This window comes from Leguminivora glycinivorella, chromosome 7 (genome assembly GCF_023078275.1).
Source record: "Leguminivora glycinivorella isolate SPB_JAAS2020 chromosome 7, LegGlyc_1.1, whole genome shotgun sequence".
Taxonomy (NCBI): domain Eukaryota; kingdom Metazoa; phylum Arthropoda; class Insecta; order Lepidoptera; family Tortricidae; genus Leguminivora; species Leguminivora glycinivorella.
The window spans coordinates 25,323,901-25,468,079 of record NC_062977.1 but is presented as its reverse complement, the minus strand read 5'-3'; the positions used below and the strand labels follow the sequence as shown (position 1 = coordinate 25,468,079).

Here is a 144,179-nt window from a genome sequence, read left to right as displayed (position 1 = left end):
GTAAAAGTAAATTTCGAGCTCTTTGGATTGTTTTTAATGTTCAAAGATAATAGTCAATCAATAAAATCATTTGGAACTAAAAATAAAATTTTATACTTAAGTTATGATTTTGAGTCACTGTTTTGCGAAGTTGTTAACTGTCTAAAGAAAAAATTTGAGGAATTTCAAGACCGTGATAGTGGATGGGCTTTTGTTAGTAACTCTCATTTAGAGATCAACATTAACAAGTATCAACCATTACGAGGTTCAAGCTATGTTGACCTGCCAAAGTTCATAAAAAACAAAAAAGCATGTATAAATATACAAAACAACGATCAATGCTGTTTTTTATGGTGTGTAACAGCGGCTTTGCATCCTTCTACAAAACACCCTGAAAGAGTATCATCTTATCCTAATTTTCGAGACGTTTTGAATATTTCTCAAATTTCTTTTCCAGTCACATTTGATGACATAAGAATATTCGAAAAAAATAACCCTATGATTTCATTGACGATTTTTGGTTTGAAAAATAATAAAATTGTTGTGGGCCCCCTTTACAAGTCTAAAGTATCTAGTAATCAGAAATGTAGAAAAAATATAAACCTACTTTTAATAGACGATGGTAGTCACCCACCACATTATGTTCTAATTAAAGACTTGAGTCGTCTTGTGCGCAGACAAGTAACAAAGCATAATAGTAAGATATACTTTTGCGAAACCTGTCTGTTATTTTTTCTCACGCAGGAAGAACTCGCAAATCACTTGTGTACTGGAATAGTTACCGTTTTACCAGAAAAGGGGACAGTAATTAAATTTAAACATTTCGATCGTAAACAGAATGTTCCATTCGTTATATATGCAGATTTTGAATCGTTACTACAACCAACTGAAACTAGTGACTCTGATACTGATACTAGTGATAGTCTTACCCCTAACACTACAACTTTGCATCATCATATACCAGCTGCCTTTGGGTATCATATTGTTTGTAACGCAGATCCGAGTCATAATCGTTATTTCTCTTATCGCGGTACTGATTGCGTCGATAAATTCATTGAGGCAATCTACAAAGATGTTGCTAAAATTTATAAAATTGTGAACAAAAATACCCCAATAATATGTAATGAGAATGACGAGCAAAACTTTTTGAACGCTAAACGTTGTCATATTTGTAACCATTTTCTATTTTCTGATCGGGTTCGAGATCACTGTCACATTACAGGAAGATATCGGGGAGCGGCACATAATATATGTAACTTACAATATAAACGTCCTTGTTTCTTACCTATTTTTTTTCACAATCTGTCTGGTTATGATTGTCATCTATTTATCAAAAAATTGGGGAGGCACCTGGAAACGTCAAAGTTATACCTAAAACCAAAGAAAACTATATTTCTTTTACTAAATTTATCCCTATCGAGAATGAGTATTTTCAGCTTCGTTTTGTAGATTCTTTCAAATTTTTAGATACAAGTTTAGAAAAACTAACTACAACTATGCAGAAATCTGACTTTGTTCATTTACATAAATATTTTTGTAATGATGAGGAGTTTGAATTACTTACACGAAAAGGTGTGTTTCCCTATGAGTATATGAATAAATGGCAATGTTTTGAAGAAAAATACCTGCCAAGTATTGACTGTTTTCATAATTCGCTCACTGATGAGAACATTTCTGTAAAAGATTATAATCATGCGCAAAAAGTATGGCAACAGTTTAAAATTCAAAATTTAGGTGAATATACAGACCTATATTTGCAAACGGATGTTCTTCTGCTAACCGATATTTTTGAAAAGTTTCGCGCTACTTGCAAACAACACTATGACTTGGATCCTGCTTTTTATTTAACTACACCTAGCTTATCATTTGATGCCATGCTTCTGAAAACTGGTATTGAATTAGAGCTTATAGATGACTTTAACATGCTTAAGATGATCCAATCTGGAATAAGAGGGGAGTCTGTATGACCTCTCTACGATATGCAAAGGCTAATAACATATACTTACCTCACTATGACTCATCCCAGATAGACTCATACCTAATTTATATCGACTGTAATAATTTATATGGTTACAGCATGTGTCAGTATATGCCCCTATCAGACTTTAGGTTTCTAGAAACCAATGAAATAAGTGCTTTAAATATCACTCAAATCCCTGATGACTCGGATTATGGTTTCATTCTAGAAGTTGATATTATTTACCTCAATGATTTACATGATAAACATAATGATTTACCATTTTGTCCCGAAAAATGTGTTCCACCAGGTGGGACGCATTATAAACTGGTACCTAATCTATATGACAAATATTTGTATGTGATTCATTATGTACATTTGAAAACGTGTCTTAAACATGGTTTAAAATTAAAAAAAGTACATAGAGTAATTACGTTCAAACAGTCCCCTTACTTAAAACAATATATTGATATGAATACAAGGCTACGTCAAGAGGCAACGTCTGTCTTTGAACAAGATTTTTGTAAATTGATGAATAACAGTATATTTGGTAAAACTTTAGAAAATACTGAGAAAAGGGTTGATGTGCGCTTAGTTAATCAGTGGACAGACAATGATAACACAACAAAAAAGAAAATCACCGCTGACAGATTAATTGCAAGGCCAAATTTTCACAGTGTATCAGTTTTTACTGAAAATTTGGTGGCAGTTCAATTGAAACCAGATCTAATAATTTTAGATAAACCGATCTACATTGGTTTCGCTGTACTAGAGTTATCTAAAAGTCATATGTATGATTTTCATTATTCAGTATTTAAACGTTTTTATGATACTCGTCTACAAATGTGTTACACGGATACAGATAGTTTTGTTTATTATATACAAACAAAAGACTTTTTTAAAGATTTAAGAATGCATTTTTTAACATATTTCGATACTAGTTGTTACGATATTGATAATAAATTTTTATTACCTGTTCAAAATAAAAAAGTGCCAGGACTTTTTAAGGATGAAATGAAAGGAAAAATGATTAAAGAGTATGTTGGACTTCGTTCTAAAGTGTATTCTATCAAAACAGTTGATAAAATTATTAAAAAAGCTAAGGGTGTGAGAGAACCTGTAGTATGCAAATTTGAGTTTTCTCATTACGTGAAATCATTATTTCAAGGAGATGAAATAAAAAGAAGAAACATATTATTTAAGTCGATTAAGCACAATATATTTACCCAAAGTGTAAATAAAGTCGCCCTTTCAGCTAATGATGATAAGCGTATGATATCTGACAACCAAATAGTGACGAAAGCTTGGGGGCATACCTCAATACTTAATGTTTAATTTGTAATCAATTGTCATGTTTTGTATAAAATAAATTGTACTATATGCAGTCAGAGGTCATTAGTAAATTGAATAGCACATATAATTGAAACAACATTTTGATATTAATTTTATAAATCTATTAAAAACTATAAATATAAGTTGAAGATAATAACTAATTCAATTATATGTCCTAAAAATAAATCTTTCTTCTACTTATTATACTTATTGTGTTTTTATTTTAACAATATTATTCAGTGATGTCTTATGATAAATAAATATATTATCTTATTATTTTCTTGTTTTCATTTTAATTTACCTTAAACATTTCTATAGATAGTTTATTCATAAACGTGTTCATAAAACAAGTTGTGACTTGTTTAGGTAAAGACATACACACGTGTAAAGTTAAAGCTATCATATAACAGGATTGCGCATTTATATTTTGCTGAACAAACAATAGCTAACCTTTATAAGCGCAAAGTAATTTTTAATTGGTTACATTCGAATAGCATCAACGCGTCTTTATTATCCACTCGCAGACATAGACCTGGTAAGTTGTTTTTTAACTAACTACTTATTAAAATTATATATATATATATATATTATATATATATTTATATTATATATATATATTAAAATTATATATTATATTTTACAAATCAAATAAACATTAAAATTAATTTATTTGTGGTTATATACATTTTTGTTAGTTGTGTCATCTGATTTATCAATATTATATAATTTTTCGTTTTGTCTTAGGTTTTCAAAAAATGGCAGACAGCGAAGACATCCCAATTCCATTTTCGCAATATGCACAAGAGTTTGAGCTACCACAAGAATTTGACGATAGCGACTTATATAAAAAAATTAAAAAGAACATCGAAAACCCTAAAGCCAAGAAACGTAATAAAGTTAACATTCATAATAAAGTAGTGAAAAGGACTCAAGGACACCCACCATCTTTTGTGATAAATAATCATGAGATCAAAGGCAATAAACTGATCAAAATTCAAATAATCAACATAACAGAGGATGTAAGGGATCAAAACGATGAACAGAACGAAAATGTATTACTGAGCGCGCAGTATGTTGCAGGCGATAATTTTGATGAAATTATTGACAGCACAGAGGCTTTAATAAATAAAATTTCAAAAAAAATTTGTGGATACAGTACTAGTTATTAAAGTTGTATTTTAAATATTATATAAGTAATAAATATTATATGAGTAAGTTGTCGTTTTATTTATATCCATACTAACTAATAAGTTTTTCTTATGCAAATTATGTAAAATCTAAGCTAAAAATTAAAAATATAACATTTACTATAAAAAACTTATTAGGTAGTTATCAGTAGTTATATAGAATGGTATAAAAAAAAACTAATATAATTAATAACAAACATTTATTTTAAGAAACACATTTTGAATACAAATTAAAATTAGATTTGTCGATTGTCTAAATACCATTTTTTTATACATAAAACATTTTTTAATGCACAAGATTTTTTATGATACACACAGTTAAAAATACATTCATTAGTACAATATTTTTTATACAGTTCTTTTAAATTAGGCACATCTTTTTCACCCAAATCTAAAATAGTGCATTTTGGATATAAATCTTTAATCCATTGAACTTTTTCCAAACCTTTAACGTAGATTGTCTTATCTTTTATATGGTTATCAATAAGTCTTCTAAATTCTCTATAATCAACATAACCTTCGTGCCATAAAATACCTAAATGTTTTTCAATCCATCTTGTCTGCCTCTTTTCACTTTCCGCCAATTTAGAAAAACGAAAAGGGGGTTTTATTAAGAAAACTTGAGTGTATTCTAGCGTGCTGTATGCAAATTCTTTGACAATAAATTCATTTTCTTTTGTTTTAAATCCTTGAAGGTCTACAAATATATGCTGCATTACGATACTTTTTTCGTAATATTACTTAAGGGCTTATATTCAAATATACTATCATTTAAAATCAGACAGTAAGCTGCAGTGTTCTTTGGTATATCAGATTCACAATCCAATTCAACTCTCACATCTACCGATCCGGTTTTTAAGGTTTCGTTTTGACGAGAACAGTTGATAACAAATAAAGGAGCTATATCTTTAAAGTCTTGAGGACTTAACAACGGCGCTTGTAGACGGTTATAATAAGACTGCTGAAATTTCGCATACTGCTCGTATAATATAGCAAACTTTCCACCCGAAAAACTAACATCAAAACTTTCGTACGGAAAGTAGACTGAATTCAAAAAAACTTTAACATCTCTCAAATTACAGTGATCAAAATGTGTTATGTCTTTATTAGCGTCATTTTTTCGTCCCGTTTTCAAACCAATTATAATATAACGCGGCTTTTCAATTTGAGATGAAGTTTTGATAGACCAAGAATGTTTTGACGTCTCAGGCAAGAGCGGATATTCATATAAATCCCAAGTCCTAAATGCTATCTGAATGGCACGATCACTTTCCAAACATTTGAGTAAGTTTAATCTTTCTCGATCAGACACTTTAACATGAGGCATGCGCCATACTATTTTAGATATAGTAATATTGTCTATATATTCATTCGCATTTAGTTTAACGCTATTCAAATTAGTATTGGATCTTAAAATAATGAGTTCATGCTTGCAATTAATTATGATTTTGTTGTAATCCTCAGCAAACCCGAGAATCTTGTTTAAGGGTACAGACACGGAAAATGAACCTTGCGTGTTTTTTATGCCTTTGACATCAAATCCCCATAACTTAGACATAGATGCTTCCAGTTCATTCATAGATACAAGAGATTTCATAGTTGTTGTAACTCCTGCGTTTTTAATTTTGTCAATTTCGATTCCATTTAATTCATATCGAATATCTTGAAATAGATGAAGTATGGGGTTGTTTGTAAAAAGAACACTTTTTACCTCGGCTTTTGTTTCTCTATTGAATGCGGTTATAGTACCTTCTATGTATAAAGAACTTGCTGATGGTAGTACATAAAGATCTTGTTGGTTTATAGGTATACGTATTTCATCGTTGAAATTAAAACTTGTTACGTACGGCTTATATGAATGATATTCAAAGCTCTCGATAGAATTATCAAAGACAAAAGGTTCTGTTAAGTTTAATATACTCATTTTAATAGCCGTAAGCTTTGGAGGAATTGCTTATTTTGTTTCGTAAGTTTCACTTTAGGTCTTCTTTTTATGATTGCAGGATGAGTACTGATAGTTTTTTTAAGAGAGATTGAAGTTTTATTGAAGTCTATCATTTTTTCCTAAGATGTAAGTATATCTGAATTTCTTCACCTCGTAAATTAACTAGATTATTTTTAACGTCTAAAATTCTTATCGTAATTGTATTTAAGCTGTTTTGGGTTACAGGGAAATAAATAACGTTTTTTGGTGTTTCTATAATCCGATAACCAGGTGCCACATTTGGTACAAACTCGTGAATTATATGACTAGGTTTTCCGTTAACAAATGAACCGCTCACTATGTCACATTCAATGCGTACTATAGTTGTCGACAGAATGGAAACAGGATAAGGGGATTCGGTTAATATATTAGCTTGAATGGATTCTGAACCGAAGCCAAGTAAATTACCGATAGAGCCTTCTTTGTTGAAATGAATATTTTCAGAGCATAAAATAGATGTTTTTAAGGTATTATTATTGCATGTTAATGCAAAAGAGCATCCTTCAATATGTTCTTTAAGGTAATCGTCAATATCTTGAAGTTCATATGATCCTTCAGGAATTTTAATTACTTTGTTTTTACCATAATATAACTTATTATTTCTGTTGTCTATGTTGGGTATAGAATTAAAAGTTGACATATACAATAGCCCACACTCATATTCACCATCCAGTTGAAGAGCTGGTGAATAGTTTGTTAACAGAGTGGAAGATGTTCCAGTTATAGACAAAGTGAAAGACATTGTGAGAATGATAAACTGTTTATTGTGCGATGATATTTAAACGGTTATACCAATATTGTTTTAAGTATTTTAGACATAAATGACCACAATTGACAGTGTTAAACTTTTGGTACGTGTCATAATTATAGTAAATATCATATTTTTTTAAATACCTCTTTAATTCTAGCGGAGGTGGAAGGTCTCCATAACTATTAAAATATTCACAATAATTATTATCTTTTACATAGGCTACCCAGTGTGTACCATTGTTTTTAGAACTGTCCAAATTAACAATTCCACATTCTACTTTTTTAGGACTCTTTGGTAAACTGTCTCTCATATAAACTCCTCGAAAATATGGAATATCAGATGAGTGTTTTAAAATATCAATATTTGAAAGAGCGCGCCTGGGTAACCTCTCATTTAGTTTTTTGAAATTTTCAAACATAATCCTTTGCCATTTTTATATGGTTTAATGTGTAAGCCTTTTCCTAATGCAATAGATTCCATCATCTTATTATGTCGCTCTGATTCCGCTAAATTTTTTCTGGCGGCTTTGTAATCACCTACAGCTTTAGCAATTCCGGCAGCTCCTCCTGCTAATGATCCCAGCGCAGACAGACCGGCAAAAATAGGTATCAGCGGTAAGAAGCCTCCAGTTTTTGGAATTGGTATAATACGAGGTACCCGTACCTTGGAATTGGTATTGAAAATTTTTGTCGCAGCAATAAGAGCTCGATCAATTATATTACGTTTTGTTTTTGGTTTCTTTTTTAATTCAGTGCGTATCTTGGACACAAAACGTTTAAAAGGTTTTATACCCGCACCGGCCTTTATTTTCGATTTCATCACTTTGCTAACTAACCATGAAGCAATTTTTTCTCCTCTCCCTGCATCTTTCGACTTTCTTCTTTGTTTCGCCATTTCGTATAGTTCTAAATCAGCACGATGTCTACCAGCTAAATCAGAATAATTATCATATGCTATGTCGTGTTTCATACACGCATTATCTAGCGCATTAATTCCTTTATCACCTCTTTGTAACCTTTTGCGCAATTTCGTTCCCGGACCACAATAGTTATAACCAGGTAAGTGTAATTCGAAGGGCAAATTATTAATAGCGCTGTTTAAGAGTCCTCTCCCTTTCATATCCCGTAAGATAATAACACTATCATTAAAAGGATATTATATAAATAACATTAAACAATGGCACTTTTATCAATCCAACTGTTTTCGCTATCATCAAGGCCTAACCATTTAACATACAACTTTCTACCCTTTTTTTAATAACCTTTTCTACAAGGTAAACGTTTGGATGGTTGGTTTTCAGAAGTTCTTCTTCGTAAAATGTACCGAGTATAGTGTTTTTATGCTGGTCTTGAACGTGATACGTAACAGGTTGAGTGCGATTCACATGAGTAATAGTGAAAAGTTCTGTTGACCAATTAGGTGTGTAACCTTTGTGAAAGGCATTTTTATACTTACTAATGCGTACACAATCTCCTTTATTAAATTTGTTCAATTTATAAGACAAAGTGGCTTGTGATCTTTTAATATTTTTTAATACTTGCATTTCATTATCAACATTTACATCAATAGGTTTCATTTTTGTTGTGCGATGTACGGTCTGATTATACGATTTTACTACATCGTCTAATGGCTTACCAACCCATTTATAGTTACCAACTAAACTGAAATGTTTGTAGAGTTTAAACTTAATGGTCTTTATCAGCCTTTCAACGATAGATGCCTTTTTAATTGAATAAGTTGAGTAATGATTTACGTTTACTGATTTTAAATAGAAATCAAATTCATGATTGTAGAATTCTTTTCCTAGATCAGTTTGTAAGTTATTAGGTCTCCGTTTAGATGTTTTGATTATTAGTTCGAATGCATTTTTGACTACTGTTTTAGTTTTAGACTTAATAGGTGTACACCATGCATACTTTGAAAATGTGTCAATAACGACTAAAATATATTTATATCCTCTGTTAACAGTATGAAGCTTTTGTAAATCTATCAAATCAGCTTGCCATAAATCATCAATTTCTTTTAGTACAACCGATCGTCGCTTAAAATTTCTTCGCGCTGACCGGTGGATCTCGTTCACTATTTGTTGTTTTGCCATTATTTATTTTTTAAAATATCATCTACCTCCTTCTTCGTGTAAAAGTTCAGTTTTAACTGAGTTACGAGTTGGTGAATTTGATTATTTATTGTGTTAAACAAAGAGTCTATATACTTCTTTTCGTACATGTTTTGAATGTATTCATCAACGTACTGTTTGTTAACTGCATCATCGGAAGATAATGGTTTAACAACTCCTTTTAATCTAACAGTTTTTAGATCAAAATTTCCTGCTTCTGTTCGAAGCAAAGCTTTGTACTTGAGCTCAGAGATTTCATCAGTACGCAAACGTTTATGAACATGGTGTCCGAATTTGTCTATATTCATTTTTTACTTGAAAGTCAAACTTCGACTGATTAGAAAGGTAAGAGTATTCACTTATATATTATTTATCAAGCCTGCTTCACGTAATTCTTCAATTATGGATATGATTTCGTTATCTAACCCAGTATTACCAGCGTCTCGCGATGCCATAAGCAGTTTTAATCTGTCTACTAATTCGTTTGGATCATCCCAATATACATATGAAATATCTCTTTTTACTTTTTTCATTGATGGTAAACCTTCACCGGATACACATAATTCTTCACTTACTGTGCGTTGTTTGGATAATTTGAAAAGGGGTTTTATAACGTTTAAATATTTCATACCCTTGTTGCTTTTTATGGGTTTATTTGGATCAAAGTCACGTCTATGTGCATTCGTTTTCAATAACAATGTTTTATACAATCGTTTATCATCTTCAGTTACTAGTTTTAAGTCAGGTACTTTCTTAAACAACAAATCATTTAAGCCTCGTGTTAAAAAATAGCTTTCTCCACCTATTACGAGTTTGTCATCATTAACAGAAATTGGGTAAGATCCAAGCATTAGCTTTCCGCGCTCATTTCGTACACCGAATGGAATATTCATGATAAAATATTGTTTTTGCCAAGCAGGATCATCGCGAGGAGAATAAAACGAGTCTGACGTTCTAAATGATACATTATTTGTTGTATCAGAATCACTTTGGTTCCCACTTCTTTGAGATGAAGAATCACTATATTCACTATCATTTAATTCATTTTCACTATAATTTGGTTCAGATTCAAATGACTTTCTCAGCATTGTTTTATTATCCAAACTTTCTTTCATCCCATCTTCTGAAGGACTATATTTCAAAGTTTTTACCGACTTATTCCATTTAAACCTATCGTTATCGAAATCTGAGGCACTAATATTAAGATTGTTATCATTACTACTATGTTTTTTTACCATTTCACCAAGTGGGTCTGTGATTGGTTTTAACATTGCTTCCAACATCATATTATCGTTTGTTTTAACATCACGAATGCGTTTAACTTTTTTCTTACTGCTTCAGCAGATTTGAGTACTTTATGTTTAAATATTTTTTCTTCGTTAATTTTATGTTCCATGTCTGAACTGGATGGTTTCATTTTCAACAATAAGTTTTTAATGTAATACTATCCTTTATATATCAAGTTAATCTAGAATTATAAATGTATCAAATCCTTTTCTATAACATCCTGAATTTCTATTACAATCTTTATTTATGACTAAGTAATCAAACGGTATCTTCCATACTTGTGCACACATTTCACGAAATTGAGACCATGACATATCACTTCCTACATGTTCATCATAAACATGCTTTAAATTAATATCATCCTGTTTAAAAAGAATGATTAAGTTAGCATTATCTCTTATTAATTGTTTAGGTATTTTACTATACGTTTGATTCAGATAAAAGCTATCTATATTTTTATGTCTTCCCATTGCGAAGTAATCTCGTATATTATTTTGATTTTCACACGCAACATCATCAAATATTATAATGGAATTCATGTTTGCTATATGAGGACTTAAGATTTCATCATTTACACTATATTTTTTAAATGAAACTGATGGAACTAGTTTTAAAACTTGCTCAAGAAATTGGTACATTGGTTGAAATAAGGTTTTAGAGTATACATAAACATTTTCAAAGCGTAGACCTTGTTCATGTAGCAGCAAACCAACAATTAAATTTGTTTTTCCACAGTTGGATGGGCCGCATATTATACAGCGTATGGTGTCAGGTAAAAGTGAGCCATGTCGAAAATAGCGTTTCTTGGACAAAGAACAAACAGCATCCAACTGCAATTTCTGAGACTGTTTTACAAACTTCATATTATCAATAGACACGTGCAACTAACTTGAAAGACAATATGCCAGTAGTATATTTTAATAAGCTTTAGAGTATATATTTTATCCCAACGTTGCAAATGATGGTTATATACTGAGAGTTTCTGAACCACGCACGTAGCTATATATTGGGAGTGTCTGGACCACGACTGCGACAGCGAGCGAAGCGAAGCTGGAGCATTAGGAGTGGGCCAGAACTCCCAATATATAGCTACTGTTCCTATTGATATTATATGTATCAATCCGAATATATGTACAGTAGTGAAAGAATTATCCTTTAACTCCTAACCATTGAGGAGTTGACCTTCCATCATCAGCTCAGTCACATAAAATTATTACCATCAGGCGTAAATACTGGTGTACCTTTGAAAAATACACTAAAAACATTACATGTGCCTATAACATTTGAAGAGTTCCCTCGATTTCCCCAAGATCCCATCATCAGACCCCGACTTGGTGCCAATGGGACCATCTCGGGGTTATACCCGTTCGATCAAAAAAAAAAATTTTGAAAATCGGTCCACAATTCTCGGAGATATCGAGTAACATACATACAAAAAAAAAAAAAAAACATTCAGTCGAATTGAGAACCTCCTCCTTTTTTGAAGTCGGTTAAAAAATAAGTTTTGTCATTGAATTTAAACTGTGTTTTATATTTGCCTCCTTGCCTCCATCCTGACGGAACGTCTTGTTTAAATCAAGCGCCGAATGATGGTAATAACAGTTAGCGGGAGTTATAGCTAAGATAATGATGGCGGGGGATTTCGGGTAAGTAATTGCTAATTTTGGGGGTTGATAATTGTTTCTCTTTTTATGGGGTTGGGGGTAGACAAGTTTTTAATATTATTTAAACATATATACCCTCTCTAAAGAATCCAAAGCAAAGTCAAAAAACTGAACTTTTAATGTGTTAAAGACTTCAAGAATTGAAAAATTCGCAACTTCATCTTGGCTAGTCTGTGGCAAAGAGTAAGCAAGAATAATAAAAAAAAATATTACATCAGAAGTCACTTCCACAAGACTTACACTGAAATAAAACATAATATTTAAAGTCACACACAGGTCGAACGCGATTAATTAACATTATTTTTACCTTTGCTGGGACGTCAGTCTTCCGCGACCACGGCCAGTGCAACCTGGCCGAAACGTTGGGAAAAAAGGTAAAAATAATGTTAATTAATCGCGTTCGACCTGTGTGTGACTTTAAATATGTGTACAAAGCGCGAGAACTTAAAGTATAAAGCATAATGTTGGTATTTTAATAGCCCTATTTTTAACCCCCGACGCAAAAACGAAGGGGTGTTATAAGTTTGACGTGTCTGTCTGTGTGTATGTCTGTCTGTCTGTCTGTCTGTGTGTCTGTCTGTCTGTTTGTCTGTCTGTCTGTGTGTGTGTTTGTCTGTGGCATCGTAGCTCTCGAACGGATGAACCGATTTTGATTTAGTTTTTTTTGTCTGAAAGCTGAGTTAGTCGGGAGTGTTCTTAGCCATGTTTCATGAAAATCGGTCCACTAGGTCGCGGTCGGAGGTTTTTCAAAATTTTAATTTTGTGGTTAGGTTATTTGTATCGTCATTATAGGTAAGTAAATACATAAATATTATAGGATATTATTACATAGACGAATCCTCCTATTCATAAACGTACTCTAAAGTAATCAAGCCGAAGTTCGTTTGTCCCTTTCCAAAGTACAAACGAACTTTATCGGCTTGATACTTTTAGAGTACATTTATGAATAAGGGGGTAATTATTTTAGAATGATATAAGAATAACCACAAAATTAAAATTTCAAAAAAACCCCCGACTGCGACATAGTAGACCGATTTTCATGAAACATGGCTAAGATAAGAACACTCCCGACTAACTAAGCTTTCAGACAAAAAAAACCTAAATATAAATCGGTTCATCCGTTCGGGAGCTACGATGCCACAGACATACACACACACAGACAGACAGACAAACAGACAGACAGACAGAGACGTCAAACTTATAACACCCGTCGTTTCTGCGTCGGGGGTTCGCGCGCGCGAAACGGCTGCATATTTACTGTGTTTCTTATTTCTATCCATTTAATTGTTGATCTTATAATCGTCCGTATTTGATTCATAGACATTAAGATGAGGCCACACCGTCACCCTCTACCCAAATCACGGTGTCATGAGGTCTGAGTTTAAGCTACGGCCAGAATCAAAGGCTTGTCGACGGCCGCCACGGATCTATGTATGTCGCTGGAATGTACATTGAACATGATAATTTAAAAGTATATACTTTAGAAGAATACTTTCAAGACAAATTTTGTAGAGAATTTAATAGAGAATATTTTCTTTTTAGAAAGTTTTGTTGTAACTCGAACCAATTTTGCAAGAAACACGAAATACTGTAATACGGGACATCATTTTATAAGCTTTTTTTTAATACAAAATGTCTTAGACGGTTATGTGCTGTAGCTGACTTCAACTGTTAACACGAAGAAACCGAATAATTTTAACAACATATTCCTGATCACAAAGGAAGACTAAAATGGCACATAAACTCTTCTAGATTACACCTACTTTCACAGTTATTAGCATTTAAAAATAAAACCGGCCAAGTGCGAGTCGGGCTCGCGCACAAAGGGTTCCGTAGCAGCAAATATAATAAACCAATAACTTAACCAAAATTACAGTTAAATCAACCTATCTCAAAAACTATAAGAGATACTTTGATCAAACCAAAAATCGTTGAAAGAGTTAATTAGCATGCATCACCTCTATTTTTTTTAGAATTTTATACCCCGTAGTTATAAAAATAGAGGGGGGGGGACATACTTTTTACGACTTTGAGAGCTGATATCTCAAAAACCGTTCACTTTAAGAAAAATGTTTTTTAGAAAACTTTATATCATTTTAAAAGACCTTTCCATTGATACCCCACACGGGTATGTACATCGAAAAAAAAAATTTTCATCCCTCAGTTACATGTATGGGGGCCCCACCCCAATTCTTTTTTTTACTATTTAGTGTCATAATTTTGTAGCGGTTCATACAACACATATTCCCATCAAATTTCATCACTGTAGTACTTATAGTTTCCGAGTAAATCGGCTGTGACAGACGGACAGACGGACAGACGGACAGACGGACAGACGGACATGACGAAACTATAAGGGTTCCGTTTTTGCCATTTGTTTTTAATTTAAAATACTTGATGTTACATGTATCGTTTCAGGCTAGCTATAAGTAGGTAGGTTGCCTCAAAATCTTACTAAGACAAAAAATAATATAAAACTTGGACGACATCCAGCGATTTGAGTATCTGCGGCGTTACGCACCGCACTGTGTCGGGCTCCAGTTTTGCGCAGATTCCCGCTAATGCCTTAATCTTGAGGCAGTGGACGCGGGCTTTAGTGTGGATACGCCCCGCAAGTGGAAGAGGAGAAATAACGTTAAGAAGATTCTTACTTACGCATTTACAGAGGTAGGAGTAAAATACATAATCACGCCTGTATCCCATAAAGGGGTAGGCAGAGCACATGAACTACTAAGTTTCAGTGCCACTTTTTGCAAAAAGGGGTTGAAAGAAATCCAAATTGTGACATTGCATTGACAGGTTGCCAGCCTCTCGCCTACGCCACAATTTAACCCATATCCCACAGTCGACTTCTATGACACCCACGGAAAGAAAGGGGGTGGTGAAATTCTTAACCCGTCACCACACCGAAAAATCAACTTATACTTAATATGTTAATTGTGATTTTATACCACATTTGAACAAAAAATATCCTCTTAATACTACATAATATTTCCCAGTACCCAAAGGTTGTCTCCTGGAAGAGATCGCTCTTAAGCGATAAGACCGCCTATTTTTACCTCTGTTTAATTTGTTTTTGTTTCTTGTGCATTACTTGTAAACTATGTGAGGTGTGCAATAAAGAGTATTGTATTGTAGTATTTAAGTATAAAATCCCGTCGTATCCCCCCTAATCTATCTCCTCACCTTCAAGGTGTCCCCCCATAATTCCCTCCCCAAGGAATTATTATTATGCGAATAAATACTCGAAGTGTCACGCGTAAATGTCCCGCCTTAAGGTGACAAATGCCCTTCGATAGTTGAGGGGTTGGGGGGGCGGCAAGTGTTTATGCCTGTAATCGGTTGGAAATTTGATTATTGGGTTTCTCGTTGTGTTTTTGTCATTTTTTGGGAATTAAGATCTATTCTGGGTGGCAATTGAGTTGCACCAACATTAACTACCTTATTTGAGGCAATGTTGGTATTTTACAGTGAGCTTGTACCAATGAGCGCCTACGAAATATAAGTTTGCCTGTCGCGTTATGTACGAGTATAATTTTACGATTATGGTGACATTTTTTGACAAAAAAAATGCCAATAATGGGTTCCCTGAGTGTCCATCATTGTAAATTTATTCAACATATAGTAGGCAGGAGGGAATATTACAAAGTTCTGCCGCCAGAGTGCAGCAGGTTAACCTTTTTGTTTTTATGGGAGGCAAACGAGCAGACATGTCGCCTGATGGTAAGCGATCACTGCCGCCCATGGACACCCGACATACAGTAAACGTGCAGTAAACCATAGACTAACTTACACACACCATGCTTTAAATGGTTTTTTGAAAAGTTTTCCCGTGACATTTATTTATTTTAGTTATATTTATTGAAAAACATAAAATATACAGCATTACATTGATGGATTTACAGATGGCCTACCTCGAACCACGTTTGACGTGTTACTTCCCTGTCACACTTATGTGCGAATTTATAAGTGTAACAAAGGGGTAACATCTCAAACAAGATTGGAAGTAGTGCCATCTGAAGGTCAAAGTTTTTGCGTAATATTTATTTAAACAATTTGATCCCATTTTTAACTATAAAACTCCCGTGAGACTCATACATACTATGCGTCGCGCTCTCGACATGTAAAGGCGGGGTCGCTACTCTTGAGAAAGGTTCTCGAAATTGAACCGAGACATGTCGAACGCTATATCGACTTAATACGTGAGTAACCCGCTTAAAATATTTTTAAATAAATTTGATCCCAATTTAAATAAAACAGTTATTTCTATTTAAATGGAGCGCGTTGATACTTACTGGCAGTTACTTAGAGACCGCACAAATAAATCTAACTAGCTTAATACAATCCAAGACGAAATCCTGACGGAGTGCACCAAAAAACTCAACATATATCCTAAGATATTGGCTCTGTTGACATATTTACAGCCTCCTCGACTATTAAGTGGTGATTTAGTGCCCCGTATCGGATGGATTCGTTTTTATCGCCCCCTCAATGCCAGCCTCCATTATGCTGTGGGCTGTGGGGGGGTTGAGTTACTTGTGTCATGTGAAAAAGATTTTAATTTTGTTTTTTACTCACCAACCTCCTGATACTTTTTCATGTTTATAGATAATTCTAATTAAATAATTTATAGAACATGAATTTTGAAAAAACCCCCGTCCGCGACATAGTAGACCGATTTTCATGAAACATGGCTAAGAACACTCCCGACTAATTCAGTTTTCAGACCAAAAAAAACTAAATCTAAATCAGTTCATCCGTTCGGGAGCTACGATGCCACAGACAGACACACACACAGACAGACAGACAAACAGACAGACAGACGAACAGACAGACAGACAGACACGTCAAACTTATAACACCTCGTCGTTTTTGCGTCGGGGGTTAAAAATAGCTACTTTGTTCATTATTCTATACTTTTGTCACTTAATTAAAGTCGAGACTGATATTTGTACAAATCGCGGAAACATAACGATAGCGTGTTCTAACTTAAGGGATGAAAAGTGCCTTAGGCTACTTTTTGTGTCTTTCTAACCCCCACTTCCCTTAAATTGGGGGTGGAAGTTTGTATGGAGCATTGGCAAAAGATAGTTATGAATATTAAGCAAAACCTAACCACAAAATTAAAATTTTGAAAAAACCCCCGACCCCGACATAGTGGACCGATTTTCATGAAACATGGCTAAGAACACTCCCGACTATAAAAACTAAAACTGTCAATTTCCGTGTATTCCAGATATCAAATAGGTGCGCGCAATACATTGCTGCTCAATTTACTTTTTAACCCCCGACGCAAAAACGAAGGGGTGTTATAAGTTTGACGTGTCTGTCTTTGTGTTTGCCTGTCTATCTGTCTGTTTGTCTGTCTGTCTGTGTGTGTGTCTCTCTGTGGCATCGTAGATCCCGAACGGATGAACCGATTTAGATTTAGTTTTTTTTTGTCTGAAAGCTAGTCGGGAGTGTTCTTAGCCATGTTTCATGAAAATCGGTCTACTATGTTGCGGTCGGGGTTTTTTTTTCAAAATTTTAATTTTGTGGTTATAATTAATTACGCTCTGGTAAGTATGTAGTTAGAATTAAACTTCTAATAACTTGTATGGGTTCTTAGCACTAAAACTTCAGTTTGATTAAAGTGTGCGATAATATCAAAATTACACACTGTATGTCCTGAGTAGGTAGATGAAGCTAGCATACTATTTTTAAAACTTTAAAAATTAATAAGCCCTCCATGATATCTAACAATGCACAAAACTAATTAAAAACCAAGGAAAAAAGCGAATCACGTCAAATTGACCGTAAAATTGGAAAGAAAAACAATGGGGTTGGGCCGATAGCAGACTTAAATTAAAATTAAGTCGAGTCGTTCTGAGAAACCCTTTAAAAGTGTACATACGGGACATTAATTCGTTTTTAAATAATCATACACAGTTTTGTTTTGACACATCGTTAATTTAATTCAGTCACATCTTTAGGCTCAGTAACTGGAAACACCCCGCTATATTTTAAGATTTTTGTTAAATTCGGAATACATTTTTTTAATTTTAATTCGTTTTAACTTAATAAATTATTCTTAAGGTTCTCTCACACTTATTCTCACAACAGTTAGTGTCAAGTATTTGACGGCACAAGTCAAAATAAATACTGTTAGCACCTGTTAGGAAACGCATTTAACACTCTTTTATTTTATAAAATTGGGACTGATCATAACGGAAATAATTAATAATTACTCGTATCATCAAAGTTACAATTAACTTATGAAGTGTTTATATTTCTTATTACAGTTAATTTATTCTTTACTGTTCATTCTAGTTCATTTTGTAAACAAATAATAAAAGCTTGTTTTAAGAAAAGGTTTTTTTGCTTCAATTTTATTAAATGCGACAACATGTTTTTAATATAAAACGAGCGCTTTAAAACAGCGCGCAAAAACGCCCCGTGTGCCCTCTGCCCGGGTAACTCCCAAAGTTTCTGGAAGGTATGAATATTTACGAAAGCATTAATGATTTTTTAACTTGCTAGCCAAGAGGCTCCCAATGACTCGCTTTTAAGTTTTTCGACGTTGAGTGGTCGCCGATAAGTCGAGTTTAATTATAGAAGACAGCCTTTTGTTTAATTTGCAAGAAGTTTTGGTTTCTGTTTGCTTGTTTACCTGGGCTTTATAAACCTGTACTTATACAGGTGATTTTAAATTTATATAAAAAATCAAAGACATATAAATTGACGAATAAACAGGGCAAGCCATAGAAAAAAGGTATTATAGATGGCGTTACACCTTTGAGAACGCTCGTAATTTGACATTTTAACACATACCAAGAAGAATATGAGTTGTCAAAACTGAGGTTCAAACGTTTTAAGCTTGTGTCGAGAGGTTTCAGTCTATGCACTGTGATTACATATTTTACTTTGACAGTAACTCTCTAAAAAACTCAATCCTCTTTGAAAAAATATACAGGACGAAAATATTATTGTTATTCAGTCAGCCTGTGGGCCTAACTGAGAATATGAGTTAGTAGCCGCAAATATAATCTTTAAATCGAAATTTCTGCTTTGCAAACAAACTGTGGAATGAATTGCCGTATTTTCAGACCATTTTGAATGACAGTAATGAGCTTGCAAAGTCACTAGTATTGCAGATATCCATGCATTTGCCTTCTATATCATAATAATAGGCTGGTTTCCTACTAGTCAAATCAGCTTCTTTTTATGGTCAAAACGATTTGTTAATATGGAATTACTATGAATTGCTGAGGAATGACGTCACGGTCAACTCATTTACTTAATATCTTTCTCTTTGACTTATTAAATAGAAATTAAGTTTAAAAATAACTACTGTCCATATTTTTCTTCTAATTAATGTGGTGCTTTATTTCATGCAATGCATAAATTATTTTATTTTAAGTAAGTTTTGGAAACTAGCCTAATAGATGATTATATTACAATTGCTCTATGAAATAAACGTGACAATTCATATTCATGTCGTGTGTTTAGTTTGTGTAGTGTATGTATTTATATTACAATGCAAATAAGGCTTTATTTTTACAGCACAATGCCTCAACAAAATTTCAGTAATACATCTCAAAATAACTTGTACAATCAGAAATAACGCATCCGAAGAAAAAAATAATCAAAACAAGCTACGCTATCACCTTCACAATTTTCAACTTTTAAAAAACAAAATAAAGTAAATAAACCGTCTCACCCCACCACTCATACATTCCCATTCCGTTCTAATTTCGTAGCAGTGCTACGCCGGAGCTACTACGGCGTAGCATTAAGTATAATTCGCGGCGTAGCAGAGACATATTGTGGTTTTCCATAACTGAAGGATCTAAACATTAAATAAATGTCATATACAAAGAAAAAGTGACCAAAGCCTCCAGTGCTCCGAGCTGGAATCGAACCAGCGTACTCCGCTTACCGGGCGAATGCCAGAACCACTCGGCTATCGGTCCACGAAAGCAAGGGTCGAAATTTCTAAGTATATGACATTTCCGAAGGCTCGTGGCGCCCTCTGGCCATCCCTGAGGTAGAACAGTATGGTTCGACAAAATAACAAGAAAAAAAACAAGTTAAAAACAAGTTGAAAATAACAAGTTAAAATATTTTCTATGAAAGTAATTTAATTTGTTCTTAGAACTGAAGGATCCTTGATCTTCAAACTGAGCCTTTAAAAGTGTACTTTACAGTCTTAAAAATACGAACTTATTCATTTTATTTTACTCATAATCGTTCTTATTATATATATTTGTGCATACGTAGGTACTTTATCACTTAATACATGGTAACAAATTTTGTATGAACGAAACAAGTGTGGATAAAAGTGGCGATTTAAAACACGAACTAAAGGAGTGTTTTAATTCGGGACAAGTTACGAATTTCATTTTCGATCGTGCTTTATGAAATACGTAGTACACGAGTCATTCACTTCGGTCGTGTTTTAATTTATCTCTTCTCGTTTCGAACTTTCTCTTTTTAGCACTTGTATTGTAATACAAGTGCTAAAAAGAGTACTCTTTCATGTTCATGCAAGTAAAAAAACTTGTATACAAACAAGTGACGATTTGAAACGAAAATTATGGGTAAAAATGAGCCTAAAAAGTAAATATTCTGAAGACATCGGTGTAATGTACACTTTTTAAAATATCCACCTGGAATTCTGATAAAACGACCTTATTATACATGAATAAGGACCCTTAAGGCGAGGAAAGCCACAAATTAGTAATAAGCTGGAGGAATGCGCAGAGTTTGATACTACGTTCAAATCAGGCGCATGCACATTAAATATAACGGCGTCTTCAGACGAACTCGCGGGACTAACGTGGATAAGACTCTCTTAAAAGTTTTCATTTCTTTTTACTTGACTATGACAGCAGGGAAATAATGTTTAATTTGAAGGGGGATGGTAGTAGTATACAGTCCTGTGATACAGTCATATTTACATACATTCAGATTTTTTTTCTTATATTATAAATGGGCTTACTCTTATTGGCCACAGACTAGCCAAAGGCTTACGTAGCCTACGACGGAGTGAGCTCGCTCAAAAGATGTCTGTTCACTTGATTTGAAGCTTGTCGGGCTATATAGCTCGAAAAAATCTTATTTTTCGAAAGCAAATCGAGTCGAAAAAAAAAACAATATAAAAAACAATTTTACGTCATAATTATTTTGACTACCTACAAAGTAAACTCTGAACTTAGCATACATTCTATAGTAAAAAAAGTTAGGAAAAGGCCTTGTAACACAATTAAGGTATAGGCAATTACAACAAGAGCCAGTTGCATTAACCAAAGACAGACACATCATTGTCACGCAGCAGACGTCTATAGAACTTGCTATACAATAAATTTTAACGAACGCTTTAACGGTGACAGACGGTTTGATGCAAATTATCGAAAGGAAAAGTTTTGAAACTGGGTATATAAAAAAAAAACTTTTTTCCATCAGCGTATCCACATTAACCTCACTCGAGCAGGCCCGCAACAAATTCCTTGCTCATTTGTTTTTTATTCATCTCGCCCCGTAATCGAAAGCATAAACTGCGCGCCGGCGAGATAACCGCCCGTAACCGGAGTATACCGGTTGCAAGTTTTATTTAATTACCTGCAATAGCCCTCATTGCGAAAGAAGTAATAAGCCGTATTCATAAAGCATATTATATTGTTTAGGTGTGGCCACGTGCTTTAATAAATAAACAATAAATAAATATTACAGGACGTTCTTACACAGATTGACTGAGGCCCACGGTAAGCTCAAGAAGGCTTGTGTTGTGGGTACAGACAACGATATAAATACTTATGTACATACATAAAAAATATCCGTGACTCAGGAACAAATGTCTATGCTCATCACACAAATAAATGAGGATTGAGGTGTGCAATAATGAGTATTTGAATTGTATTGTATTGTATTGAATCTACAATAGTATAAATACCCTTACCGGGATTCGAACCCGGGACCTCAGCGTAGCAGGCAGGGATATTACCGACTGCGCCAGACCGGTCGTTGAACTTTGACATTGCAAACGGGACTTAATCGCGTATTACTATGTTTTAAACACTAACCTCCGACGTTTCAAGGACGGCATTGTCCCCGTGGTCTCGGAGCAGACTGGCTGGTGCTGAAGTTGACATCAACATCTTCTTGCTGTACGAGATTTTCGAACTACCCGCACTTTTTAAAGTACAGCTAGAAGATATTGATTGATTCAATAAAGTTTGCTAAAATACTCACCTACCCCGTGTGGTGACGGGTTAAGAATTTCAACACCCCTTTCTTTCCATTGGTGACGTAGAAGTCGACTGCGGGATATGGGTATAATTGTGGCGTAGGTGAGAGTCTGGCAACATGTCACTGCAATGTCACAATTTAGTTTTCTTTCAACCCCTTAATTGCCAAGAGGCACTGCAGGGACCTGAATAATTTAAAGTGCTCTGCCTACCCCTTTATGGGACAAAGGCGTGATTGTATGTATATAGTATGTAATTTTTTATTACTATGTCACATTATTATATTAGTTTTTATTACACACATGACAGAGGACATGAAATTTGAAACTTCTGGCGATTTTCTAAATATGTAATGTCTTTTTTGACCCCCGACGCAAAAACGACGGGGTGTTATAAGTTTGACGTGTCTGTCTGTCTGTCTGTCTGTTTGTTTGTCTGACATCATCATCCTCCTATCGTTATCCCGACATTTGCCACGGCTAATGGGAGCCTGGGGTCCGCTTTGACAACCAACCCCAAGATTTGGCGAAGGCACTAGTTTCACGAAAGCGACTACCGTCTGACCTTCCAACCCTAAGGCCAACTAGGCCTTACTGGGATAAGTCCGGTTTCCTCACACTTTTCGGTGAAGGAAAACATCCTTCACCGAAAAGCGACTGGCAATATCAAATGATATTTCGCACATAAGTTTCGAAAAACTCATTGACGCGAGCCAGGATTCGAACCCGCGACCTCCGGATTGAAAGTCGCACGCTCTTATCGCTTTTTTTTGTAATGTCTTTTTAACATGGACAATTTATTTCCACTCATGCACTCAGTGTATAGGACAATAATCAGCGGCCACAGTAGCTAATGAGCGTTATTCTAATTGCCCTCATTATCGCCGGATGCAGTTTTATTCTCCATTTCCGGTTCACTGGCGACTAATGGCTGTAAGCGATGGCTTTTCATAATCACTGTGTTATTTCGACATATACACCCTGTTTTTATTGAATTCAATAACTTTAAGGGAAGGTTCTTTAGATTAAATATACAATTAATTTCTCTAAGAAACTAGCGTCTTAACTCTTACGGTTATCGAGTTATTAAAAAATAAAGATAATTACTGAACACGTGTGTGACAGCCTTTACCATTCCTAATGTTATTTGTTTTGACATTTGCCTTCGATCACTTGACACTAATTTGAATGTTATTCTTAACAGTCTCTCACACTAATAAATTCATTTATTATGTATGAAAATGATGAAAAATTTTTTTGCGAATTTAACTTTAAGTGACATACAGGGTGGTTTCTGATAATGAACCTAGCTACGTATCGAATTTTACGGAAAACAAAAAAATAAACGGTGTATAAGGTGTTAACAAATTTGTCACGGATATTTTAAGGGACGTTAATTAACATTAAAACAATTAAATTCCACTAGAAATAAAAAAAAATCATATGATTTTTTTGTTTTCATTTACCGAACAAAAAATTTATTGTAATTTTCATCTAAAAAATCACCATGCACATTTAACCTGACAAGACGTATATTACTCATGTCAAATTAAATGTCATTATGGTTCAGCAGAAAAACTGGCCAGTTACAGTTAAGAGATACCAAAACCTGTTCAATGAGTTTTTATTAAATAATTAAAATGAAAATGAAAATGAAAATGAAATATTTATTTTTCAAGTAGGCATATTACAATGCGCATATGAACGTCAAATAAAGCTACGCCGGCTCTAACCCTACGCCTCAGCCTCGAGAAGATTTCAGTCCCCCCTCAGTTGGGAGGGGGGTATCCACTATGGGACCGGCAAGAAACTAGGCGGGCAACTTCTTTTCAAAACATTACATCTTATAACTAACATGTATTAAATAACAAGATACAATTTAACATGCAAAAGTATTCATCAAAGAATATGAACAGACTAGGTACTCTATGGAAATTAATTTCAATAAATTATATTATTGCTTAATAATACGTCGTTCTTCTTCAGAGAAAACATATCAAATTGTCACAGAAGAAAAAGATAATATGAATCTCAATATCATTAAATATGTAATTTACCTACACAGCATAAAATATAAAATATTTGATGTGCTTTCTTATCTGAACTGTGTCCTCTATACATAATACAATTATTTTAATTGCTATTCGTTTTTTGTAGTTTCTGGTTCGGGCCATGCATGTTTGTCTGTCAAATAGTCCTCGACTCTGTAATAAGCCTTTAACATCAATGATTTTTTTAAGTAGTTCTTAAGAGCTGGGAGGGGTAATCTCAAAGCAGTGTCAGGTAACTTATTATAAAAATGAATGCATTGCCCAACAAATGACTTCTGTACTTTACGGACACGAAACTTCTTTATGGCAAGCTTATTTTTGTTTCTAGTGTTATAATTATGGATATCAGAATTCTTAGTGAAACAGTCTAAATTCGTAACAACATAAATTATACTATCATAAATGTATTGGGAAGCTACAGTTAAGATATTAATTTCTTTGAAGAGTTCTCTTACTGATTCACGTGTTCCTAAGTTGTAAATAGAACGAATGGCTCTCTTTTGTAATACAAAGATAGTCTGTATGTCAGCTGCTTTGCCCCAAACCAGAATACCGTATGACATTACACTGTGAAAATAACTATGATACACTAGGCGAGCTGTCTCAACATTAGTCAGTTGCCTGATTCTCCTAACGGCGTATGCGGCTGAACTTAATTTGCTTGCTAGTTTCCTTATATGAGGACTCCATTGTAGATTTTTGTCCAATGTTAAGCCAAGGAACAATGTTGTATCTACCATCTCTAAGCATTCATCATTCAAAAGTATTTTTGTATCGATTGGTTTAACATTCGGCAGAGAGAATCGAATACATTTGGTTTTCTTAGAATTAAGAAGTAAATTGTTGACAGTAAACCACTGCAGTACATCAGCTAATTATATTAACAGGGTGTTTTAACGTAGCAAATTAGTTTACTAGTTTTCTCCAAAAAAACATAACATAACCTATGATGTTTCATACATAAATAGAGGTATACTCCAGGAACGGAGTACTATCAGCCGTAAAAATGTCCGTGACTAATTTTGTTAACACCTTATATTAATTTATATTCTTTAAATCGCTAACTTTAAGATATTATTGTATAAAATGTTTACTTACATGAACATATTTACATAAAATTATATAAGAAACTAAGACTAAACTTAAAAGCTAGCTTGATACGTTGTGCGAGGAAGTCGTCAGTTCTTCGGTCACCAGTTACCTCAAACAGACGCTTCGCGATTTCTGTGAACAACTTATTCGCGCTGGGACCTAGAGTTTCTACGCCAAAAGGTACAAAAAGTTATTCTTTGCCAAGACTTTTGTATTTATTACGTTTCAAAATTTCGGCACTTTCTGCCGCTGCGCCCGCTTTTATCTTGGTCCGTTGGAGGTGAGACGGTGCCAATGTGTCTACGCAGGTAGCATCCCACACTAACATTCGTCCCATACTCCAAGGGACCAAGGACACTCCATCAGGCCTCTTGCCATCATCTCTGATTAAGCCAGTTGCTTCTTTAAATTAATAAATGAAATAGTCATTGGTATAGAAAATGTATCCTTCTTGTTGCTACCATAACTTTTTGACGTTTTATATAATATAGAGCGTTCGGCTTGAAGTGCAGCGGGGTGGATGAGCGGGCGGCCACCCTATGCAGCGTCGACTTAGGACAGTTAGGACACTTGTATGACCTTCAATTGCTTGATATTTTGTCGACCGGTCTGGCGCAGTCGGTAGTGACTCTGCTTGCTACGCCGCGGTCTCGGGTGCGAATCCCGGTAAGGGCATTTATTAGTGTGATGATCACAGATATTTGTTCCTGAGTCATGGATGTTTTCTATGTATATAAGTATTTATACCGGGTGCCCGGTAATTAATGGACAACCTTTTAACCACCAAGAGGGCACCTTATACTGGTCCAGAAAATCGACATTAAGGTTTAGTAAAAGTCGTTAAATTTTAGGTAGTATTACAATTTTTAAAAGTGTGAAAATCTCGAAAACCAGGCGACTTTTACTAAACCTTTAAGTCGATTTCCTGGACCAGTATAAGGTGCCCTCTTGGTGGTTAAAAGGTTGTCCATTAATTACCGGGCACCCTGTATATTATATATATCGTTGTCTGAGTACCCACAACAAGCCTTCTTGAGCTTACCGTGGGCCTCAGTCAATCTGTGTAAGAATGTCCTATAATATTTATTTATTTATTTATTATATTGCGCCCCGCTGCCCGCCCAATATGAGCGTGCACTCAGTGCTTATAAGTCTTCAACGTCGTTGTTACGATACCAAGTATTAGAATAGTCTGTCCGTAAACGATGCTACTGCGACAATCACAGCGGTCGGGCAGTAACGCTAAATCCGCGCGGCACATATTGCCAACATGCCGGCAGATTTAAGATGCGAGACTTGCCGTTTTAATTGGTCAGCCTATCGGGAATACTTGGAGCGGGTAATACCACCTGAATTCAGGATTGGTTTTTATATAAGGCCCATAAGACCCGGGCCTGGGGGTCCTAACAAACTGGTAATGGTGTTTGAAATGAAGAACCCTCTCCAGGCCCGATGAAATTAGAAGGTGCCTATCCAAGTGGGCACTTGAAATTCCAGAGGTTTAGGGGTCTATGCCTGGTTTAGCTTAGAAACACTACTGCCGTGAAAATGAAAATGAAAATGAAATATTTATTTTTCAAGTAGGCATATTACAATGCGCATTTGAACGTCAAATATCATTGAAATTGAAATTGAAATCAAGCTACGCCGGCTCTAACCCTACGCCTCAGCCTCGACTTTCAGAACCCTGTCTCATTGGGAGGGGGTATCATCATGGGACCGGCAAAAAACTTATAACTAAATGCATTAAATAACAAGTACAATTTAACTGCAAAAGTATTCATCAAAGAATATGAACCTAGGTACTCTATGGAAATTAATATAGTCAACTAATTGACGTTTACTGTGCAAATTTAAATCCTTCTACCCTGTCTCATTTAAACCGTGTTCTACAGTGGCCTGGCCTATGATTCAAATTGGTTGACGGTACCTAGGTACTTATGGTTGATCATTTTGAGAAACAAATACTACTTTTATCATCACCATATCATGTGGCCAGTGAACCATTGTTAAACTATTGTATACATTATATACTGATAACAGCTGTCGTCTCTTTCAAACGCGCGATGTCTCGAATTTTGGTAAATTAAGTCATAGTATTATGCTTTTTAACACTCGAAAGTTCTAATTATGATATATGAATGAAATACAAAAACATGACTCATGTTCGTCAGGTTGAACATAATCAAATTAAGGGTTAGAACTTAGATCTAGTTTAATATAACTGCAAACTGTGGTACTATCCACTCTATACAGTTAGTTTTCATCCCAAACCGCACTGGGCGAGTTAGGTGGCGAGTGGCCGCGCTGTTTACTGCTGTCAGCCACGCTCTGTTATGTGCACTCGCTGTGCCACAGCGTATCAAGGACTCTTGCTTACAACAGTTTGGATACACACATACAATCACGCCCGGATCTGCATCGGTAGGAAGAGCATGAAACTACTAGTTTCAGTGCCACTCTTGACAATTAAGTGACAGGTTTGGATAAGCACAATTTAGATAAAAGTATTTAATAGAATAACCTCATTTAGTAAATAAATACCTATTATAGAAGAGTTTTCATACAACGACCCCGTGGTCGATGTGTGAAAATTCTCCTAAAATTACTAAGGAGTAAGTCATTCTTGTGTTGTTAGTTCGTCGTACATACAGTCAGACACATATGATAGTTAAATGGTAATCATACATTTTAAGACTTTTAGAGTAATTTTGGGTTTTATCTGATTTTATGTATTTTTAACCCCCGACGCAAATACGACGGGGTGTTATAAGTTTGACGTGTCTGTCCGTCTGTCTGTCTGTCTGTCCGTCCGTCCGTCCGTCCGTCCGTCCGTCCGTCCGTCCGTCCGTCCGTCCGTCCGTCCGTCCGTCCGCCCGTCCGTCCCGTCCGTCCGTCCGTCCGTCCGTCTGTCTGTCTGTCTGTCTGGCATCGTAGCTCCCGAACGGATGAACCGATTTAGATTTAGCTTTTTTTGTCTGAAAGCTGAGTTAGTCAGGAGTGTTCTTAGCCATGTTTCAATAAAATCGGTCAACTATATCGCGGTCGGGGGTTTTATCAAAATTTTAATTTTGTGGTTAGGTTATTGACGTAAGCATTGCCACAAAACTAGTTTTAAATGAAGTCCCCACAGAAAACCAGCGCCAAGACTTTCCGCGGTATCAATTGACCCGGTATCGGTTTGAATTGAATTGTATTGATTGATCAACTTAAGTTTTTTTGTGTATCTGCAAGTCTATTTCTCCTCATATAATAAATCATTTATGTTATACATCATCATCATCTTCATCATACATACATACATCACGCCTGTATCCCATAAAGGGGTAGGCAGAGCACGTCATAACCTACTAAAGTTACAGCAATGGCACAATTTCAGTTTCTATCAACCCCTTTTTGCCAAGAGTGGCACTGAGACAGGTTGCCAGCCTCTCACCTACGCCACAATTTAACCCACATCCCACAGTCGACTTTTACGACACCCACGGGAAGAAAGGGGGTGGTGAAAGTCTTAACCCGTCACCACACGGGGGTAATTTATGTTATGGTATGCATTAAATGTAATATACATATCTATTTTAATTACACCCGTGTGGTGACGGGTTAAGAATTTCACCACCCCCTTTCTTCCCGTGGGTGTCGTAGAAGGCGACTGTGGGATATGGGGGAAATTGTGGCGTAGGCGAGAGGCTGGCAACCTGTCACTGCAATGTCACAGTTTCGTTTTCTTTCAGCCCTTATTTGCCATGAGTGGCACTGAAACTTGAGAAGTTTCATGTGCTCTGCTTACCCCTTCATGGGATACAGGCGTGATTGTATGTATGTATGTATGTATTTAATTACACATTAATCCATTCCAAATACAAAACTCAAACGCTATCAACAAAGCCCCAATAAAAATAAAAAGCAATCACCATACAAATCCACATCGATATAATGCTGCCCGTGAATAGTGCGCGTAATTACCGTAAAATGCACCATGTTTATGTATTTTTAATTCGGCAGTATATTGCGATAAAGCCGTATGGTGCCGATTCTGTCGGTCGACTATAAACTTGTGTTAATGTCTGTGGGACTGATATTGTTGCTCCTATACCACAGGTTTTACTCGCAGTTCGGAAAACTTTTGAGTGATTAATGAATCTACGGTTGTTCTCACGTTATTATATCACTAAAATAAATAAATATTATAAGGACGTTCTTACACAGATTGACCGAGTCCCACGGTAAGCTCAAGAAGGCTTGTGTTGTGGGTACTCAGACATCGATATATATAATATACAAATACTTATATACATATAAAACATCCATGACTCAGGCACAGTGTAAATATCTGTGCTCATCTTACAAATAAATGCCCTTACCCGGACTCGATATCCTATATAATATTTATTATTTATTAATTTAATGAAACAAGTTTGATTATAATATTTATCAAGCTAGTCTTCTAGTAAAAATGTCACAAATTCGAGAGTCCGTGGTACGGTATGGTGGTTTACGCGTCGCGACCGAACGTCCGAACGATCAAATTATTGACGTTAATTTGGATAGGTAATTTACGTTCACTGTCAACGTACATTTAGTAGGCACTTACATATAGGTACCTATTTGGTGATATTCATATTCATATTCATATTTATTGATATTGCATATTTATACATTACACGTCAGAAACATAATATGATTTTGGGATATGATTTTGGGATAGGCATAGTTATGATTTTGGGATAGATATATCTAGACTACACCCCAAAAGTTTTAAAGTAAGTAAATATCATACTACATTCTTACACAGATTGACTGAGTCCCATGGTAAGCTGAAGATGGCTTATTTTGTGGGTACGCAGACGACGATATACATATTAATAATTATACAAATACATGATTCAGGAACAAATATCTGTGTTCATCATGCCCTCACCGGCATTAGAACCCAGGATCGCTGCTTAGCAGGCACTAGGCAGGACTACTACCCGGCTAGGCCAGGCCAGACATAAAGATCAAATTTTTGTATCGTTTCATGATTCGCCTAGGAATTTCACGATCTGTCGAATCTCACAACCGGCCACCAACTGACGTATCATAAATCTAGGAAGTTCTTCACACTATAAACTCGGATCACTCGAGAAGAGTTACCACTGACGGCCGCCGATCGCTACTAATCACGCCTGTCTAAATATTGGGGTACCTGTGGCTTAGTAGAAGCTATAACAGTTAAAACAAGAACGCGACGATGCAGTATTCAAAAGTAAACTAAAAAAGCTACTTATCGAGAAGTCGTACTATACGATTGACGAGTTTTTAAGTGACGATTCATTGTTAGAAGGGAATCCATAAAACAGCGTTTATGAGATAAGTAGGTAATATCTTATATTATAATGGAAATGTAAATCTTAATAACATAAAATCATAATAATTATAATTCATTTAAATTGTGACTGAGATTAATAAATTAGCCAACATTAATTTTGTATAATATTTTCATATTGGCAATTATTGAATATGTATACTTATATAATTATTAATTTTGTACTCCCTCTGACATGTTATTAATATTACATCAAAACGCATGAATTAGAAATTGTATAAGTAGGTAATATGTAGACTAGTATATAAGTAAGTACCTCATAAGTACTAACATTATGCGCCCTACCCGGGTGTCATGTACTGACTACCTCAAACTAACACCTTCTGTAATGCACATGACTTTAATGTTAAATAAATGAAATGAAATATATTAGCTTCTACTGTGCCTCATACTAATGTATGGGGATTGTAGGAAACTAAATAAAGAATGAGCCGAATGAAGACCATGGCGAAACGTTTCGCCATTTATTTTAGAGTGAATGACATATTATAGAATAAAAACATAAAAAATCCATAAAAATAAAATTTAAAATATTTGACACTTGTGTTCACAGACACAAAAGAGTTCGTGACAGGGATGATTCCTCCTGGCTTTATCCCGACGTTTGCCACGGCTCATGGGAGTCCGAGGACTTTGACAATGAATCCCAAGATTTGGAGTAGGCACTAGTTTTACGAAAGTGACTGCCGTCTGACCTTCCAACCCAGGGTAACATTAAGGGTAATTTCTATGGAACAGCCCACGGAACAGCCAAATTTTTTTGCGATTTCAGCCTTGGTCCCATAATAAAAGTTGTTCATTATGACCTCAAAAGTCACTATGCAAAGTTTGAACGGTCCTTTTTATTTTACCGTGTATACCGGATGCCCGGTAATTAATGGACAACCTTTTAACCACCAAGAGGGCACCTTATACTGGTCATTAAGGTTTAGTAAAAGTCGCCTGGTTTTCGAGATTTTCACACTTTTTAAAATTTTAGGTAGTATTAAAATTTAAAAAAGTGTGAAAATCTCGAAAACCAGGCGACTTTTACTAAACCTTAAAGTCGATTTTCTGGACCAGTATAAGGTGCCCTCTTGGTGGTTAAAAGGTTGTCTATTCATTACCGGGCACCCTGTATATTGCACGTGGCTGTATGACCTACCTAAATACCAAGCCCGCTTGTGTCCCTGGAGTGATGTAGGCGCTGTCGACACTTTTAAGGGGGATTTACGGTGTTGACATTTTAAGGGACAGAAAGGTCCCCGTCATCAACACTGTCTTAGAAGACATTAGTTTTGTTGACTTTACACAACTTTACACATGGAATTAACTAAATATTGTGTAAATTTTGAATTAAATCGATGTTAAAGGGGATTGTGTAAGTAGGACTACAGGGTTAGCACGTGGTTGGCGCGAGATAATGTCACCGCGAGATAGACTACCCGTCCTTGTCATTAAAAGTATTAGAAAATCATCAATTATAGGCTGACTCTTCAGGGGCACCTACATTCGGGCATATTGTATATTTATAGACTTCATTTTGTCGCTATCCGCTTCTGAAATAATCAATCGAAAAAGTGGAAATCAATTAGAAACTCCTAACTGATCCAGGTTAAAAATAAATCCCTTAAAATATATAAGTAAGTATAAGTTCGCCATATTTTCTGTTCGGATATTTTCTATACTTTATGTAATTTGTTTTGTGCAATAACAATAAAGTTTACTACTATTTACATACTACTAAATGTAAAGTTTTTGGTTTCTGGAAAAATATGCCTTTTTCTACTGCCTGTCCAACTATGGCTCATTTCTAAAAGTTACAAGTGACAAGTCTCTACTTGGACTACTACTTGTAATTTGTAACTTGTGGCTTTGAGAAATGGGCCACTAGTCAAAGGTTCATTTTCTTAACTGATTTTTGTAAAGTTTTAATAAGCAGAAGCTTTAGTAGTTTCAAGTGCTCTGCCTACCCCTTTATGGGATACAGGCGTGATTGTATGTATGTATGTATGTATGTTTAATAAGCAGACCTCTATTAACTAGGGAAAATATACAGGGTGAAATAAAAAGGACCATTTAAAGTTTGGTTAGTGAGTTTTGGAGTCATAATGAACAACTTCTATTATGGGACCAATGCTGAAATCGCGAAAAAAAAAACGTCTGTTCCATAGAAATGAGCGGCGAAATGTATGAAGCACCATGAAAATACCTAGATATTTACAGTTTCGCTTCAAAATGAAACAATCCTAACAATAATAGCCATAAAACAATATCGCTATGTCGGTAAGGTAAATATTTATGTCGTAAAAAGCGATACGCGGTGAGTCAGGTGCTCTGTAAATCTGTCGGCGAGCGCGGCGAGAACCGTCGTAAGTGTACTTACAGAGAATATATAGGTAAGCATATTATTAGATACAGTTAGCCAGAGGGGTAGGCAGAGATCACGGATTTCCATTTGCTACGATCCAGACAAACTTTCGCTTCACGCACTTTCATGACGATCCTCAGACGTGCTCGTCGGTTTCGTTAGAGTATATCCGGCCGTCTCTGGAAAACATTCGTGACTGTATGTATGTATGATTGACTGTATTTTTATTTTATCTATACAGAGTGGGGCCTGTAACCAAGGCGAAGAATTGAACTGTAGGCTATTCTCCTTATACTGATCAACATTAAATGTTTTGTTCAGTGACTTTTAAAAATTATGAAGCCTTTAAATTTTTAATTTTTCATACAAAATATATATATTAGCTTCAATGTACGCCGTTATTGTTGTCATTGACGTTGTCTGTCACACTTTAGACTTAACAGAATTCGCAATATATTACCTCTTAGAAAAAACTTTCAAGGGTGATAAAAATCAAAATACAAGTTATGATTAATCAAAATCAAGATACATATAATGAAAATATACTAAACTTATTTCCGATTTTTTTGCGATTTTCTTTTACATATTTTCTTAAATTAACTTACCTTAAATTCAGAATAAAATTGTAACGTTTTAAAAAAAATACGCTTCTCATTTATAATTTAAAAAAAATCAATCAATATGCAACTATTATGTGTTGTTGATGAATGCATGAAAGACTTCAAAAGTTTATAAATTACATGTTACTGAACCAGTTACCATCAGGCGGGACATATGTTTGTTTTCGACCAACAAAGTATAAAAAAATCAATCATTATTTTTTCTTAATTTCTTAACTCCGTCTGTTTAATAAACACCGCAAACTAAAACTCCACAATACATTACCCCTCGACACTTTACCCAATACCCTGACAATATATACGGGGTGTCCCATAAATCGCACATGCTAACCCAAGACAGACGCCCGACGTACGTCGACTCAGCAGGCCCTTATCACTCGCGTTATTTACTGCGCTGAATTATGGCCAATTTACAGCCAGTCATTAAGGCCCGTAATGGCGGAGGTGTCCGTAAAAGTTGGCCGTCTGATGATCTATGCGGGTTTTTGGATGGCTTTAAGGTCGTTGAAGGATTTGGCTAATGTTTGTAGTTTAAAGTTTAATTAGCCATGTTTGATTTTAGGTTTACATTTCTTGCGCCAATTGTTTATACAGTTTTAAGAAAAAAATAATTTAATTTAGTTTTCTAGGAATAATAGTGTTGATTTAGATATCTTTGTTAATTTAAAAAATAAATTACTAGCGGAGACTAGACCCATAGTTAAATTATAACGGTCTTTGCCTTTGGCTAGTCTGTGGCCAAGAGTACGCCCATTTATAATTAAAAAAAAAGAAGGTCTTACAACTTTTGATAAAAAGAGTGTCTTAAGAAATTTTTTACCAGTAATCCATGAGAACTGTACCTTACAAGTAAGAAGCAAAAGAGACTTATTTTATGAGCGGATTTTATAGACTTTTTAGCCAAGACAATACTATACAAGTCGATAGGAACTCATCAATGACTAGGTACTCATGTAATGACAGCATATCTAACATATTTTAAAGTCACTCACGAGTTTAACGCGACCAAATAAGATTATTTGGGCTTTTTTCCGACATTTCGGCTAGGTTGCACCGGCATCGTTACGAAAAACTGAAGTCCTCTAGAAAACGCGAGACTTTACAATATTATACATCTAACATGAATTTTTCGTGTTCCAAAAACATAATGACAACGCAAACAAACTCTGCATTCATTATAATATCAACCCGTCAAAACAGTAACCGCAGCCCACATAAATAATTAACGCAAATCTATAAAACATAAATAAAATCCACAATGGCGGACAACAATAGCGATGCTCGGCCGCTGCACATGATAACCTCATTTGTGCCGCGAATGAATCAAACGCACATTAAAGCATTGTCATGTGTAGAATTATTGTGACGCCTCTCTTTACTAGCACTTCGGCGTTCGCTGCCGATAGCGGAGCTGCGCCTGCTGTGGAGACGCACACCGTCAATTTTTGCTAAGTTTTATGACACCCTGTACTTTCGTGTTATGCTATGAACTTTTTTTAAAGAATAACCTAAGGTTCATTTTTCAATTTGAATTTGTACTAAACATTTTTCAAGCGTTACTGAAAGTTTTGTAAGTCTTCCTGTAAGGCAATAAAGAAAACAAGAATTCACTTAGAATAAATAGGATTATATATAAAATGGAGAAAATGAGCAAATCTCCCAAACGGGTACAAGGATGATTCGTTTATTTGTTAAGGATATGATAAAGTCTTAATTTATTAAATTTTAATAAAACTATAAAATATCATCACAACTAATTAAACTTTGAATATATGAATATTTAAAGGTATAAATTAATAATTATTATAAATACAAAAATTCCTATACATAGAAAGAATAAAAAACTAAACCAAAACTAAATCTGAAAAAGGTCCCCGCGGCAAGGTGCCGCAGATGCTGGCTGCGTTACCTCGCTGGACTGCCAAACTGATTCGTTGAGCGAGGTAACTGCCAGCTCTACGGTCGCCAGTTGTATCCCTGAGTCTCTTTGAAAGTTCTCCAAAGAGACTCAGGGCGCCCGAACCCCAAGGACCCAGGGTCTCGACGCCGAATGGAACGAAACTGTATTCGGCGCCGAGGCCGCGGTATTTGCCGATTTTTACATTTTCGGCCGCGTCTGCAGCAGCTGCCGCCTTCGCGAAGGTCCCGAGCTTAGAGGAAGGATGTGCGTGAAGCCAGTGCCCAGCCTCTCTGGTTGCGACTGCCAGGAGTCTAGCTTTTTCTTTATTTACATGAACATCCATACTAATATTATAAATGAGAAAATGTGTGTGTCTGTTTGTTTGTCCGTCTTTCACGGCAAAACGGAGCGACGAAATTAACGAGATTTTTGAAGTGGGGATAATTGAAGGGATGGAAAGTGACATAGGCTACTTTTTGTCTCTTTCTAACGCGAGCGAAGCAACGGGAAAAAGCTAGTATTTACATAATTATATAACAAACTAAGACTAAACTTAAAAGCTAGCTAATATCTCAAATAGGCCCTTGAGGCTTTGTACCAAGAATACTGGCGACATTACCTCGCTGTGTCGCAATGCTGATACGTTGAGCGAGGAACTCGCCAGCTCTTCGGTCAGCAGTTACCTCTGATAAAAGGAAACAATGACTTGGTTATGAAGATGGTTTATTTCTAGAACGGAGAACGGAATGCATTGATACAAATTTAGGATGTTTATAGTAGTAAGATCGAAACAAGAATGAAATGAATCCCCACAACGCACCAGAACATTCATCTGACTTTTTATTCAAACATTTAAATTATGTTCTAAGTGCGTTTATGTGGCTACCTAACATTTTCTTTGGTTTATAAAGCATGCTGATTTTTCCAACAACCTCAACCAGACGCTAATTTAAACAACAATAAAATTCTCGCCCTAACCCACTCCACAGTTTCATTGTCCCGCAAATTTTGCATTATCGCTCGCGTATGACAGCCCCATGATATATACTCGGACGTATTATAAAAGCGATAAATAAATAAATTTGGGAAATTTAGAACACACCCGATTTTATTGCCGTAATGAACGGGACGCTATTGTGCTATGTGCTCTAATGTTTTGATTCAGTTTTCGATTTTAATTATTTTGGTTAGAGATGGAGAAGTGGGAAGTTATTGTGAAGACGTATTGTGGAGAGACAAGGAGTTTTGTAGTTTTTAATTCACAATTATAATAGTTATATCGTCATTGTCATTTAATCTAAATATATAAAAGAAGAAACTGACTAACTGACATATCAACGCACAGCCGAAACAGCTGGTCCTAGAGATTCCAAATTTAGCACGTAGGTGCCTTATAAGGTTTAAAGGAGCACTAAGAATGGATTTTTCAAAATTCACCTCCGAACGGGGTGAGGGGGTCCAAAGTTTGTATGGGAAAACAAGATTAGTACGCGGGCGAAGCCGCGGGAAAGAGCTAGTAGAGAATATTTCTTTTTTACCATTCCAAATGGTAAACTCTTGATATTTCAAAAACGTATGACAAAGTTGCACGTTATCAAGAGTGCACAGTAATTTCATACAAGTTTTGACGCCCAAAGCAGCCTGATAAAATTGACGTTTAAATGATGTTTTTTGACTCATCAATTTAACCTACGTGTCCTACGTGCCTTGAAATCCTCGTAACAGTCGCAACGCTCACGATTCCACATTCTAAATCACTCGCTACGCTTGCAGTCAATATTGGTACGAGCGTGATGGTCAGCAATTGCGTCACCGAACGGGTTGCAAATATAACCCCGTTACCATCCTCACCATGCTCACTTTTCCAGAAAATTTAAAGGCAAAAGTACTCTTTTAAGCCTATTGGTGTCTAGTATTTTTCACGAATCTCATTATTTTGGAAAATTCCTGGAATAAGAGGGCAAGGTCGCCCTCGTACCACCTGGAGAAGCACAGTGGAAAAAGAGGCGGCATCAGTTGGCTTCGGCTGGGCGGAGCTGGAGGAGGCCGCGCTGGACCGCGAAGAATGGAAATCCCTTCTGAGAGCCCTATGTCCCTGATGAGGGATAATAACAGGATATCATCATCATCATCATCATTTCATTATTTAGTATAAATGATATCAAAACAAGTTTGATGGTAATTAAAAACAACAATTACCGTGCCGCCGCGACCGCAGTCAAACGCACGCGCATTTAATGCGATTCATTATCAACAAAAATGAGTTTATATTTATTTGTGAGTTCGCTGCATAGAGAAGTTATACGCAGAGAAGTCGTTTTTACACTAAAGTAAGTCAACAACAACAGCACAGGTCTTCTTGAGTAACGTGGGACCCAAATTTGATAGGTACCCATATAACCATAATCGGTCGCCGTTCCTACGCAAATCCTCCTATTTTGTGTACATTCAGGTCTTCGGGTCTCAATGCTTAGTCGCAGTACGGTCGACGTTTAGTCGCGGCGACCCAAATGGGGACGATTGGTAACAGGCACAAATGGTCACAGAAGTGACAGAAGTGTGCACTACGCGTGCACACATTGTTACCGTTTGGCGACTACTTTCCCAAAATCATTCGTTCATTTCATTCTTTTCAAATGGCGACTGTCAGAGACGTCAAAGTAAAAAAGAAATAAAATCATTTGACATTAAAATGTAATGGCGTAAGAATTTGTTAAAGATAAATATTGTTTGCATTTGTAATATAATGTGGGCTAATTACCATGGCCAATTAAATTGCTCGAGTGATTTCATAAAATAAGTCTAAATTTATCAACGCGCCATCAATTTACCTCAGTTTAACCAGTAATAATATTATTGACTACTCGGTGTTTGCGTGTTATGTATATTGATTGGTGAAGTTTTAGTGCTCTGGTGCATATACTATACTGAAATAATAAAAATAATGCCTAGAAAACCAATAAAGTTGTTAAAATATGGATTAAGACGGTAATATTCCATGTAAAAAACAGTCGCCAAACGGTCACCAAACGGTCAACAAACGGTCGCAAAATGGTCGCAGCGTACACGCGTGACCGAAAGCAGAATGGCTTCTTGTATTCATTTTTTCAGGTATCCTCAAACTTTATAAACAATTAAATATGCCGTCGTACTCAGTTGCCCTCACTAAAGAAGATTAAAAAAAAATTGTAACGTGCGTACCGAGCTGCTGGGTTGTAAAGGATCGGGGATCATATTATTATGGTCTTCTATAGAGCAACTAGTATTGTGCGGCATTTCACAATTGACACTTGTTGAAGTAGTCTTCATTAATATTACTATCAACATTCATTTCAGCGATCTGTACTTCTTTTGTCAAGATTTTTGTATAGATAAGTGTCTACAAATTTGTAATGTTAAAGAGACATAAATAAAACGTAGTAGAGTAAATAATGTGTTTTTTTTTTGTAACCCAAACAAAATACTTGTAGATACGAGTGCGGAAAAGAGGAAAATCGATACGAGTAGCAATAAATTAATACACGAACGAAGGGAGTGTTTTAAATCGACACGAGTTGTGAATGTCCTTTTCGCACGTGTATCGTACGACGATTTTCAGTACCTAAATCTAAGCTAAGAGTTTCGACCAGACAAGAAATGAATCATTGCTTGATTTGCTCGCACTACTGCGTTAAAAAAAGCAGCATCTGTACTGAAAAAACTATCATTGCGCAACAGAAATTCTATTAATATCACAGTAAATACTCTATTTCATTTGATTCCTACTTTTATTGTGTAAAGCAACACTACACTTCATTTTTATCAATAAGAATTAAAAATTATTTATTTAATACATTAAGTAACTATAAAGTGCTTATCTATTTGTATTATCATTCTGCACTTTTCTTAACTTTCCCACATTTCTATAAAATGTCGAAGAGTGCTTAAATGGTCGTCGTCGTTTATTATTATTATTTAATTCGCTCATATTTAAATGATTCAAAGCAACCAGTCCACAACTTCACAAGACAGTTTGAGAAACCTTCGTATTTCAGATTGTCATTTGCGGATACAGTGGTTTAGGAGCAGTTCGATAATCAGACCTACACATGTGTGTACAAATTCTGTCAATGTCACTGTCAGAAACCGTTCTGACAGTGACAATGACAGCCACAAATTCGTCCACATGTTGTTACCGTTATGTGTGCAAACGTCGACTAATAAAGTGTCGTTAAAAGTCATTCTGACAGTGACATTGACAGCCACAAATTCGTACACATTTTGTTACCGTAACGAGTGCACACGACGACTACATTTTGTTATTGTATCAATACGGTCGCATTGTTTGCACGCCGTTACCACGCGTTATGTCACATTTGACAGTTAGTTACTGATTTGAAGATTTTGCGACTGAAATGGTTGTATGGGTATACGAAAGATATCATCACCTACATTCGTGGTAGCCTGCCTGCCTAATATTAAGAGATCTGCCACTCAAAAAATTTAGGGGACAACTATTTAGTTGGCTAGTCCAGAAATGTTTTTATAGTACCACCGAATATTTTAATAATGTAAGTACCTAAGTAGCTTTAGTTAAGTTGTTAGTATTAGCAAGTAAGCTAAAAAATGTAAAATTTGCATGACAATAAGTCTAGATATATGAAACTATATTTTTGACTAAGATCTGTAAACACTATATCTATCGCATATAAATAATTATGATTATGGAATGGTTATGGGTAATTTTACCCTCTCGTCTGAAGGATCTGCTGACAGTCGTTTATCGACAAACGCCAATTGAAAAGTTTATGAAGAATAGAAATAAAACACCACGTAGGCCACGTCTTTGCCTTTGGCTAGTCTGTGGTCAAGAGTAAGCCCATTTATAATAATAATAAAAAAAAAAAAACATTTAATGAGATTTTTTCGAGTGTAATGTGAACCGAGACTTAAGTAAATATCAACTTGTAAATATTCTGTTCTTTAATAATACAAAAGTGCACTTTCTGCGCATAATTTATTTGCTATAATGCACCACAACGCGTCAAAACAATTCGGGCGTCGCCGCAAAAACTAGATAAAATGGATTAAAATCGTTTTGGTGACGCGCGGGCACCTGTTAATGAGGCTTCAGTAAGTAGCTACTGGGGACAATTTTTTTTCATTTTGGTTAGGTCTTGGCTATTAGAACAGTTTTAATAGGTCTTCCGACGTAGGAGAAAAGAATTGTCCCAAAAGTTTCAGAAATTTCACTTAACTCTCCATTTTGTACCCGCTTTTATTCTGTGTAAGCGTATGGCGTGCATGCAGTGCATGTCAGACAATTGAAGATCTGTCATGTCTTAAAATGTAGAATCAGGCTTTGCCATACAGTTGGCCCGACGCTACGCTCGCGAGACGCTAGATGTCGAGGGACCCTTAGAAAGGTCGAAAGAGCTTGTGATTCTGAGTAGGTAAAATATGAAATGGACCTCCTAATCTTTTGTCGTTTACATACCCAATCTTATCTTAAATGAACAGTGTAGTTACAGGTATCCCTGGGTGACACTAATTACTTACCATCGAGCGATTCATCTGTTCCTTCGCTTCTTATGCATACTTGCATACTAATATTATAAATGGGAAAGTGTGTTTGTCTGTCTGTTTGTCCGTCTTTCACGGCAAAACGAAGCGACAATCGTCGTGATTTTTTAAGTGAAGATTAGTTAAAGGGATGGAGAGTGACATAGGCTACTTTTTGTCTCTTTCTAACGCAAGCGAAGCTACGGGCAAAAACTAGTTTTAATTATATGATAGATAGAAGTAACTTTGGCCTAACTAGACCAAAACCATACGTAGAAAAATGTCGTCATCACTAAAAACATATAATAAATGAGGCCTTGTTAACAAACATTTAAAAAGGCCATGTTTCATGAAGTCATAAAGCAGTAAATAATAATTGTTAGGGCATTAATGGCCTTGGCCGGCAATTAGCAGCTAACGATCATGGTTACTCCATTACAACGGTAATGTCGTTTTTACTGTGTTTATTTTATTTTACAATTTGTGGATTTTATCACTTGATGGTAAGTGCTCTTTGAAATTGGTTATCTTCTTATTCGCTTATAAATTATTATTTGTAAAAAGTTTATAAACTAAATATTTGAGGTAGTAATATTAGAGGTAGTATAGTAGTATTTAATATTATGAGTGAATATCATGCTAGTTTAAATCCATGTTAGTCTGTCGATTTTTTCATTGCAACTGACATTTTCATTTACAATATCTGGATAGCCATGTCCAGCCAACAAAATGTCTTATAATGTAGAACTAAGCTTGGTTGTATAACAGTGTGACCACACAATACGGTTCTAAAACAGGTCTCGCCCAAAGCTGACACTAAATACAAGACCTAAGCTCGTGTAATGCCGCCGTAAAGAGTCGCGCAGTTTTTGTGGTCACCGCAAGCTTAAGGAGACGTCCCTGTTTCAGAAATTGTTTTAGAATACCTAAATTAACTACTTGATAACGTAAATATTACTGATAACCTAACCACAAATTTAAATTAAAAAAAAATCCCTCGACATAGTGTACCGATTTCCATCAAACATGGCTAAAACACTCCCGACTAATTCAGCTTTCAAACAAGAAAAATAAATCTAAATTGCTTCATCCGTTCGAGAACTACGATACCACAGACAGACACTCACACAGACAAAGTGCATTTTTACATTATCCGATCCGATATCGGATGTAGGAAACATTTCAAAGAAAAAAATCAAAGATAGCGGCGTAAATATATGGGATATCGGTCCGATATCGGATATCGGATAATGTGAAAACGCACTAATTTCCTGCGAAATTTCATACAGTCTAATGTTGCGGTCTGAGCGGTTTCGCAATACGTCCTATCCGAATTAGTGGAAATAAGATCTGCCATAGCCGTAGAACTATTTGTATGGTACAGGGTGGGCCAATGATAAATGCATTTTTGAAAATTGAAATAATAGGATTTTTTGTGGTTTTGAAATAAAAAGTATATTTAGAAAGTATGTCAAATAAATAAATTTTACGTTTTAAAAATTAAATCATCAAGATGTCGTCCGTGGCGGTTGCGGCACTCTTCCAGCCTTGCTTGTAAATTTTGAAAGACTTTCGTCAGAAGTTGCGGAGATATTGCTTGGATTTCTTGGCGAATGTTCTCCTTTAATTCTGCTGTGGTTGCCGGATTATTTGAGTACACTTTACTTTTCAAGTAACCCCATAAAAAAAAGTCAGCTGGAGTTAAGTCAGAGCTCCTGGGAGGCCAAGCAATATCACCCCGAATCCGAACTCAAGTCGAAAACGCCGACGAACAGACACATAAGATCGATTGTTTTCATAAAAAGCTTGAATGCAAAACGCTCGCTGTTCTCCCGTGTAAGACACCATTTTGAATAAAAATTTACTTTTTTTCTTTTAAATGACACCATTATTATATGCCAATGTTTTGTAATTTTGACAAAGGAGGTCGAGACAAAAGTGAATTTATCACTGGCCCACCCTGTATTTTACGTAATACATCCGAAGAATGAAGGACGGAAATCAAATCGGATATCTAGTTGGTTCACATAGGGGACAAGAAGCATACCGTTCTATCCTAGAAGTGGTCAGAGGGCGCCAGTAGTCCTTGTATAATAGACTAGCTCTTGCCGCGCTTTAAATTCGAAAATTACGGAATGCTCCATACAAACTTCCACCCCCCGTTTCAGGGAAGTAGGGGTTTAGAAAGAGACAAAAAGTAGCCTATGTCACTCTTCATCCCTTCAACTATCTCCACTTCAAAAATTACGTCAATTCGTCGCTCCGTTTTACCGTGAAAGACGGACAAACAAACAGACACACACTTTCCCATTTATAATATTAGTATGGATTACTCATATGGGAGATAATTTCGACTGAAGCAACTGTGACCTGGGTGGCCGAGAGGATACAGGCATATGCCGCGATTGCAAAGTACGGTGGTTCAATTCCAGCCTCAGGCACTGGATATATATATATATAATAGCCAAGTGGGTCAATATAAGTTAAATGGTGCTACCACACTGGGCTGTTATAAATATTATATAACATAGTGTAACAGGGACAGCGCGCCATCTCGCTATCGCGCTGTCCCTGTCACACCATGTTACGAGTATATAACACTTGTAACAGTCAGTGTAGGAGCATCATAAAACTGGATAATTTTGAAATAGTACATTACGATACAAGTGCGTAAAAAATCGACACGTTACGAATTTCCTTTCCGCATGTGTATCGTACGACGTTTTTCAGTACAGATGGAGATCCGAAGTTTCGACCTGACGTATAATGAACCACTTCTCGCACTAAAGCGTAAAAAAACACCATTTGTTACTGAAAATTAAATTAAACTACAGTTTGCCCCTTAACACGTACTTAGCAAGTATTTAGAGTGTAGGTAAGAACAAACCAGTATCTCTCCCGCCTTTGTTCTAATATATATGCATAAATATATGCAAATATACATGTATACAGTGTGCTTAGTACATAGTCATGTTAGTGTAGACTGAATGTTTTCTGCTTAAGGCTGCTTTAAAAAAAAACGTCAAAAGAATGTAAAATTGATATTTTTAGTCGGTGAAATACTACACTTTCCGTTATCCAATAGATTTATTTAATTCAAGTTCCAGTTAGAGCATCTTATTATCTTGATTTTTATAAGACTGGATTTTTGAAAACTAACTCATTAAATTAATTATGATTTTTTCTCTAATGCACGTTTAGAAAAACGCACGCATAGAGCTGAATCAGTCGATCTTATTTGTAAAATTTGGACAATTTTGAATATTAAAACGGGTAAATTTATAATTCGTATATCCTGTACCACAATCATTTCAGACTAGATTTTTTTTTTAAGTTTTTGAAAAAGAGTAAACTAGCCTAAGGCGAATTCAATTTTTTTCAGAAATTACCTAAAATTAAGTGACAATTTCTTTGAAAATCTACATCACATCGAAGTAAGTTTTGTACTAAATTAATCTGCAACGTTTACTTAAATTGCTGTTATGCCTTAGTGATTATAAATTGCTATTATTGATTTTTGCCAATTTTTTGAAAACGAGCCTTCACCGGTACAATTATACCACTTTTGGACATTTTCTCATATTTTGTTATACCAAGTAGAAAAAGTCCTATAATGTGATATAATTATATTTATAAACTACTCGCAAAGCCCTTTAATTTGATACCACACACGGTATGATCGAGCGCTCGGTTGCGATTTCACTATTTTTAACACGAAAGCCCTCTTAAGACGCTACAGGAGCGAAAATGCTAAAATGGAAAGAAGCCCCCCTTTCAATTTGTGAATTTTAGTAAATATAATGTATTTCTAATGGGGTGGCAACGCGCATGTGACACTCTTTGAGTTGCAGGCGTCCATAGGTTACGGTGACCGCTTTCCATCAGGCGGGCCGTACGCTTGTTTGCCACCGACGTAGTATAAAAAAATATAAGTACTAAAAAATCTCCATTCAGAACAACTCAGTTAATTAAAAGATTTTTATAGTGGAATTAATGTTAGTTTTTATTTTTTATTAATATACAGAAGTAACTAACTAACTATTTTGGCTCAGCGATCCAAAGTGAATCTTGGCATCCGAAACGAAAGATCGCCACCTGTCCCGATCCTGCGCAGCCTCTTGCCAGTCACTGACTTGAAGCCGACGCAGATCCGCCACCACACTGTCCTCCCAGCGATACCTGGGTCGACCCGCCGGACGGCCACCAGCCAGAAGTAACTGGTAATTCGTTTATGTATTTTTTTATACTACGTCGGTGGCAAACAAGCATACGGCCCGCCTGATGTAAAGCGGTCACCGTAACCTATGGACGCCTGCAACTCAAACAGTGTCACATGCACGTTGCCACCCCATTGGAAACTTGTACACTCCCTTTCGCTGTGTTAAGTACACAGCAAAAAGGAGCGTACAAGTTCTAAGGAGGGTTCGGGTTGCCGACGACTCAAAGGACAATAGACGCAACAAGTTAGTTCCGTAAGTCCTCCCGTCATCAGCTCACCGCACCCTCGTTGAGCTCAGTAGGCCTAGCACATGATGGCCGCGGGAGTATGTCGCCGCGAGATAGATGCCACGTCTTCTTCTAACTGTATTAATGACATAAGGACGGGTAGTCTATCTCGCGGCGACATACTCCCGCGGCCATCATGTGCTAGGCCTACTGGCAGCCTTACTCACCGACAGGAACACAACACTATGAGTAGGGTCTAGTGCTATTTAGCTGCGGTCTTCTGTAAGGCGGAGGTACTACCCTAAGTTGGGCTCTGCTCTAGATTCGAGCGAGACGATATCCGCTGCGCTGTGCCCTACCACACAAAACGGAATATCATTCGCTATGCCCTACCTCCTACATTTTATTGATTTAAACTAACACGATCTTCACTCATATTATTAAATTAAAACGGGACTTAATCGCGTAAAACTTACGTTTTATATTTAACCCGACGTTTCGGACATGACATTACGTCCGTGGTCACGGGTAGACTGGCTGGGAGTTGTATCAACATCTTCTAGCTGTACGAGTTTTTCGAACTACCCGCACTTGATTGTCATCAGTCACTTTTACGCTAGGGTTGCCACTCTGCCTACATACAACACTCACGACATCCGATGGTATGAGACGGGAAGTTTTCTCACGTTTACACTTGCTAATCACTGGATTCCACGAAGATGAAATCCCTTGCCCTTCATTTTGATTGAAATTACGATGTTTCCTGATTTCAATCGCTTCACGTACTTTCCTGCTATAGTAAAGACGTTCAGTTGAAAGGACTTTGGGATTATGCAGTTCAATCCAGTGGTTCGGTCCTGACTCTAGCAAATGCTCGGCAACCGCAGACTTATTTATTTGTCGTTTTTTGACCGCCGCGATAATTATGTTCTTTGACCCTTTCCGCTATGGTGCGTTTGGTTTCTCCAATATAAGAACTACCACAGCTACAGTCAATCTTATAAACGCCTGGCGTCTGATATGGAATAACATCCTTTGCTGACCTTAGTTGCCCCGCCACCTTCGACAACGGCATGTACACAGTCTGTATCGAATACTTCTTTAGTATGGTACCAACCTTGTCTGTCACTCCTTGACATAGGGCATAAATGCCGGTCGTCTTGCAACATTCGGATGCTTCTTCGCAGGCTTTCGTCTTGGTTGCCGACAATCCACCCTGTACCCATTCTTTCTAAGAACCTCCTGAATGTGTGACATCTCACTCTCTAAAAATTCAGGGTCACAAAGGTCATGTGCTCTGTTCTTTAGGGAATTAACGACGGACAGTAGGTGACGAGGGTGGTGGTGAGACTGAGCATTGAGGTATCTATCTGTGTGAGTAGGCTTCCTGTAGACAGTGTGCGCCAAGGATCCATCCATCCGACCTATCACTTTTATGTCCAGAAAAGGCAAACTTCGATCTGATTCCAATTCATACGTAAATTTCACCTTCTGATGAATGGAATTGAGATACTGGAGTAATTGCTCAACTTCTTGCTTGCCACCCTTCATGATACAAAAGACATCATCGACATACCGCTTCCATAACTTCACTGCCCATGGTTGCAGGTCTATGTTTGCCTCAAAATGCTCCATCCAGATATTTGCTAAAACCGGCGCCACCGGGCTGCCCATAGCAACTCCGTCAATCTGGATCAATCAAGTGCGGGTAGTTCGAAAAACTCGTACAACTAGAAGATGTTGATACAACTCCCAGCCAGTCTACCCGTGACCACGGACGTAATGTCATGTCCGAAACGTCGGGTTAAATATAAAACGTAAGTTTTACTCCTACATTTTGCTCGTATCTTCTGGTATTGTCAACAATGAGTTCATAAATCCATAGGCATCAATTAAACGGGCCCATCAAGGTAAACAAACGGGTAGATTAGCGCAAAGCGGCGCGCGGTGAAATACGGGCCGTGTAAATTTTCTTACGCCCTCCGCCATCGACAGCCGTGACGGGAGCGACAGCAGAAAAGATAACCGAAAACAAATTTTGAAAAAATCCGGACCAATTTACATAAAACATGGCTAAGAACACTCCCGACTAATTCAGCTTTAAAAAAAAACTAAGTCGGTTCATCGCTACTCGGGAGCGACAACGCTACATACAGACAAACACACAGACAGGCAGGCAAGCAGACTGACGTTTTTGCGTCGGGGGTTAAAAATATTTAAATTTAATTTTGCACTGTATTGCGTAGGGTGGGTTACAATACAACTATTTTGTCGATGGTACTAGTAGTTGCGACTACGTACATACGTTTTTTTTAATTATTAGGTTAGGTGCATTATTTTCGTAACTTCTGGAAAATAAGCGTGTTTATGATTGTCTTAAAATAATATTACAAATACTGAAAATATGTAAGTGTTTGAATTTCTGTAAAAGTGTTATAAAAGAAGAAAAAAATGATTTCTGGTAGGCTTCAAACTATTTCAAAGGTAAGCAAAATATTGTTTGAAATTTAGGATTCGATGATACGATCATGACTAAATACGATAATACCAAGAAAAATAAGCATATAATTTCCAATATTAACAACATACTTTAAGGCCACGTTTACACGTTATTATGACCTACAACAATAGCTTTTTTATAGCACAAGACTAATTCAAATAACTCAGCAAAATTTAATTCCCATCCCTTCAAAAAATCTCCAATTAAGAACAGAAGCATAAAATAAACAAAACTCCCCAAGTTATAAAAAGCAATAGTCCATTAAACACATAATTCTGCACACCTTACCCGATCCGTCGGCGGCGCTAGTAAGCGCCTTTTTTAATCTCAATAAATCAAATTTATGACTTGTGTACGCTTTGTTTTATTTACCCTTTTATAATTTTGTACCTACCTCGTCCCGCGTGGCGGGATCGAGATTAGGCACCCTTGGCTATAATTATATCTATTTGATGCATTTTCATTGTTCTAGGGTTTTGGAGGGTATGACAAATTCAAGAAAATGCTTATATGTTAGTGTGCACGGGAAAACGTCCCACTTTGTCGATTGCTATAAAGCCGCTTTGTCAGTTTATTCATACAAATATACAAGTAAATCTCGCCTTAATGGTAACCGACAAAGTGGGATGTTTTACTAAACACACTCACATATTTTGACATATACCATCCATATTTAACTGTTTAAGAGTTATTTTTTTAAATTAAGTTCAAACATATTTATTTCTCTAAGATTACAAATCACTTATGCGACAACAAACAACATTTTAGTGATTTCATAAAATACAAAAAAATTAATATAGCGTCAGATATTCATGAGTACATCGTTACATGTCCTTACAACACGTAACATGTTTTTTTAATTCCATTTTGTCGACTTTCCAATATCAAGAATTTATAAAATCTTATTTGGGTATCTCAAGACATGTATTTTATATACAAAACTATTGTGTGTTATTTTTATGCAGTTTAATTAAATGCATCTTACTCAAAAACTTACATTCCTACCTATACCAATAGGAAAATGCTTCTTAAAACACCCATGAGACAATTTTTACATCCTTTTTTCAATAACAACATTCCAAAAATCAATATATTTCAGGTCCCCCATTCACCCCCCTTTTTCTCTGGGCGTGCAGCAATTAATTCCGGCATTGTACTCGCGTCTTCAATAATATATCGTAAACGCCTTCGAAACATTCCTACTGAAACTTCAAAAACAAACCTAAACTTGATATTTCATCACATATAGTTGTAACAAAACTAGGGGCCAAGATATCTTGGTTTGTTCTCTTAGCGAGCGCCATCGATTTTAACACCTGTTTTTTAATGTCATTTGGGGGAATGATTTATATTTTGGTGTGTTTTTGAGTAAAGGCTTTACATATAAATTGAGGGGAGTGGCGTTTGTAAACACATAAATTAATTAATTGTATTTTGTGTTGGGCATTTTTGGTAATTATAAATGCGTATTTTATAATTATCAAACTCCCATGTGACCCACATACCTTCTTATATTCAATGTATTTATATTAATAACGAGAATCTGTGAATATTTTTGTATGTTATGTTGTTATTATGTTGATATTTTTTGTTATGTTAAGAGAGATACAATATACATTTACCTCTATAATATTGTGGATTATTTGCTATAACTAGTTAGTTGTACAGGCACATAGATGTCTCTGAAACTGATGATCAGCAGTGCTAAATTCTTAGTCGGTTCAAAACAAGCAATTTTATTTCTTCTCAAAGGATGTCAAAGGCCTGTACTAGATATGACATTACCAGTATTTACCAGTAGCAGATGCCGCTAGCGTTATTTATATACGTAGGTAATTATAAAAACCTCAGACACAAAAATACACACCACGCCGGACTGTTATTAAACACCATTTCTCCAAATAGCCCCAAACGAGGTCAACACTAATCAGCACCTCAACATTGAAATAATAAATCTGCGCCCCCTCTCTCCCCCTCCCAAGGAGGCCGTGAGTGTCAAGCGATGATAGACGGCGCAACATAAACCTGACGAGACGCGTACCCGCGCGGAATGGCCCAACCGAGTCCTGTATATCACTTTTATTACATGCCATCTTCATTTTCATATTTCATATTTGCATTTCCACCCTGCCCTCCCTTCCCCTTTTGAGCTTTTTCTGTGTAATCGCGCGCGCGGTCAGGGAGTGAATTAGGCACTTATAGTTTTAATGTCGATGGTTTATATTGGAGGTGTTATAGGTTATAATTTATAATTATGTATAATTCGTTTTTTTCATTAAAATGTAAAAAATAAGAAGAGAAAAGTTGCACTTAGGAGTAATTGCACTGCCTAACAATTTATACAATCACACAAATTTAGTTTTACATTTATTTATACATACATTCGGTAGGTATGCGGTTAATAATGAATAATTGTTTTACTTTGAATATTTGACAGGTAATATTTTAGATTTTTTATACTACGTCGGTGGCAAACAAGCATACGGCCCGCCTGATGTAAAGCGGTCACCGTAACCTATGGACGCCTGCAACTCAAACAGTGTCACATGCGCGTTGCCACCCCATTAGAAACTTATACATTCCCTTTTGCTGTGTTAAGTACACAGCAAAAAGGAGTGCAGGGAGGGCAGGGTGGAGTGTTTTTATGCATATCTGTGTGTCGGGAAAATTTTTACATTACATTATGTTGTAATTAATTGAACGTAAGTAGTGCTGTAAGTACCTACGCTAAAACCATTGCCATTTTTGTGATTTACACGTTGATTCACGAAAGTTGCTACGAATGGAATGAACGACATTTTTTTAATGGCTTTTACTGCTCGGTTTTTTTTCCGAGGTGGATTTTGCCAATGACGACGTTTGGTAGGTACGACAGTGTACGGTGAGTTGGCACTTGAAATTGATAGCTAGATTATTACAAGAGCACGTGGACTACCGGCCGTTGACGACAAAAAAGTGGCTAATCGCGTTTCGAGATTAATTCTTCATCAGCTTCTCACTACAGCATTAGTTTACTATCTATCTTTATTTAGCTATCGATACTATATCGATATTATATTATATCGATATTACACTTTAAACAACACTAATGAGCAAAAGAAAAAGAAATGATTCACGCCACGAGACCGCTAAGATGGCGCTCGAACCGGAAGCCCCGACATTTTTTTTGTGTGAGTGACACCTGCACCTGCATCGGTATACAGTCGTAACTGTCAAGAGCCATTATTTTATTGGTTAATCTGTCACACCCATAGATATTTTCATTCACTCAGTCGTTCCATTCGAGCCAACTCTTGTGAATTAACCTGTAAGAATAGTCGTGTATAATATATAATACACCTGTATGCTCACTTTATTCAGTCCAACAACTAACAGCTAAAATTCAAACTCTTGCAGTGACGAAAATTTTTAATTACCATAAAGAAGGCTCAGCCGTAGGGTCAGCAAATTCCGGGCAAACACCGGTTTAATAGAGCGCCCTAACTCCGCGTAAGCTTTTTGATATCTCCGATACTAGTGGGGGGGGAGCGTCGGCAGAACAGGCGGTGAAGTTTTGTCTTTTCCATGCTTTTCAGGTTATCCTAGAGGACGACCGGTCTGGCTTAGGGTGGTGATCCTGCCTGGTAAACCGCGGTCCTGCGTTTGAACCTAGTGGTGTTCTTAGTTATTAGATACTGCTATTTGACACAAAATATCACGATTGTTGGTCTTTGCACAACTTTGATGAAATAAATTCGAATCGTGGTAGCATTTAGATTCATTCATTCATTCATTTATTTATTGATAAAATTACTACAAACAAAATAATTTGCATTAGACTGCGATAAAGAAATGATGTCGGCTAACGATGCTACAAAAGTCTGTGTCAAAAGAAATATTTGCGCTTCCAGTTGGACTTAAACCCGCAGCCTTCGAAATCCGCCCATTGCTCTTATGCTTAACCAATTGTGTTACCTACGTCAAAAATGTATTTCTGTCTTAAAGCTTGTTTTGCTGTCGGTAGTTGGTGGTGTTTAGCGCGATCTTTACGGCGCGGCGGTCGCGTGCATCAGCCAGCCTGCACCTGGGTGCATCGCATGCACGCCTACAAAAACACAACGAGAGACTTCTAGCACAAACTTATGGTGCATGTTTAGAAGTGCATACATTTGTAACTTATGTTTATCTTAAATAAATAAATAAAAATAAATAAATAAATTATCATAAACGTCTCCATCGATGCCACTAGGATTAGAATAAATTTAAAAGTGTAAAATTGCCTTGGCTGACACGTCATTTAGTGACACAATCTGCATCTGGGTGCATCGCAGGCACGCCTACATAAAAACAGAGAGATTCTGTGCTGGGGGCCGATTTCGTGAAATTCGTTCAATAATATCTCCACTACTAGCGATTTCAATTCTACTAAATCGAAAACGAGTGTTCATTAATTACCACTAGTTTTAAAATAACTAGCCGTCCTTTTTCAAAAATAGCATTACGTCGTTTTCCACAGACTTTCGAACGGCGAATTCATGCGTTCGAAATTCCGAAATCGATCCCCGGGTCTTCTATTACAAAATCACGGTGCATATTTAGAAGTGCATAATTTGAGTGCAGACAACTTCTATTTGATGCATCTGCGTGCACGCCTACAAAAGCACCATAACATATTTTATTAAGAAGCCTACTGACTATCAGTCTGCCGGACAATATTGGCCTAGAAGTAAAAAGTGACAGCGCCCTTCTGACATGACGGGCCGTTTTCGTCTAACTGATGATCAGTGCGCCCTTAAGATATCACTGTCAAGTATTTTTTTTATTTTTATTTTTATTTTTTTAGGGTTCACCAACAGTAACAAAACTAATATAAAGAAACAAAAATTTTACAGCTTAATTGTGATTGCGCCACCAATTACAGGTGAACACAGCATGCATTAAAGTATCAAATTAGAAACGTACAAACTAAACGGAACAACAAATTAATTGTGTGTGTCTGTTTGTCCGTCTTGCACGGCAAAACGGAGTGATGAATTGACGTGATTTAATGGAGATCGTTGAATAGATGGAGAGTGACATAGGCTACTTTATGTCCCTTTCTTTCTATCCCCCACTTTCCTAAAATGAGGGTTGGAAGTTTGTATGGAACATTCCACAAATTTCGAATTTAACACGAGCGAAGCCGCGGGTAAAAGCTAGTCTTCAAGTTCTTAAACACAAGACAAAAGAACATTTTAACATAGTACTAGTACGAAAATTAAATAGATATTTTTATCTACTGTATGCGTTTGATATTCACTTCTAAATCGTCTCTAAATAAACCTCATAAAAACTATCCAGATACCATCTCAAAACAAAACATTACTTAAAATTTTCATAACAAGTTGGTACAGTCTTACGGCGCCGCGCTTGCCAAATCGAAAACTGAGCGAACGAAAACGTACATTGCCATGGCAATTTGCAAGGATATAGGCTATTCGGATATCTAGGTTCATTTTAGGGTCTATAAATTGTTTGGAACTGTCTGTGACCTGGTCTAGAGTAGAACTGTAATTCTTTTTTTAGGGTTCCGTAGTCAACTAGGAACCCTTATAGTTTCGCCATGTCTGTCTGTCTGTCCGTCCGTCCGTCCGTCCGTCCGTCCGTCCGTCCGTCCGTCCGTCCGTCCGCGGATAATCTCAGTAACTGTTAGCACTAGAAAGCTGAAATTTGGTACCAATATGTATATCAATCACGCCAACAAAGTGCAAAAATAAAAAATGGAAAAAAATGTTTTATTAGGGTACTCCCCCTACATGTAAAGTGGGGGCTGAAATTTTTTTTAATTCCAACCCTAACGTGTGATATATTGTTGGATAGGTATTTAAAAATTAATAAGGGTTTGCTAAGATCGTTTTTCGATATTATTTATATTTTCGGAAATAATCGCTCCTAAAGGAAAAAAAAGAAAAGAAGAAGAAGTAGAAGTAGGAAGTAGGTAATATGTAGACTAGTATATAAGTAAGTACCTCATAAGTACTAACATTATGCGCACTACCCGGGTGTCATGTACTGACTACCTCAAACTAACACCTTCTGTAATGCACATGACTTTAATGTTAAATAAATGAAATGAAATGAAATGAAAAAAGTGCGTCCCCCCCCCTCTAACTTTTGAACCATATGTTTAAAAAATATGAAAAAAATCACAAAAGTAGGACTTTATAAAGACTTTCTAGGAAAATTGTTTTGAACTTGATAGGTTGAGTAGTTTTTGAGAAAAATACGGGAAACTACGGAACCCTACACTGAGCGTGGCCCGACACGCTCTTGGCCGGTTTTTTAGTTCTGCGTCAGTGATTGCCTTGAGTTTAAATTTCGCTATGTACTTGTACTCGGTTACTTTGCTTTTCCATATTAAATCTTACTTATATAGGTATAGGCAAATTAGTTACTACTTACTACCGTTATGGAGCGCTGATTGTTCACACGCAAGTTTTACATATTAACAATACTGTGAAACGGCGAACACAATAGGTACCATAATTTGATTGTATTAAATATTCAAATGTTCAGTATGTTCAATTCAGCTAAAGCAAACTAGATGGCGCTAGGAGTGCCCAATGTTTGAACTAATTCCTGATTCTCTCTCGGAAAGTTCTCGGATCTCTAAAATGAGCACTATATTATTATTTTGGACGTATTTTTACAAATACCAGTAAAAATACTTGAACCATAATACTTATGAAGTAACAATAGTATTTTATAGAATCGTGATATAATACAGAGCTTTTCAGTCAAGTCAACCATGTTTGGGCCACGAAGCTTGCTGAGTGGCCTAATAGTAGGGCACGAGAGTGAAAAGCTTAATTATATCACTATATCACTATTGTATACTTGACTGAAAAGCTCTGTATTATATCACGATTCTATAAAATACTATTGTTGACTCATAAATATTGTTGATGACTCATAGAAAAAGTATTATAAGTCAACCATGTTTGGACCACGAAGCTTGCTGAGTGGCCTAATAGTAGGGCACGAGAGTGAAAAGCTTAATTATATCACTATTGTATGTATACTTACAATACTTTTTCTATGAGTCATCATCATCAATGGACGAACAATATCATCATTCAAGTTAAAATTAATGTTATTAGCGTCGTTCACCGTTGTATAAACATCGAATATCCTGGCAACCAATTGTTTGTTAACTGTCTCTGATTGGTCGATAACGCGATAGACAAAAAGAAATGTGTTTCAGATGCAGAAAAAATTGCCAGGTATCGCAAATTAGTATAGAACTTGTATGAAGTTCTATTTTTGAAATTATTACAGTTAACTTAAGTCACCTGTAATGAAATATCATAGTTAATTAAATGTCAACGACTATCAAACACTGAAAAGTCAGCACTTAATAGTTTAGTCTGTGGTTTCCTAATTGACAGATTGAAGTCGACGAGTATAAAAATGTTTTTTTTAATACAGTTCGTCACTCGTGCGAGAATGTCATTCTTCACTCGTCTCGAGTTTTGCCACTCGCGTGCCGCTCGTGGCAAAATGTCTCGGGACTCGTGGAGTAATGACATACTTCTCGCACTTATAACGAAATGTACTATTTTAAGTGACTCACTAGTACAGTCAACCAATTAGAATCCTAGGCCACTCTAGAACACTGTCGTATTGACACCGTGCTTTAGTTGCCATAGAAGTCAGTTTGACATTTACTGTGAAAGGGTTCAACAGTGGACTAGTTAGGATTCAGATTGTTTGACTGTACAGTTGCATACAAAACTTTCTCTGCTAATACATATAATACATCCACGCTTGTCGGTCCATTGCCATCCGCATCCAGTTATCGCCAGCTAGTTGGCAGATGTCATCTCTCCATCTAAGGGGCGGCTTGCCACGACCGCGGGAGTTAGCGGGCTTCCACACCATAGTTCGTCTCGCCCAGCGACTATGGTCCATCCTGGCAAAGTGTAGCGTGGAGGAATGGAGCGGAGGCCTAATATGTCCGAAGACGGGCGCTTTAAAGGCTATAGACAGATATACAGGGTGCCCGGTAATTAATGGGCAACCTTTTAACCACCAAGAGGGCACCTTATACGGTCCAGAAATTTTTGTAAGGGTTTTAATACTACCTAAAATTTTAAAACTCGAAAACCAGGCGACTTTTACTAAACCTTAATGTCGATTTTCTGGACCAGTATAAGGTGCCCTCTTGGTGGTTAAAACATTGTCCATTAATTACCGGGCACCCGGTATAATACATCCATGTAATAGGTGGAATTTTGTATGGATTATTATGCAATTTTCAAACTTTGCGCGAAGCCACAGGCAAATGCTTAGTACTCGGGTAAATGTTTTCTTTTTCCATTTGCAAAGTCCGAATAGGCCGCACGATATACGGTACGTATGGGCGGTGTTAACACGCAGTTACGCACACCTGCTCACTATTTATGAGCTTCGCGCGTGTGTGTGTGTACATGTGATGATTTTGATGACCGGCCCAGCCTAGGTCACCTATGATACCGGGTGTCCCTAAAACCAACGCCACAATTAAGACGATACAGGAGGGGTCAATTCTCCTTACAAACGCTCTCGACTATTTCCTCCCTGGTTTTTGAAGATAGAGCAATGATTTTTCAACACAGATTATTATTATTTTTATCTGTGTCGGACCGTTTTGAATTTTTTTATATTCTTATTTTAAAAAACGCAAAAAGGTGTGGTATTCAAAATTGGTAACAATTAGCCAAACAAACTAAACGGTCCGACACAGATAATTTCATTGCTTTTCATATTCTCAAATTTCGTTACGATTGATTAAGTTTCGAAGGAGAGCGGAACCTCGATTATAATGATTTTTCGCAATATCTTTTACCTGAGTTGTTCTGACTGGACATTTTTTTTATGAATCTAGTTAATAAAACTATTGTATTTTACTATAAATTCCCATATTGAAAGGGGGCTCTTTTCCATTTTAGCGTTTTCGCTCCTGTCTTTGACCATAATGAAAATGTTATGTTTTTTTTTAGATATTGGCCGTCGAAGTTACAAAACGTAAACCAAAAATGCCAATATCTCGAAAACCATGACACTTTAACTAACGTAAAATTCGCTCAATAGCTGAAATGAGATGTCATATCACCCATTTTATTCTGAATTATATTATTTTTAATTGTGGCGTTGGTTTTGGGGACGTAACGTGTAACATAATTACCTTCCTTTTCTTACACAGAGTCCCACGGCAAGCTCAAGAAGGTTTGTGTTGTGGGTACCTACACAGACAACGATATATCTACATAATATACAAATACATAAAAAACATACATGACTCAGGAACAGATAATACAGATATCTGTGCTCAACACACAAATAAATGCTCAGCCTCATGCAGGATATCAAGGTAACGTTGCAAGAACTCATTGAGAGTACAGAGTTTCAGAGTCTGAAGTTGCAGACGTCCATAGGCTACGGAAACTACTTAGGTACTGTCAGATAGGACGTATGCTTGTTTGCCGTCTGTTTGCCATATAGTATGAAAAAGTGCCATGCTTGAGTAACTACAAAAATCCCCTCTTATTTAGCCTCCCGTACTACGTTGACGTGCCAATCAAACGATAGTAGGTATATTGTACACTTATACAAATGGCCGCGCAGGCAGATTATCTAATTTTCCAAGTTCATTTAAAATAATGTTTTTTTAAGGCGGACTTTTTGGGGTAGCAAGATATCATGGTAACGTTGTCAGAGCTCAACAATGCTGCGATGTTAGTGTCGGGAACTCGTTTGTAACATAGCGTCCATAGGTTACGAGGATTGCTTACTATCTGACAGACCATATATTTATTTACCACCCGTCGGTGGCAGTATAAAAAAGTATGTAATGTAAAAAAATACGTGATGCTGAAGGAGTAACTACAAAAATCCCCACTTAGTCTCCCCTACCAGTTTGACATGAAGTGATAGTATATTGCACGGCTGAACACTAGACACGCCACTGTCATTCGAAACAGTGACAGTTGACATAAATAGAAAAATGGCCGCGAGTGAGCAACTAATTTCCGGCTTCTACCGACAGTGCTGCCATTAGCTTTGTTTGAGTGCATTATATAGACAAATCACTTGCATGCTTAAATTGAGGTATTGCTTTCTTCTTTAATAAGAATACGAACAGCTGGTGATTCTAAATAAAATACAAAATAAGAAATACACATTAAGAAATCATGAATTCAATAAATAAGTGTACCTAAAGACAATTATAACATATAACTCATTATAAGATAAATAGGTAAAGTCTAAAAAGAAATGTGCCTTGTAAAGATCAAGAACATTTCATTCTCGTTTAGGTCAATTAAAACTAAACAATTATCCGAGTTGGTTGGGTAGGTAAAGTTTTTTGACACAGGCAAATATATTTGCCTATCTTAAAAAAACATTCCCTACCCAATTTAAAAAAATCAATGGATATGGTCTTACACAACATGGTATTACAAAAATAGAGGTACATTTCACGAAATTGATAGTTTGTAATAAAAAAATCATAAATAAGTGAATCTCCAGATAACTATATAATATTAATTAAAAACCTCATTCAGTGTATTGTCTCATTCAGTGTATTGTCTTGTGCAAGCCTAGAGTTGGAAAAATTAAAATAAACAATGGCCCGGCCCACACCCCGGGGCCAGTAATAACGCTTTGTCCTAAGATTAGCTTTTAAGAAAGGCTTTAATTCCGACTCGTGAGTAGTTCTGTGTGGGAAAATAGGGGGAAGATATTTGTCGGCGCCGACTAGTTGGTCGGTGAAATATAAATAAATAAATATTGTGGGGACACCTAACACCAACCTAGCACCAAACTAAGCAAAGCTTGTACTATGGGTGCTAGGCAACGATATACATACTTACATTATATAAATATATACTTATATACATAGAAAACTATGATATATACTTATGTGGGATATGGGTTAAAATTGTGGCGTAGGCGAGAGGCTGGCAACCTGTCATGCAATGTCACAATTTTAGTTTTCTTTCAACCTGTTTTTGCCACACTGAAACTTGAGTAGTTCATGTGCTCTGCCTACCCCTTTATGGGATACAGGCGTGATTGTATGTATGTATGTATGTATACATAGAAAACATACATGACTCGTAACAAATATCTGTGCTCACACACAAATAAGTGCCCTTACCGGGATTCGAACCGAGGACGCGAGGACCGCGGCTTAGCAGGCAGAGTTCCTACGCGCTAAGTCAGACCGGTCGTCACTTAATTCTGAGCGGTCTAGTCTAGCGTATATAATGCGACCGCTGCTGCCGTATAGTGCTAAGCAGCGGTCCTGGACGAATCCCAGTTTTATGGCATTGTACTGTACCAAGGATGCTGACGATATATCGCGTTACTGACACATTGTTGGAATCCAGTTCATCGGTCACCAGTTACTTCAACCAGACTCTTTACGGTTTTATAAGAAAATGTTTACATATTACCAAATGATCTATCTATAAGTGTTCGTTGTTATGATTTCATCGGTAACTACTATTAGCGGCACTGCTGATATGAAGGACAACATCATAACTGTTATATCATAATAAGATACTTTTGGTCGCCTAATCTTTTTTTCGGGACAATTTAAGTGGCGTACTAGAAAAGAGGCTATGCTGCAAAGGCGATAAGGAGCTTGATATGATGATGATTAATATTTTTATCGGCAATTAGCTTTTTAGCAATTAACAGTTGTACAACCTTAAATATTTCTAGAAAGCTAAGGATTCGCGCAATAATGAGGTATTTGCTTTATTCTGGTTAGTGTCGTTTTTTCGGTGGCTATATAATGTAGTCGGCGACTAACTGGTACATCCCTAAATATTAGCACAGAGATAAAGGCCCGCGAAACAATGAGATACTTTTTCGTGTGTGCTCGTTGGCTGGATCTTTGATACAAACATCAACAGGGTCTAGAACTCATCTTTAAAGGACCTTATTAACAAGAAAATTACCATAATTACATTATTCATATATAAAGAAACTGGAAAGTATATTATAGAATCAGGAGCAACACATTCTGTTCACGACTTATGTTTTACCCTGTATGTGCCACTGTAGATATTATGAGTAGATATTTAACTTCGATTTTTCTAGGACACACGATTTTAGGCTCCTGATTCTTGAATCAACGCCATGTTTTCTGAAAGTTAGGCCAGTACAGTCACCGGCATAAATATGTGATGATTTCTATACCTTGTAACCAGGGATGTAACGGAGCTCTGCTTCTGCTTCCGTTTCTGCAGAACTTCCGTTTTGTTTTGCACATCCGCTTCTGTTCCGGTTCTGTTATTTTTCAAACGGAAGTTATAACGGATGTCGGAATCTAGCGCGACGGTGGGACATGAGCGGCGTACATCAAAGACCAACAGGTCATTTGCTCATTTCTCTGCTTGCCACGTGCTGCGATACTAAACGCTAAGGCGGAAGGCCAAGCCAGTTCTTAAATTCTTAGTTAGTAAACAGTAAACACCTAGTTCTAGGTAATTTAATTAGTTTTTGATTTATGTTATACCTATGTGGTATTTTTTCTTTTCGTTTTTAACATCCATAAGTTCCGCTTCTGGTTCCGGTTCCGCTTCTGCTTCCGTTAAACTAAATTCAAAACTTCTGCTTCCGCTTTCGGTTCCGTTAAAAACACTTCCGTTACATCCCTGCTTGTAACATTAACGTCTTGTTTGAGATATGCGAAATTGTCAAACAATTTAAAGCTACCAGGTACAGTAATCATCACTTATTTATGCCTGTGACTGTACTGGCCTAACTTTCAAAAAACATGGCGTTGATTTAAGAATCAGGAGCCTAAAATCGTGTGTCCTAGAAAAATCGAAGTTAAATATCTACTTATAATAACTACTAAGTAGCTTTTTAATATATGGACTGTATTGGCCCGTAACGTAATATATTAATGGGCATCTTCAGAATTTGGGACTCAAAATTAGCGTAAGTTGTTAACAAAAATTAACTCCCTGTCAGTTTTGTGACGATAACTAAGCATGAAATTTCAGTAAACATATTGTTTTTCTGTTCAACTTTAAGCGATAATCTACGTTCTGAACGTGAAACAAGTTAATTTTTAGACAGATTTTATGTTTAATTGTCGTCACAAAACTGACAGCGAGTTAATTTTTGTTAACAACTTAAGCTAATTTTGGGTCCCAAATTCTGAAAATGCCCTAATACCAGCTCTGTACTAGAATATACTCCCACTTCCGTCGTATTCAGCTGTAGCTACCCTACCTACCCTCGCTATAACCTACCCACTTCCAACGCATTCTATCGCCAACAATCACCCCCGCAAAAACCGAAGACGGTGGATAACAGTAACACATTTTCGTCGGCTAACGATTCCGAAGCGGGCTGTCCCATAAATCCGCTCCTGATTGATACATGGCGGGCTGTGACGCCCATCCAGTAATTTAGTGCCGAGGCACGCCCACACCCACCCTGCCGACTTTTGTTTTGCATTAATTCCTTTTCTTGGATTTAAAAGTGATTGGGGAGGGGGTGAGGAAATGCTGAGTTAAACGCCTTATTATTACCTGATTTTGTTATCCTAGTATCGGCAAGGTGCTGTCCATGATTATTTGAACTAAAACTTTATGTATTTGATCGCCCTTTCCCATCACCCGCTAGTGATAGGACATGAGAGGGGACTTTAAAGAAATGCCGACTTAAATAAAGCCTTATTTTTACCTGACAGTGCCCTCTTGTCCATGGTAGTAAAACTTGGCGTTTTTACAACAAAAGCTTGATGTTCTAAGTCGCTAGTGACAGTCACCCGATGCTGACTTTGTTTCGTGTTAATTCATTTTCTTGAATTTAAAAGTGATTGGGGAGGAGAGGTAAGGAAATGCTGAGTTAATTGCCTTATTATACCTGCTTGCAAGTATTGCTTCCCTAAGTTCTCTAGTACCTTATTGATATTTTGGAGCAGACTTTTGTTTTGCATTAATTCCTTTTCTTGGATTTAAGAGTTAATAGGAAGCTGAGAGGGGGTCTGCAAAAAAATGCTAAATGCCTTATTATTACCTGATTGCAAGTATTGCGTCCCTAAGTTCCCTAGTACTTGAGGACATTGAAGTATTTTCTTTTTCAAGGTATTTTGAACCACAAATTTTAGTTTTATCATCATTATATCAATTATTTATCATGTTTTTAGAGCAGACTTCTAATTCGAATTAATTTATTTTATTGGATTTAAAAGTGATTGAGTGAATGACTGTAAAAAAATCCTGAGTTAAATGCCTTATTATTAATACCTGATTGTTACCAACACACAATTTTTTCCTGAAAACGTTTAATGAAATAAGCTTGCACATACAAGTGGCACACAAGCCTTGAATGTTTAATGGAGTGCAGTCAAAGTGCAGGTGGTGACGTGTAATGGCGGTCACTTTGAGCTCGAGGCGTCATCCCAAGAGTTTTACAACTGATTCGGGGTGCGGGCCCACTGCATATTCATCATCATCATAACTTTTATAACCACCCTGAAGAAAACTTAATAAAAGCTGGTAGCCTATCGAGTGCGCAGGGTTTTGAAGTATATAGATTATATATACAATAAACGATATTATGATTATGATTATGAATGCGAAGGTCGCGTTTTGAAAACCCGGCAACCAGTGAGTTTTGTTAGATAACCAAGAACAGTTTTTTTAATTATAGGAAAAATGGAATAATTTACGCCTCTGGCAGGAATCGAACGTGAAACCTACTGCAGCCGCTACATTTAGCTACGGAGGCTTCTGGATGCTTGCCAATTTTGCCATGCCTTACTTTTTTTATATTATAAATGGGCTTACTTTTGACCACAGACTAGCCAAAGGCAGAGACATAGCCTACGATGGAGTGAACTCGCCCAGAAGATGCCCATTCACCTAGATTGATTAAAAAAAGTTTATTACCTATCGCTTAGCAGATTGTTACTGGAGAATTCTCAATGTAAAAATGTTGATTGATACTCCAGAGGCTATGTCAGCGGCAACAGTATGCCGGTTTTTAGTATTTTTTTACTTCTATCCAACAGGCCGTTGCTGACCTCTTGAGCTGAGCTGAGCTCGACCTGACTTCGATTGGCTTGAATGATCCGATATTATCCCGTGCATCAATGCAAACACACATCCTCACACGGACTGTCTTACTCCTTTGTACCAATACCTGCATATTCGAAACCGCCACCTCCTCTCCATAAACGCTATCTCCTATGCTTTACAAACATAACTTTACCACCACCAAACCCAAACTCAACCAACCTTGAATTTTATATCAACGGAGTAAGGTAGGTAGTGGATTTGAAGAGTTTAAAGAGATAAGATGGTAAAGATGCAAAGGTGCGCAGCGGTCACTTGAAATATTAGTGTTTTAGCAAAGATGGCGGCATTTTAGGGACATTGGGATTTCGGAGATAGTGCCTTTGAACGCTTTAAGGAGAATTTTGTATTGAGGCTTTGGGTGCTTAAGAGCCGGCTCGTGTGAACGAGTGACTTGGTTTACGTGTACTTGCGGAAATTGCGTGGTATTTTGTATGCCAAGAGACGTGATCAACTGAACTTTGTAGTAATAATTTCGAAACATTAAGTACACTGTGAGGAAAGGCCATAGGAGTTTTTGGACGTCAAGGTTAAGGTATGTTTTTCAGACATATTTCTTCCTAATTGATCTTTAATCAGTACCATGGCAACCTTTTTTCTTTCTAACAACTTTGTGAAAATTATATGAAGTTAGCAACTGAATATCAGCATATCAGTCATATGTTGTCGTAATAAAAAGTGATGCCATGATGACAACATATCTGTCATCTAGGGGTTTTAAACCTATGCCTGTTAGCAAAGTATAATAAAGAGTACTATCGTAAAGTATGGCCAAGTCCTGCTGCCCGCTGAAAGTACCGCCCACGCGCTCTCGGTTACCTCACAGTTACCGCCTGTCAAGAACGCGACCATTTGACCTGTCTTATCTCACTCATACAAGCATGGTGCGCGTTCACCTACACGATAGACTGTGTGCGTAGGAATGCGCTTCTTTCATATATTTAAGGCTGCCAGAGCTCAACGAGGGTGCGCTTTGCTGATGACGGGAGGACTTACGGAACTAACTTGTTCCGTCTATTGTCCTTTGAGTCGTCGGCAACCCGAACCCCTCCTTGGACTTGTACAGTCCTTTTTGCTGTGTACCTACTTAACACAGCAAAAGTTCAAGTTTTTAATGGGATGGCAACGCGCATGTGACACTGTTTGAGATGCAGGCGTCCATAGGTTGCGGTGACCGCTTTACATCAGGCGGGCCGTATGCTTGTTTGCCACCGACGTAGTATAAAAAAAAAATTGATCGTCATTGTCCGAGGTGTGCTGCTAGTAAGCAATCTTCGCACACACATGAAACTGCTAAAAAGGTAGGTACTACGTACGCTGAAGGCAGTATCAGTCAGAAAATACAGCGACAGTTCATTTCACAGTTTAAAATAGTGATTTTTCCATACAGACATTTCATTCGGGAATGAAAAGCCACTGAAATATTTAGCTATTGTCTCGCAGACGCCATTGTTCTGACACCAATCTGCGACGCGTCACGTTTTTTTGTTGACGCGAAATTAATGTTTCATTACACGTATGAAGAATGTGTGGATCGGGAAATGAGCGAGTAAAAAGGGCGGCACTGAAAGTTTTTAGAATTTGTTCTAGATTCGCCAACAAACTGTCATACAGTTTGGCGGATATACTATAATTAGAATAAATACTGTGTGATCTTTTTTGAGTAAATAAATGAAAAAAAAAGTCGTTAAATAAACTAAAAATCAGCTAGTCCACACGCATCAAGTTTTGCTTCGGAAAACCACTTGGATAAGGGAAGTTGGTTTTCAGATCAAAAAATGCATAGCACAATGTCTGATAGTTTAAACTTTTGCTATAATAATTATGTTTTTGCGTCGTATCCTCATGGCTGAGGGACGTGACGACTGTGGACACTCTTCACCAGTGTTTTACACACCACTCGGTCCTGGGCCCGGTGCATGCTTGCCTGCAATGTGATCTTTGTCACAGACGTCTGCCCAGCATATGCTTCCACTTCTTCGTTTTCTTCCGTCCTGCTCAGATGGCCAAAGAGACCAGCACGGGAAGCATGGTCGCGCGATAGACGATAAAATATCATCCCTATCGCACTTATAGTGCGATTCACTTAACCATAATTGCCTGCCAGCACACGTATCACATATTTATCTTTAAAGATATACTTAATCACAAACGTCCCACGACAAATCCATATATTTTATAATAAGTAAGTATGCACTTGAGGCATTATTGCGTCAAAGACAACTTTCAATCCATAACGTTTGACAGTCTGACTCATTTGATGGTGATGAGGAATATTGGACGACAAAATTTTTTCACAATCTTGGCCGACTACTTACATACTCGTACATCTCTTCCATTCAAGTCCATCCCTTTATTTAGCTATAAATTTGATCATTTTGATCACAAATTTCCCACAATAAATTATAAAATACTTGAGGCATTATTGCATCAAAGAAGACTCTTTATCCATAACGTTTAACAGATTCACTGATTTTGTAATGACGAAGACTATCAGAAAAATAACGCCGTGTCTTGCGTGGGCGACGATCGCGCGACCGTCGCGCGACCGTCGCCGTCGCGTCTCATACTTCCATATCGATAAGGTTTGATTTCGTATGCGTCGCATCGCCGTCGCGCGACCATCGCGCGACCGTCGCCCACGCAAGCCACGGCGTAACATTTTTCACTGTTCTGGGAAGCTATTTCCACCTCCTTTCGGTCATGCCCAACCCCTTGGTTCATTTATTTATAACACACGAGTCGTACAAATCCTTATTTTATAAAATACACTTGAGGCATGATTGCGTCAAAGACGCCCCTCGATCGATGACGTTTGACCCCTTTACCTGCCCCCCGCGGGTCTTGAAATCCGCTGCAACTTCACTTAAGGGGCAGTGTGTTTAGAATTAGAAAAAGATTTCTAATACTTATTTTTATCATGACTTACTACTGAAACGGATGAAGCCTTTCGATCATGTAAGAAATAGCCGCACTTTGTCTTCGATGTTCGCAAAACTAGTCTGCACACCCTTTAGGCTAAAAAATATAAGTAGGTACTTTATACTCCATTATCGAAGGGCTTGTCACACACAGTACTTAATTAACATTATTTTTACCTTTTTTCCACAATAACAAGTATAATGTTAATTAATCGCGTTCGACCTGTGTGTGAAGGGCTCTCTCTACACGTCATTGCATGGTTTTGGTAATTTAACTGAGAGATCACCACCATATCAGTTTACGAAGGCTATATTATGTGCTATGACGTGAATATTTTTGATACTTTCATGTCTCTGAACTCTCTTAAGCTGACGTCGAACAGGTATAGTTAGAAGAATGAATTTTCTAGAGATATTCTACTTGAACGTGTTTTATATCAATTATCCACCAATCAGCCAATATGATCGGATAGTTTTAATAGTAGCAAAGAGGATCGAGTATTATAGAGAGTTACTGTCAAAGTAAAATGTGTAATCACAGTGCATACTCTGCCATCTCTCAACACAGGCTTAAAACTTTTGAACCTCAGTTTTGACAATTTGGTCCATATTCTTAGCTTGATATGTGTTAAAATGTCAAATATTAGCCGAGCGTCCCCCAAAGGTGTAACGCCATCTAGGCCACCGTACCTTTTTCCGGTTCTGAGGTGCGTTTTTTTCTTAGACTGTAGCTGTCTATATACGGAGTTACATATGTCTTTGATAGTAGTCAAGGAGAGAACAATATCCCTACTCTGTTGCTTGCGAAGACATTGCAAAGTTACTTTAATATTTATTTTTAACCCCCGACGCACAATCGACGGGGTGTTATAAGTTTGACGTGTCTACTGTCTGTATGTCTATCTGTCTATTTGTCTGTCTGTCTGTCTGTCTGAAAGCTGTTTGAAAGCTGAGTTAGTCGGGAGTGTTCTTAGTCATGTTTCATGAAAATCGGCCCACTACGTCGCGGTCGGAGGTTTTTTCAAAATTTTCATTACGTGGTTAAGTTTATTATAATTTCAATAGTATTGTTCCCCTTAAGCGGGCGGGTGGCGAGTACAATCTGCCATCCTTTGTCCGTCTCTCGTCACCCGTTTTATATCTACGCTCGCTATACTTACCAGCACACACTTCACTGGCTTCCAACTACATGTCAGTAACGGCTTCAGCCTTTGTATGAGGAATACGACTGGTCTGTTATACAGGTTATTTGTTTAGTAACATGCAATAATCTACGGAGTTAATGAAAAGATACTCTGTTACACCTCAAGATGAAGAAAATTGGCTGGTTGACATATTTTGACTTGACCTTGAATTTTTTTATAGAAGTTATGTTTTTGCGAAGTCCTGCAGTAAAAGTGGCTCATTATAGAATAGAAGGACTTTAAGCCCGTAAGCTTTTTTTCAAGTGCTACATAATGAAGTATCAAACGCGAGCCCTTGTTATGGAAAGAACTTCTAATATGATCATTAATGGACATAGAAATATTTCTGCAGTTGTCTCTGAAAATTCAAATCATTTCCTGAATCGATCTTTAGTTAGCGTTTATAATCGGTTTAAATCTCGCTTACTAAATTTCCCTATTTTTTTTTTAATTTTCTGAGAACTCCACTGACCCCATCCCAGGGAATTGAAACTTTGCACTCCCTAACTATGCCGAAACAAGCGAAGAGTAAAAATACTAAACTCCACGCAGTGGGCTACGGAAGATTGAAACTGATGGAGACAAAACAGGAACTGCTAAGCCAAATGGTCACTCAGTAGGATCGACAAAGAAGATACATACATACATACAAAAGCAACAGAGGAGTAAACACCTGAATGTGGAAGCCGGAATGGAGGAGATGGACGGAGCAGGCGATAGAATTTTATGATCCGGTCGCACTAAGGAGCAGTAAATAGTTCTACAAGGAATCAACTATATGAGTTGCTGGATGAGACACTACTTCCATCAGATCACGCAAATAACCTAAAAATGAAAACTCAAAAAAGATGTTCATTACACGATAAACATAAATTAGTCCCAGACGGCGACAGCGTAACGACCCCTTTGGACCCCTTCTTTAATCTATAATATTTAACTATGTTTTCTTCTTGGTCGGAAGAGGCACTAAATCGAGACGGGACGAGAATCCAGGGAAGAGGTATTTGACGAGCAGTTGAACACTATAATAGGCACAAATGCCAGAATAGGGCAGCGACTAATTAGAAGAGCACTGATGGGCAAACTTTTTTCATTCCCATGTAGGTACATATTTCAAAATATTTAAATTGAGTTGAAATTACAATTGATACTATTATATACTAATTCTAAGTTCTAACTAAACTTAACTCTATATAATTAATTAGAGATGTAGAAGGTCTCTAAATGTCGAACTACAACCAAGAACTACACTAAATATAAAAAGTACAAAAAAAAAAGTCTAAAATTACTTTAGAGGTGCAAATAACTCTTAATGTCACAACTAAAGATAAAATGTATATATCTACTTAATCTCATTCTCCTTAGAGATGTATATGGTCTCCATGAGTCAAAATCATATATTTAAAATATTCACAAAACAAACGAAAACCGAACAAACTGTCCTAATTTAATAAAAATTTGAATTAAAGTTACTAAGTTATAACAGCCCCAGTAAGGTTAAACAGACCGGTCTTCACAGACGGCATCCGTTCACGAGTATGACGCGTATCTCAGCCATCGCCTCCCTCAACCTTTATTCGGGAAGGTGGCGACCCGATCAACGACGCCACCGCAGCAAAGACTTTTAAGTGTGCATGACATGTTCAAGCTGCCAGGCTAAATTAAATATTATAATTAAATTTTAAAGAGATGATGAGTATTCCTCCAAATTCGATCTATGCCACGGCAATGTAGTACCGATACTACACCAGTCAGAGTTCAGATTTTGACATTAACAGAGACATTACAATGGCATCGCATCCTGTGATATCAATCGATTATCCGTGGGCGATTGTTTAATGTCTAGAGCAGTGGTGCTCTAAGGATGAAATATCGATAAGGTGGACTGAAATTATGGAGAAAGCTTGTGGTTTCATGCAGAGGACAGTCCATACGGCCCTAGATCGTTCGAAGTGGAGGAACATCACTGTTGGTCACGATCTCACGATCCTCAGCCTTGCGGCAGCGACTAATTAGAAGAGCACTGATGGGCAAACTTTTTTCATTTGGGGGGCAACTTCAGAGGAGGGCCAAAATGTATTTTTCCTACAGTTTTGACCATAGCACACACTATTTAGAGAGACCGACGGAAGGCCGAATAAAATTTCGCAAATGCCGGGACAACGCAAGGAGGATGATGATGTAGTAGTAGGTATAGACGGTGAGCCGACCGACCAACCGGTCTTGGCACTAAAAATTGGCGCGAAATTCAAATTTTCGATAGAAATTAAACCTTCGCTCCTACATTATCAAACAATTTTTGAATGTTATGGCTTATTGATGATTCAAACAACGTTAGGTTTAGACACGCGTTTTATGACGACAATTGGTCGGGTAGCCCTACATTTTTCGGTTGATCGTCTGTACTTATCCTAGCCTAAAGTCTCCGTTGCAAATACTTAGATTAGGTCACATCTAGCGGTTCTATGTGAGTGCACTGGCTGCACGGCATTCCCGTGAGTTGTGGATTTGTTTTGCCCGACCGATCGAAATATGAAAATGAGTTCAAAACGCCCGTATTTCGCAAACTTTGGCACAGTTTGCTTCGGAATTCTTTCTTTGATTGGCTCTCTGGATATTGTGTTTCCTTTTTATAATAAACTGTAAAACTATTGTATTCTGGGATAGTTATTTAACATAAACTTAAATATGAAAACAAATGGGTTGGTACTTTTTTCTGCCACCAGCAAGTTGAAGTTTTTATGGATTATGTGGCACCACATTAGTAACTATTCTAAAAAACGTAGATTTTTATATATTTTACAACTCAAACCCCTTTCCTCATTCCCCGGTCTCTAACCCTATATGTGATTAGGGTTTTTTTTAAATATTTTTAGCACCTACCTACTATGTTTTAGGTATTTCAAACACCACAAAAAATAAAATCCTAAGTACCTACTTTATGTTTAGATATTACTTAAATAACTGTAAAGCAGGTCAGTCACAAAGCTTCGTCGCTGAAACGCAATCGCGAGTGTACATCACCCTTATCGTACAGTGGGCGCGGATTATTGTGCCGCCGTATATTTATGGCGCACTTTACATCCTCAGAAGAGGAAACTAGAGTGATGGTGATTGTTATTAGACTTACGGGTAATAATTATACTCTCTTTCTTCGATAATAAATAAATAAATAAATACATATTGGAGATACTTTACACAGATCAACTTAGCCCCAAACTAAGCAAAACTTGTACTATGGGTGCTAAGCGACGATATACGTACTTAAATAGATAAATACATACTTATCTTGAAATAAAAGTATGGAAACGGATTAAATCGCGTATAATGAATTTAAAATTCATCCCGACGTTTCGAACTCTTTACAGCGTTCGTGGTCAACGGGTGACTGAGGAAAAATTACAATGTGCAAAAGCTACCCACATACAAGAAATATTAACGAACCATGACCACAAATAATATAGATTTCTAAGGCAGGTTCACACACTATTAATAAAGTTAGTTATACAATATTCAAAAAATTTACCATTACTATGTTAAAAAATAATTAACCAATTAATCTACAGAAAATTGACAAAGAACAAACTGCAAATGTCCAACACCATACAACACAAATGCCTCACAGCCTTCGTCGTGCTTGTTCCATTATCAGATGTACTACTGGATCCCAAGCCGGTGGAAAAGTAAAGCCATCCTCTCTATTAAAGTTTGGATATTTCTTGATCTCAATGGCCTCTCGCAACATTCTGGGTATATATCGCTTCTCCTTAGAACCAGAGGCTTGTCAAACTTTATAGCATGATTGACTTTATCCATGACATGTTCAGAGACTGCAGACCTAAACCTGCGATTTAATCCGTTTCCATAGTTTTATTTCATGAGTAACTATCGCGGTAACCGAAGAATATTACATACTAAACTTATCTTCTTCAACCTAGCGTTTTCCCGGCCTAGCGCCAGGGTCCGCTTTCCTGCTCAGCCTTCTCCACTTTGCCCGGTCTTCGGCATCCTGAGGGGAGAGATTGTTCTCTTCCATGTCCGCTCCCACTACGTCCAGCCAGCGCTGCTTAGGCCTACCGCAGCCGTGTGACCCAGGGCCTTGGACAGTGAGGTTGAGGCATCTGTTTCCGACGTAGTCTACCGGTCTGCGGCGTATGTGACCATACCATTGGAGGCGACTTTCATGTAGCTAAATACATTTTTATATATGATAGAAAACATCCAGGACGCAGGAACAAATATCTGTGCTCATCACACAAATAAGTGCCCTTACCGGGATTCGAATCCAGGACCGCGGCTTAGCAGGCAGGGTCACTACCGACTAAGCCAGACCGGTCGTCAAAAAATAATTTGAGTCTAATTACGTCCCACTGCTGGGCACAGGCCTCCTCTCACGCATGAGAGGGTTTTGGCTATAGTCCCCACGCTAACCCAATGCGGATTTGGGGTTTCTTTGAATTTCTTCGCAGAAAACGCAGGTTTATCTCGCGATGCTTTTTTCACCGAAAAGCGAGTGGTAAATGTCAAATTACATTTCGTACATAAGCTTCAAAAAATTATTGGTACGAGCCAGGGTTTGTATTGATACCGCGATCTCCGGATTGAAAGTTGGGCGTCACATCCTCTGGGCCAGCACTGCTTTTTTAGGATAAAAAACCATTTTATTTTCCGTCGTGTCATGTCCGTGGTAAACAAGCACACGGCCTGTCTGGTGGTAAGAAGTCTCAGTCACGATTCGTCGCTGAGCTAACACTCGCGTTTATTGTTGTGCCGCCGTATATTGGGTTGGCACAAAAGTAATGACACACTCTACAAAACTCTATACATTTCCTTTCTTAAGTTAATTGTTTTCGATAATATTCTAGTATGTTATAGAACATTCTAGGTACTTCTAATGTGAGAGTATATAAAGCCGCCCTCGTGATTGGTTTAGTTAGATTGAAATAAAATGGACGAGCGACAAGTTCGAACACTTTACTTATACGAGTACTTGTTAGGCCACAGTGCGCGGGCTGCGGCTGACAATATCAACACTGCATTGGGCGCTGGAAGTACAAGCCATGCCACGGTGTCCAGATGGTTTGACCATTTTAAATCAGGAGACAGGAGCCTTGAAAGTCAGTCACGCTCAGGGCGACCACCTGCATTCAATGATGACGATTTACGCCGCGAACTACAGTCGAATCCTGATGCTACTACTCGTGAATTAGCGGAAGCACTTAACTGCAGTCACCACGCTGTGGAATACCATCTGCATGAGCTTGGGTATCGAAAAGTTTTGGCTCGATGGGTACCGCACATCCTTACCGACGCCAGTCGTGCAGTCCGTGTCGCCATCTGTCAATCACTTTTGCTGCGACCCCGACGTAAAGAGTTTTTGACTGATCTGGTTACGGGAGATGAATCATGGATTTATTATGAGAACGATACATGTCGTGCTTTTTGGCTGCCTCGAGCAGAAACGCCACCAACTCAACCGAAGCTGAGTCAAAAGAACCGCTTAAAAGTTTTGCTTTGTTGTTTCTGGGACTCGCAAGGCATGCTGTTTCATGAACTATTACACAATGAAACTGTAAACGCTAACAAATATTCAACACAGCTCACTGAACTATCTTCTGCTATCAAGAAAAAACGACGAAGACGAGCCACTGTAATTTTACTACATAATAACGCTCGACCTCATGTCGCATCTACCGTTCGCCAACAGCTGCAGAACTTGGGCTGGGAGACGATACCCCACCCACCTTATTCTCCAGACCTCGCACCATCAGACTTTCATTTGTTTAGAGCCCTGAAACGACATTTGCGGGGTAAACAATTCAATGATTTCCATGATGTACAGGTGGAGTTGAACAACTTTTTCGAGGCACAGCCATCAGAGTTCTGGGCGAAAGGCATCCAAACTTTGCCGGATCGTTGGCAAGAAGTCATAGATGCTAATGGTGATTACATCATCGACTAAGCTTTTTGTATTGTAATAATAATAAAAAATATAAAACGTAAACCAAGTGTCTCATTACTTTTGTGCCAACCCAATATTTATGGCGCACTGTAGGTACACATCTTCCATAGGGAAGGGATGGTGATGTTTATGGGGCACTATTACTAATTATACTTTACTTAGGTACACGTAAGGAAGCAAGCGAAGAAGTTTAAAAAACATTGGATTTATCATGCCGATACTGATATTCAACAGTAAGTACTCACCGCACATAGGGGTATTTCACTAAAAAAGCTAGCCAAAATTATTTATAAACATTTCTGAAAGTAGCTCTATTGTGTCAATACAAATATTCTATTTTTATTTTTACTTATTTATATCGACTGGGCCAGTAATAGTAAATAGTAACTTGTGTTGATATTCCATTCATATTAAAACACGACCGATTTAATCGCCACTACTTTCAAATTTACTCATTTTCGCACTTGTATCGCACTATATCGTTCAGTACAGATACGTACGTACGTAAAGTGGTTAATTTTTTGTCAATTGGAAATTTCAGAGGACCACCAGTACTGAAAAGAGTCGTAAGATACGTGCGAAAAGTCGTACGTTATACGTCACGAATTTCTGGACTCTTTTTTCCGCACTTGTATCGTAATGTTGACAACCGGTCTGGCTCAGTCGGTAGTGACCCTGCCTGCTGAGCCGCGGTCCTGGGTTCGAATCCCGGTAAGGGCATTTATTTGTGTGATGAGCACAGATATTTGTTCTTGAGTCATGGATGTTTTCTATGTATATAAGTATGTATTTATCTATTTAAGTATGTATATCGTCGCTTAGCACCCATAGTACAAGCTTTGCTTAGTTTGGGGCTAAGTTGATCTGTGTAAGGTGTCCCCAATATTTATTTATTTATTATTTATAAATGTTATACTACCATATATCTTTCTGCCTGTCTACGGCCATTATTCTACACACTCAAAATCAAACCTCTAAAATGAGCGGCCATTTTCTTAACCGCCATTACGGATTCACTGCACATGCGGTAATTTAATTTACTCCCACGGGAGTTGGTAATTACTTGTGGACTTCATTTTTCTTTTAGTTTTGAGCAGGGTCTATTGAATTGTGGGTAGTTCGAGGTATTCGTTGATGTAAAGAATTAGAGTAACAATGGTGGCGAATAAAATTAAATATACACGGACCTTACATTGCAAGTAGAATAACCTAACCACAAAATTAAAATTTTGAAAAACCCTCGACATAGTGGACCGATTTTCATGAAACATGGCTAAAGAACACTCCGGACTAACTCAGTTTTCAGCAAAAAAAAACTAAATACAAGCCCATAGTACAAGCTTTGCTTAGTTTGGGGCTAACTTGATCTGTGTAAGGTGTCCCCAATTAAAAAAAAAACTAAATCGGTTCATCCGTTCGGGAGCTAAGATGCCACAGACAGATACACACACACAGACAGACAGACAGACAGCAGACAGCTAGACACGTCAAACTTATGACACCCTTTTTGCGTCAGGGGTAAAAAAAGCGGCTAATTAAAAATGTTCGTCGCGAATGATTATCATGCCATGTCATTTTTAACCCCCGACTCAAAAACGACGGGTTGTTATAAGTTTGACGTGTCTGTCTGTCTGTCTGTCTGTTTGTGTGTGCGTCTGTCTATGTCATGGTAGATCCCGAACGGATGAAACGATTTAGATTTAAAGCTGAATTAGTTGGGAGTGTTCTTAGCCATGTTTCATGAATATCGGTCCACTAGTTTTTTTTTTTTCAAAATTTTAATATACAGAAAGCTGAATTAGTTGGGAGTGTTCTTAGCCATGTTTCATGAAAATCTGTCCACTAGGTCGCGGTAGGGGGTTTTTTTTTTCAAATTTTTGATATAGTTGTTGGGTTAATCAATTTAGGTTAATGAATTTCACTTTTTTTCTCTATTGCTAACTTGTTTGAGTAGTAATTAATATTCTAACTATCCCAAGATAATACCGAAAGTTGTAACTTCAATCAGTCTTAATAAATTACATACACCAAATCAATTTCAAAGGACCCAGACTTAATCAGAGCCACTCGCAAACCGTCCAGTCTTCATATAAACTTGCGTCTTGCACAGTGGTCCGGCGAAGTGCAAGTCGGCACAAAACGGCCCACCTTAATTTAGTGACCGGTAATTAACCCCCCTGCCCAGTGGGGGCTGACTTGTGTATTTTTGTCTCGTAAGGGTGGGATGAAGTGGATGTTTTCCCTTTAGGCGTTTTTTTGAGGTTGTAAAGATTTTATAATTCAATCAATTTTGTTTATTCGATTCGAGTAAGTAACTTGATTCTAATAGTTGATGTAATTAATTAATCATACATAGTTTTGGGATGCAAAGTTATGTAAGTACATACTTTCTTATTGAAATTTCATTATTAAAAAATAATAATACATTTCATTAATGGATTTCAAGAATTAGTTTAATTTTACCTATTAATCAGTGCTTCCTGAGAAGATCAGACTTATTTTAATACATTAAGCCAGCAGTTATCGGTCATACTTGTCTTTTCCAAAACAAGTTCTAAAATTTTAACATCAAAACCATTCTATTTCCTTTTATTGACAACTCGACGTGAAAAAACCTCTAAAATAGACAAAGTAACTATTCGCTTTTACCAATATTAAAACGGACCGTCCATCCAAATTAGCGGTTTGACATATAGAAGCATATTTATGAATTCATTGCCCGTCAATTGATACAGACTTCTGCTTTTATTTATTTCTAAAAAAATCCCCACTGTTGAACGTAATTAAAAATAGGGCACGTCATTTTTCCATTTTGCTCTATTGGGGTTTTATCGGTGTGTTTGTGGTACATTGCGTGTTTTGAACTGGGTTGGTGGAAGATTTGTTTGTAAAACGAGCAGTGGATGAGAGTTGTGAGGTGTAAAGCTTTGTGTATGACGTGAGGTGATTTTTTGGAATAAAAGGGAGGTCTTTACACCGTCGCGTATAATATTTTTTTAGAAAAATGTTACATAATATTGAGAAAAATAGTAGTTTTCTTGTAAAAAGTGTGGGTTTTTGTGTTAGTTGCTGTAGCCGAGCCACGTTTAGGTTTGTAAAAAAAAAATCTTATTACTTACATATTATCAAGCATTTGTAATATACTCGTACATATGTTTCAGGGCTGCAAGGTTATTGTAAGGTTGTTTTAGTGGTAGCCGTCACTCATGGGTTGTTGCTGTAGTGTAGGGTATAACAAAATAAAAAATACGATATTTTACTATACAAGTGCGGAAAGAAGGAACTTTGAAACGAGTGGCGTCAGATTAAAACATGACTTACGAATTTTCTTTTCGCACGTGTATCGGACGACGTTTTTCAGTACAAATGGCCCTTTGAAGTTTCGACCAGGGTACGTACTTACGTAGCCAAACGCTCATGATAATAGGCACTTCATAACCTGTTTCTTAGCTATCTATCTCTATCGCTCTTGCGTATTGTCGCGACAGAGCCAGACTGCATTTCTGTCGGCGTCTGGCGTCGACGATTGCCATTCGAAAGCCACAAGAAATGAACCGCGGGCAAAAAGCACCGTATGTACTGAAAATATACATTTTGCTACGTAACTGTGTAACAGCGGCCATATCAAACGAATTGGCGTGTATTGTCACTGTATTGCGAGCCTGACGTTTGGCCCTAGAGCCGATAAAAAAGCTTTCCGTCACGCGGCTTTACATTTTTATCGTCTCTGTCATGCGTTTGATAGTTGGACAGCGTTTATAAATACGAAAATGACATTTTGTTTTGATGCAGGTTTAATTTAAATGTATTTTAATAGTTTTAGTTGAAATAATTTAAGTTTTTGATTTGTTAAAATATATGGACAGAGTATGCTTAGTAAACGTATTTTGGATTTTAGTTATTAAATAAAATAAAATAAATAAAATATGTAAGTATAATAGGAGATTCTCACACAGATTGACTGAGTCTCACGGTAAGCTCAAGAAGGCTTGTGTTGTGGGTAATCAGGCAACGATATATACATAGTATAGGTACAAATACTTATAATACATGGAAAACTTCCATGGCTCAGGAAAAAATATCTGTAGGTACTCATCACACAAAGAAATGCCCTTTACCGGGATTCGAACCCGGGACCGTGGCTTAATAGCAGGCACGGTAACTACGCGCTAGGCCAGACCGGTCGTCAATATTACCTTTTTTATTGAAAAGTTTTGGTTAAGTACACTAACAACGCTTATGAGTATTATAAAGCATCAGTTTCATTTATTTTACCATAAATTAACATAACATAAGCATCGTATGTCAATAAAATTTATAGTATTATGTTAACAAGACAACTGAAAAGTTATTTCAAATACGTATTGATTAGTATTATCTTAATGTTGCCCATTTAATTATTTTTAAATTATATTAAGTTCATGTAATAAAATTACTTTCATGTAATCTCTTTATTTCCAATGATTTTGTCCTTCGCCTTTTAAAAACAGTACCTATGTCAATGATATCTGCCTCTTTCAAGAATTTTAACCAGCTCAAAGCAACGCCACCAACAAACGAAAGATAATTAAAATATTTCATAAAAGACACTTTGTCACATCCACATTTGAAAAACGTCGTAACCCCAAACAATTCGCAACTGCACTTACGTCCTTCCTAAAACGATAAAAAATCCCCTCAGTGTATCATAGAATTAAAGGCATTCAGATAACACACGTGACAGTTGTCGCATGCAGACTCCCCTTTCTCAAACCTTTAAATAAAAAGATCTTAAGTATTTCACACTTCGTTGGCGCTTACGTCATTTCATAATAAGCTCTAGAGTACGTTTGACGCGGTAAAAGGGTGTATGTGTGTAAGGTTTGGTTGGCGCTTACGTCGTTTTCAATTGAGGTGTGGATATCACCTCTGGGTACAATCGGGACATCAATGGCGTCTTTGAAGCTCTGTGTGACGCGTGGACGAAAACTGTGGACTTGTCGCGTCTAATAAATATGAGAATTTAAAAAAAGAAGGAAAAAAGTAACACTTCCAGAAACTAAAAGTTTTACATACTTTTATATTAGTACGCTTGTTATGTGAAACAGAAATAAATAATTGAGCGCTATTGTTATGATATATTTTATTCATTCGAACTTCTCCAATGGCCCTCCGAACTTCAGACCTGGCCCCGTAGCCGAATGGCATTTCTGCGACGCGAAACGCAATCGAAACGCCACAGAAAGGTAGTCTGGCTCTGTCGCGCCAATACGCAAGATCGATAGAGATAGATAGCTACGAAAGAGGTATTATCGTGAGCGTTTCGTGAGCGTTTGTGCATCGGCTAAGCACACTGACAAGAAGTGAACCACTTCTCGCCCTACTGCGTAAAAAGAGCACCATCTGTACTGAAAAATATCTTTCACATTATTTATAAAATATATATAAAATAAACTGCATACTTATTACCCATAAAATAAGCCATCTCGATCTTGAAATTAACTACTTACGAACCAACTGTAAGATGAGTCCAAGATAATTTAGATAATTCACCATATCATGTAATATATAGCCTATATGTATATGTAGCCTGTGTGGTGACGGGTTAAGAATTTCACCACCCCCTTTCTTCCCGTGGGTGTCGTAGAAGGCGACTATGGGATATGGGTTAAATTGTGGCGTAGGCGAGAGGCTGGCAACCTGTCACTGCAATGTCACAGTTTCGTTTTCTTTCAACCCCTTATTTGCCAAGAGTGGCACTGAAGCTTTAGTAGTTTCATGTGTTCTGCCTACCCCTTTATGGGATACAGGCGTGATTGTATGTATGTATGTATGTATGTATCATGTAATTAAATTCTACTATACCTATTTGAGTAGGTAAGGTACAATCACAGCAATAATATTGCACAAAAAGCAGCTCGCTAAAATATTTGATATTATGCTTATTTCTAGACTAAAAACCCTTTTACAATTTAAGTGTAAAAAACAATAGAGTATTTTTTTACTTTGACAGTTGTGGCAAAAAATAGCTGCTATAAATTAAATCATTTATTTCAGGAAACTTTAGTCCATAGGTACACATATTCACAAATAAAGAAAATTACAACACAAACTGAGGTACTTATATCAAATTAAATTAAATTAAATCAAGGATATACATTTAAATCAATTTCACTGTGCACTGATTCATCAAATAATTCGATAACCTACCTATTCGATAAAATACCTCGTGCTTCGTTATTACGTTATCTCTAATCCTAAAAAAACGCACTATACATATAAGAGCGTGTCAGGTATTTATGCAGCCTTCTTTTTGTACGACATTATTGCCAGTGACTGTACACAGTGGTCTAACCATGGGAAACGACGATTAGAATACGTTACCTTTAATAAACAAAAGAAAATTGCGCGCACCCAAACAGAACAATACAAAGTAGAATAATTACCGAGCCCCGCGGCGAGGCAAGATAAACCACGATAACCTTTGTATTAAAAGATTTATTTTTTATTCAATTAGTCTGTTAATATGAATAACGTCTTTGCTTGCTGCGGACGTTCCTTTGAAATGTTAAAATGCGTTTCATGGAATAATTGTTTTTGATTTTTGTCCGCGCCCGGGACGGCGGGACCACTGGGGAGTAAGTAGTTGTGTAAAAATCACGTAGAAATAAAATTGATAACAGTAAATATTGCGAAAAATATAATAGGGGTACAGATTACAAAAATTAAGACGAATAAAATGTTATTACGAGTATAGCTATATTTATTTTGATGTGAATAAAATATCTATTGTTACGCAACATTTTAGATGTAATTAAAAATTCATTTTATAAAAAAATTTTTTGATTTCTGATACTGAAGGGTAATTGAGGGTATTCCTATACATTTTTTATGACAAGTATAGTAACCGTAGCATCACTTTGAATGACATCTGTTTTAGTTTATGTAAATATATGTTTTCTATTTAAAATATTCTGAATTAGGTACCTACTATTACTATTAAAATTAAGTAAGCAGATACTTATTTCCTTACCAAATGACTATTTTATGCTAATAAAAAGGTTTTTTTGTAACATGTATTTTTAAAAAAATCGCCAATTTCCCTCCAGCCAATCAAGTGTCACCAAAATTAACATTAATTAAAAAAATCCCTCAAAATTACGTATACCAATTAATTAATATCAAAAGGAGGCAAAATTAAAGGCCAAAAACCTCATTCGTGTAAGGTAAAAGCATAAATGATTGTACTGACATCTCATTAGCTTAGCGGGAAACGATACGCCCGCGGCACTATTGCGGGGCGCGGGCTACAGGCGGTAGCGGGGGAGGCGGCGGGAGCGGATACAAGGTATAGGGACAAGTAGGTAAGTATTTTTTTTATTGAGCCTAGACAGTAAACTTATGTTAGCAGAATAGGCTAGTTTCCTATACTTAAAATAAAATATTCTATGCAGTGCACGGAATAAAGCACCACATAATTAGTAGAAAAATATGGACAGAAGTTATGTTTAAACAAAATTTCTAATACTGTCTATGCTTCAAACTGTATGAAAGCTACAAATGTAATACTTATATACATCTCCAAACTTAATATTAACAAACACTGTCGCGATCAAAAATATTAGATCTCACGCTCCATTTACTAGATTTCCGAGGGTTCGGAATACTGGAATGTTTGAACGATAGGGACAAGCGCAGATAACGAAATTTTCATTTTAGGTTTTCTCAGTCGAACCTCTGTCTGAACACTCACGAAGGGATCCACTCCAGTGGTGATGGTGATCATGTTTCGATATCTCCCGAAAGAAAGTACAAATATCCGACACGTTCGTGCCACCTCAGGGCATATAATCCATACCAATATTATAAATGGGAAAGTGTGTGTGTCTGTTTGTTTATCCGTCTTTTACGGTAAAACGCAGGGACGAATTGATGTGATTTTTTAAGTGGAGATAGTTAAAGGGCTAGAGAGTGACATAGGCTATTTTTGTCTCTTTCTAATGCGAGCGAAGCCGTGGGCAAAAGCTAGTATATAATATATGCAACATATTAATGTTGTCTTGTCACTGTACTTTACTAATAATAAATCAATTTGTTTTTTTGTCATGCAGAAACGTCTACGAGCGATATTATACAAATTTTTAGGGTTCCGTAGTCAACTAGGAACCCTTATAGTTTCTCCATGTCTGTCTGTCCGTCCGTCCGTCCGTCCGTCCGTCCGTCCGTCCGTCCGTCCGTCCGTCCGTCCGTCCGTCCGTCCGTCCGTCCGTCCGTCCGTCCGTCCGCGGATAATCTCAGTAACCGTTAGCACTATAAAGCTGAAATTTGGTACCAATATGTATATCAATCACGCCGACTAAGTGCAAAAATAAAAAATGGAAAAAAATGTTTAATTAGGGTAGGTCCCCTACATGTAAAGTGGGGGCGGATTTTTTTTTTTTTCATTCCAACCCCAACGTGTGATATATTGTTGGATAGGTATTTAAAAATGAATAAGGGTTTACTAAGATCGTTTTTTGATAATATTAATATTTTCGAAAATAATCGCTCCTAAAGGAAATAAAAGTGTGTCCCCCCCCCTCTAACTTTTGAACCATATGTTTAAAAAATATGAAAAAAATCACAAAAGTAGAACTTTATAAATACTTTCTAGGAAAATTGTTTTGAACTTGATAGGTTTAGTAGTTTTTGAGAAAAATACGGAAAACTACGGAACCCTACACTGAGCGTGGCCCGACACGCTCTTGTCCGGTTTTTTAAATTAAAGGAAAAATGGAAAAATTCACACCTCAAAGCAAAGGCAGATGTCGCAGTTTCGAGTCCTGTCGGAGGTGTGAATTTTTCCTTTAATTTAAAAATATAATAATAAATAATCAAGTTTGTCTATTAAATTTCATTTCTCGCGCGGTTTAAACTCGCCCGCCGCTCGCGCCTTGCGCCACCCCCGCATAGAGTTCACCACATATCTGTATTTTTGCCCGATCAAAGGAGCCTTGTGCATGACGTGCTTTTGAACCGATGATCAAATTAGCAGAGCTTCCTTTTTGAGCAAAAATGTGTCTGTCAGATAGAGTTGTAGTTGTAAAGCTAATTAAAATTATAGAGATCGAAGCGGGTGGAATATCTCAACACAAAGCTACTACATTGGTATTTTGTGCGTGTAACAAAGAATTAAATTACCTTATGGCACAAACGCTCACGAAACGAAACGCTCGTAGATTATCTACCTCTCAATTGGGTATTAGCGTGACAGAGCCAGACTACCTTTCGCGGCGTTTCGTTTTCGTTTCGCGTCGCAGAAATGCCATTCGGCTACGGCACCAGGGTGGCTAGCCGAATGGCACAATCGCTCACGAAACGCTCACGAAACGAAGCGCTAGTAGATATCTATCTCTATCGCGCTTGCGTATTGGCGCGACAGAGCCAGCGGCGTATCGCTTTCGTTTGGCGTCGGAGAAATGCCATTCGGCTACGGGGCCTGTTTATTACAGATATATCGTAGGAAATTTTTAACCCCCGACGCAAAAACGATGTGGTGTTTTAAGATTAACGTGTCTGTCTGTCTGTGTGTCTGTCTGTGGCATCTTAGTTTTCGAACGAATGAACCGATTTACATAACGTTTTTTTTGAAAGCTCAATTAGTCGGGAGTGTTCTTAGTCATGTTTAATTTGATGAAAATCGATCCACTATGTCGGGGTTTTTGTTTTTCAAAATTTAATTACACAGAGTGACTGACCCTTACGACAAGCATATATCGTCACTACTTTAAAAAAAAACTTGTATCTTCGTCTGTCAATGAAAAGAAAATTGTAGTATGTATGGAATGCATATTGACTTACTGCGTTTTAACTTTGAGGAACAGCGTGAGATACGAGATTTTTTAAGTGACGATATGAAGGCTTGTTGTGGATATTCTGACAACGATATGTATAATATACAAATACATATACATAGAAAACATCCGTGACTCAGGAACAAAATATCTGTGCTCATCACACACAAATGCTCTTACCGAGACTCGAACCCAGGACCGCGGCTTAGCAGGCAGGGTCACTACGCGCTAGGCCAGACCGGTCATCTGGTTTGGTTGACTGTACATTGACTAGTAGACCTTCCATTAAATCAAATTTAATATCTTATAATATCTGTACCTAAATATTAACATATCAATACCCATATAAATTACGTCCCCAAATCGAGCCTTCACTGATATAATGACGTCACACGACGTCTATTGAATGTCAACTCCTATACATCATCACCACTCTTAAAACATCCTAAATACATTCACAACACTAAGCCAAAACCAACTTTTAACTAACTATATTTAAAGTACACTTTAGGTTGTATAGAAAATGGTGCATGTGACATAGAGTTGATATAACCAACGTTGATATTTGAGTCACGCAGGCATTTTATAGTAATTCCATAACTTTGTATGTGATATCGGGACCGGGGTGTTTAGATGTATCTCGGGATGTAAAGTCTCAGATTTGGACCTTTGGAATGAAACGGGATGTGAAGGTGGTAGTTATAGTAATGAATAGACGGTCAACAATCTTGACACTAAAAAAGGGGACATACTTTTTACGACTTTGAGAGCTGATATCTCAAAAACCGTTCACTTTAAGAAAAATGTTTTTAGAAAACTTTATATCATTTTAAAAGACCTTTCCATTGATACCCCACACGGGTATGTACATCGAAAAAAAAATTTTCATCCCTCAGTTACATGTATGGGGGCCCCACCCCAATTCTTTTTTTTTACTATTTAGTGTCATAATTTTGTAGCGGTTCATACAACACATATTCCCATCAAATTTCATCACTGTAGTACTTATAGTTTCCGAGTAAATCGGCTGTGACAGACGGACAGACGGACAGACGGACAGACGGACAGACGGACATGACGAAACTATAAGGGTTCCGTTTTTGCCATTTTGGCTACGGAACCCTAAAAAAGGATAATTTGAAAAATGTAGGGCTCAGCGGCCAATTGGCTTCATAGAACGCGTGCCTTCCTGAACTTTGGCGTTGGCGTAATCATCGCCGACCCATAACACTTAAAAATTGACTGTAAATGTACGGGCAAAGATTTCATTCCCATAGAAAATTTTAATTACGCGCTTTTTTTAGTCTTAATCTATCTAAATAATTATATAAAAGAAGAAGCTGACTGACTGACTGACTGACTGACTGACTGACTGACATATCAACGCACAGCCGAAACCGCTGGTCCTAGAGATTTCAAATTTGGCACGTAGGTTCCTTATATAGTGTAGAGGAGCACTAAGAAAGGATTTTCCAAAATTCATCTCCTAAGGGGGTCAAATGGGGGTTCAAAGTTTGTATGGGGAAACAAGATTAGTTTGACTATTTTATTCGAAACTTCACAGGAAGATTCCTTAAGACATATGACTGAATACGTGTTTCAGGTTTTTTGAAAATTTAACCCCTAAAAGGGTGAAAAGGGGGTGATAAAGTCAAAAAATCAATATGGGTATCGTTTTTATGGTTTATCGGGTCGCTGATCACGATAAATACAACGTTTTTAAAATCTAACGAGGCGGAAGTGAAATACCTTCTCCCCTGTTGTGGTGCAATGGGGTTTAAATATCAAAAAAATATATAAAAGAAGATATTGACTGACTGACTGACATATCAACACACAGCCGAAACCGCTGGTCCTAGAGATTTCAAATTTGGCACGTAGGTTCCTTATATAGTGTAGAGGAGCACTAAGAAAGGATTTTCCAAAATTCACCTCCTAAGGAGGTCAAATGGGGGTTCAAAGTTTGTATGGGGAAACAAGATTAGTTTGACTATTTTATTCGAAACTTCACAGGAAGATTCCTTAAGACATATGACTGAATACGTGTTTCAGGTTTTTTGAAAATTTAACCCCTAAAAGGGTGAAAAGGGGGTGATAAAGTCAAAAAATCAATATGGGTATCGTTTTTATGGTTTATCGGGTCGCTGATCACGATAAATACAACGTTTTTTAAAATCTAACGAGGCGGAAGTGAAATACCTTCTCCCCTGTTGTGGTGCAATGGGGTTTAAATATATAAAAGAAGATATTGACTGACTGATTGACATATCAACACACAGCCGAAACCGCTGGTCCTAGAAATTTCAAATTTGGCACATAGGTTCCTTATATGGCGTAGAGGAGCACTAAGAAAGGATTTTTCAAAATTCTCCTCTTAAAAGGGTGAAATGGGGGTTCAAAGTTTGTATGGGGAAACAAGATTAGTTTGACTATTTTATTCGAAACTTCACAGGAGGATTCCTAAAGACATATGACTAAATACATGTTTCAGGTTTTTTGAAAATTTGACCCCTAAAGGGGTGCAAAGGGGGTAAAGTCAAAAACACAATATGGGTATCGTTTTTATGGTTTATCGGGTCGCTGATCACGATAAATACAACGATTTTTAAATCTAATGAGGTGGAAAAGAAATTTTCTCCCCTGTTATTGTGCAATGGGGTTAAAATATCCAAAATAGCCATAAGTATAGCTTTAGTTTTTATCTTTACTTCTGGTTCAAGAGATTTCAAATTGACACGGAAGTTCCTTAGAGGAGCACTAAGAAAGGATTTTTCAAAGTTCACCTCCTAGCATGATAATTTGACAGGGGCAAGGACAGGGACAGGGCCAGGGACAGGGACAGGGACAGGGACAGGGACAGGGACAGGGACAGGGACAGGGACAGGGACAGGGACAGGGACAGGGACAGGGACAGAGACAGGGACAGGGTCAGGGACAGGGACAGGGACAGGAACGGGATAGGGTTAGGGATAGGGATAGGGATAGGGATTGGGATTGGGATAGGGATAGGGATATGGATATGGATATGGATAGGCATAGGCATTGGGATTGGGATTGGGATTGGGATTGGGATTGGGGTAGGGATAGGGATAGGGATAGGGATAGGGTTAGGGATAGGGATATGGATAGGGATTGGAATTGGGATAGGGATAGGGATATGGATAGGGATAGGGATAGGGTTAGGGATAGGCATTGGGATTGGGATAGGGATAGGGATAGGGATAGGGATTGGGATTGGGATAGGGATAGGGATAGGGATATGGATAAGGATAGGGATAGGGATAGGGATATGGATAGGGATAGGGATATGGATAGGGATAGGGATAGGGATAGGGATAGGGATAGGGATAGGGATAGGGATAGGGATAGGGATAGGGATAGGGATATGGATAGGGATAGGGATAGGGATAGGGATTGGGATTGGGATAAGGATAGGGGTAGGGGTAGGGGTAGGGGTGGGGATAGGGATCGGGATCAGGATCGGGATCGGGATCGGGATAGGGATAGAAATAGGGATAAAAATAGGGGACGGGGACGGGGATAGGGATAGGGGAGGGACGGGGACAGGGACGGAACGGGGACGGGGACAAAGATAGAGATAGGGACGGAGATAAGAATAGGGATTGGGGTCGGAATAATCGGTCGGCAATCGATATTTAGGCAGTGTAAAATGCAGGTGGCCCAGTGGGAAGGTATTAGTAAGTAGGCATCGGCGAGTATCCTGAAATGAAATGAAATGAAATAATTTATTTGCTCAACATACACTGGTGTTGTAAATTTACATGTCAGTATTTTAATTGTATTACATGAAGGTATGTTCCACCGTAATTGGCATGCAAAATCTTACATTAACTATTATAATTATTTACAGTATTCACACAATATATTTACATTTATAATTAATTATCAATCATATCATAAATATTAATGTTATAACTTTAATTAATAATACAAAATATATTCTCATTATTTTTAATTATACAATTTATCAAAATATTCATTTAAATTATAAAATGGCCGAGTTATCAGGTATGACTTTAATTTTTTTGAGAAATCGTTAATATTATTACATTGCTTAATGTCAGAACTTAAAAAATTGAAGATTTTGATACTATTATAATCCATACTTCTTTTAAAATGCACGTAATTTTTACACTCGGGCAGTTGAAAATCCACATTGACTTTACATAATCTACGTGGTCTATTGCCACTAACACATGCGAAATTGGATTTATTTTTGTAAACAAAAATACATATTAAATATATATATAGCGATATTACCGTCAATATTCCATGTTTTATAAATAGCGGACGGCAATGTTCAAGAGGCTCCGCTTTTTCAATATATCTAATAGCCTTTTTCTGCAAAATAAGAACATGGTGCACGTGAACACTATTGCCCCAAACCTCGAGGCCGTATCTTACTATACTTTCAAAGTGTGCAAAATAAACAGTTTTAAGTACCGAAGAGTTTAACATTTTGGAGAGGTTTTTTAAGGCATAACAAGCACTGGCTAGTCTTTTTCTTATAAGACTTATATGGTTTGGCCATCGCAACTGTGAATCTAGTTGGACTCCTAGGAATTTGACATTGTTGACTTTTGCTATAGGTAAGGGTAAGTCATAAGCCGAGCTGTTCGTATGTCTTAAAAAAGGGAAATACAGTGTTTTGTCCATGTTAACTTTCAAACCATTACATTCATCCTGCATCCGTAAACTATTACATTCAATGTGCTGTAAGAAGATCGTTGTTTGCTTGCCTTTTATATGTTTACGTTTGCAATAAGTATAAGCAAAATGGAAAAAATTGTAAGCGATAATGCAAGGAAGTACTTTTTACCCTACCGACCATAGCGTCGAGATACTGGCTATGTGGGTTGTATGAAGTTTCCCCAGTATAAATATTTATATAGGTAAAATACATACATATTCGCACCTACGCTGTGGTCGCTGTGTAACAATTCTACAATCATTGCAAGAACTTCTTTTAAAACAATATTAATATGTGTAAGGTACAGTCAGCCAAAACCGGACCGTACAGCAAATAGATCAGTTACAATGGCCCTCCAGTCGAGAATTGCCCCGCTTTACCTTAATCGAAATAATCGCGGACAGATGTACCTACAAAGAAACCTACGGATCCAAATGAAAATCTTATTTTTTGTAAACGTTTCAATAAGAATACTTTTATTACGCGGGCGAAGCCGCGGGTAAAAGCTAGTATTTGATATTTTAAAATTTGTCCTACTTAAAACGAAGACTTTTGCTCTCGCTCGATCAATCTCATGTGATCTATATAGATCAAGAACAAATTAATACTGGACTGACAAAGCCCATACAAAAAAGCGTACCCCTGAAATATATGGGCCTCTTCGGTTTAAAACTAGATGGCGCTGTTCGCAGCCCGGAAATAGCCAAAATCATATTTTCCCCAAATATTTTTGCGTGTTTCTATTTTTATAAGAACAAATGACATATTTCTTTATTTTAAAATCATGATATCACGTAACGTCAATACACATTTTAAAAAAATCAGTGTAGTTTTGATAGTATTTAATAGGTGGCGCTAAAAAGTCGAGGTACGATTCAAAATCAAATCAAAATCAAAATAATTTATTCAGCAAATAGGCCACAGGGGCACTTTTACACGTCACATGTACATAGGTATTTAAAAAAATATTTAAAATTGAGTTGAAATTACAATTGATACTATTATATACTAATTCTAAGTTCTAACTAAAGTTAACTCTATACAATTAATTAGAGATGTAGAAGGTCTCTAAATGTCGAATTACAACCAAGAACTACACTAAATTTTAATATAAAAAGTACAAATACAAAAAAAAAAAGTCTAAAATTACTTTAGAGGTGCAAATGACTCTAAATGTCACAACTAAAAATAAAATGTATATCTACTTAATCTAATTCTCCTTAGAGATGTATATGGTCTCCATGAGTCAAAATCATATATTTAAAATATTCACTAAAAGAAAGGAAACAAACGACAACCGAACAAAGTGTCCTAATTTAATAAAAATTAGAATTATTACTAAGTTATAACAGCCCCAGTAAGCTTAAACAGACCGGTCTTCACAGACGGCACCCGTTCACGAGTATGACGCGTATCTCAGCCATCGCCTCCCTCAACCTTTATTCGGGAAGGTGGCGACCCGATCAACGACGCCACCGCAGCAAAGACGTTTAAGTGTGCATGACATGTTCAAGCTGCCAGGCTAAATTAAATATTCAAATAATAAAACATAGCTGTAAGACACTATATTCTGTGCTCGTATGTTACAAAGGAAGGAAATATAGATTTATACAATAAAATTAAAGTAAGATAAACATTAAACATTCATCATTCTTAGTATGAAGTATGTAAATCCTATTATAAATAATCCCTGATATAGATCAATAACTGCAAACTGTACAGTGTAATCCAAAGAATCCATTTAAATGATGACTCGTTGCACAATTGACCTCTTACGCCACAATTTGTTACATACGAATCTTGTTTGATTTTCGTTTTTTACGTTTTTGCTCATTTTACTTTCACGGGCGCTTCAATTGGTACGTCATATTTTTGGATCTTTATAGAGCAGATGTTACGTACCTATTTATATTACACCACTTTTTTGTACTAGTGTTAGTAACAACCTGTCTGACGGTAAGGAGTCACAGTAGTCTATTAAATATATCTTTATTAAAGTCATGACAATATATGATTTCATTACAATCGTAATATGTCGTGCTTAGACGACATAAAATAACATTTTATGCTCTAGAGAGATTTTCTTCTCAGCCCAAGGTAATCGGTCTCAACAGCCAAAGAGTTAAAACATATTGCACAATTTTATTGAGCAATAAAACTGTGTAAATGACAAAACTTGTTATATTATTTTATTGTTGCTACTTCTCCTTCTTTCATTGCCATTCCCGAACGGACGTCGGCGACCACCTTTGCCATTTATCTCCTGCTTTTTGCCGTTCTTGTCAGTATGGCTGCGTTACTTTCATTAGTAAATTTTTTCACAAACGAATTCAGAATTTTTGCTATAATTTATTAAAATGTTGTATTTTCTGTCATTAAATTTAGTAAATCACATAAAAAAGGAGTCGATTATCGTTCAAAAATGTTTGACTTGGCAGAAAACCAAGCGTCTGAAACTCTGACTGATCACATGTTGAACTGTAAACAAAAAAGAAAAAGTTACTTGCCGGGAATTGATTATGTATTATTTTCGCTTTACTAGAATTTCGTGGTGTAAATTGCCGTGAAAAACATAAATATTTCCTCGCAATCGAAGTGAAAAGCACAGTGTACAAGGGCATAAATATCCATTTTTACCCTCGTCGACTATTTAGGTCTTCTCTTCGTTCAAACAAAAAAAATGCCTCGGCTAAAAATGGGTCACTTTATGTCCTTGTTATACAATCTACTACAAAAATGTTGCTAGTAAGTGCATATACATATAGTAGTGTTCAGAATAAGCTAAAATTTTACTTGAGATTGAAAAGTAAAAATGAATAGGCTAGTTTTCTTCGATTATCGCGTCGGGACCTCAACAATAGGTTAGTATCAGGAATGCATTTTAAAAAGACACTGAAGTGACGTTCCGAAATCTTCACAGCGTGGTGGTAATAGCATTAATTGAGTATATCTGGGTGAATCCACGTAAAAGTAGCGTGAGTTACGACTCCATTGATTGTTTATTTGAACTACAGCTGCAAATGAAAGGATCTATGCATATATCGGGAAAGTAACACTTATTTAGAGATAGATTATCACTTGAACTCGTCGTGAAAATCGAGACCCTTGTTACTCTTGCCGCGGATTGACCCATCTACTTATTTTTTTTTAATATTTTAATATCAACATTTTATTTATTTAAAGCCAGTTTCGAGTTTCATTTACACTAAATATACGAAAAAAATATACAAAGAACCAGGTGGTAATAACCACTCCGCAAATCTCACCGACAATCACACCGGTTTTCGAATGTGTTCAACCTTTTTTGTCCCTTTCCCTCTTGACCTTTGGCATATGCTTGTTCACTTTCTATCACGTTCACTCGTCAAAATAATGAGTGCTACTATTTTAGTTAACCTTCACAATTAACTTCGTTAAAAACGATTAAAAATTATCATTTCTTAAGATAATATAATTATAAGTGTTTTTTTATATATTATTCATTTTACTACTTCTAAAGTTATACTTGGGTATATGACATGCATTTGAAGCAAATATTTATTTATGTATTTTACATATTTTTTATATTTTACATTTATGTAGTTTTGCAGGCTTTAAGCACATTTGATAAATTAGTTAAGTATGTAATTGTTATTATGTATGTACCAAATTATCATAAAACAGTGTTCGAAGTACCAATATAAATATTCACTTAAAACAATTTTGACACTTCCAACAAAACGTATAAACACCGCACTTAAATGTTAATTTACAAAAATGTCAATTACCCCGTTCTTGAGAGTAATAATGATAAAAAGTATAAAAGCCGTTATCCGGCGTTCAGTCTCTCATAAATTGCTGAATGGATCGCGATGAGATGCTGATGTGTAATTAAACTTTAAGTCGGAACGTAATGAGGAGTAAGGTCCTTGTCTTTTGACCTTTTTGGTGCCTGAAGAGTCAGATATAGTATAAAGGAAGTAAATTAACTTGGTTTCTATAAAAAAAAAGCATTTAAATAAATAAATAATTGGGGACACCTTACACAGATCAACTTAGTCCCAAACTAAGGAAAGCTTGTATGGGTGCTAAGCGACGATATACATACTTAAATAAATGCCCTTACAGGGATTCGAACCCAGGACCGCGGCTTAGCAGGCAGGGTCACTACCGACTGAGCCAGACGTCGTCAATGGATATTTAGATAAATAATTTTAACGATGTCATGCATATCACTAAAAATAATAAGTAACATAATTGCTTTTAAAGTAAAACTTATGTCAATTTAAGCAAATAATAAATTTAATACAAAAAAAAAATACTATCTTGGATGAGACTTGGATTAGGCTTATATTTACAACTTTAAAAAATTTTACCGCTTAAAATAACCGTATGTTAAGTAACCGTATAGTGACGGGTTAAGAATTCCGCCACCCCCTTTCTTCCCGTGGGTGTCGTAGAAGTCCACTGTGGGATGTGGGTTAAATTGTGGCGTAGGCGAGAGGCTGGCAACCTGTCACTGCAATGTCACAATTTGGATATCTTTCAACCCCTTTTTGCACTTGGCACTGAAACTTAGTAGTTCATGTGCTCTGCCTACGCCTTTATGGGATACAGGCGTGATATAATGCATGTATGTATGTATGTTAAAATAAGCTACTGGTTGCAATGCTTATACTGTGTAAAAGTGCTTGTATTTCTTGACCTGGATTACTTCTATCATTAACTCCGACTTTCGATACCTGTTTTGGACACTTTAAGGTTTTTCGTATTACGTGCAGGTAAATAAGAGTTACGTCAACCTGTCATCTCAGGTTTTATAAAATAAAGATTTTTGATACGAAATGTATAAAGTAAACTGAAATAGATATCATACACGAACGAAAAAACGACAAGTCACACTGGTGGCCGAGCCGGGAATCCCCGGGTCTTCAGCTTACGCAGCTAACGTCATTACCACTAGACCACCCGCCCGCCACGATTTGGAAGACCCGGGTTCGATTCCCGGCTCAGCCACCAGTGGGCCTTGTTTTTTCGTTCGTGTATGATATCTATTTCAATTTATACATAGTAGTGTGACTATTTGAAAAACAACAAATCAAAAAAATAATTGATAAAATAATTTGTTTGTTCCCTATTAGTTTTATAAGTATAAGTCAAGTAACGATTCAAATATCTTATTACAACTATTTCAAGTACATATTTGTTTGACTTTTACTTTTGATACTTATTTCGGTCACGTTTAGATTTTTAACACCCGACGCAAAAAAGATGAGGTGTTATAAGTTAGACATGTCTGTCTGTCTGTGGCATCGTAGCTCCCGAACGGCTGAACCGACTCAGATTTAGTTTTTTTGTTTGAAAGCTGAGTCGATCGGGATTGTTCTTAGCCATGTTTCAAGTAAATTGGTCCACTTAATCGGGGTTTCTAACAAAATTTTAATTTTGTGGTTAGGTTATTGATTATGTATGTTTGTACAGAATAAAGATCTCACCTATCTATGTACTCATAACATAACATTTACATTTGAAGGTTGACTGGAAGAGATCCCATTAAGGGATAAGTCCGCCTACATTATATACCTATTACTGACTCTGTCCCCTGTGTCCCTTTTGTTTCCTTTATGTACAATAAAGCTTATACATACATACATACATTTACAATTAGTTAAATGTTTATTAAAATAATTAAAATAATATCTGATCCGACATTGCAGTGCATTAGCTATTGAAATTGTGTACGAAAACACTCACATACTACCAGTTTCCTGGATAATATCGTCGTTTCAGTAATTCGCAAAAAGAACCTATATCTTCTCGAATTGGTAAACTATTTGGCAAAAAAACCCCCGACAGAGTGGACCGATTTACATGAAACATGGCTAAGAACACTCCCGACTAACTCGGCTTTCAAACTAAAAAAAACTAAAACTAAATCGGTTCGGGAGCTACGATGCCACAGACAGACACACACACAGACAGACAGATAGACAGACAGACAGACACGTCAAACTGATAACACCCATCGTTTTTGCGTCGGGGGTTAAAATTCAGGGCTTAGGTGATCAATTAATCAACTCACCATCTGTATCCTGTGCAACTCATCCATGGCCTCCGGCAGCAGCGGCTTCACCGAGTTGATCTCCATCATGGTCAAATGATCCAGCCGACCGTAGCTCCCTCCCGCCGACACATACACAGACAGACGGACAATCACGTCAAACTTATAACTTCTTAACGACTTGCTCCAGCGCCTCCCGGAGGCCGACGTCTTTGCCGACGGTTTAGGGACGTTTATGAGGCGGTTCCCCTTGTTTTGGCATAATTGTACAATCAAGAATTATTTTTAGCATAATCTATATTGGCATAATTCACCTTTCGCATAATCTGTTTTGGCATAGTATAGTTACGCATAATTTGTCTAGGCATATTTTTTTTTGTCCTGATATATTTCATGCATAAAAGTTATTCGCCGAATGGTTTTTATGCATAAATTATTTCTGCATAACATGGTTTAGTCGAAATTTACCACGTAGAATTTTTATCGTAGGTAATACTACTATATTAATGTTGCAGTTCTAACCTAACCTTACCGAAATTCTTGACAAAATGTTGTATTTGTTGAGGTCACAGTTCTAACCTAACCGAACCGACTCTCTTGACAGCATTTAGTATGGGTGGATATTCTGATTTTAAGAAATAATATGCCAAATACAATTATACGAAATAATTTTATTCATAAAAACCATCGGCGTTAACAGAATTATTCGAACTTATTTTCGGACAAAGTAATATTCGTATTATAACAGATTATGACAAATAAGTTTTCTGTCAAATTAACATTCGGCGAAAATCGATTATGCGAAGTCTGTTATGCGAAAATCGTTTCGGACAATTAAAATTATGCCAAATAGAGGGAACCCTTATGGGGCATGTGGAGCTGCATCTCAACAATTGCACTACATAGTTAGAATTATATTTTTATGTTCCTAATATCTTGTATGACTTTTATGATTTTTGTTTTTCTTTTACTTAATGTTTTTATTGACATTCAAATTAGAATTAGTTTAGAATTGATACTGGACGATTAACGTTTAACAATCTTGTATAATTAATGTGTAAGTGTTTTGGTTCAGCACTATAAACTTGCATGTGATTTTTAAGACTCCTTATTCCTTAGAGCGCTCATCAATTTCACGAAACGGCCATCGATAGATGGCGTTGGCGCTCGGTACGCGAGCACCTGCAACTCAACGCGCGTTTCAACGCCGACACAAATAATCTTGATAGTTTTGAATTAAATTGGTAATAACATAATTTTCAATTTTATACGGGGAATTTCCTGTTCATGGTATGGTAGTAGTAAATAAGGTGTATGAATGTAGTAAAAGTATAGTAGTCTACATATACATATATAAATACAGGTTTCCTAATTGATTGATTCAACAACCAACACCGCTGAGCCGAAACTACGAAAGCTAGAAAGTCGAAATTTGTATAGATTGCATTAACAAAATTTCGAAGAGATAAGAATCGATTATGAAAATTTACACCCCTAGTAGAGGGAAAAAGGGAGTGAAAGTTTGTAGCGGGATCAATTTGTTTTTTTTTATTAGGAAATTTTTAGTTAGGAACTTGAAATTAGAGAATAGTTTAATAGTGATTTCTGTTTTTTAGGGTTCCGTAGTCAACTAGGAACCCTATAGTTTCGCCATGTCTGTCTCCGTCCGTCCGTCCGTCCGTCCGTCCGTCCGCGGATAATCTCAGTAACCGTAAGCACTAGAAAGCTGAAATTTAGTAACAATATGTATATCAATCACGCCAACAAAGTGCAAAAATAAAAAATGGAAAAAAATGTTTTATTAGGGTACCCCCCCCCCCTACATGTAAAGTGGGGGCTGATTTTTTTTTTCATTCCAACCCCAACGTGTGATATATTGTTGGATAGGTATTTAAAAATGAATAAGGGTTTACTAAGATCGTTTTTAGGGTTCCGTAGTCAACTAGGAACCCTTATAGTTTCGCCATGTCTGTCTGTCCGTCCGTCCGTCCGCGGATAATCTCAGTAACCGTAAGCACTAGAAAGCTGAAATTTGGTGCCAATATGTATATCAATCACGCCAACAAAGTGCAAAAATAAAAAATGCAAAAAAATGTTTTATTAGGGTACCCCCCTACATGTAAAGTGGAGGCTGATAATTTTTTTCATTCCAACCCCAACGTATGATATATTGTTGGATAGGTATTTAAAAATCAATAAGGGTTTACTAAGATCGTTTTTTGATGATATTAATATTTTCGGAAATAATCGCTCCTAAAGGAAAAAAAGTGCGTCCCCCCCTCTAACTTTTGAACCATATGTTTAAAAAATATGAAAAAAATCACAAAAGTAGAACTTTATAAAGACTTTCTAGGAAAATTGTTTTGAACTTGATAGGTTCAGTAGTTTTTGAGAAAAATAGGGAAAACTACGGAACCCTACATTGAGCGTGGCCCGACACGCTCTTGGCCGGTTTTTTTGATAATATTAATATTTTCGGAAATTATCACAGTTATAGTGACTTTCATATTTTTATAAGAACAGCATGCACTTACGTCCAGAACAGTGACATTTGGTGCATTGGAACTGCTCATGATGTGTCACTTTTTAACCGTCGCCTCAAATCTGAGAGATTTGAGGCGAGGTTCTCAATTCGTCTGTATGTTTATTTTTTTTTCATTTTTTATGTTTGTTCCTCGATATCTCCGTTGTTACTGGACCGATTAAAAAAAAAAAAAAATTGAATGTATATGAATACAGATTGGTCCCATTTTTCTCAGAACCCAGTTCTGATGATGGGATCCTGGAGTAATCGAGGGAACTCCTCGAATCTGAAAGGCATACGTATGGTGATTTTTGTGTTTTTAAAGGAACAGCATGCATTTAGGTACGGAACAGTGACATTTGGTGCAGTGGAACTGCTGATGATGGCCAGAACGGAACTTCTCAAATCTGAACGGCACGCTTATAGTGACTTTGGTATTTTTATAAGAACAGCATGCACTTTCGTCCAGAACAGTGACATTTGGTGCAGTGGAACTGCTGATGATGGTCAGAACCGATCTTCTCAAATCTGAACGGAACACTTATAGTGACTTTGGTATTCTTATAAGAACATCATGCACTTACGTCCAGTCCAGAACAGTGATATTTGGTGCAGTGGAACTGCTGATGATGGTCAGAACACTCAGAACCAAACTCCTCAAATCTGAACGGCACGCTTATAGTGACTTTGGTATTTTTATAAGAACAGCATGCACTTACGTCCAGAACAGTGACATTTGGTGCAGTGGAACTGCTGATGATGGTCAGAACCGAACTCCTCAAATCTGAACGGCACACTCATAGTGACTTTGGTATTTTTGTAAGAAAAGCATGCATTTAAGTTCAGAACAGTGACATTTATTTAGTTATGTTTGTTAAGCATATTGAGTTTTCAAGTCAAAGTTTGTCAAGCTTCGATTTCTTATAATCGGATTCATGAGGAATTGAGAAACTCCTCAAACCTTAGCGTTATACGTATATTGATTTGTGTTGCCATCAAATAATTAAAGCATTAAAAGCAGTTTTAAAAAATACCTACACATTTCTACATAATCCAACATTCGCAAGTAGCCACCAGAACCCGAAAGGCGGCGGTTTTTTTTTTCTTAAAAAATATTAAACGTTTTTTTATGAGATAGGAGGCAAACGAGCAGATAGGCTGCCTGATGGTAAGCGATGACTGCCGCCCATGGACACCAGAAGCACCAGAAGTGTTGGAGGTGCGTTGCCGGCCTTTAAGATGGATGTACGCTCTTTTCTTGAAGGTTTGAAGGTCGCATTGGTCCGGAAATACCGCTGGCGACAATTCATTCCACAGTTTAACTGTGCATGGCGTGACCAAATTTGCAAAACATTGCGTCTTAGAAACATTTTAAACTTTAAAATGTTTTTAAAATTTAAAGGGTGAAAATCAAAATATGTACATGTTCGTTCTAAAAGTAGCTGATCAAACATCGTCGGTTTGGAAAGCCTGCGGTAAAATTTTTGCTCATTACTATACATATTCGATTTAGAGGGTTTTGAGATTTAGGAAATAAAACAACGCTTCATTAGATTTAATTTAATAGCATTATGTAATTATAATGTCAATGTAAGTGCAAGCAGTCTTATTTACAACAAACTTACAAGCGGAAAGAAATATATGCAGAAAGAAAAAAGAAGCTGTCAATACTGAATCCCCTAGGGTGACAATGTATGAATAGCACAGAAAAGTATTAAAATAACATAAAAACCGGCCAAAAGCGTGTCGGGCCACGCTCAGTGTAGGGTTCCGTAGTTTTCCGTATTTTTCTCAAAAACTAACCTATAAAGTTCAAAACAATTTTCAAAGAAAGTCTTTGTAAAGTTCTACTTTTGTGATTTTCTTCATATTTTTAAACATATGGTTCAAAAGTTATAGGGGGGGGGGGGCGCACTTTTTTTCCTTTAGGAGCGATTATTTCCGAAAATATGAAAATTATCAAAAATCGATCTTAGTAAAACCTAATTCATTTTTAAATACCTATCTAACAATATATCACACGTTGGGGTTGAAATGAAAAAAAAAATCTGCCCCCTCTTTATATGTAGGGGTACCCTAATAAAACATTTTTTCCATTTATTATTATTATTAACGACCTTCCACATATTTATAATGAGCCCAAATATGATGGGGTTATGATGAGGAGAATAGCAGTTCTGTTGACCACCTCCTGACTCCATCATGAGAACTTGGACCTCGTCTAGTTCAATGGTGCTCGTCAGCCCAAATCTAATGAGCCCGAACATGATGGGGTTATGATGAGGAGAATAGCAGTTCTGTTGGCCACCTCCTGACTCCATCATGAGACCCTGGACCTCATCTAGTTCGATGGTGCTCGTCAGCCCAAATCTAATGAGCCTAAACATGATGGGGTTATGATGAGGAGAATAGCAGTTCTGTTGACCACCTCCTGACTCCATCATAAGACCTTGGACCTCATCTAGTTCCATGGTGCTCGTCAGCCCAAATGTAATGAGCCCGAACATGATGGGGTTATGATGAGGAGAATAGCAGTTCTGTTGGCCACCTCCTGACTCCATCATGAGACCCTGGACCTCATCTAGTTCGATGGTGCTCGTCAGCCCAAATCTAATGAGCCCAAACATGATGGGGTTATGATGAGGAGAATAGCAGTTCTGTTGACCACCTCCTGACTCCATCATGAGACCCTGGACCTCATCTAGTTCGATGGTGCTCGTCAGCCCAAATCTAATGAGCCCAAACATGATGGGGTTATGATGAGGAGAATAGCAGTTCTGTTGACCACCTCCTGACTCCATCATAAGACCTTGGACCTCATCTAGTTCCATGGTGCTCGTCAGCCCAAATGTAATGAGCCCGAACATGATGGGGTTATGATGAGGAGAATAGCAGTTCTGTTGGCCACCTCCTGACTCCATCATGAGACCCTGGACCTCATCTAGTTCGATGGTGCTCGTCAGCCCAAATCTAATGAGCCCAAACATGATGGGGTTATGATGAGGAGAATAGCAGTTCTGTTGACCACCTCCTGACTCCATCATAAGACCTTGGACCTCATCTAGTTCAATGGTGCTCGTCAGCCCAAATCTAATGAGCCCGAACATGATGGGGTTATGATGAGGAGAATAGCATTTCTGTTGGCCACCTCCTGACTCCATCATGAGACCCTGGACCTCATCTAGTTCGATGGTGCTCGTCAGCCCAAATCTAATGAGCCCAAACATGATGGGGTTATGATGGGGAGAATAGCAGTTCTGTTGACCACCTCCTGACTCCATCATAAGACCTTGGACCTCATCTAGTTCGATGGTGCTCGTCAGCCCAAATGTAATGAGTCCAAACATGATGGGGTTATGATGAGGAGAATAGCTGTTCTGTTGACCACCTCTGACTCCATCATGAGACCTTGGACCTCATCTAGTTCGATGGTGCTCGTCAGCCCAAATCTAATGAGCCCAAACATGATGGGGTTATGATGAGGAGAATAGCAGTTCTGTTGACCACCTCCTGACTCCATCATGAGACCTTGGACCTCATCTAGATCGATGGTGCTCATCAGCCCAAATCTAATGAGCCCAAACATGGTGGAGTTATGATAAGTAGAATAGCAGTTCTGTTGAACATCTCCTGCCTGACTCCATCATCATGAGAACCAGAACCTCATCCTGGTTCCAAAATATAATAATAATTCAAACTCTCAACAAACTTCACGTATAACTTAAAATCCAAAATCATATGAAAAGCATGTCGAATGCTAAAATTGCATAAGGTGTAAAAAGGATCAAGATTTGTTTAGTCGCAGTTTACGGCACTTCTCGGAACTATCGCGCTGCTTACGAAAGCTAGGTGCGCCGGACGATCAAACGCAGGTCCGTTGTCTTCGAGCGCTCGGCGCAGACTGAGCGGGCTCGCGTTAGCACAGTGTCTTTTATTCGAATTTTAGGTGTTTTAAAAACATATCTATCGACAGAAAGGTATGTCTTATATGTATGATTTTTTTCTTATAGGTCAATAAGAAGTTCTAGTTTAGGATAATATTATTTAAGAGTTACAAAAAATGCAGGAATCGCAGGAAAAATACATAATGTAAACCTCTTTTTATCGAAAAAATGGGGAGGATACGGAAGGTTATTTATCCACCATTTCAAGTAAATCTTAAAATGTCAAAGTATTAGCTAACTCGTACAGGATATAACAAATAGGATTGTGATCATTTATTACCCCAAATAACATTTTTAACAGCACAATCACGATTCTAAACGAGCTATCCCACTACGAAATTTGAAAACGTCTTCCGAAAAAACTGATTTTTCGGAAGTATAAAAAGACATATTTTAAAGTAGTACCAATTGACTTTCTAGCTTAAGATATGTACTTTTAGGAACATTATCATTTTTTTAATAATCATTTATAGTTTCTTTATAATTTTGAATGAAAAAGGTTCCATTTTGCAAATAACGCTCGTCTTTAGGAGTAAGGCCTCTTAAGTAAATAAATAACACTCCATCGTTTTTGGGTCGGGAGTTAAAAATCAAAGCTTACTATTTAGAATTTTTTACGAAATATTTATGTACAACTAATGTCTAAAAAAAGTCCTTGTACCCCAAAAGTCTTTTTCCAAGGCTCGCGGAAGAGGGCCAAAAGCATTAACCTCCTTCTTGGTGTCGGCTGACTCAACCGCACGTGACCGGCAAGGAGAGCACTTGTTGTATCAAATAACTGTCGTTATGTGTAGTACAAGTTACTACAATAGGCGATATTCAACTGTCGCTAGGATGTCTTAAAACATGAGCGATTTTTTTTTATATACCAGATGTGGCAAACAAGCCTGTGGTCCATTTGATGGTAAGCGGTCACCGTATCCTATGGACGCTTGCAACTCCAAAGGTGTTACTTGCGCGTTGCTGATTGACAATCCAGTAGGTTCTAGATTGGTTCTTCTGTTTTTTTATGTCACGAAATATTAATGTACTAATAAGTTCTTGTACCCCAAATAGTGCTTTTCCAAAACTAGGCAAAAGCATTAACCTCCTTCTTGGTGTTGGCTGACTCAACTGAACGTGACTAGCAAGGAGAGCACTTGTTGTTATATCACTTTATATTAAATAACTGTCGTTATGTGTAGTACAAGTTAATAGCGACTGGTCTGGCCTGGTGGCTAGACTGACCCTGCCTGAGCCGCGTTCCTGATGGGTTGGAATCCAGGTACGGGCATTTATTTGTGTGATGAGCACAGATATTTGTTCCTGAATCATGGACGCTTTATAATTATGTATATTATATGCATTTGTATATTTAATTATATAGATTGTCTGGGACCCACAACAGAAGCCTTCTTCAGCTTACCATGGGACTCGGTCAATTTGTGTAAGAATTTCCTATACTTAACGCTTATTATTTATTAATATTTATTAGCATGAGCGACTTTCAATTGACAAATCGCTAGGAAGTCTTAGAAGCATGAGCGATACGTAGATTTACGACAGATTCTGCCCCTTTTTAGGAGTTTTCAGGGGCGGCTCACTCCGCGATCCTTTCACCGCGCTACAAGTACATGCCGGCGGCCGCGAGTTCGCGGCCCATTCAGTGGCGACGACCTTCGCGCGGCGCAATAGAATTCAATGTCGTCTGCACGCGTGCGGTCCGTTTGTTAATGTAGGTAATAATTTAGAATGGCGGCGTTTTGTGAACTTCAAAGGAGTGAGCCTTCTGTACTTGTACTATTATATATTCTGTGGAGTTTTCTAAATTTAATGGCGCACAATATCATTTGTATTGGCTCTAAAGTAAGCGAGATCATTAGATTCATTGGTTTTTCTAATGAATCGCTAACTTACAAGATTCTTACATCGCTACCTTTCACGCTTTGCACCACACATGTTAGCAAGTGTTCTAAGTGTATTTTACACATGGCATGGTGTAGTAGTGGGTCAATGATTGCATTCGGCAACCCGATGGTGTCATAGTGGTTTATTGCCATACTTATTACTTGTTAGACTACTCATCTCCGGCGGTTCTGTCTGCGACATTTCCTGTCAAATGCGAGTGAAATGTGTAGAAAGTAAGTATTGCAGACGTTAGCGAATATCTATATCTAAATATATAAAAGAAGAAGCTGACTGACTGACTGACTGACATATCAACGCACAGCCGAAACCGCTGGTCCTAGAGATTTCAAATTTGGCACGTAGGTTCCTTATATAGTGTAAAGGAGCACTAAGAAAGGATTTTCCAAAATTCACCTCCTAAGGGGGTCAAATGGGGGTTCAAAGTTTGTATGGGGAAACAAGATTAGTTTGACTATTTTATACGAAACTTCACAGGAAGATTCCTTAAGACATATGACTGAATACGTGTTTCAGGTTTTTTGAAAATTTAACCCCTAAAAGGGTAAAAAGGGGTGATAAAGTAAAAAAATCAATATGGGTATCGTTTTTATGGTTTATCGGGTCGCTGATCACGATAAATACAACGTTTTTAAAATCTAACGAGGCGGAAGTGAAATACCTTCTCCCCTGCTGTGGTGCAATGGGGTTTAAATATCAAAAAAATATATAAAAGAAGATATTGACTGACTGACTGACATATCAATGCACAGCCGAAACCGCTGGTCCTAGAGATGTCAAATTTGGCACGTAGGTTCCTCATATAGTGTAGAGGAGCACTAAGAATGGATTTTTCAAAATTCGCCTCCTAAGGGGGTCAAATAGGGGGTTCAAAGTTTGTATGGGGTAACAATGTTAGTTTCACTGTTTTATTCGAAACTTCACAGGAGGGATCCTAAAAACATATGACTAAAGACGTGTTTCAGGTTTTTTGAAAATTGAACCTCTAAAAGGGTGAAAAGGGGGTGATAAAGTCAAAAAACTAATATGGGTATCGTTTTTACGGTTTATTGGGTCGCTGATCACGATAAATACAACGTTTTTAAAATCTAACGAGGCGGAAATGAAATACCTTCTTCCCTGTTGTGGTGCAATGGGGTTAAAATATCAAAAAAAATATATAAAAGAAGAAACTGACTGACTGACTGACATATCAACGCATTCAACGCACAGCCAAAACCGCTGGTCTTAGAGATTTCAAATTTGGCACATATGTTCCTTATATAGTGTAGAGGAGCACTAAGAAAGGATGTTTCAAAATTCTCCTCTTAAAAGGGTGAAATGGGGGTTCAAAGTTTGTATGGGGAAACAAGATTAGTTTGACTATTTTATTCGAAACTTCACAGGAGGATTTCTAAAGACATATGACTAAATACATGTTTCAGGTTTTTTTGAAAATTTTACCCCTAAAGGGGTGCAAAGGGAGTAAAATGGTTTATCGGGTCGCTGATCACGATAAATACAACGATTTTAAAATATAATGAGGTGGAAAAGAAATTTTCTCCCCTGTTGTTGTGCAATGGGGTTAAAATATCCAAAATAGCCATAAGTATAGGTTTAGTTTTCATCTTTACTTCTGGTTCAAGAGATTTCAAATTGACACGGAAGTTCCAGGAGAACTAAGAAAGGATTTTTCAAAGTTCACCTCCTATTAGCATGATAATTTGACAGGGGCAAGGACAGGGACAGGGACAGGGACAGGGACGGGACGGGACGGGACGGGACGGGACGGGACGGGATAGGGTTAGGGATAGGGATAGGGAAGGGATAGGGATAGGGATAGGGATAGGGATAGGGATAGGGATAGGGATAGGGATAGGGATAGGGATAGGGATAGGGATAGGGATAGGGATAGGGATAGGGATAGGGATAGGGATAGGGATAGGGATAGGGATAGGGATAGGGATAGGGATAGGGATAGGGATAGGGATAGGGATAGGGATAGGGATAGGGATAGGGATAGGGATAGGGATAGGGATAGGGATAGGGATAGGGATAGGGATAGGGATAGGGATAGGGATAGGGATAGGGATAGGGATAGGGATAGGGATAGGGATAGGGATAGGGATAGGGATAGGGATAGGGATAGGGATAGGGATAGGGATAGGATAGGGATAGGGATAGGGATAGGGATAGGGATAGGGATAGGATAGGGATAGGATAGGGATAGGGATAGGGATAGGGATAGGGATAGGGATAGGGATAGGGATAGGAGATAGGATAGGGATAGGGATAGGATAGGATAGGGATAGGGATAGGGATAGGATAGGATAGGGATAGGATAGGATAGGATAGGATAGGGATAGGGATAGGATAGGGATAGGATAGGGATAGGGATAGGGATAGGATAGGGATAGGATAGGATAGGATAGGGATAGGATAGGGATAGGGATAGGGATAGGGATAGGGATAGGGATAGGGATAGGGATAGGATAGGGATAGGGATAGGATAGGGATAGGGATAGGGATAGGGATAGGATAGGGATAGGGATAGGGATAGGATAGGGATAGGGATAGGGATAGGGATAGGATAGGGATAGGGATAGGGATAGGGATAGGGATAGGGATAGGGATAGGGATAGGGATAGGGATAGGGATAGGGATAGGGATAGGGATAGGGATAGGGATAGGGATAGGGATAGGGATAGGGATAGGGATAGGGATAGGATAGGGATAGGGATAGGGATAGGGATAGGGATAGGGATAGGGATAGGGATAGGGATAGGGATAGGGATAGGGATAGGGATAGGGATAGGGATAGGGATAGGGATAGGGATAGGGATAGGGATAGGGATAGGGATAGGGATAGGGATAGGGATAGGGATAGGGATAGGGATAGGGATAGGGATAGGGATAGGGATAGGGATAGGGATAGGGACAGGGATAAGAATAGGGATTGGGGTCGGAATAATCGGTCGGCAATCGATATCTAGGCAGTGTAAAATGCAGGTGGCTCAGTGGGAAGGGATTAGTAAGTAGGCATCGGCGAGTATCCTGCATCTGTAGACTGTAATAACTATTACATTCAATGTGCTGTAAGAAGATCGTTGTTTGCTTGCCTTTTATATGTTTACGTTTGCAATAAGTATAAGCAAAATGGAAAAAATTGTAAGCGATAATGCAAGAAAGTACTTTTTACCCTACCGACCATAGCGTCGAGATACTGGCTATGTGGGTTGTATGAAGTTTCCCCAGTATAAATATTCATATAGGTAAAATACATACATATTCGTACCTACTACCTACGCTGTGGTCGCTGTGTAACAATTCTACAATCATTGCAAGAATTTCTTTTAAAACAATAGTAATATGTGTAAGGTACAGTCGGCCAAAAAAGTGGTTTACCACTTTTCGATCAATAGAGTCGAAAAGTGGTAAACCACTTTCTTGGCTGACCGTACAGCAAATAGATCAGTTATAATGGCAGTCGAGAATTGCCCCGCTTTACCTTAATCGAAATAATCGCGGATAGATGTACCTAAATACAAAGAAACCTACGGATCCAAATGAAAATCTTATTTTTTGTAAACGTTTCAATAAGAATACTTTTATTACGCGGGCGAAGCCGCGGGTAAAAGCTAGTAATATTATAAATGGGAAAGTATGTGTGTCTGGTTGTTTGTCCGTCTTTCACGGCAAAACGGAGCGACGAATTGTCGTGATTTTTTAAGTGGAGATAGTTTAAGGGATGGAGAGTGACATAGGCTACCTTTTGTCTCTTTCTAACGCGAGCAAAGCCGCGGGCAAAAGCTAGTATGTAATATATTGATTTATGTTTCTCATTATTTTCAATCGTATACTAAACAAAAGTTTCTGTTTGAAACCAATGTTCATAGAGCAGGCTCCAAGGGGATGTTCGTTTGCAAAAATAGCGCGCCTCATTCTGACTTCAGATATATATTTTCTAGATCCCGGACACCATATAAACACATGTTGCCAACCAGTTTTGTGGTCCCCTTCCCCGCACCCCGCCAATCAAAATACGCATACAAAGAAAAAAAAATTCTTCATCAAACCATGCCGTGTGTATCATCAAATGAAAGGGCTTACTGAGTAGTTCACGAATATATAGCATACTATAACATTTATTACACTTCCTCTAAGATTATTTTGAAAGTTTACTAATATGCTCGATTTTCGAGTTAACTTTAAACCACTATTGCTTGAGAAGTTATGAATATATTTTAATCGTTATTATTTTAAATAACTAACAATAGTCCATTGTTTGCGAACCAATAGTTCGTACAGTGAAAAAGTTGCATGGAGGAGCGGGGGAGCAATCAATAATGGCGAGTTTATATGCCGCTTTTATAATGTAGGTACTAGTTTTAATTTGACCGCGGCTTCGCTCGCGTTAGAAAGAGACAAAAAGTAGCCTATGTCACTCTCCATCCCTTCAACTTTCTTCACTTAAAAAATTACGAGTACGTCAATTCGTCGCTCCATTTTGCCGTGAACGACGGACAAACAAACAGACACACACTTTCCCATTTATAATATTAGTATGGATAAAGAGTTTAGGTCTAAATATATTTTTTTGTAAATAAGTATAGACGAAAAATCTTGGAAAAAAATAAATAATAAAATCGATTTTCTACTTAGTTGAAAGGTAATTAAATTTGAAAGCAGATTCATTAGTACACTTAGTCTCAAACCATTGCTAGTAGCCTAACAAGACCTCTACTAACCAAATATAAGACGATCCAAGCATATATAACACATATTTCATAATATCCGTCAAACCGCTGTCAGATCACATTCACGATCAAGAGCACAAAGTAAAGATGGCCGCCTTGCATAAGATAAGTGCATTTCGACATGCTACTTGATTTATCAATTCACAAGGTAACATCTAGATCGGTTTTGAAAGGCTTGTTAAAATTGCAATTTCATATGTGATGTGTAGTTTTTAATTTAATAATAATAAATAAAATAAATATTGGGGACACCTTACACAGATCAACTTAGCCCCAAACTAAGCAAAGCTTGTACTATGGGTGCTAGGCGACGATATACAATACTTACATAGATAAATACATACTTATATACATAGAAAACATCCATGACTCAGGAACAAATATCTGTGCTCATCACACAAATAAATGCCCCTACCGGGATTCGAACCCAGGACCGTGGCTTAGCAGGCAGGGTCACTACCGACTGAGCCAGACCGGTCGTCAGAATTTAAAGTATCAATTAAAGAAACAGGTACCTAGCTGTTTCTTTAATTGACGGCCCGATTCGAAATTTTATATATGTCAAATATTACGATCGGATCGGATATTCAATTCAATTCAATTCAATTCTTTATTGCTTCCATGTTGGTACAAGATTTAACAGGTGACAGATATAAAAGGCAAGGATATGTCTGTGTCAAAAATGGTGTTTGCCAGAAAACGTCACTCTTGACTTTTATGTGCTTTTATTGACTTTTTGTTGAGTTAATCATAAATTTTGAACATAATAGAAGTGTGTTTAGAGTACATTATTGTTAAATTACTTAAGATAAATACATTATAAAAATTAAAGCACGAAAGTAAATTGGCAATTTTTTGGAATTAGGGTTCTGATGACGGCATGCCGAGACATGTTCTTTACCTAAAAACCTCCATTATGATCATAGGTAAAAGCATTAATTAAGAAAATTATATTTAATTGTTTTCTAAGAATACAAAAATAAATCAACATTGACATTACAAATACGATAGATAACCTCTTTATTCTTCAAAAAATAACAAAATCTCATGGTATGTGACCCTGATGAGATAGAGTGACCGATTGCAACCTATGCGTCACTTGTGTGTTAAAATTGCAGTCTTATTACAATACTCTAAAACAAAGTGCATAATTAGATGATACATAGCTTATAAAGATTAAAGATTACAGCGAGGTCACTATACATTCGAAGCTTGGTCTTGGTTTATCTATCCAAATCATCATCATCATCCTCCTTGCGTTATGCCGGCATTTGCCACGGCTCATTGAGAGCCTGGGGTCCGCTTTTGGCAACCCCAAAATTTGGCGTAGGCACTAGTTTTACGAAAGTGACCGAGAGTTTTATGAGTGACTGCCATCTGACCTCCCAACACGAAGGGTAAAGGTCTTATTGGGATTAGTCCGGTTTCCTGACGATGTTTTCGTTCACCGAAAAGCGACTGGCAAATATCAAATGACATTTCGCACATAAGTTCCGAAACTTCCGGTACGATCTGGGGTTCGAACCCGCGACCTCCGGATTGAAGTCGCACGCTCTTACCGCTAAGCTATCAGCACTTATTTCATCTATCCGAACCTAGTATTTTTATTGATATTGCCAAGATAAGTCTTGGTTATTTCCATACAGGTAGGTGGATTGCGTTGAATTGTATAATTACACTATTTACACTGTATTCCGTACAAAGTATCTATGTTACCTAATGCTTGGGACCTTTCGCTGTATATTTCCTGATGCGATTTAATAATTTAGTAACTACAAACTTGAAACATAGGCTTTAAACTAAGTACAATTTTGATGTGACATACTATAGTCTATAATATACTCGTAACGTTTAATCTTGTAATCAAATTGAATACTTAACTTTATAGTTTTTAAGATATTTCCTGGTACTACAGCAATCGCTAGACTAGATTATAAATGTTGTCAATGATACTAACCCCCTTCATAAACGTTCACTAAAGTTATCAAGCCGATACATTTCGTTTGTCCCTTTCTATCACACCAATACGTCGGAAAGGGACAAACGAACTTTATCGGCGTGATAACTTTAGTGTACGTTTATGAATAAAGGTGGTGTTTTACTTATTATATATTTAACAGCCATTGCATATTGAAAAATATACAAGCCACAGTTAGAAGTCTGTTTCTAATATGACAAGTGACCTGACGAAGCCTGCATTGCGGATGAATTTTCACATTGGAGTAGTGTTAAGTTATGTTATATTTTAATGTTGGAATTGTAATTTTTGTATATGTACGTATATTCTTATTTGACGCAATTAAAATTAATTATCTCCATATGACAACTTGAAAATTACCTTTTGTAACTTGTATCTCTTTTCAAATGGCCCACAAGTGAACATTCTTTAGCGATATTCGCTATGCTAACTGCAAGACGATTTCTTTACACATTCGATTGCATATGTTACGTTGTTTCATTTCAACCGAGATCTATATCAAGCAAGAAGTCACACTTCACGTCTTTCACCTACCGCCTACCGCGAACATCGAATTACGAACATCTATCTCCTTTACTTCAATGATGGCTCACTTGGTAGTGACAGAGGCAGCTGTCCAAAATTTGAGAATTTTGGTATCCGTGGTAGGCCCTCAGTTTTAATACACCTTATGTTATAGTCTTAAATAATATATTCGCTTGTTTTGTACTGGTGAAGGGTTAAGTGATTGCCAGCTTGATTTGGCAATTAGATTTTATCTTGGATAAGCCATTGTGATAGTTCGAATGATACGTTTCGGCAGTAATTAAAATATATCTTTTACTTTAAGGCCCGAATAAGAAAGTAATGGTTATCTTTTTTGGAAAGGAGAATTTAGCGACCAAGTCCTAACAATTTTGCAATCACGCATTTGGCCTAACTGTCTCGGTTGACCTTAAATATAAAGTGGCCTATTTCCCAGTGACATCGACACTTGACACTGACGATTCTGTGCCTATTTTTGGGTTGAAAAGTAGCATTATTACTCAGCGTCAATATTTCCTTGTTGAACTATCAATGAACGGCGAAGTCGGGCGACAGTTGTGTTGTCACTTGTCACTGTGATGAAACAAGCCTCAGGGCGATCCAAGACTATGAGACGGCATAGCCCATGTGATATTTTGCAGTCTTGCTTTTTATTTTTTATTAAAACTATCTATCATTCTATTAGAAGGTAAAATCAAATTGTGCAATACTAGTTAGGTAGTTATCAAATTTATAATCAATCTATTAATGATCTTCTATAATAGTCACATTATTGTTCACATCTCGCAACAGCGCCATAATAATATATCTATTAGCAATAATACTTATCGATCTATAAAAGACAGTTAAGGGCCATCAAACTGGTTACGGTCGCCCTTTATTGCATTACGACAGATTCTTACTGTGGTAACTTAGTAAGTGATTATTACTTGCAACTGTGCCTTGCGCCGTGGCTTGCGTGGGCGACGGTCGCGCGATGGTCGCGCGACGGCGATGCGACGCATACGAAATCAAACCTTATCGATATGGAAGTATGAGACGCGACGGCGACGGTCGCGCGACCGAGTGGATTTGAGTGGAATTGAGTCGTCGGAACCCGACCCCTCTCTGGACTTTGTACGCTCCTTTATGCTGTGTACTTAACACAGCAAAAAGGAGTGTACAAGTTTCTAATGGGGTGGCAACGCGCATGTGACACTCTTTGATTACGCGGTGACCGCTTTCCATCAGGCGGACCGTATGCTAATGCTAATAAGGAAGTGTACCTACAGGTTTTTAATGGGTTGGCAACGCGCATGTGACACTCCTTGAGTTGCAGGCGTTCATAGGTTACGGTGACGGCTTTCCATCAGGCGGACTGTAAGCTTGTTTTCCACCGGCGTAGTAGCTTTCACCTACCAAAAATCGCTTGTTAGAATGAACATGCGTATGCGCAATTGCGCAAGCGTTCAGCAATAACGACGCGACGCGTATGTACGCGTCTTAATACTAACGAGCGATCTTTGGTTTTTGATTCCGCGTCGCTAGGTTTACGGAAACGGTACCAACCGATCTAGTCACTTACAAATGATTGATAAAGTTTGGTTTTGCCAGTGGCGGGGCGTGAAAAATTTCGTTGGTAAAGCCGGAGGGGTTTTCGGGATCTGTTTTGTATGGACTTAAATATAAAATAAATAAATAAATATTGGGGGACACCTTACACAGATCAACTTAGACACAAACTAAGCAAAGCTTGTACTATGGGTGTTAAGCGACGATATACATATACATAATATATAAATACTTAATAGATAAATACATACATACATAGAAAACATCCATGACTCAGGAACAAATATCTGTGCTCACCACACAAATAAATGCCCTTACCGGGATTCGAACCTGGGGCCGCGGCTCAGCAGGCAGGGTCACTACCGACTGAGCCAGACCGGTCGTCAAACAGGCACTGGAGAATTGTAGGAAACCCGTAGGAAATCGAGTTGTAAAGATGCTACGCCACTGGGTTTTACTAAGATTTGAACCCGGGACTAGTTTCTTTTTAGGGTTCCGTAGTCCACTAGGAACCCTTATAGTTTCGCCATGTCTGTCTGTCCGTCCGTCCGTCCGTACGCGGATAATCTCAGTAACCGTTAGCACTAGAAAGCTGAAATTTGGTACCAATATGTATATCAATCACGCCAACAAAGTGCAAAAATAAAAAATGGAAAAAAATGTTTTATTAGGGTACCCCCCCTACATGTAAAGTGGGGGCTGATATTTTTTTTCATTCCAACCCCAACGTGTGATACATTGTTGGATAGGTATTTAAAAATAAATAAGGGTTTACTAAGATCGTTTTTTGATAATATTAATATTTTCGGAAATAATCGCTCCTAAAGGAAAAAAAAGTGCGTCCCCCCCCTCTAACTTTTGAACCATATGTTTAAAATTTATGAAAAAAATCACGAAAGTAGAACTTTATAAAGACTTTCTAGGAAAATTGTTTTGAAGTTGATAGGTTTAGTAGTTTTGGAGACAAATACGGAAAACTACGGAACCCTACACTGAGCGTGGCCCGACACGCTCTTGGCCGGTTTTTTTTTGATTTTAGTATGTCATATTAATCACTATTCAATATTCCATAAGCATTACGCTTAATGAATCACCACAAAGCTTTTAAGAAATCAGAATCAATCATTAATTGAGATGCGATTTTATTAATTTATCTCCTCTCTTTATTAATAGCCTTATCGGTGCTAATTAGGTGACGCATTATTTTAGAATAGTGTGTTGCATACATTATAATTTATTATACTTGTTACATAAGATCTAGTCAAGTTTTAGTGGAATCGCTAAATCTAGGTTTTGAATATTTAAGATTAGATTTGAATTTTTAGATCTAGGTATTTTAAATGGATTGTAACAAAGTAGGTAGATGTTATGAAATATTTACTACTTATACCTGTAACACCTTATTATGTAAATATGTTCATGGCTATGCAATAAATGAAATATGAAATATTTTATTACAAAACAAGCTATTTATGTGTACGAGTATACAGGTATCTAGGTACTAGTTAAATATGGTAGGCTTCGTGTTCATTGGATACACGTGGAACTTAATAGTGTAATAATGGAAAAAGTGGGTGAGTTACATTTGCCGGGGGGCATATGACTCATCCATTGTGACTGGGGAGTCGGGATTTGCCCCGCTGTACCTTAATTGATATTTTTCCATGTTTTTCAATTACTCGATTGATATTAGTTGAAATTACCCGCCAGTTGAAATTGTGCCCTGTCCTTTACTACCTATTAACCTAACCACATAATTAAAATTTTGAAAAAAAAAACCCCGACATAGTGGACCGATTTTCATGAAGTATGACTAAGAACACTCGCGACTAACTCAGCTTTCACACAAAAAAACTAAGTCTAAATCGGTTCATCCGTTCGGGAGCTACGATGCCACAGACAGACACACACACAGACAGACAGACAGACAGACAAACCGACAGACAGACACGTCCAACTTATAACACTCCGTCGTTTTTGCGTCGGGGGTTAAAAATGATTTATAGAATATGTTTATTAAACTTATCATAAGAAATATTATAAAACTATAATCACGACTCTAACAAAGAAAAAACCATACGAAGTGTACCAACCTACCTATACTTCCTCATATTTTGCAATTCGAACATCAAATAATTAGATTTGACCGTAATGGCGATAATCCGTTTGACCGCGGTCCACTTTTGGACGGACAGATGGACAGACGGACGGCGGAGAAAGGCGAGATTCACACTATGACCATAAGTGGTTGTGCGTGTTTCCATTATACGATATGTTTTTGATATCGATTTTTTTGACGACCGGTATGACCTAGCGGATAGTGGCACTAGAGATCATGCTTGTTAATTTGATGGTCCTGGGTTCGCATCTCGGTAAGGGCGTTTATAAATCTGATGAGCACAGATATGTGTTCCTAGGATCATGCAGTTTTAACGGTGGGATCATAATTAGCTGACACAAACTCTAAAACAATAAAACAGTTTACTATATTTTTCCCAAAGTATCAATTTTCCGTAAATTATGGACACCAAGCGAGCGGGCGGCGCGGCGCATCTGAGATTCTGAGCTCAAATCTTCAAGACGTCACACACAGATCAAACGGACCGGACGTTGCAATGGACACGCTCAAGACATGTAGAGTCGTAGATTAATCGAAGCGTCGAGTCCTGCGCTCGAGTTTCCTCTTACGTCACAATTCTACATCAAAACTGATACAATAACTCGAATCTCCCGTTCTTCAATTTACTGTTCGATAATAAACACAAGTTTGAGTAAAAATAAAATAAGTAAGTATTTAATTAATATAACCATAGCTGATAAATATTAAGGTCATATGATATATTAGAAGACAAAAATCCGCACACTGAAATCTTATAGAATATCATTGAAGCTAGCGGCAGCCATTGCAACTAATTTGCATCCATGAAATTTACATACATACATAAATTCGCGCCTGTCAGATAGGCTACTAGGCAGAACACTTCAAACTGCTCAAATATCAGTGCCACTTTAAGAATTTTAACGTGTTAAAAAAAAAAGATTTAACATCGATTTTTAAATGATTCACGGTTATTAGGTTTATGTTCTTTATTATGCATGTAAATGTAATGTAACTGCGTCTAAATATCGGTTTAATCATCGGTATAACCACAGTCTATTATATCCCCGTCAATATAAGTCTAATAAAAATACTTTGCAGAATATGTGCAGCACAAATCGTACACCTATTACTGTACACATTCATACATGTACATTCAATTTGACCTCTCAAACATTTATAAAAGATACATCCATAAAACAATAATGGAAGATCGAGATGCTTTTAACATCATCAAAATGACATCGTCCGCGTACCACCCGTTCTCTCTTATGTAAATGATTTAATCACCAAAAGATATTAAGACCATTAAAGCGGACGCGAACTAATATTTCTGAATACTATTAGGTATTACTGACCAGACGGATGCCAGTTCATCTAGACTAAAATGGTTTTTAATTTGGGTGGGTGGATTTATTGCATAATATGCTCGACGCGACGTCTGTTTGTATTTTAATGTATGTATGTATGTATGATAATTATGATGGCTTATGTTTAATAGGCATTAACGTAAAGTGTAGATTTAATATAATTTAGTATATTTTAATCAAAAAACAAGACGTTAAATCACGGAATCTAGACTATTTTGGAGGAAAGAGCAGACTCTAACCATTTAGCCTTTAAATGTAGAGTATAAGATACACTTTGGTGCGACTATTAGAGTAGCAAATGTAACCTTATATGTAACCCATTTTCCACAATCCACATGCATGAATAAATCATTTCATTTCATTTCAATGTCAAATGTCTATTAATTGGACAAAAAAATACAGGAACTATTTTAATAAGTATGCAATAATTATTTTCAAAACTTACCCTACTCATCATAGCAATTTTAATATAAATGAGTAAGTGATATAAGTGATTGTTATCTAAAGACGTACAATATTGAATATAATTATAGAAATTAATACAAAGGTAAACAACCCACGCGATTATCACTTCTTTCAGGCGATGATTTTTGAATCTTTTTATCCCTTTTACTTTCTTGAATATCATTAACAAGTATTAGTTATGCATACTAATTCTTAATTACCACTTGAATCTGAATAGGTATTATTAATAAGGATCAGTCAGTACTCTTATTTCACTAGAGAAATTAAACAGAAACATCAATATAATCTCATTGACTCATTGCGTAACACTGACTAACATTATGATATTTATGATATTCCAAATGCAATAAAAATGCAAAATAAGATCCTTAATGTATCTTACACAAGGAAATCAGGTCAATTGACATATTGTCTCAAATAATAACAGTTAAACTAACCTAACAAGGAAACCAAATGATCTCTAAGTAGCCTATACCTACTTAGCTTAGACGAGTTACATAAAGTTACGAAATCTTCTGTTTCAATTGTTTTATAGATCTTGATTAAGTAGTATCGATGATCTATTCGTAGAAGCGTAAGATGTAATATTTTAAGATAGCTATACCTCTTCATAGACAGCAAAGAGGATCGAGTATTATAGAGAGTTACTGTCAAAGTAAAATATGTAATCACAGTGCATAGACTGCCATCTCTTGACACAGGCTTAAAACTTTTAAACCTCAGTTTTGACTATTTGGCCCATGTCAAATTTTAATATTAGCACCATCTTGCCGAGCGTTCCCCAAAGGTGTAAGGCCATTTAGGTCACTGTACCTTTTTCTCTATGACTTTGAGGTGCGTTTTTTTTATGTCTTTGATAGACAGTAAGTTAAGAAAAATGGGATTGTTGGGAGCGCATTTCATTTCGTTATAAAAATATCACGTACAAATACAAAGATGTTAACATATAAGTATATTAAAAATGTAGTCTGTGTCACCCTGCACTACACTAACGCCGTGTCTTGCGTGGGCGACGGTCGCGTGACCGTCGCGCGACCGTCGCTGTCGCGTCTCATACTTCCATATCGATAAGGTTTGATTTCGTATGCGTCGCATCGCCGTCGATCGCGCGACCGTCGCCCACGCAAGCCACGGCGTAAGTACTCATTGTGACAAAAGGATAAAACTCAGCATTGGAACTAGACTTTGTTTGTGGCACCTTGTTCATGCTACATACATGCATCACATAAAAAAGCTTGGGCGTACATCACACACGTCACGTCACCAAATTGACACATCAGCGGCGCTTGACCTCTGCCATTGACGTGATTTACTTTATTCAAAAACGCTTAATTTAAACTTAACTAATAACACTAACATAATAAATATTATTGTATTAAAGCGTAACTGAAAAGGTCTCCACTCAGCTTCATGCCAAGGGACCCTGGAGGACCCTGACGCTGGTCTTCCGTGGAGACCCTTCCGAGAGAGCGCAGCTACAAAATATACAAAACAAATCATTTTATAGTTTTTGTATCTATATTTATATAAATTTGAATATAATTATAATTTTAATAATATTTTATGCTATGAACTATTCACCTGTAATAGTCATACTCAATTTTTACAAAATAAATGCATAGAAATAATATGATTAGATCCAAATGATTGGCGTAACCTGGCCAATTTACCGGCGCATGCGCGGCCTGGTCACGATCAAGGCCGGAGGCTTAGTCAAAATAAATAGCCATCTTTACTAGTTACTAAAACAGTAGAATTGAGTGCATATTTAGTATAGTGATACTAGGAAATGCTTTGTCATACGCAAAAATATTGTCTTGAGTTAATTTATTTTATTTCAGGTATATTTATTGTTTTACCAACAATTAAACGTAGTTACGCAGAAACGTTCCAATCCATCTGAAATTGTCATTGAAATGAAAGACTTTTGTTTTTCATACAAGGTCTAAAACTTAATGACAATTTCATGTGGATTGGATGGTTTCTGCGTAACTACGTCCAATTAGGCAAAAGACGAATTCGGTTCGGATTCGGTTCGGACGAAGTGCGAAACCGCTCTCATGGTAGAAGCAATATAATAATGTTGCTTCTACCATGAGAGCGGTCGCACTTCGTCCGAACCGAATCCGAACGGAATTCGTGAAAATAAGAGCCGTCATAGCCGTAGAACTATTTGTATGGTATTTTACGCACTACATCCGATGAAGTTGCGGAAACATAAAAAAAAAATTCTTGAAAAATTCACGAAACATTCACGAAAAATAAAGGGAATATAAATTTATAAATGGTGACTGTGGGATATGGGTTAAATTGTGGCGTAGGCGAGAGGCTGGCAACCTGTCACTGCAATGTCACAGTTTCGTTTTCTTTCAACCCCTTATTTGCCAAGAGTGGCACTGAAACCTGAGTAGTTTCATGTGCTCTGCCTACCCCTTCATGGGACACAGGCGTGATTGTATGTATGTATATGAAATGGAAAGTTTCCATCCATACAATTTCCGAAAAAAAGTTTTCGAAGTTTTCCTATGAGAAAATTTCAGATTTTGGAAATTTTCCGTCAGTATCAGTAGATCTAGTTCGTAAACTAGGTAGCATACAAGTGGTTGTACGGCTGTGACGGATCTTATTTTCACTGATTCTGCTCTAAGGCTTCCTTTTGTACCATTTTGGCCCGAAACGGAACCCTAAAAATACATACCTTACAATAAGTATCATATTTAAGTTTCGGAACGTTGCATAATCTTATCTCTAAATTGAATAGCGGACTATAGTATGTAATGTAGCGCATCTTGCCATTAAACGTAACAGTTTGGCAAGTTAATTCATGTACAAAATTAGTTTAAGTTGTTTTTTCCTAAAAAAAAAAAAAAAAAAGTTATTTGTTTTACAAGGGGGCAAAGTTGTTGTTTAACCGCACGTGCCAATATTGATACCCGAGCAAGCGAAAGATTCCAATATTGAACCGCGAGCGTAGCGAGTGGTTCAAGAAGTGGAATCTTGAGCGTTGCGAGGGTTTCAAGGCACGTAGGTTAAACAAACTTTGCCACCGAGTGAAACACAAATATTATCACCACACCAACACGAACAAAATACTGACTATAAAACATCAAACTAAATCAAATCCAGCAATTTATTCAATATTTATGATTCAATATAATTATTTTTAGGTAAGTAAATTCTACCAGCCCGCTCAAGGCATCAAGTTAAAATTTGTATGAAATTACTTTGCACTCTTGTGGATAAAATGCAATTTTGCTTTGGTGTGGTGAAAAATTCATTAAATCAAATGAGGAACCATAATGATAGATAAACAATGTAGCATAGAACCCTGTCATAACAAGCTTTCGAGGCATTATTGATGAATGTATGAACCGATTTAATGTGACAAGGTGCTTAATACTGGTTACTTGACTTTTAGCTTATCAAGATTTGTTAGTGGAGATGGTAGCAGATATGAAATATTGGAGCACTTTTAAACGGAACTATACACCGTGTTTTTATTGAATTCCGTTAACTTTAAGGGAAGTTTCTTTAAATCAAATATTGTACAATTAATTTCTCTAAGAAACTAGTGTCTTGACTCTTACGGTTATAGAGTTATTAATTAAAAAATAAAAATACAAGTCGGCGATAAAATCTTGTGCCAAAAACATTTTTTTTTTTTTCAAAAGTAACACTTATTTTATAAAAGTAGCCACCTCAGCTTATTGGCACACAAGGCCTTTAAATGATATTAATAGCTTAAATATTTGCCTTCTTAGTTACATAGTCCCAAGCCTTGGGTTTCCATAGTTAACGTGTCTAATTATAGTTAAGTAATAGATAATTACTGCAGCCTTGGCTTGGTTTTGAAAAGCTAATTGGTTAAAATTGAAAGTTTAGTGTCGTGGTTGTCTTAATCGATCTTCTTTAACCTTTTTACACTTTTACTTCTTCAGTTTTCTTTATATTTTTATATAAGTATGTTTAATATGCCCTAATTTTGTAAGTAAAAATAAAATAAAATCACATGGACAAACTTTTTCAAGCAGAAACGTGTGCAAACGAATAGAGGTTTTTTTCACTACAGATAGGGCTTTTTTCCCGCACTAGTGAGCAAAGTGGTTCATTTCTTGTCAGGTCGAAACTTCAGAAGGCCATCTCTACCACAGTATAAAGTCTGTACTGAAAAACGTCGCACGATACACGTGCAAAAAAGGAAATTCTTAACTGGTGTCGATGAAACACTCCCTTCGGTCGTGTTTTAATTTATCGCCACTCGTTTCGAACTTCCTTTTTTCCGCACTTGTATCGTAATGTACTGTTTTTGTGACCCTAGCGAAAGGGGATAAGTGCAAGTCTTACCTACGTAGCTCAGGTGTGAAAGGGTATAAGTTCTACAGTAATACTTTTGGCTATTTACACTGGTAAGCGAAACTCCTGCTCCTTTTTACTAAGGCATAAGTATACATAGTTGAAAATCGACCATACAACCTCTTGGAACCATTGCAACCTCTTGGAATAAGTGTTCAAGCAATAAGTATGAGTACAATCCAGGTCTCTTTAAAGAAAGCAAGAGTAAATAGGTAAGTATCTCATAGGTAAGCATGCTCCACCGTAGGCCGCATCATCACTTACCATCAGGTGTGAGGTCAGGTCAAACGTCTACCTATTCATACTAAAAAAAAGTATTTTTGTTTTAAAAAATTGTATATTTTTTAGTGTGTGATTAACATAAAATTTTGTGTTTACATTCATAATTCTAATGACAATAATTTATATTAGTTTTCTACTTTCATCATATCAACCTTTTATAGCCCACTGCTGAGCATAGGCCTCTCTTCTAGTACGCCACTTCTCCCGGTCCTGGGCTAATCTCATCGAGTTGTGACCCGCAGTTTTTCGGATATCGTCGAGCCAACGGATGCCAGGCACTTCTTACATTTGTTAGCGGCCACCATTCCGTTAACATTTTGGTCCACCTGCCATCACTCTGCCTGGCAACATGTCCCGCCCAACTCCATTTTAGTTTTTTTTTTCTAAATTTCTACTTTAAAAATACATATCAACCATAGTTAAATAGGTATCATCTAATTATGTAAATTATCGTCACCAGCTTTAATAAAACCCGCGCTATTGGTGGTCGACATGTCATGAATGTTATTAAGACTAGCGGAGCGAGTGATTTTCGATCTGGAGGTCGCGGGTTCGAACCCCGACCCGTATCTATGTATAGTAGTATATCGGAACTTTTTTGCGAAATGTCATTTGGTATTCGCCTGTAGCTTTTCAGTGAAGGAAAACATCGTGAGAAAACCGCACTCACCCCAAGTTACCCTTCAGTTTGGAAGGTCAGATGTCAGATATTAGTCACCTTCGTAAAATATAGTGCCTACGCTAAATCTTGGGATTAGTTGTCAAAGTGTCCCCAGGCGCCGTGCAGGCAATGAGCCGTGGCGAATTGGATATCGCAAGGAAGATGTTATATCAGGAAGGTTATTAAACGTTTGCAAATCGGACTCCTTGTCAATTGAGGATATTGCGAATTATTATATTTTTAAATAAGTACTTGTAGCCTCCGGGCTTTCACGTTTCGAATCAATTGACCGAAGTGTTAGCGAAGTTGATTGAAGGGTTACAGATGCAAGCGTAAACCTACGGTTTGACTTGTGAAATTTGCCCTTATATGTCCAGATGAACTCCTCTTCAGGTCGCAATTATCAATCGTACTTATTCTCATGATTTTTTTTTTTATAAGAAACAACTTGCATTTGCTGCATTTTGATTTAATTTTTAACTACCATCAAATTATTCGAATTTTTCGAACTGTCGACATTTATAATATGTTGTTGACATATACATGCATCACAGTTATCTACTTCAAACTTTTAAAATAATGTTAATGACTTAATAAAAGCAAGGTTGAATGAAGTGTTAATAATATCAATTTTCCGGTTTAATAGCGTGTCCAATTACTATCCATCTACAGTTATTATCCAAACTATTCTGACTTAAAAAAAACATATGCAAACTTGAAGAATTCACACAATTTAATTTAAACTACGTCGACTTTCACACGGCCTTGGGCCACTTTGACGAATAAACAATAATAAAAGAACTAAGGCATAATTTACAATGCTCAATCGGACTTCAATTTTATAATTATGTTAATTCATTACTATTTTTTTTATTTTTTATTATGGACTGATCGGCTATTGACGCTAGTCACACCTGATGGGAAGTGAAGACAGAGTCTAAGATGGAGCTCACCGATTCAGTACTTTAAAAATACATACAAAATCACCCTAATATTACTCATAGATACATATTACAAACATGTAGGTGCATTATAGTGTCTTGTTTTTCATTTGTTTTATGATCAAGCGCGCAGCCTTGATTTTTTTTTTAGAGTCAGTGGTTAACAAGCATAAGTGAGTACTTATAAATAAAATTTAATACATTCAGTAGGTACATAGTTTCAGCTCCCGATGCTTGGAGCTTCAGAGATCAAAAAAGTACTCAATTCTTAAATTTTTTGTGGCAACTATAAAACTTTTAATAAATTATCGCTCTGACTTCTGTCTTATCTACGTAAATAGTACTAGGTTTTCCCACGGCTTCTCTCTCGTTTTTGAAAATTGCGGAATGTCCCATACAAACTTCGACCCTACATTTTAGGGAAATGGGGGGTTGGAAAGGGATAAAAAGTACCCCATGTAGTGACATGGGGTACTTATAGTTGAAGGGATGTAAAGTGTTACATCCCTTCAACTATATGCACTTAAAAATCACGTCAATTCGTCGCTCCGTTTTGTCGTGAAAGACGGACAAACAGACACACACACTTTCCCATTTATAATATTAGTATGGATTAGTAATTAGTATTAGTAACTATTAGTATAGTATTAGTATAGATATAGATCGGATTCGTGGAATTGATAGAAGATTTTCATGCATTATCAAATATTATATCAAGTTCAGCATCTTTTCAAAATTACTCTATTCAAACGAAAAATTCATCACACATAACTAACGTCGTAATTGAAACTTAAAGCTCAAAAAACCAATTAAATTTCCGACTCATAATTGCAAATTGCAACTCAAAACCTGAGTACTAATTGCGACCTCCCATAACATTCCAAATTCAAAGATATATGGACCGGCGATGACCAGTAAAAGTGGGCAGAAGGCACTATAAAAGGCTGCGCGGGCGCAGACGATCACACTTGCCGAGCGACGTCGAAAGTGCAGACATGGCCCGACTTACCATTGTAAGGATGCGGTGATTCTAGTGATATTTTAGTGATATTGTAGTACCTATTTTAGTGATTTGTGCTGTGAAGTGAACTGAAAAATTAAGGATTGTGTCAAAAATTTGGCTTTAAGGACATTCGCGCTTAAATTACAAGTGGATTGGTAAAAGTTTAAGCGCCAATGGACTTAGTCCTTTTTCGTACGGACTTGAGTCACTGACAGTGATTGCAGTTATATGGTTTTCCGATTTGGAAGCTGTTACAGTCCATAATTGGCGATAATTAAATTAAAGTTATCTGGATTTCGTAATGTATACTTGGATATGGTCAACAATTTGCAAAATGGACCATAAAAGTTTATCATTTATTTAAATATGCCGTTTATGGTCAGGAGACATTAACATTCATGCAAAAACAAATCAATTACCTACCATTATCACTTAGTATTCATATTCATATTCTTTATTCAGTATTGATTATACATTGTCAGGTTTTACATTCACATATTTATATACAATTTACAAAGATATTTATCTAGTTTAAGTATAATTTAATTTATTGTACATTTTCTTATTGGAATTAAAGAATTAATAACAAAAAGTGACATAATAGTTAAAATCAAAAAAATTTAAGTCATAAGTGACCAAAAACTTAACAAATCTGATTACTGTATCATATGAATCTAAAATACTTTAGGCCTTTGACTTTATCACATATCTTTTCAGTGGTGTGTACTTGTTATCCTTTGATTTTATCACGTCTTTTAAAGTGTTGTCTGTTTGTTCTCAGGCCGTCCTCGCCCTAATCGGGTGCGCCGTGGCCGAGCCCCCCAGCTACCACTACTCCGCCCCCTCCTCAATCCTCCTAGTAGGAGGCCACGGTGGCGGCTACAGCTCTGGAGGCTACAGCTCTGGAGGCTACAGTTCAGGACACAGCAGCCTTAGCAGCGGCGGCCACTACTCTTCTGTCCCTGTTGGACACCAGACTTCTGAAGGCTACCACATCGACCCCCATCTATTGGACAAGATTAAGCACATTATCCTTAAAGACGAAATCCAGAACCAAGCTTACCAACAAGCCTCTTCTTCTCACGGACACGGTATCTCATCCCACTACGGCCCACCAGCTCCCGTGTACGGTGTTCCTCATGATAGAATCGTCGGCATCGAGCTTGAACACATCCAACAGGGTCTCCAAGTAGCTCAATACCACCAAGCGGAGATCGACTCCGGTTATGCTGGCGGCTACTCCAGTGGCTACTCTAGCGGTTATTCCAGCGGATCCTCTGGACATGGCTACTCCAGTGGCATCTCTGGTGGTCACGGGCCCTCCATCACTTACACCACCATCGGTGTCCCCTCAGGTTCCTATGGAGTCCCTTCCCCCTCATCAACATACGGATCTCCTCACCATTAAAGTCAACCCCTAGTTTATTAAATTGTTGTAGAGTTTCTGTAAATAAAACACTGTAAATGCTCGTTCGATTTCGTTTTAATAATTACTTTCTTTCGTAAGGTACCTTAAAAGGAACTGGTTTTTGACCTCAAGGGTCTTTTGGAAGTCTTACGCAATGTGTTACATATCTTGTAATGCAGTCTTGGATTTTATGTACCTACATTGGTAATGTTATTAAACATGATTGTAAATGTCATGTAGAAATTTTCAAAATCCAACCGATCCATACTTTATTGAGATCGTAAAGCTATAAAAGTAATATCAAATTAAAAGGAATTGGCCTTAATATTAAACCAATAACTTTATTCATAACATATACATCACATTTAATATATTTTAAGAATTTGTAAAAAATAAATCGAGTCTTACGCAATGTGTTACATATTATCTTGTAATGCATTCTTGGGTTTTATGTATATTGGTAATGTTATTCCAGATAATTGTAAAAGTCGTGTAGAAATTTGCAAAACCAACCAATCCATACTTTATTGAGATCGTAAAGCTATAAAATTAATATCAAATTAAAAGGAATTAACCTAAATACCAAACCAATAACTTTAACAGGTGCTCTAACACTGGCTGTTATGTCATATAACATTGTGTGACAGGGACAGCGTAATGTCAAATGCCATCGTGCTGTGTATCACGCTACATATGTTATATAACATTTATAACAGCCAGTGTGGGGGTACCATTACCTACGCATCACTTTCAATATCTTAAGCATTTATTAAAAGCAGTATTTTAGGTCAAACTTAAACCACCTTAATGAGCGAATGAATTGCTTCACTTTTACTTTCAAACACTTAACGACTCTTAAGTCTTAACTGACATTAAATCTTAATAACGAAACAGCCCGAAACATTAAAAATACTTTCTCATTGTTTTAATGATTCTCAAAATTACACATCAATGAAACAATCATACCGTATCCTTATGGTGCGATTTTCTGTCTGTATGTCACATTACTAAATAGGTAGGTATGTTTATCTTAGCCTATAAAATTCCATAAAAAAATATGCTATGGTTATCGTTTTTGATATTTTATAATAATAATTTACTCGATAGTGTCAAAGGTCTCGAAAAATGTGTGTAATTTTTGGTTCTAGTAAATAACCGATTGATATTATAGGACATTCTTCTCACACAGGTTGACTGAGTCCCACGGTAAGGACCAGTCGTCAAAATATTTAAAAGACAAGACATGATGCCTGTAATATTCACCAGTTAAAAACAATGATCTGTTTAGCTTACATAATTGACTTTCAACGTAATAAAAAAGAGGTTTTACTTGCGCTTGCGTCAAGTCACGTGTAACTTTCCTGCTGATTTGCGCGTAACAAACTGGTCATACATTCGGTTACTGAAAGTTACTGCTGAGGTGAGTGGCGTGAGTCGTCAGTGTGGATGATACCTGTAGCGTTGAGAATGTTGTTTTCATTTAATTATTTACTGATTTGATAGTATATGCCTCGAAATGCTAATGTAATTTAAATAATTATATTTGTAAAGGATACATTGTCCATTCTTTTCTCACGCAGTTGTTTACTAATGATCATATTTTTTTTAATCAGCATTTTTTTTAATACCATTTAAGTTTCTACGAGACCAATAAAATTTAAATTAACTGTTATTTGACCTTGATATCTATAAGTTTATTACTTGTCAGATTCAAACAAGTAGAATTGCAAGTATTGCAACATACATGTAATTAGATAACCTTAATAAAATTAGAAGCAGAAGTACTCACCGATTGAAAAGCGGCTAAACAATCAAGATTTGATTCCGAGAAAAGTTAACGCGTCCCGATCATTTAGAACACAATTTTTTTTCCTAGCCTATAATTGTGTCCCACTGATTGGCAAAGGCCTCCCCTTTCTTCCGCCACCCATCACGATTTTACCGCCTGCTCCGGCCAGTCGCTGCAAAATGCGTCGAGGTCTCGAGGTCATCCCGCCATCTTTTCTTTGGCCTGCCTCTGCCCCGGCTAATCGGTGGTGTCCAGTCGGTAGCCAATTTGGCCCACCGATCTACATGCATTCGGCAAACAAGTCCTGCCCAATTCCACTTGAGCCTTGCAGACTTAACACCCACATCTATAATACCTACCAGTTTTGGAGCGCAGTTCGGTGTTTAATACCTGATCAAATTTTTAACTTCTGATTAGCAGAAATGTCTTCAATTGATGCCACTAGGCTTAGATTAAATTTAAAAGTGGAAAATGTTAGACTTTTTCCACTTTTGAATTTACTCTAATCTGCATGATCAGTTAGTTTTGACTGTACCTTCTCACCAAAATTATAATATACTAATTAAATAATAAGCAACACAGGTGCGACCAAGTTGCGTATTCTGATCGCAACCGATATGATATATCGTCCAACTTTATGTCATTTATGTAACGGTGCAACAATTAAATGTCACTAGCGCAGCTTAGGTGACATTGTTGTGGTTACATCATCATCTATTATTATCTAAATCTACATTTATTTATGCATGTTATAAAACACAATCCGAGTCTGTCTGTATTTGTGCAATGTTCTAAAAAACTACAATGCCATTTTCCATACGACTTTAGACCTTTAAATAAATTTGAATAGAGTGATTTCTTGAGGAAGGTTTATATTAACATTTGTTAAGTTTTTCTGTGATGTCAGTTTTCAGCAACGTAATAAGTAGTTAATAAACTAAAACGGGACTTCGTTGCCTAAGCTTAGTTTAGTTTTTTTTACATTCAAGGACGTTTCGAGGACGATGTTCTCCCCGTGGTCTCCAAGAAAAACGGTCTAAATACATAGCCATAAATAATATGTTCTTAGCGCACTTGGTTATCTTGGTTCAGTGTTTTACATATTATCTTTAAAGTTTATTCTGTATTACCGCTAAAGACCGACTCTAAACCAACCGAACGCATGGCAACTTGACGCCAACGGTAATCCAACTGCGTTGTCTCATATGTACCTAGTTGACGCGGTCCATCTGTATCAATCAACCCTGATGGGTAAGATCTGAGTAAGGTGTGACGCTCGGTGCCACACCTCTGACACTGGCGATAAAATATTATGAGAGGCGCATTCCTAGCACACGGTCTAAGCTCGTGCAGTTGAACGCGTACTATGCTTGTATGAATGAAATATGACAGGTCGACTGTTCGCGTTTTTGACAGGCAGTAACTGTGGTAACCGAGAGGGGGTGGGCGGCACTTTCGGCGGGAAGCGGGATTGGCTATACTGTACGATAGTACTCTTTATTATACTGTCGGTGCGGAGAGTTCGGTGGGGCGGCCGAGATAATATGCACGTATTATCTATTCAGCGTCGACTGAGGACACTTGTGTACTGATGGTGCATGTTGATGAATAGTTATAAGTATTTAATATAAGAGTGCATAACCTCGCCGTTAAACTTTGGTTTGGCGAAATTGTAGCAGTAAGCATCTGTATAGTGTTATTAGAAATAAATTAAAAAAAAAAAAAAATAAGCTTCCATTGTTTGATAGACGCTGTACGCCCCGCCCCGCTGCACTCAGGCCTTAAGAGCAATAATAATGGAACAATTCTGGTTGTAACTCCTACCTACTTCCAAAACATCTTAAAAACTCTTTACTTCCATGTAACTTATGTCACTTTGGATCTGCATTTTGCATAAAGTGCAATTTGCACTTTCTCTGCAGGCTCCGTAGCCGAATGGCATTTCTGCGAAGCGAAACGCCGCTGTAGTCTAGCTCTGTCGCACCAATACGCAAGAGCGATAGAGATAGCTACGAAAGAGGTATTATCGTGAGCGTTTGTGCATTCGGCTACGCACACAGCGCTCCGAATCTCGCGGTTCGGTTATGCAATGCGTTGGAAGATACAGACGGACAGTGCCCGGTTTATTATAGTTATGCGTGGCCAGACTAGCCAGGCGAGATTAACGGAAAGATGGTAGCTTTCATACAACCACAGATATAGCAAGAAAGGACTGTTATACCACCGTTACTAGACAATACAGGAGGGGTCAATTCTCCATCTCGACTATTTCCTTCCTGGTTTTTGAAGATAGAGCAAAGATTTTTTCAACACAGATTATTAATTATTTTTATCTGTGTCGGACCGTTTTGATTTTTTTGATATTGTTATTGATAAAGACGCTAAAGCCAATCAAAAATTTCCAAAAAGGCCTTTTTCATTATGGCGAAAAAAAATGTGTGATACTCAAGATTGGTAACAATTATCCAAAAAAACTGAAAGGCTCGACACAGATTATTTCATTATTGTTCAGATTCTCAAACTTCGTTAAGATTGAATAAATTTTGAAGGAGGAAACGGTCGATAGCGGAACCTCGATTTTAAAGACTTTTTCGCAATATCTTTTAACTGAGTTGTTCTTAATGGACATTTTTTTCTATAAATCTAGTTAATAACACTAGTATATTTAACTAAAATTCCCAAATTGAAAGGGGGCTCCTTTCCATTTTAGCATTTTCACTCCTGTAGCGTCTTAAGAGATTCACCCGTATTAGCTTTACACGTTATATAAAAACTTAATGACCAGACCACTGACCAGAACAAAAAATGACACAGCACTGATCTAGTGCTATATTATTATTAATTTAATTTTTAAGTGAGTGGCACCCCTATACAGTGTCAAGACAATTAATTTGATTTTCCCCTCACTAGCTCGGAAACACGTGTTTTGTCCTTTAATACCAGCGGGTAAAAACACATTTTATCCACTAGTGGGTAAAGTAATTTGACCTTGAATAAAGTCAAATTAACTGCTTTAAAATTGATAAAAGTAGGTGAATCTAGTAATAAAGATGATTTACCACCTGTGGAACTACTGTAAGCAGTGATAGACGCATTTTTTGCGTTGTAGTTTCCTCGCTATAGTGAGGGGAAAAGTTTTGTGTTACACTCGGGTGCAAATGTATTTTACTTCTCGTGTGTTAAAAAACTCGCAAGTTCAGGATTCTATTCTTGAATTCAACTATAGAATCCTTTCACTTGCTCGTTTTTCAATTCCACACTCGGCGTTAAAATACAACTTTGCCCCCGGTTGTCTATTGTTTGCCCGACAGTCATTTAACATAATATTCATTTGCCCGAATCTAACTTGCCTGAATTTCATTTGCCCGAATGATTTGTTTACCATAAAAATCATATGAGATACTCGTTGTTTATCCGAATATTACCTTCCATAATCATACAATGCCATACTATTTGTTAGCCATATTATTAAGTGCAATAATATGGTTTCATAGAATATTCAAACGCCATAAGCAATTATTGCCATATTAATTGTTGCCCATATTATTATTATTACCTAACCTAACCTACTTTCTGATAGCAGTTTCATTTTCCAGGGGTCACAGTTCTAACCTAACCTAACCTACTTTTCCAGCAGTTTCATTCTCCAGGGAGTCACAGTTCTAACCTAACCTAACCTAACCTACTGTCTGATAGTATTTTCATTTTCCGGGGGGTCACAGTTCTAACCTAACCTAACCTACTTTTCAAGCAGTTTCCTTTTCCAGAGGTTCACAGTTCTAACCTAACCTAACCTACTTTCTGATAGCAGTTTCATTTTCCAGGGGGTCACAGTTCTAACCTAACCTAACCTACTTTCTGATAGCAGTTTCATTCTCTAGTCCTTCTAGTACCTATTATAGTAGTTTTCGATTCTGCCAAAGCACATTATGGAAATTGACTTTTCTGGACGCTAATTTGTATGACAAATGATGATATGGAATGTGGTAATTACGGATTTCGATGATTCTGACAAATGACATTATGGAAACTGACTTTATGGGAAACAAAGTTTCTGGCACTAGATTAATATAGTAAACAATGATTATGGCATAAGATGTTATGAGAAACAATATTATGATTGTTGAATAGGATGGCAAATAAAATTATGGCAAATGAAATTCTGGCAAATGGGGGTATCCCCTTTGCCCCCTTGTATAACAAATAACTATTTCATTTCATTTATTTATTTAATTGCTTGTGTGTACAGTAGGTGTTATTACTATTTATATATTACTATTTTATTATATTTAGTTTTAAGCTAGTTGTAACCTCAATCATTATGCCTCAAATAAAAGCTTTTTATTTATTTATTTTATTCTATTTAATCATGATTTAGGCAATAAAATAAACCTAGATTCATTAGAAATTTCTCTCAATATAAAAACTAATCAAAATTTCGGCAACATCCTTTAAGCTCTTGCAAATAGCACCACCCATCACCGCGCCTCCGTCTCCATACATTTAGATTGTAGTAACGCAAGTGTAATTGCGTATTTGTCAATTATGCGGTGAGAGTAGTTTCCTCTTAAAGTCATGTTACACTATGTAACATGAGTTTAAGAGGAAAACGTCAGGAGGAATATTCGAACTTACGTCGTCCTGTCAAAAAATTGTTTGATTTAACCCTTGTAAGTCCATTTTGCGTAGGATGTAAGTATAACGGTCAATACAAAGTTCCAATAACCACAAATATAGAATTTTGAAAAAACCCCCGACCGCGACATAGTAGACCGATTTTCATGAAACATGGCTAAGAACACTCCCGACTTACTCAGTTTTCAGACAAAAAAAAACTAAATCTAAATCGGTTCATCCGTTCGGTTCGGGAGCTACGATGCCACAGACAGACACACACACAGACAGATGACAGACAGACAGATGGAAAAACAGACAGACGGACAGACATACAAACAGACAGACGTCAAACTTATAACACCCCCGTTGATTTTGCGTCGGGGTTTAAAAATAGGTAGAAGATCTTCTTCCTCAATTAAATAGTTCTAAAAATCTACAAAATTACAGCCAAGTCTCCTGTTTTTAAGCTGTTACAGATATTTTCTAGATTAGTGTATGTACATAGTTTAATGGTGAGTGTAAGTAGGTACTTGTTCATTTTGGCTCGAGGGAAACGCATTTTTTTTTTGTATGAATAGGTAGACGTTTGACCACGATCACACCTGATGGTAAGTGACGCATGGATGTGATGATGACAATATGAAATTTAACACAGTGCGCGGCAAACTTAATAGGACCGCGGTGGTGAGAGCAAGTTCGCGCATCGTACACATCATCATCCTCCTTGCGTTATCCCGGCATTTGCCACGGCTCATGGGAGCCTGGGCTCCGCTTTGACAAATAATCCCAAGATTTGGCGTAGGCACTAGTTTTACGAAAGCGATTGCCATCTGACCTTCCAACCCGAACGGTATAACTAGGCCTAATTGGAATTAGTCCGGTTTCCACACGATGTTTTGCTTTCACCGAAAAGCGACTGACAAAATATCAAATGGCATTTCGCACATAAGTTCCGAAAACTCATTGGTGCGAGCCGGGGTTCGAACCCACGACCTCCGGAACGAAAGTCGCACGCACTTACAGCTAGGCTACCAGCGCTTCAAAAAATATTCAATAAAATAATTTGATTTGTCCTAGTTGTATTATGATTATGGCATAACATAAATTTGACATTGCAATTTGCATTCATATAATATGACATATCTAGACGCAAAAATATATGGATGTAGCAGCATGCGAACTGTTATCATTTTGACAAGACCACCTGAAAGCAAGAAACAAGGAAACAAACAGGTTTCAAGCAAAACATGTCTAAGACATACTTGAAAACGACTATGACGAATGTTAGTGCCGCAAAACATTGACATCATTCAATGATTTAGCATGTTTGGCTTTCTAGAAAGTTGGTGCAAAAATCATGATTATGATTACGTACTTGTATATAAGTGTTTAGATAGAAGCTAATAAGTGTTCCGGTAAAGAGGCGTTCAATGAATTATGTAATATTTGTTAGATTGAGAAGTGGCAGACACCTTATTAACTACATTAAGAATTACTCACACTTTGAGGGGAAAAAAATCAAAATCAAAAACATTTATTCAGCAAGTAGGGCACTTTTACATGTCAACATTACAATAAATAATATGAATTCAATTAAAGTACAAAGTTACTATAATTAATAAGAGATGTTAAGAGACGACCGGTCTGGCCTAGTTGATAGTGATCCTGCCTGCTATGCCGATAGTCTTGCGTTAGAATCCCGGTAAGTGCATTTATTTGTGTGACGAACACAGAAATTTTGTTTGAGTCATGGATGATTTTGTATTAGCTTTTTTGCCCGCAATTTTGCTCGCGTTAAGTTCAAAAACTGCAAAATGCTCCATACCATACCCCTCTCCCCCCCTTTGGGTAAGTGGGGAGGGGTTATAAAGAGACAAAAAGTAGCCTATGTCACTCTCCACCCCTTCAACTAAGTACATATCTCCACTTAAAAAACCACGTCAATTCGTCGCCCCGTTTTACCGCGAAAGGCGAACAAACGAACATGCACACACTTTCCCATTTATAATATTAGTATAGATAAGAAATACTTTGTTGATTAATATTTTCCAAGCACTAATTCAGCAAGCAACTTTATCATCATAAAACAGTAAATTTAATTACAATAACCACAATAACAATGATTCACCATAACCGTAACTTATTATATAACAGCCAGGTATCAATATAATACTTCTAATACGTAATGTTATACAAGTCTTTGCAAAATTATCACAACCTGCCTTTCTGGATGATGCGTAAATACTAAATACGGTAAAAGAGGTGAAATATACAGTGTGGTACACGACACGAAGCGCGGGCATCTATTAAATCTGCTAATCAGACATCGTAACTTTTACAGCAATTTGGTACAGCATTGGCGTGTTATAGGAATTCATAAATATGTCCGCAGCCAGTTGGAATAGTTACTTAGGATTAATAACAGTAAAATGAACATTAATTGATCACCTACCTTGAAAATACATCGTCACGACTTCGAAAAATTCTCGTATCTTACTCTGTTACTCAAATTTAAAACGCAATAACTTGAGCTTTCCATACAATGCTACATTTTTCTGTTTATTTACTTACAGAAGAAGATACAAAGTTTTTTTCAAAAGAGTGATGACGTGTACTAATTCCTTTATTTCTACCTTGCTGCACCGAAATTGCTGGAACAATTATGATATTTGCTGATACTAATATTATGATCCATTTACATCTTTTATCAGCAAATCGAGTCGTATATCAGCAAAATCATAGTTATTTAAATTAACTGCAAAATTAACTTTCCGAAATCCTCACGTTCAATGTTTGTAAGTCATTACTCACATCGCTAATACCACACGTCGGACACTAGCCATCAAATATATGAAAGAGGCGCGTTCCTAGCACACAGTCTAAGCTCGTGTAGGTGAACGCGTACTATATAAGCTTGTATGAGTGAAATATGACAGGTCGACTGTTCGTGTTTTTGACAGGCGGTAACTGTGAGGTAACCGAGAGGGGGTGGGCGGCACTTTCAGCGGGGGGCGGGAGTGGCCATACTGTACGATAGTACTCTTTATTATACTGTGCTTATCACTTTCGCTACCAAGAACCCGACTGTCGGGCACACCGCTCGTAGAAGCGTAGCCGATTACATGGGTTTCCCCGTATGTAGCGAAAATGTCGTAGCGCCGCGTAGAGCCCGGTTTCGAAAGTGTTATGAGCTGCTGTCACTGCCCTTATTTGACAAGCGACTGTGCTGTAAACTGCTGACAATATTTTGATTTATTAAAAAGTTTATAAAGTCAATATTTATATTAATTCATTAAGTAAAAGGCTTATAGAATGCCTTGTGAGGTTCAGCATCCTTTGCAAACCAGATCTGTTCATCCATCCCTCTGTCTGTCTCCGTACGTCACAAACGCTTTACTCTAAATCATTTTACAGCGTCATACATATTACTTGAGTAGTTCTGTTTTGCCCTATGGTTGACTTGTAGGGAATGCCTTAAGGGATTAAGTCCGCGATTTGTACTTCTTTTTTATTGTGCAATAAAGTTTAAATAAAATAAATAAATACTTGCTTTCAAAAAAGTTGAAAATCGTTGACACGTCGTAGGTAGCATATCATCCAAATTCTACACATTTTTCTCTTCGTTTGACAACTTCGCGATAATCGCAACCATCGTTGCCAATGATCATATTTTAATTACATGGGTGTTAGAAACGTACTATAAATTCCTACCTTACAATTCATTTACATTAACCTTACGCAACGCAACAGATGTATCCCAATCAATACTAGCTTACATTACATTACATAAGAACAAGTTTACTGAGGCATCGGATCTGCGCAAGAGTTTCCCAATGCGTCTTAGCTTATTAGGCCGGTAAGACAAAATATACATTACTTGCAATAATGTGTATCATTTTCGTTAAGTATTGAACTTGGTCGAGCTAAGATGGACTAGATCCTAACCACAAAATTAAAATTTTGAAAAAAACTCCGACTGCGACATAGTGGACCGATTTTCACGAAACATGGCTTAAAACACTCCCGACTAACTCAGCTTTCAAACAAAAAAAAAATAAATCTAAATCGGTTCAGCTACGATGCCACAGACAGACAGACACGTCAAACCAGCGTGTCTGTGTGTGTGTCTGTCTGTAGCATCGTAGCTCCCAAAGGGATGAACCGATTTAGATTTAGTTTTTTTGTTTGAAAGCTGAGTTAGTCGGGCACTCCCGACTAACTCAGCTCTCTTCTTAGCCATGTTTAATAAAAATCGGTCCACTATGTCAGGGTTTTTTCAAAATATTAATTTTCTGTTTAGGTTATGTAATAACATAGTTTGTACAATAACTAATATTAATAATAAAAATCCCACGGCAACTCTCGCCCAAATTATATCAATTTCCAACTTTCTTATCAGATACAATATGAATAATTGGTTTATAGATAGATAGATAGATAGATAGATGAATTCTTTATTCAACCACAAACTTACATGCTTTGCAACACAAAACAAAATAAAGAAAGACGAAATACTAAAAAGTAGAATAGGCGCTGACTCAGCATACATGCTACGGAAGCCGCAGCGCTGATCTTCCGTCAGAACCTTATAAACTTAATACTAAGGGAACGACCTAGTGCAGCGCAAGTCGATATATAGTTTATGACATAATGATTATGATAATCATGATTGACCATAATGAGAACGATGACAGGCAGCACAGTGCAACCTGTTTGTTTGTATGTTATTGTAACAACCAGGCCGCTTATATGCAACGGGTTCACTGGTTCAGTGGAGTAGGTAGGTACGGTAAGTGTTTTGATAATATCTCTATATTGGCGCGACAGAGCCAGACTGCATTTTTGTCGGCGTTGGCGTCGACGATTGCTATTCTGCTACGCCGACCGTTAAGCCCCATTTAGATGGTACGAGTTTCTCGCCCGTCTTGGTCGAGAAACTCGTATGACATTATCGTATGCGATAATCGCCTGGCGAGTATCGTACGAAAACGTTTACATTAGTGCGAGAAATAAAAACTCGCATACGAGTATCGTATGCGAGACTCGCCAGGCGATTATCGCCAGGCGAAATAGTTTAGACGGAGAGTAGAATTTTCGGGAGATATTTCCATAACATTTCTCGACTCGTCTAAACCGGTTCTCGTACGACATTTTTTCTCGAACGTGCGATTATCGCACGAATCGGAGCGAACCGATTTTCATACGAGTTTTGCCTGTCAACTTGCGTGCCTAGTTGCTAATTAATTAATTATAAACACATATATTATATGCTTAAAGCCCCATTTAGATGGTACGAGTTTCTCGCCCGTCTTGGTTGAGAAACTCGTATGACATTATCGTATGCGATAATCGCTTGGCGAGTATCGTACGAAAACGTTTACATTAGTGCGAGAAATAAAAACTCGCATACGAGTATCGTATGCGAGACTCGCCAGGCGATTATCGCCAGGCGAAATAGTTTAGACGGAGAGTAGAATTTTCGGAAGATATTTCCATAACATTTCTCGACTCGTCTAAACCGGTTCTCGTATGACATTTTTTCTCGAACGTGCGATTATCGCACGAATCGGAGCGAACCGATTTTCATACGAGTTTTGCCTGTCAACTTGCGTGCCTAGTTGCTAATTAATTAATTATAAACACGTATATTATATGCTTTTTTATAATATTGGGTATAATTTATCTTGGATTTATTTGAATTTAAGATGAATAGTACCCAATAATATTAAAAACACTATAAATGATTTATGAAGGTCTCAATAATATACAATAGGAAAAATAATGATTTCGACCGTAGCGTTACCTAGCTAATAAAATCTTGGTTGCGATACTTGCGATTAGGTTTAGGATATTATTAATTTATTAAACATAGAATATAAATAACATTTTTTTTTAATTATAGTAGGCATTTTGCCCCATAGATATATGGGGTAAAATGTCAGTAGGTAAACATTAACTGTATAATATTAATAAGCCGAATTTATTTTTGGTTTTAGCAGTTACTGAGAGGCAGCTATAAATATAAAAACACCATGTTTTACATGATTTCTACTGAATTCATTTCGGCTGAGTAGCGCATAAACTCGTATACGATTCTCGCATATGTGTTTTGTTTACACGGAGACATACAAATATCAAAGGCGAGGCGATTATCGCCCTCTCTCGTGCGATATCGTACGCATAGTTTACATGATACGATATTTTTTCTCGTACTTCGATAATCGTACGTTCGAGGCGAGAAACTCGTACCATCTAAATGGGGCTTTATTATAATATTGGGTATAATTTACCTTGGATTTATTTGAATTTAAGATGAATAATACCCAATAATATTAAAGACACTATAAATGATTTATGAAGGTCTCAATAATAAACAATAGGGAAAATAATGATTTCGACCGTAGCGTTACCTAGCTAATAAAATCTTGGTTGCGATACTTGCGATTAGGTTTAGGATATTATTAAACATAGAATATAAATAACATTTTTTTTTAATTATAGTAGGCATTTTGCCCCATAGATATATGGGGTAAAATGTCAGTAGGTAAACATTAACTGTATTAAGCCGAATTTATTTTTGGTTTTAGCAGTTACTGAGAGGTAGCTATAAATATAAAAACACCATGTTTTACATGATTTCTACTGAATTCATTTCGACTGAGTAGCGTATAAACTCGTATACGATTCTCGCATATGTGTTTTGTTTACACGGAGACATACAAATATCAAAGGCGAGGCGATTATCGCCCCCTCTCGTGCGATATCGTACGCATAGTTTACATGATACGATATTTTTTCTCGTACTTCGATAATCGTACGTTCGAGGCGAGAAACTCGTACCATCTAATAATATCATAAATGGGGCTTACCCAGGAATACTTTTCTAAATAGAGCTAGATACTCGTATACACATAAATATGAATATCTGTGTCGGCGGACGATCGTAAAATCCGCCAGATCACGAGATTCCTAGGCATATCGTGAAACGGCGCCAAATCATGAAATGCCTAAAAGTTGTCCAGGCATATCACGATGTACCTGATAAACAACACGGCCGATCGATTAAAGCAACGCATTCGTCGATATTCCTAGCTCTATAGCGGGCACTTCGTAGAATAGATTCTTTCTTAGCCATTGGTGAATTATTGAAAAAGTTAATTTAATGAAATAAAACTATGGAAACGGATTAAATCGCGTATAATCGCGTATCGCGTTTCCATAGTTTTATTTCATGAGTAACTATCGCGGTAACCGAAGACAATATTAAGTTAATTTAATATTTATTCCAATTAGGTAGGTAATAATACAAGTCTCTTTTCATTTCATTTGTTAACTACAAAGTTTTTAATTTAATATTGTACTTATGATGGTTTTTTGCATTTTTTACTTCAATTTTGGAACCCTAATGTATTGAACGATATGGCGGCATATCATGATATGCCTAGGAATCACATGATCTGCCTAAATGCCACTGGCGGGTTTTACTTGGTGAAATCACGAAATGGCGGCGTTTCATGATATGCCTAGGAATTTCATGATCTGCTTAAACGTCACTAGGCAAATCGTTAAACGGTGAGTTTTGAACGATATGGCGAATGTTACTGTGCCAAATCATGATTTGGCGCCGTTTCACGATATGCCTAGGAATCTCGTGATATGGCGGATTCTTCGTTCGGCCGCCGACATCTGCATTATCTTGATATCTGTCAGATAATTGTCGCTCCGCGCGAGCGGCCGTTTTCGGGGACCCATATAGTGAGTTGGCGAGTCACCGCCTGCCTATTTTTTTATGTTTTTATAACATATGATAAAGGCAGGTGCCATAGTACCGGTTACAAGTCCACCAGCAACTCAACCTAATAGCCCATTTTTATTTTATTATTTTTTTATCTTTATTTATTTAGAACCTTTTGTCTTTTTGACATGGCAGCTCCATCGTTTCAAAAACAGTTGTTAATCAGCAGATTTTAGACATACACATATTTATAATATAATTAATATTTAGAAGCCCCTATACTTGTGTATTTAAAAGTAGGAATTACTCCGACAGTGTCCATAATACTAGATAGTAATAAATTCTCACAAAACAGGCAATAATGAAAATCTAGATAAATCAATAAGACCCTATGGTCATTATACATATCAAGTTATAAGTATCTGTGAATTTTTGAATCTGTGACGCGTGTCGTCTGCTAAACATTAGCCATGAATGGCAAGCCAATAAGTATAGCGTGGTATGGCCAATAGCGAGAGGTCAAAGATCACCGCTCACGGCGGCGCGCGCGCAACGCAGAGCTTCCTGCACTATTAATATACACTTTGGTATGGACAGAAGTGACTGATTTAAACTAACGCAGAGCTTCCTGCACTATTAACATACACGTTGGTATGGACAGAAGTGACTAATTTAAACTAACACGATGCACTTATAATTTTAGAACAAAACGGGACTTAATCACGTAAACACATTTATATTTGGCCCGACGTTTCGAACATCACATTATGTAAGAGTTTACGCAATTGTCCCGTTTTGTTCTAAAATTAGAAGTAACTGAAATATGTATCTAAATTATTACGGCAATTTCTCTTCCAGGCATTACCGGTAATGATTATCTTCTAATCCCATGTTTTTGATACTGCGAGAGCCTATGTAGGTGAATCTCATCATCATCATCCTTCCGTTATCCCGGCATTTGCCACGGCTCATGAAATCCTGGAGTCCGCTTTGACAACTAATCCCAAGATTGAATACAGGCACTTGTTTTACAAAAGCGACTGCCATCTGACCTTTTAACTCGAAGAGTAATTAGGCCTATTGGTATTAGTCCGGTTTCTTTAATGTTTTCCTTCACCGAAAAGCAACAGGCAAATATCAAACGACATTTCGCACATAAGTTCCAAAAAACTTATTGGTACGAGCTATTCCATTAGGTGCGACTAAGGTCAATCACTGGCCAGTTTATAATTTAAAAAAAAATTAAAAAAAAATTAAGCTTTGCTTAGTTTGAGGCCAGCTAGGTTGATATTATACGTGTAAGGTGTCCCCCGATATTTATTTATTTATTTATATATCCTTTCTTTCATGCTACGATTATCAAAGATCGACATTTACCACAAAGCTCTACGATTTTCCTGAAAAATCCAAGATTTGTAATAGATCGTCATCATCCGCCTTGCGTTATCCCGGCATTTGCCACAGCTCATGGGAGCCTGGGGTCCGCTTTGACAACTAATCCCAAGATTTGGCGTAGGCACTAGTTTTTACGAAACCGACTGCCATCTGACCTGAGACCTAAGATTTGCAAAGGATGTTCTAAAAGTTTCGAAGTCTACATAGTCTATCTACAAAGACGAGCCGTCAATCAACGCACGTGCATTTTCCATTAGGCCTTCACGTGGTCCAAGTTACAAGAAATATACCTCAGACGAAAGTTTATAGCGTTTGATTTCCGTCTAAAATGTAAGGCAAAACTATAAGCAGTAAAGACTTATGTACTTTTACAATGAAGTGGGGGTTAACTATTTTCACTCAAAGTAACCATGACTTAATACGCCGAGATTTTAACTCAGGTCCTTTACAGATAAGTCTTTTGCAAAAATTTCATTTTTAGCTCAAGCTTTTATCGCCGACTGTACCTTTCTTTCAACAGCCATCTGTGGGGATACGACGTTTCATAACAGAGATTCCTATGACCACCTTTCTGCTCCATCAACAGATCAGCTCCATAATACCGTAATATTGTATTGTGTGCAAAATTTCAGCTCAATCGGAAACCGGGAAGTGGGTCAAATTGAGCTTCTAGAAAAACGTCGTACGATACACGTGCGAAAAGGAAATTCGTAACTCGTGTCGATTTAAAACACTCCCTTCGGTCGTGTTTTAATATATCGCCACTCGTTTCGAACTTCCTTTTTTTCGCGCATCTTAATGTACTATTATTTTAAGTATAGGAAACTCGGTATAGGGCGGTCGGGGTGGTGTAACGGTTTTAGCAAGTCAGCCGCGTTAGCTGGAGACCCGGGTTCGATCCCCGGCTTCGCCACCAGTGGGCTTGATCGCTTTTTCTTTAGTGTATGGTATCTATTTCAGTTTATAGGAAACTAGCCTTTATACTGAACTCTCTCTCCGCTCATGACTTGTCATCAACCCGTGCCTACTATTAGCCGCTTGTTTTTTGTCGCACTAAATACGATTACTCGGTCTTGTCGTGCTACTTAACGGCGATTACGTCGCGTGTCTGAACGGGCCTTTGTGATGCGTATGCGCATCGTTATTGGACAATCATCGTGGATTAGTAGTGACAGGGGTTAATTAATTCTGCTCATAAAAATCTTTCGGTTTTAGGTTTCCTTCTAAAGTTTTGTATTTTGGAGTATGCAGTTGCAATGAGTTGTAATGTAATATCTTTGGCTGACCTAAAAACCGATATTACCATTCGCTTTTAAAATGGCAATATGTAATTTAATTCTGAAACAAGGTTAAACCAGAAAAGTTCTAAAATGAAAAGAAGAAAGATGTCAAAAGTGTAATTTTAGTCTTTAAAAGTTACCAGGAATACGCAGTTGACATTATTCGATTTCATCAGTTTACACGGTGTATAGGACTGAAACCGAACGACAATTTGTATGGGAACTTCACGTTGCCATGTATAATTCATTCATTCATTCATTCATTTATTTATTGATAAAATAATATATTTTACATGTCAATGTTCTTACTTAACTTAATTTTAATTAAGTTTAAATTAGGCACTTACTATTATTGGATCTATATCGGAATCCCTAAAGTTTTTTGAACTATTTTTACATTGCCTAATATTTTTTGGCATAATGATCATTTGGCCTAATTTAAATGTCCTAATATTGTTTCGCCTAACGCCGTTAAACCCACTTTTTTAGAAGCGATTCGGATTTGTGTGAGGTCACAGTTCTAACCTAACCTAAACCTACCTTTCTAACAGCGAATCGGTTCTGGGTAATGTCATTTTTGGGGCAAAATTTAAATTATGCCAAATGATCGTTAGGCCAAAAGAGCGTTAGGCATATCATAATTCGGCCAAATGAGTTAGGCCAAGTGATTTTCGAACAAACGTTATTAGGGATTCCGAGGGAGACCCTTATTATTATTAGTGTTTTACATAAATAAGTAGGTAGATAACGGCCCTTACTATAAAGCCTCGGCCAAACATAGAGCGTTTTGATAGCGTAGCGCTAGCGGATCGAAATGCGCGCGAATTCCGGCACACCGCCACTATCATTGCGTTCCGCAGCTCCGCTAAACGCGCATGTGTGGCCAAGCTTTAAAATTTAATAAACGATATAATTCCTACTAATGACGCTATGCCTTAACTTTATTGAATAAAATAAGGAAATAATCTGTCAATTAGCATAATCATAAACCTATACATTAGAATTAATCGAATACGTACTTTCTCCGGAGAAAGGCATGAAGAGTGCTTAGCCAGGTCGAGTGTTGGGTAAATGTGTGAACAGCGAGCGAGTATTCGAAGATTTCGAAGACAGTTGAAAATATATGGATTAGGGATATTTGAAACTCATGACATGACTTTACTTTTTAGAGTTCCGTAGTCAAATAAGAACCCTTATAGAGCCATATAGAGAAAAAAGACACAATCTCACAGTTTATAAAATTAACATTCAATATAACACTTGTTTGCGGTGCTGTCTAAATCGATATCTACTTGTCAGGTGACCGAGAGCCCACCCCGGGCGGCACCTTCAGAGGGGAGCGGGAGTGGCCTTTTATTTTAGAATAGAATATAATAATAATATAATATATTGGGTTGGCACAAAAGTAATGACAAACTCTAAAAAACTCTATACATTTCCTTTCTTAAGTTAATTGTTTTCGATAATATTCTAGTATGTTGTAGAAAATTCTAGTTACTTCTAATGTGAGGGTATATAAAGCCGCCCTCGTGATTGGTTTAGTTAGATTGAAATAAAATGGACGAGCGACAAGTTCAAACACTTTACTTATACGAGTACTTTTTAGGCCACAGTGCGCGGGCTGCGGCTGACAATATCAACACTGCATTGGGCGCTGGAAGTTACAAGCCATGCCACGGTGTCCAGATGGGTTGACCGATTTAAATCAGGAGACAGGAGCTGTGAAAGTCAGTCACGCTCAGGGCGACCACCTGCATTCAATGATGACGATTTACGCCGCGAACTACAGTCGAATCCTGATGCTAGTACTAGTGAATTAGTGGAAGCACTTAACTGCAGTCACCACGCTGTGGAATACCATCTGCATGACCTTGGGTATCGAAAAGTTTTGGCTCGATGGGTACCGCACAGCCTTACCGACGCCAGTCGTGCAGTCCGTGTCGCCATCTGTCAATCACTTTTGCTGCGACCCCGACGTAAAGAGTTTCTGACTGATCTGTTTACGGGAGATGAATCATGGATTTATAATGAGAACGATACACGTCGTGCTTTTTGGCTGCCTCGAGAAGAAACGCCACCAACTCAACCGAAGCTGAGTCAAAAGAACCGCTTAAAAGTTTTGCTTTGTTGTTTCTGGGACTTGCAATGCATGCTGTTTCATGACTAAACTGAAAACGCAATGAAACTGTAAACGCTAACAAATATTCAACACAGCTCACCGAACTATCTTCTGCTATTAAGAAAAAACGACGAAGACGAGCCACTGTAATTTTACTACATGATAACGCTCGACCTCATGTCGCATCTACCGTTCGCCAACAGCTGCAGAACTTGGGCTGGGAGACGATACCCCACCCACCTTATTCTCCAAACCTCGCACCATCAGACTTTCATTTGTTTAGAGCCCTGAAACGACATTTGCGGGGTAAACAATTCAATGATTTCCATGATGTACAGTTGAACAACTTTTTCGAGGCACAGCCATCAGAGTTCTGGGCGAAAGGCATCCAAACTTTGCCGGATCGTTGGCAAGAAGTCATAGATGCTAATGGTGATTATATCATCGACTAAGCTTTTTGTATTGTAATAATAATAAAAATTATATAACGTAAACCAAGTATCTCATTACTTTTGTGCCAACCCAATACTTTATTAAAAATAAAATTGGACAAATAGAAGATAGATAGGTACAAACAATTCACAATCTAGATGTTAAATGGGATCCAACTCAGCAAGCGGAGGCGCTGATTTTCATTATAATGTTGTGTTAACTCTAATTTTACAGCACATAGCCTAATAGTAATATGTAATTTTACGCTGTAATGCTGTAAAGTTTACCTATGAATAAATAAATAAGTAAAGTTACTCTAGAAAGGTCGAATTATGGATAAATCAGTCAAAATGGCGACCAAAACAAATTCGTACAGCAGAAAAGTTGATGTAACATTTTTGACCTAAGATTACAAAAGCAGACAGACCGGACCGAACCACATAACCCACAGAATTAAATGTATTACCAAGTTGTATTACATAATATCACTAACAATAGTAACAATACATTCAAATCACTTTTGAATGTCTGTTAGCAAGATGAGAAGAGAATGATTCCAACATTTCCCACAAACTAGAATATAATTTGCCTCTAATATTCATTCATTGAATGTAAAGAATGGAATAGATATTCCGTTCATTCTTTTTTAGATAAAATTGGCAGATTTTCACACACTTGGCCAAATTTAATTCAAGGACAGGCAAATGTTTATTGTGAATCAGTTAAAAAATATTATATTACGAAACGAGTAGCGAAAAATCATAACACAGTTACGAATTACCTTTCCGCACGTGTATCGTGCGACGTTTATCAGTACAGATGGACCTCTGAAGTTTCGAGCTGATAAGAAAAAACCACTTTGCGCACCAGTGCGAGAAAAAAGCGCCATACATCCAAAATATTATTTGGTATCTACAATAATGTATCCTAAATAGTCATCCAAAATGCGTTTTAAGAGGAATTTCCTCCCTTGGATACTTCGGC

General features: G+C 37.1%; 3 protein-coding genes across 3 annotated transcripts in view; 2 read left to right on the top strand and 1 right to left on the bottom strand.

Moving 5' to 3' along the window:
* The window catches only part of LOC125228382, a 6,611-nt gene extending 2,134 nt beyond the window's left edge, over positions 1–4,477 (top strand). Inside the window, exon 5 of the mRNA XM_048132932.1 lies at positions 4,013–4,477. Coding sequence (XP_047988889.1) covers positions 4,013–4,437 — 425 coding nt within the window. The 3' untranslated portion in view covers positions 4,438–4,477. The remainder of the gene's footprint in view (positions 1–4,012) is intronic.
* A 42,498-nt stretch (positions 4,478–46,975) lies between these two features.
* LOC125228098 lies at positions 46,976–94,174 on the bottom strand. The gene is made up of 2 exons (XM_048132546.1): positions 94,106–94,174; positions 46,976–47,539 (listed from the first exon to the last, which is right to left on the bottom strand). The coding sequence occupies exons 1-2, from the start codon at positions 94,172–94,174 to the stop codon at positions 46,976–46,978; spliced, it is 633 nt and encodes a 210-aa protein (XP_047988503.1).
* A 28,190-nt stretch (positions 94,175–122,364) lies between these two features.
* Positions 122,365–123,893, top strand: LOC125228198 (probable peroxisomal membrane protein PEX13). Its single transcript, XM_048132672.1, has 2 exons — positions 122,365–122,430; positions 123,202–123,893. Exons 1-2 carry the CDS (start codon positions 122,413–122,415, stop codon positions 123,826–123,828), a joined length of 645 nt encoding a protein of 214 aa, XP_047988629.1. The 5' UTR covers positions 122,365–122,412; the 3' UTR covers positions 123,829–123,893.
* The last annotated feature ends 20,286 nt before the right edge of the window (positions 123,894–144,179 follow it).

Bases quoted from the DNA above. Each gene is read 5' to 3' on its own strand.
- LOC125228098 (XM_048132546.1), bottom strand. From the start codon at position 94,174: ATGATGGAGATCAACTCGGTGAAGCCGCTGCTGCCGGAGGCCATGGAT. The intron at 47,540-94,105 runs GTGAGTTGATTA...TGATTGATCCAG, and splicing joins AGTTGCACAGGATACAGATG to ATTGACGGAGTTGCTATGGG.